Source organism: Mustela nivalis (assembly GCF_964662115.1).
Source record: "Mustela nivalis genome assembly, chromosome: 1".
Taxonomy (NCBI): domain Eukaryota; kingdom Metazoa; phylum Chordata; class Mammalia; order Carnivora; family Mustelidae; genus Mustela; species Mustela nivalis.
In genome coordinates, this window is record NC_139020.1 from 210,989,201 (window position 1) to 211,103,655 (window position 114,455).

Sequence of the window (114,455 nt, forward strand, 5' to 3'; positions counted from 1 at the left end):
TGGTGTCCAAAGGAGGTAGAGGGAGTGGACACACGGGCCCCCTTGTCTGGGTGACACTGGAGGAGGGGGGACTGCTCGCTCAGCTCGAAGCCCGCGGGAGCTGACGCTTGCAGGAGGTGACCTGTCCTGTGCTGTCATCCGCTCTCAGCAGTTGCAGGGCTTCCCGCGGGCTGTGCACCGGAGCCGCCACGCCCTCACCCTCTGCGGGTCCCACCCCATGAGCCCCGCGAGGTAGCTGGCCTTGCCCCCCTCCTGGCTGGCACTGGCTGGCCGCAGCAGCCCAGGACGAAGCTGCCACTCGCCCCGCAGCACCAAAACACCAGCATGGTGACCCGCGCCCAGCACGGCCCCTGCAGCCAGAGTCAGCTGGGGGAGAGCCGCCCACGGGCCGAGCACCATGCCCCCCAGTCCCCCAGCCCCAACCCCCTGTTGCTGTCAGCTTGGGTACAGCCTGGGGCCCTGGGGGGCTTTCGGGCCCCTCAGCTTACCTGTCCCTTCCTTTTTTAATGGAGGCACCGCTCAGCTCAGCAGTTAGGAGGTGCCAGACTTCTGCAGTCAAGCAGGCCTGGCCGAGCTGCTCGGCCCAGAGTCCCCGCGCACAGCACTGACTAGCCCCAGCCTCAGTTGCCGCATCAGTGGATATAAAATTCCCGGGGAGGGGACCTGGCGTGTTGCAAGTAGACGACAGTGGCGGTTGCATTCTTTGTTGCTACAGCTGCTGAGGGATCAGGGTCAAACAGGGATGGTGGCTTAAACATACACAGATATAGCAGCACAGCCTGTGAGAACAGAAACTCGGATCTCCTAGTTCCTCACTGGAGCAGTGGTTCCCAGTGGGGTCGGGGAGCCAGGGATTTTTGTCCGGGGACAGTTGGGGCTGTCACAACCAGGGAGCCGTGCCCGTGGCAGCTAGTGGGTGGAGGCCAGGGATGCGGTCCAGCATCCTGTGACACACAGCATGACCCTCGGCAACACAGAAGTGTCTAGCCCCTAGTATCCACAGTGCCGGGACTGAGAAGCCCTACCCTTGAATGTGAGCTGTGAGAGGCCAGGGGTTTAGTTCCTGTCACTCACTGTGTAGCCTCCTATTCTGGAACGTGGCCTGGCAGAGAGTAGGCTCTCAGAAGCATCCATGGTACTCACGCTGTCCCAAGCCACGAGTGCTAACACCTGCTCCCAGCACCCTTGGACCCTTCCAAAGCACCAGTTGCCACTCCAATGCCCCTCGGCCACCAGCCTCCTAAGCCACCTGCCATGGTGACAACCATGACAATGGTGTCCCCCTTACAGGTGGGCTCGGACCACCACCAGGACCTGGAGGCCACCGTCAGCCACCGGATCCCCTTTGAACTCTGTGCCTCCTGCATCTGCCTGTCCCCATCGTTCTATTCTGACCATGATGAGTTTGGCTTTGAGGAATGTTGCCACTGATTTTCCTCACCAAGCTCTTGAGGAGAGGGACCGTGCTGAGAAAATGATGGCACTGTGGGACCCACGAGGTGGCCAAGTTTTCGTCAGGATGGCAAGAAAGCAGACTGTGGCGACTGGGAGAGCAAGCTGGAGACCACGGAGCATAGGTTACTCTTGGTGCAAAATGTGGTTTGGTCACCACCAGCACTGCACAAAGCGGCCATCGACAAAAATGCCCAAGTCATCCCTGTAACTTCATCCAGTGAGGGTGACGTCCATCAAAGACTTGGGCGATCACCTAACCAGCCTGCACAAAACGGGACCCCAGAACCCCTGCATGGCAGTTTCTTTTTGACAAGGGCACCCCAGGAGGGTGATGATGACTGAGCCTTCGACAGGCTTCCCCGCAGCCATGAGTGACGTCCACGGCAGGGAGTGAACGTGCGCCGTGTGTTCCATGCCCTTTTCGCTCAGTGGTGTCCACTTCGTACACTTGTACCATTCCTTCAAATAGAGCAATTCGTTATCTCCTGAGGAATTGTGTGTGCCTATTTTGACCTGTCTGGGGGTTCCTTGAAGGAATGATGCAAGGCCCTGGCTTCTGTTTTTCCCACGTTGTAGCTCTCAAAGCAGAGAGGGACTATGCAGAGGGCATTCCCTGAGTACAGCTGACAGGCAAATGAACAAAGTGCTGCATATGCGGGAAAAGATGACAGTTGGGACAAACAATAGAAGTGCTGAAAGCCTGAGAGGAAAAGCTGGGGGAGGAGCTACTTGGGGGAATAATGGTTTTGAAAATCCTCGCATCCCCAGGGCAGGATGTGTGCTCAGAAAAGATTTTAGAAGCCCCTAAGTGTTCACCTCTGGTGATCTTTAGTCTCACCCCAAGCAGGAAGTGAAGGCTAAGGCAGAGTTGTAAGCGACCTGGCTTGGAGTTACAGGAGTGCCCCAACGCAGAGTCAGTCTGCAAACACCAAGAAAGTACTTTGTCTCCTCTCCTCTTTCCTCCCTTCCACCCTGCCCTCTTCCTCTCTCCTTTTCCACCTTTCTCCATCTCCTCCCCCTCCTCCTCCTCCTCCTTGTGTCCTTCCTTCAGGCCTTTAAGAAATGTCCAACAGCTGCTAATCAGAAGCTCAAGGAACTGACCACACACAGCAAGAAATACAGTTTTAAAAATATTCTAGGAGGGGCGCCTGGGTGGCTCAGTGAGTTAAAGCCTCTGCCTTCGGCTCAGGTTATGATCTCAGGGTCCTGAGATCGAGCCCCGTATTGGGCTCTCTGCTCAGTGGGGAGCCTACTCCCCCCTCACCGCCTCCCTCTCTGTCTACTTGTGATCTCTGTCTGTCAAATAAATAAATAAAAATCTTTTAAAAAATTCTAGGAAAGTCATTCAGACAGCTGCAACCCACAGCAAACAACAAACCCAGAGGGGGACAAACCTGATTTACAGAATTACTACATTGTAGTATTCAAATTACCTACTTTTGAACAACAACAAAAATGAAGCATGTTGAGAAACAAGAGCATGGCCCATGGCCCATTTGCAGGAAAATGAGAAACTAACAAGTGATCCCTTGAGGACACATACATTAGACGTGAAGACTTTAAATCAACTGTGTTAAGTATACTCAAAAAGCTAAGGGCAACCATAGACAAAGAACTAGGGGAAATCAGGAGAATGATGTCTCATCAAATAGAGACTATCAATAAGAAAGAGAACTTATATGAAAGAAACAAATAGAAATTCTGGAGCCATAAAATAAGACAAGATGAAAATTTCCCTGGACAGTTTCAACAGAAGATTTCAGTGGGCAAAAGAAAGAACCACTGAACTTGAAAATTGGTCAATTGAAATTATCCAGTTTGGGGAGCCAAAAGAAGAAAGAATGAAGAAAAATGAGTAGGACCTGAGACCCCTTTGGGACACCAGCAAGAGTATAAGCGAGGGTATAATGGGCATCCCAGAGGCAGGGAAAAAACGAGAAAAACTTTCAAAGAAACAGTGGCTGACTGCTTGTTTAGTAACAATCATGAATCTGTATGTGCAAGAAATTTGACAAATTCCAAGCAGAAAATAAACCAGAGATCCACACCAGACATTATAATTAAGTTATTGAAAAATAAAACCAAGAGGGGTGCCTGGGTGGTACAGTCAGTGAAGCAGCTGACTTGGTTTTGGCTCAGGTCATGATCTCAGGGTCATGAGATCACACTCAGCACAGAATCTGCTTGACGTTCTCTCTCCCTCTGCCCCACTAAAATAAACAAATAAATAAATCTTTACAAAGAAAAAGAAGGACCGAGACAACCTTTAAAGCAGCAAGAGAGAAGTGACTCATTACATACAAGGGATTGCCAGTGAGAATAACAGCTGATTTCTCATCAGATATCATAGAGTCCAGTAAACAGCGAAAGTCATTTAAAGTGATGAAAGGAAAAAACCTGTCAACCAAGCATTCTGTATCTGGTAAAACTATCCTTCAGAAAAGAAAGAGAAACTAAGATACTCCCAGATAAACAAAAGTTCAGAGACTTTGAAGCTAGTATACTTGGCCTACAAAAAATTACTAAAAAGAGTCCTTCTGACTGAAATGAACACTCGCTAGCAATTAGAAGACCCAGGAAAAAATAACACTAGGAAGGTAACCACGTAAGTGAATATAAAATCCAGATTTACTGTATTCTTGGTTTGTAACCCCTCCCCCCATATATGATTTAGGAAACAAGTCCATAAAGCAAGAATTATAAAGGTATGTTAATGGGAATGCAATGTATCAAGATGTAATTTGTGATAGTAACAATACAAAGGGGAAAGGATGCAGATGAGCAGAGTTTTTACACTGTTGAAGATAAGTTGTACTAATTGGAACTGGATTGTCACAAGTTGAGGGCACTAACTGTCACCCTAGGTAAATAAGAAGAAAATAATGAAGCATATACAGAAAACAAAATAAGGGAATCAAAGTGGCACACTGTAAAAAAAAAAAATCAATGAAACACAGAAGAAAATTGTAATGAACAAATTAAGGAACAAAATAAGTATAAGACACACTTGTAAAACAAATAATAAAATAGCAGAAGTAAGTCCTTTCTATTTTCTTTAAAATATTTTATTTATTTATTTGACAGATTGAGTGAGAGAGAGAGCACAAGCAGGGGGAGCGGGAGAGGGAAAAGCAGACTCCCTGCTGAGCAGGGAGCCCAATGTGGGGCTCGATCCCAGAGCTCTGGGATTATGACCCCAGGTGAAGGCAGGACACTCCACCAACTGAGCCACCCAGGCACCCCAGAAGTAAGTCCTTTCTTATCAGTAATTACTTTAAAGATAAGTAGATTAAACTCTCCCAAGAGAAGGCAGGCAGTGACAGAAGAGATAAGAGACAGGATCCAGCTGCATGCTTCCCACAAGAGACTCATTTTAGATCCACAGATACAAATAGATTGAAATGAAAGAGAGGGGAAAAGAAAGTCCACGTAAATAGTAATTGAAAGAGAGCTGGGATAGTGGCTCAGTGGGTTAAAGCCTCTGCCTTCCGATCGTGCTTCCCTTGGGATCAAGCCCCGCATTGGGGCTCTCTGCTCAGCAGGGAGCCTGCTTCCTCCTCTCTCTCTCTCTCTGCCTACTTCTCTGCCTACTTGTGATCTCCGTCTGTCAAATAAATAAATAAAATCTTAAAAAAAAAAAAAACTATGAGAAACAAAGAAGAACATTACCAACTGATAAAAGGGTCAATCTACCAAAAAGATATGAAAATTATAAACCTACACCTACCAGGGTGCCTGGTCAGTGCAGCAGGTGGACCGTGGGACTCTTGATCTCAGGGCTGTGGGTTCAAGCCCCATGTGGGGTGTAGAGATTGCTTAAAATTTTTAAAAAATCATTAAAAATTAAAAAAAAAAATAAACGTATACATACCAAACTACAGAGCCCCAGAAAATATGGATCAAACATTGGTGGAACTGAAGGAAGAAATAGACCCTTTTACAGTAGTAGCTGGTGACTGTAGTACTCCCATTTTCAACAACAGGTTTTTTTTTTTAATTTGTTAGTTGTTTATTTATCAAGACAAATGATTCCATAAACCAATATTCGTGCTTCAGAGTTCAGGAACACATGTCAGTGACAAACTTCAACTGAATTCAACACAAAGAAATTCTGTACATTCCCAAATCACTTGGCACTCTGAAAGATACCAGCCCTCTTCATCTCCTCAGAATCTTTCATGGAATCATAATTTCTGTAGAAATCTGCATATGCCTTCTTTCTGGGTTCAGCCACAGCAAACTTAAAGAAAGCTGCAACCCCCAGGGATACAACGAAGGCTCCAACAACATGAAATCGCAGACGCTTGGCCAGAAGGCCTCGCATGAGGTTTCGTCAAAGCATTGGAAGTCATGGTACTTATTCCCCTCAACACCAACCTCAAACCTAACATCCTTCCTACCTGATAAAGAAAATCCCCATTTTCAACAATAGTTATAACCAGACCTACTCTATATGCTGAGGATGCTCCAGCAAACAACAGCAGAACACACATTCTTCTCAAATGCGTGTCATACATCCTCCTGTATAGGCCATAAGTCAGGCCACGCAAGTCCAGTAAATTTTGAAAGATTGAAATCACACAAACTATCCTCTCTGACCACAACAGAATGAAGCTAGAAATGAATGATGGAAGGAAAATTGGAAAATTCTTCAGTATTTGGAATTTAAACACCACTTAAAAAAAAAACTCCAGTTAACATACAGTGCTCTGTTAGTTTCAGGTGTGCAATCCAGTGATTAAACACTTCTATACACTACTCAGTGCTCATTGCATAACCATAATCTTAATCCCCTTTATGTATTGCACCCATCCCCTACTCCATCCCCTCTGGTAACCATCTCATCGTTCTCCATGGCTAGCACTCTGTTTCTTTTTTCCTCTGTTCATTTATCTTGGTGCTTAAGTGCTACATACAAGTGAAATCATATGGTATTTGTCTTTCTCTGACTCATTTCACTTAGCATTATACTCTCCAGCTCTATCCATGTTATCACAAATGGCAAGGTTTCATTTTCTTTTATGGCTGAGAAATATTCTGTTGCATACGTGCTATGTTGCCTTTATCCATTCATCTGTCGATGGACACTTGGATTCTTTCCATAATTTGGCCATTCTAAGTAATGCTGCAGTAAACATAGGGGTGCATATATCTTTTCAAATTAGTGTTTTTGTGTTCTTTGGGTAAATACCCATTAGTAGAATTACTGCATCACATGGTAGCTCTATTTTTAATTTTTTGAGGATCCCCCATACTGTTTTCTTTAGTGGCTGCACCAGTTTGCATTCCCACCAACAGAGCACGAGGGTTCCTTTTTCTCTACATCCTCACCAACACCTGTTGTTTCTTGTGTTTTTGGTTCTAGTCATTCTGACAGGTGTGAGGTGATATCTCATTGTGGTTTTGATTGTATTTCCCTGATGATGAGTGATGTTGAGCATCTTTTCATGTGTCTGTTGGCCATCTGGAATTCTTAAGCAACACACTCTTAAACACCAATGAGCCAAAAAAGAAATTACAAGGGAAATTAAAACCTATTTTGAGATGAATGAAAACAAAAACACAACATGCCAAAACTTACAGAATGCAGCAAAAACTGCTCAGAGAAGTGTAAAGGTATAAGTGCCTGCGTTAAAAGAGAAGAAAGATCGTGGGGGCACCTGGGTGGCTCAGTTGGTTAAACGTCTGCTTTTGGCTCAGATCATGATCCTAGGAATCTGAGATTGAGTCCTGCATCAGGTTTCCTGCTCAGCAGGGAGCCTGCTTCTCCTTCTGCTTACTGCTCCCCATGCTTGTGCTCTCTCTATCTCTGTCAGATAAATAAAATCTTAAAAGAGAGAGAGAGAGAGAAGAAAGATCTGAAACCAACAACTTCACTTTATACCTTAAGGAATTAGACAAAGTAGAGTAAATTAACCCCCAAAACTAGCAGAAAGAAGGAAATAATAAAGATTATAGAGGAGATAAGTGAAATAGAGAATACAAAACAACAGAGAGCGTCAACAAAACCAACAGTTGGTTTTATGATAAACTGACAAACTACCTAGATTAAAGAAAAAAGAGGAAATAACTAAAATCAGAAATGAAAGTGGGGACAAAACTCTGGACCTCAGAGAAGTAAAAGTTTGTAAGACAATGCTATGAACAATTAAATGCCGACGAATTAGATAGCCTGAGAGTAATGAACAAATTCACAGAAATACACTACTAAAACTGACACAAGAAGAAATAGAAAATTTGACCAGTTCAATGTGCTGCCCTAAGGATTTGACTCCTCCCAACCCCCGCTATGTCAGTGGTTTTTCAAACTCTTTTCAGAGGCCTAAGGGTTCCCACATACCTAGAGTGAATGGGGTTGGGGGTGCTCTTAGGCACCCCAACCCCTGGTTGAACCACACAGTTCTATTTTCATCTGTTCTGTTCTTGGTGGGTGAAGGGGTCTGCAGAGCATTTCTTAAAGAGTCAGGCCCTGTGGATTTGACCTAGCAAACCCTGTGAAGAAGAAGAAAATCTGGCCAGGTGGAGGTGTCAGAGCTCTGTAGCCAAGCAAGGGGCAGTGCCAGGCTGGGGCTGCTCAGAGGAAGGATGTGTACAGCCATAGCAGCCCGAGGGAGCTGCAGGTTCTGACAAGTCCTGCCTGGCTGGTCCTACTCCCCTCATGGTAGCCCTTGTCTCCTGTTTGATTGGCTGTTCAGTGTCCCCTGCAATTCCTTATGAATTTTATACTCCCTTTTTCCATTTCTGCAAAAATGTTCATTGGTATTCTGATAGGAATTGCACTGAATGTATAGGCTACATTGGGTAGTACTGTCATCATAACCATGTCAAGCCTTCCATAAACATGGAGATGTCTTTCCATGTACTTAGATTTTCCTTAATTTCTTTAAGCATGGTTTGTAGTTTTTAGTCATAAGTCTTGTGCTTCCTTAGTTAAATTTATTCTTATGTATTTTATTTTTTGTTGATGCTATTGTAAATGTAATTGTCTTTTAAATTTCCTAGTCAATTGCTCATTGCTATTGTATAGAAATGTAACTGATTTTTTTTATGTGTTGAGCTTGTGTTCTGCAACTCTGCTGGCTTTATTAGCTCTAATTGTGTGTGTGTGTGTGTGTGTGTGTGTGTGTGTGTGTGTTCTTTAGGATTTTTCTCTCTATATGATCATGTCATTGGTGAAGATAGTCTATTTGTTCCCAGTTTGATTGCCTTTTTAATTTCCTTTTCTTGCCTAACTGCTCCAACTCTAGCACTGAGCACACTGTTGATTGGAAGTGCTGAAAGTGGGCACCATTTTCTTGTTTCTGATCTAAGGGGGACAGCTTTCAATCTCTCAACTGCAGAGTATAATGTTCAGCACTGGTATTTTGTAAATGCCATTTATCATTTGATGTTGAGGAAGTTTCTTTCCATTCCTAGTTTGGTGAGTGCTTTTATTGTGAAAAAGTGTTGGATTTTGTCAAATGCTTTTCACTGCATCTGTTGAGATGATTGTGTAGTTTTCCTTCATTCTATTAATGTGTTATATTAAGTTGATTTTCAAGTGTTGAACTATCCTTGCATTCCCAAGATATATCTACTTGCTCATGGTCCATGATCCTTTTAATACGCTCCTGGATTTAGTTTGCTACTCTGGTGTTGAGGACTTTTTTTTTTTTTAAGATTTTATTTTTTTATTTGAGAGAGAATGTCAGCATGAGCAGGGAGAGTTGCAGAGGAAGAGGGAGAAGCAGGTTCCCCACTGAGCAGAAAGCCCAACACAGGGCTCAATCCTGGGACCCAGGGATCATGTCATGAGCGAAAGGCTGACACTTAACCAACTGAACCACCTAAGTGCCCCTGGTGTTGAGGATTTTGAAAAATTGTTTTATTTAAACTCAACTTAATTAACATATACTGTATTATTAGTTTCGGGGATATATGTTGAGGAATTTGCATCTGTCTTCATCAGGGACATGGGTCCCTGCAATGGCTTTGCCTGGCTGTGGTATCAGGGTAATGCTGACCTCATAGAATAAAATAAGGTAGAAGGTGTTCCCTCCTCTTCTGTTTTTGGGGAAGCGTTTGAGAAGGATTGGTGTTAATTCTTCTTTTGATGTTTGGTAGGATTCACCAAGGAAGCCATCTGGGCCTGCATTTTCTTTGTTGGTTTTTTTAAAATTAAATTTATTTATTTTTTTAATAAACATATAATGTATTTTTATCCCCAGGGGTACAGCTCTGTGAATCGTCAGGTTTACACACTTCACAGCACTCACCATAGCACATACCCTCCCCAATGTCCATAACCCCCCCCTCTCGACACCCCCTCCCCCAGCAACCCTCAGTTTGTTCTGTGAGATTAAGAGTCACTTATGGTTTGTCTCCCTCCCGATCCCATCTTGTTTCATTTATTCTTTTCCTACCCCCAAACCCCCCACGTTGCATCTCCACTTCCTCATATCAGGGAGATCATATGATAGTTGTCTTTCTCCGATTGACTTATTTCACTAAGAGTAATATGTTGGGGGGTTTTGATTGCACATACAGTCACCTCACCTGTAGTAACCCTTTCCGGGTTTTCTGTTTCTTCCTGAATCAGTTTGGGTACCTTGTTTCCAGCAATTTGTGAGTTTCATTTAGATTATCTAATTAGTTGGTGTACAACTGTTCATAATATTCTCTTCTAATCCTTTAAAAAAATTTTGCGAGGGCAGTAGTTCATGCCTTCCCATTTAAAAATCATTTGTTTGTTTGTTTATTTATTAGTGCTCTCTAGCCCCATATGGGACTTGAACTCATGGAACTGAGATTAAGAGTTGCATACTGTATGGACTGAGCCAGCCAGTTGCCCCTGCCCCATTTTCATTCTGATTTTAGTTATTTTTTTTTTCTCTTTTCCGGTTCCCTGTTTAATGTCATGTCAGCATTCCTCAGATGCCTTTCTAAACCCATTGTTATAAAGGTAAAATTTAAAAAAATCTTTGTCATAGTAGGGACTAAATCTGTCTTGTCACATGTTATAACTACCAAACCCGGCATGTAAATATTCTCGGTAAATATTTCCTGAATTAGTTCTTGCTGGTGTAGAGCACGGAAGGGACTAGAAAGGGCCTTGTTCAAGCCCTAACAAAAGACAGGCTGCTACTCTTGAGTCTTCTCTTGCCTGGGCTGATGTCCCCACACTGTATCTTCTGCATGACCTTGGCAGAGCTCAGACACGGGGCTGACCACAACCCTCCCCTGGCTAAATCCCTCAGCAGCTCCCCGATGTCCTTTCGATGAAGGTCACCCTTCTTGGCTCAGTGTGGGAGGCCCTGAATAGACTGCCCCTCCCACCTCATCTTCCACTACCCACCCCATCTCCCGCCCCAGCTGTCCTACACTTGGCATGTCCCTCAGGTGTCCTGCTCTGTCTGACCTCTGACACCTGCTTCCCCTGCAGGTCTCCATTCAGTAGCCATTCTCTCTGGAGACCTGGGGGGCTGCCCTCTGCATCCCCACAGTCTGCACGTGGACGGTCCTCCAGAATGTGGACTATGATCCCGCATCGGCTGGGGGCTTATGCGGGGAGTGGTATGTTGTTAGCTGCCCTCTGTCTCCAGCTTTCTGCACATTACTTGGCACCTGTTTTCAAAGATAGGTTTTGTTCTTTTTCAGATGTGGTGAGGCCAACAGATCAGGAGGCAATGGCCATTAAAAAGACAGATTGCTGGGGCATCTGGGTCGGCATCTGGTGTCCGACTTTTGGTTTTGGCTCAGGTCATGATCTCAGGGTAGAGGGATCAAGTCCTGCCTCGGGCTCCCTGCTCAATGGGGAGTCTGCTTGAGACTCTCTCTCTCCCTTTGCCCCTCCCCCGTTTGTGCACACATGCGCGCGCTCTCTCTCTCTCTCTCAAAATAAATCATTAAAAAGAAAAAAAATTGCTATTCACAGATCTCAAGAGTAGGGGGCACACCCTGCCACACTGGGCTGCAGGGGGAAGCACGAGAGTTGGTCAGGAGGCAGAGGGAGTGAGGAAAAAGGGGGGTAAGAGCCTGTACTCCAGTTTCCGTGCGAGGGAATGGGTGAAGCAGCCCCTGCAGGCTCACTGGCTGGTTTGCATGATTCCAGCGGGCTCTGGGGCGTAGGGGCTGTGTCTTAGTTGTCTGGCACCAGGCTCTGGGGTGATCAGGGCAGGGGACAGTGTCCCTGAGTGTGAGAGCCAGAAAGGAGGGGGCTCTGGTGTGGGCTCTGGATTGGCTCGTTTGCAGATGGGAGGTTCGCTTGGGAGGCATTTATGATCTCTAGGAATCTGCTCACCTGGGGACGGGCAGTCCTTCCATGATCAGGGAGGTCCCGGCTTTTGAAACATCATAAAAAAGACATGTTGGAACACAGAGGATTTTTAGGGCAGTAAAGTACCCTGATGCCATAAAGATGGATGCGTCTCATTATACGTTTGTACAAACGCATGGAACACAGGGCCCCGGAGTGGACCCTGATATAAACTATGGACTTTGGATGATAGCGACGTGCTGTCCGGGGCTCCAGGGCGGGATGGATTGATAACGAAGGAGACTGTCCATGCGTGGGGCAAAGGGTATGTGGGAAATCTCTGCACCTTCCCCTCGGTGTCACAGCGAAAATTAAGCTGCTCTTTAAAAAAAAAATGTCTTTTTTTTTTTAAAGATTTTATTTATTTATTTGACAGAGAGATCACAAGTAGGCGGAGAGGCAGGCAGAGAGAGAGAGGAGGAAGCAGGCTCCCTGCTGAGCAGAAAGCCCGATGCGGGACTCGATCCCAGGACCCTGAGATCATGACCTGAGCAGAAGGCAGTGGCTTAACCCACTGAGCCACCCAGGCACCCCTGTCTTTTCTTTTTTAAAAGATTTTATTTATTTGACAGAGAGAGAGATCACAATTAGGCAGAGAGGCCGGCAGAGAGAAAGGAAGGGAAGCAGGCTCCCTGCCGAGCAGAGAGCCCGATGCGGGGCTCGATCCCAGCACCCCGGGATCCTGACCTGAGCTGAAGGCAGAGGCCTTAACCCACTGAGCCACCCAGGCGCCCCTTAAAAAAAGTCTTAATAAGGAACAGAAATGAAAAAAGAATCAGTATGAAATTATAAATGACAATTATCTGAGGCTAGAGCCGCCCTGCCCACTAAGGTAGCCGCTAGCCGCCCCACCGGGCTGTTCGAACGACTCTTGAAACGCGCTGTGAACCTATAGCCAACTTCTATTATGCCAAAAAAAGGGGTGCATATCTCATGAGTTGTTCTTATTTGATTATATGTGGAAATGATAATATTTTTATAGATAGGATTAAATAAAATACAATATTAAAATTTTTTTGAAGACATGCTTTTCTTTAAAAAAATAAAGATTTGGGGTGCCTGGGTGGCTCCGTGGGTTAAAGCCTCTGCCTTCGGCTCAGGTCATGATCTCAGCGTCCTGGGATTGAGCCCTACATCGGGCTCTCTGCTCAGTGGGGAGTCTGTTTCCTCCTCTCTCTGCCTGCCTCTCTGCCTACTTGTGATCTCTGTCTGTCAAATATATAAATAAAATCTTTTTTAAAAATTTAAAAAAATAAAAAAAATAAAGATTTTATTTATTTATTTATTAGGGAGCACGCGCAGGGTGGGGAGTTGCAGAGGGATAGGGAGACGAGGGCTCCCAGGTGAGCAGGGATCCCAATGCAGGACTCGATCCCAGGACTCTGGGATCATGACCCCAGCTGAAGGCAGCCGCTTAACCGACCGGCTCAGAGCCGAGCTTCGAACCCGCCGCCGCTTACTTGGGCAGACAATGTAACCTCTTGTGCTTTAGTTGACTGAGTTTTTCCCAATGAAATGGGGATGAATGTTAATCCTACAGAGTTGTGATCCTCTCCGGCCAGTCTCTTTGGAGGAGCCCAGGCCATCCCCAGCGTCTTCCCGTCACACCAGGACTATAGCTGTGATCCTAATCTCGAAGCATCTTGCTTCACATTTGCCGCGTGTCTTGTGTGCTCTACCCTGGGACCGTCTGTCTCCTTCACTGGTTCCCCTGGCACCCAGCCCAGTGCCTGGCATACAGTCGGCACTCGCTAAGTGTTCGCTGAATGAACAAGGTAACGAATCGCCCCCAGCACATGTTTGGTAAGGATCGGTGACATCACTGTCATCTTCCGTGGCTGGGACACATCGGCCATCACCCCGGGGCCTAGCAAATGGCCGGCATGGGAGAGGCGCCCAGGAAACCTGTGTAGAAGGGGTGACTAGAGCTCAGCAACTTCACAGAGGGTCTCCTGGAGGGCCCCATGGGCCCGTCACCTCAGAGCCCACCGCCCTTCCTCCCCACAACAGCCCTGCCTGTGCCCCAGCCTGGCAGGCCTGGCAGTAGGCCCCCTTCCTAGCTGGGGCAGCCCAGCTGGGCTGTCCCCCACACGTCCTGTGAGAGCAGGGGAAGCACCAGGACTGAGGCCAAGGCTGCATACAACCAGGGCCAGTGGCCCAAGTCCCTCTGGACGGCCTGGCCCCCACCTAGACAGACAGTCACCGCAGCTACCCCATGGAACACAGAGACCACTGGTCAGCCCGCGGAGGGAAGCCCCCAAAGCCAGCTTTCTAGGAGGCGTCAAGGTCAACCACATCAGGAGCACAGTGAAAGGGGTCACACAGGGACAGTCTATAAATTAAGTCGCTGAAAGTCAGGCCAGAGGCTTGCAAGGCATCCTAGAAAAACCTTTTTTCCTCCCTTCCTCCAGTTGCCTGGTAACCACTGTGCATCTGGGCCAGAGCAGGAGGCAGCTAGGCACAACGGGAGTCCAGGCCCCCAGAAGGGTTGGTGTGCTCCTCCTGACATGCGCAACAAGGAGGCGTAGGGGGAGGGCCTCTAGCTGCTGCTTTCCCAGCCCACCTGAGCAGGGAGCTGGGGACACCAGAGGTTCAGGAGAGCTGTCCACAGCACTGGGAAGGGGGAGGAATCTAATGTGCAGCAGCAACTTCAGAAGGACCCCCACTTCAGCTGGTGGCACTTCCCCAGGGCCCCTGTGCCTTTCTGATGACTCTCAGAGCCTCCCTGACCCTCTGTCTCTTCCTCTGCAAAGTTGTCCAACACTGCACACCTGGGAGGGTTCTCCAGCAGAGAAATGAGAGTTAGTCAGGCCCCCAGAGGAACTCACTCCAAAGGGAGCACCTGCGCCCGTGTGCCTCAGACAGTCTCCTCCCCGTTAAGACTGCGGGTGGGACAAACCGTGCGGGGGAGGGAGGGGTGGTGGGCTAGTTCGCGGGGGATCTCGGCCAAGTCGGGGTCACACCACGTCTTGGCGGCTGCCGCTGGCGGGACGAGCAGGTGCAGTAGACTGGAGCAGAGAAGCTGGCCGGCCCGCCACGCCGCGTCCCTACGCCCCCAGCCACGCGGAGCCGCGTCCCGCCCCCCTCCCCCACCCAGAGCAGGAGGTCGAGGAACTGCAGTCTCACGGGCCCTGGGGGCGGCCACAGCCACTGCCTTGGGACTGCTAGGCGCGGGGGCCCCGCTGTGGCTCACCCGCCAGAGCGGGGCGGGGCATGGCTCATAAGCTCCACCCCACGCCTAGGCCCCGCCCCGCGCCAAAGCCCCGCCCCCAAAGCAATTCGCTACCATCCAGGGGAGCCCCCCTGAAGGGTCCCTGCCAAGGGGCTCCCGTGGGCTGGGGGTGGGGGACGGGGAGATGAGAAATGGGTACGAGAGTGATAAATTCCTGGGGTGGTCTCCAGTTAAGGATGCGGGGTATTAAAAACAAAAGTTACAAGCGATCAGCTGCGAGGTCTCTGCAGAGGCCCCCTCCCGCGGCAACCGCCCACTCCCACCGGCGGCACCTCTGACCGGGTGAGCCATGCCGAGCCAGGGCAAGGCAAAAGAGGCCTTCTGCATGGGTTTTTGCTTTGCTTCGTGTCGCCGTGGTTACCTGGGAATCCGGGCATTTCTTCCCAAACTAGAGCATGTCTTTGTTCTGGTGGTTGTTAATAACATTTTCCCCAGATAATATTCGAGAAAACTCACATACCGCTGGAAGGGAAGGTCGCAGGGGCGCCTGGCTGGCTCCGTCAGCTAAGCGTCTGACTTTTGATTTCAGCTCTGGTCACCATCTCAGGGTCTTGGAATCAGCTCCAACTGGCCAGGGCTCTGGGTTCAGCCCGGAATCTGCTTGGGGAGTCTTTCTCCCTCTCTCTCTGCCCCTCTCCCTGCTGAGCGTGTGCCTGCTCTCTCTCAGATAAATAAAACTTTAAAACATATCAAATAAAATCTTTAAAAAGAGAAAGTGTAAGGTTCATGTGCTTACTATACTCGTAGTACCGAACCCCTGTTCTTCCCTCCCAGCCCATGGCAATGACGGATTTTATTTTCTGCTTCTATGGATTTTCCTGCTCTCAAAACCAGGGCATTTCTGCAGAACTGTAAGGCTCCCCATTGTGGGGAAGGAGAAAAAAGTGGGGTGAAGTCAGGGCCCCATGGGAACAGGTGGCTTGGGAGCAGGGAACAAGGCAGAGGCTCTAGGCAGCCTGAGGCTGGTCTGTGGGAAGCCGAGGTCCGCCCTGGGGTCCAGCAGGAGAGGGAATGCGAGGAGAAGAAAGGGTCCCTTGGGGGAGAAAGCAGGGGCTGGCTGAGATGGGGGAGGAAGTCACGGGGGCTCCTGAGGCAGCCAGCCTGCAAGGGGCCTGGGCAGGCTGTGTCTGTCCATCTGTGTGGTCCTGCCTCCAGCCCCCAAGGGAGCCAACCCTTGTCTGTCTCACATCCTCATAGTTGAGAAAGGCAGTGTTTCCTGCCAGCTCTTTGAAGTAGGTCCTCGTGTCCCCAGGTATCTACAGCCAACTCCCTCCAGGCGCACCCTGACATGGGAGAGAGGAGCTAGGAAGAGAAACTGGGAGAAACCCAAGGTGGAGGCGGAGGCTGAGTGAGAGAGGAGGAGGGGGGCCGGGGGGGGGGTGGAGGGCCTGTGGCAGCAGGGTGGGGCTCCCGTCTATAAAGGCTGATACCCAATAGCCTGCCAGGCAGGAGAGCGTGGAGACACTCCTGCAGGCACAGCTCCTGGGTCCCTGCAGGTGTTGGTGAGTCCCAACCCCTCTCCGCACCCTGGGCCCCCCCAGGTCTCAGGTCTTGGCTGAGACCAGCGCAGGGGCCCTACCAGCACTCCTGGTCCCTCCCCTGTGCAGAGGGCCCTGGGGGTCGGACTTGAGATGGGGGTGCTCCCAGGGCCCGCTGCTGTCCATCTTGGGTCCTCATTACCTACCTCTCCCCTTACTCCTCAACACAGCCGAGGAGGAAGCCCAGTCTGCACCATGAACCCGCGGCTCCTGCTCTGCCTCGTGGCCAGCTTGGTGGGTGCCTGGTCTACCATCCACGCTCAAGGTAATGTCTTGGGCCATGCCCACCCTGCCTCCTGGGAAGCCCTCCTCTCCCTACCCCTCCTTCCTGCCCTCCCCCCTTTGCCCCTCCCCTCCTCCAGAAGCCTCCCTGTTCCATCTCTGCCCTGAATTCTGCCGGACAACTCCTGCCCCCCAGGGATGTAGGAACTCCTGGCATTTGTGAACCTCCCCAGGGCGTGCAGGCCCCCCAGCCCCTCCTTCCAGAGCCCCTGTGATGCGTCCAAAGGGGTTCGTGACCCAAGGCCTCCCTGCCGGGACTCTAGCTAGCCCAGGGACTGTGAGGAGCAGGGGTGGCATAGCCAGGGGCACACTGCAGCGATGGGCCCCTACAGGAGTGAGTGTCCCCCTTCTCCCACAGGCTACCTGTGCAGTCTGGCTGAGAGTTACTACTCAGTCTTCATGAGCCTCAGTTTCCTCATCTGCAAAGTGGGGCTCTGAATTCCCGCTGCAGAGACAGGACACCAGAATCCAATGGGCTGATGTTTGCAAAATTCTTCAGTGCCCGGTGGCAACACAGCTAACCATTACTGCTATTAATGGGGAGTCCCTTCCCATTGCTCCCCCTATTAGGCATCTGAGGGTTTGGTACATACAGTGTCCACCAAGAGCCCGGCCACTGTGTCCTGCATCCCTAGGACATAGGACAGGGCCCCAGGGGAGGCAGCTGAGCCCCAGTAACTGGCTAAGCAGGGACCCTGGCTTGGTCAAAGCCCCAGAGCCACCCCCACCCTCCCTGCCCGCCCTGCCCCGCCTGCCCCTCACTGGGCCTGAGAGGCCCTAGCCCTGCTTCCAGGAGACCTTACCTTTGCCCAGGTTGGGGCTGGGCTTCGTTCTCATTGTCCTGCTATCAGAGGCCCATCCTGGGGCCCTTTGATTTTGGGGACAGAATGGCCCCCGGCTTGCCTGGTACTCCAAGCCAGGGTCCTTCCAGCACCCCTGCCCGTTGCCCTCTGGGGCCACGGTTTGGAGATGCGGGAGACCACTCAAGTCCTCCTCCCCCATCCTAACTACTGCACGTGGCCAGAACCCAGGTGTGGCACCTGGAGGCGGGGGTCAGTGGAGGGATGGATCCCACAGGGCTTTGAAGGCCTCTCCTTGTCCGTCTCATCAGGTCCCCCTGCTCATCCTCCCCGGCCCTGCAGGCACCAGCACCTCCTCTCCCAAGCCCGCCCTGCTCTGGGTCCCTGCTCCTCCACCTCCCAGCACAACTGACCTCTGGGCTCCCCCTGTCCCCAGGCTGGGAGATCCCCATGTCCAATTCCGCTCTGTACACATCCGGCACCTAGTAGGAACTCGAGATGCCTTTTTTTCAACCTACCAGTAAACGAACAGAGACGTCCTGGTTTCTGGCCCGCTGAATGAGTGGTCACTCTGATGGGGACAGAGGCAGAGGCATTTGAGAGAGCTCTAGGCGGGAGGGCCAGCCTGGAGCAGGAGCTGGGACATCAGGAGCAGCTGGCCAGACCCTTCGTTTTAGAAGGGACTGGGCTGGGCATGGGGGCCCCTGGCCCCCCCTTGGAGCATACCATTTGCACCCCTTACCCTCTACCCCAGAGCAGGAGTAGAGACAGCTTTGATCCCTTACCCATTGTGTGGTCCTGGGCCCATCCCAGCCCTGGACTGTGGACCCCCTCCAACTCCTACCAACTCCCCATATCAGGGGTCAAAGGTGAGCCGAGCTAGCCTCCTTATCACCGGGGCTGGGAGGGCTGTGGTCTGTTTCGGGGTGCGTGCCTCTGGGGCAGTGCTTGCCCAGTGTGCGTGCGCACAGCGACCTGAGCCTCCGGCCGTGTTTGCAGGTGTCTCGGAGGACTGCTGCCTGCACTACAACCGCTGCGTGCGGCCCCAACGGCTCCAGCTTGCCCAGGGCTACCGGCTCCAGGAAGTGAGCGGGAGCTGCAACCTGCCTGCCGTGATGTGCGTGGGCTCACAGGAGGCTGGGGCGGCGGGGGGGCGGTGCTCATTCACAACTTTGCTCCCTGCTCCCACCCTAACCTGGGGACCCGCTTTCCCACCCCCACAGATTCTTATTACCGAAAAACAAGGTGCTGTGTGCGAACCCGAGGGACACCTGGGTGCAGAAGATGACAGACTTCCTGGATGCTGGGAACAAGACCTTCCCAAAACACCTCCAGAGACACTTTCACGGTGCGTGAAACCCAAGCCTAGCATCTGGGGCCTCCCCCTCCCTGCTGTGGGCCCCTGGCTTCTGAACCCCCAAAGGAGGGGATCAAAGTTCAGCATGCTGACAGCTGTCACCACCCCAAAGAGGGCAGATTGCTGGTGAGTGGAGACTGAGTGAATGAACAACTCTTTCAGCCCAGACTTTTTCCATTGCTAGAGATGGCAAACTCAAGCAAATGGGAAGCTCATCAGCTCAAGTGACTAGGCAACAGTTTCAGGCTCGGCTGGATCCAGGTGCTCAGAGAGCACTGACGGAACTCTTATCTATTCCTTTCTCTCTGGTACAGCCCCCCCCTTTAAATGTAGGAAGACAGGCCCCGGAAACTCCAAACTCCCACCAGCCAAGTTTAGGAGGCCCGGCAGAATCAATAAGAGGGAAACTTCCTTCCGGACAAAAGCTAATGCAGGTAAGGATTCTGATGATGTGGTTGTCTCTCCACCCATCACCACTGCCACAGGATGAGGGCTCCTGAGCAGCAGATTGGGTGAGGGGACTCCCTTCCGGGACCAAGGAGGCTGGCCCTGTGTCAGCCCTGCAGGCTGACACTCAGGTGGCCATTTACTGCCCTAACCCAGCCTAGGGGGCTTCAGCAAGTACTGCAAGAAAATGACCAAGGGCGGCAGGGCCCCCAGCTCCACTCCAGTCCCGGTCACCTGCCGGCCTCTCCAATCCCCCCTGCAGGACCATGAGCCCGACATCTCCAGGATTAGCCCAGCACGAGATGGGCTGGACCTTTCTTCACCACAACGGCCCCCTGCGGCTCCGGGTGCCCCAGCCTCCCTGTCATTTGGGCCGAATCTCTGTGCCTGTGCCTGAGCCTGCGGCTGGCTACCTCCTATCGCCCCTGCCACATCCTGCTCCTCAGGCAGCTGGAAGGAGGGGGCTGACCTTATTTCGAGCCCCCTTGCCTGCTCCAGGAGCCAGAGTCAGCGCTAAGCAGTGGGTTTGTAGAGGATGGTTGGAATACGTCGCCTACCAGAGCCTCTTGCCACCCGTCCTGGGCCACGCCTGCCTGGGTCCCTCTGAGTCCTTGCAAAGCACCCATCCCTGGATGCTTCTCCCAGACCGTGCTTTTCTACAGTTTTTAAATAAACCTTTGACAGAATGCCGTTCCTGTCGGTCACGTTTCATTATAGGCTGTGCATCGCGGCCCCCGCCTGTGTGGAATCCCATGTGACTGTCCCACCCCCAGATCTGTGCTGGCAGTCCTCACGGCGGACGGCTCCTGGGGGACATGCTGGCTGCAGGCCCGGGTGCGAGTCCAGCTGGTGACCTTGGGCAAACCACTCGTTCTCTTGGCACCTCTTTCCTCGCCTCTAAAACGGGGCTCACTGTGCTTGCTCTGCTCAGATCCCTGGGCTCAGATCCTCAGCTAATGCGGAGGAGTCCTCTGCAAGCTCTGACAGGGGTCCAGAGAAGCTCCTCGTAGGCCAAGGGGACCAAAACCGGGCCAAGAATACAGCCCAGGCATCAGTGACCATCCTGCAGGGAGAGGCAGGGCCATACTCTGGTCACTCGGCCAGACTCAAGCCATCCAACTGCCCTGTCCTCTGGCAGTGTGTTTCCGGCATGACAGAGAACATTCCAGATGAAAACCAAATGCTCCCTCTCTAGAGGACAAGAGGCAGTTTGTGGGCCAGTGTGTTGCACCCAGGCCCCACTAGGCTATGGAGGCAACTCGGGCAGATTTTACAAACTCGGTGAGCCTTGGTCCCCCCTTGTCTCGTAGAATGGGTGAGATCACTGCTTTTCTCAGACAAGTCAACAGGGACTAAATGCATTACTCTCGGGGGGGTGGGCTGCCTGCCTGGCGGTCAGGACCCTGGGGTTGTGAACTCCAGCCCCACATTGGGTATAGCAATAGCTAAAAAAATAAATAAGTAAACTTTAAAAAAAGAATGTACTGTCTGCGACAGGCATGGCATACACTCACGTTGACTACGCGTCCACGGTCTCCTGGTACGGAGCTGGGCCATCATGGTGCGTAGATGTGGCCCGCCCGGGAACCAGGCATGATGGCCCGGTTGGTGACGGCAGAGAGGCGGGCCCAGACGCCCCATTTTGAACCCTGGCTCTGCTACCTGCCACTTAGGGTCACCTTCTGCTCTGTAGCCTGTTTTCCAATCTGTAAACTGGGGATGAGCCCAACAGCGTCTATTCCAGGCAGTTCCAAGGACAACGACATGGGTCAACGCTGGAGATTACTTAGAACGGGGCCCGGCACGTCGCACATGGTCAGGAAGCGTGAGCCGTTGTCATCTGGACCGGTGAACCCCACCAGGGCTTCCAGTGGTGGCCACCGGCAGCCTGGCTTTGTGTCAGTCATGAGTCTGAAGTTCACCCTGGGACTCTGTCTCCCAACCCTGGGGCGGAAGGTAGCTTTCACCTATGTCTCACCTGCACGCTTTCTCCTCCAAGCCCCGGGCTGAAGTCTATCCTACCCTCCGGGACCTCCTGCTCCCTGACCTGTGAGCCTGACCTGGCCTTGCTGAGCTCAGCATCTCCTGACTTCCAGAACATGGCAAGAGGCAGACTTAACCCAAAATAACTTTATTGTCATCTCTGCTTCTGCTATAATAGCGGCCTGGAACCCTAGCCCACCCCACCGGGGGCTTGAGCCTGGCTGTGAGTCACCAACTCTGGCTGGGGCCCCACAGGCTCTTTGGCTCGGAGAGTCAAGCCCCAGGCCCACACCAGCCGTCCGTTCCCATGTCCCACCGCCTCCCAGGGGTGACCCACGGTGCAGTGCAGCAGCATAAGCCTGAGATCGACCAGCTATAGAGAATCACAGGCCCCTCCTTGACCCTGGTTGTTGGAGGAGGACGGTGTATGCCATGGCTTCCAGCTGTTGGGGGTCCCCCTGGGCAGAGGCTGGGTTCGCCTGAGGTCAGAGAATTGCATTTTACTCTTCCTGAGTTTTGGGGTTCCACCTGGCCAGTGATCCTATTGCTGGTGGGATCAGTAGCCCCCAAGGCCAAGGCTTCACTGGGGTCACCAGGGTCTCTCTGCGGTGTGTGGTGAGCTGAGTGACATCAGTTTCCCCCAAATCCTGCCAGAAGAGGCAAGGACGGGGCAGTGCCCACGCAGGGAGTCCAGAGATGGAGGCTGCGGGAGGGGCCTGGGGTCAGGCAGGAGAGGCGGGCTCCTCTGGACTACAGCAGCCGCAAGTGCACCTTCAGCCGCAAGGCCCCGCCCCCTGGCGTCAGCAGCCCCTCCGGCCAGGGGCTCCAGGGCCCTGCCACGCTTACTACCTCCAGCTGGTAGGTACCAGGCCCAGGCCTCCGACGCCCCAGCTGCAGGGAGCTGAGGCCCGGGAGGTGATGCATGCGGAAGAACCCTGGTCCATTGCCCCGGGCAATGACATAGCGGACCCGTCCCCCCAGGCTCTCCAGAGCTGGCCGCAGCTCCAGGATGTGCTCAGCCCGGCCCAGGCGGGAGAGGTTCAGGCCCAAGGTCAGCGGGGCTTCCGAGTCGAGGCTGGCCAGGCTCACCTGTGGACAAAGACCAGGCAGGTGCTTGTCAGAGGCAGGGAGAATCAGAATGCAGTGGGTAGGGGCCGCAGAGAGGAGCTGCCTGAGAGCTTTCCGGTTCCCCGGGGTGGGGGTGGTTGCTGCGCTTCCTGCATCTGGGCTCTTTGAGAGCCCCCTGTGTGCAGATGACAAACCCCTCTTTATGTGAGCTGCTCTGAGTGCGCTCCTGGTCCTGGCAGCCGGACAGGGCCCTGAATAAGCCAGCAGCCTCACTGGCAGGCTAACCCGGGCTGGGTGAGGCAGCCAGGCCTAAAGGAGGTGATCTGTGTTTTCTTCCTCTTGGCTCTGGGCACTGCTGTGTTTGTTCCGCCTCATTTACATGTTGAGGGGTGCTTTGTGGTTGTGTTAATGCTAGTCCTGTTTCCCCGCCCTTCTGGTCTGCAGACTTGAGCACCCGCCCCCAACCCGTCTTGCTCAGACATGTGCTCTTGCTGACACCTGCTGGCTGTCTTTGGTATTGCCGGCAAAGCCCAGGGAGGGGGCCTGGGGGCAGGGCAAGAGGTGGGGGGCAGCCCCCCCAACCCAGATCCGTGGGTGCCCATCCCAGGAGCCCCAACAACCTGCACTCACTCTTACAGACGCAGGGCCCTACCCTTGTGAAGCTTATGGAAAACAATGGCAACAATAGGAAAGGGATAGAAGCGAGGGGGAAATAGGGCAAAGTAATGCATATTTGGTTAAATCTAATACTGAAAGCCCCTCAGACCCAACATTCCTATCTCACTTCTGCCTTCCTTCTCCCCACCTGGTGACCGCCGTAGGTGCTGCGCCGTGGCCGGTCATGAGGGGGGAGGCCATGGACCTTGCACTCATAGCAGGCTTCGGATGAGAGCAGCTCCTCCTCGTCTGGGGTCTCCTGGGGTCCAGGGCTGAAGCCCAGGCCAGAGACACAGTGCCTGGGCCAGGACAAGGGGGTGATGGGTCTTCAGGGGCAGGCTGTGGGGTTCTGCCCCCGCCACCCCCTCCAGCTCCCACTCTCCATTCGGAGCCATGTTGCTCGTGGGGACGGGTGCTGGTGTGTCAATGTGCAGGAGTGCCTCGTGTGTGTGCCTACACATGCGCATGTGTGCGTACATCCCTTGGCTCCCCGCGGGCAGAGATGTGGACCTGCAGGCACCCCATAACGCTGGTGTGTATTATGTGTGCACATGTGCACGCTAAGATCTACGAATGCATAAGGGTGACCACGGTGCTGGCATAGGTATGAGTCGTGCACATGCTCAAGGGCACTACAGAGAAGTGTGCACCTACAGGTGTTTATGTGCAAATACGCAGGTGCACCACGCAGGCAACTACACCAGAGTGGGGTGTGAGCTCGCGTCTGCACAGGCAACTGCACCAGACTGGGGTGTGAGCTCGCGTGTGCACGCATACATGTGCGCACAGATGCTCTTGCGGGGTTGGGGAACCTCGGCCCACCCCCCTCCAGCCCCTCACCCTTGCCCAGCCCGGAAGTAGCCTTGGGGACAGCCGCACAAAAAGCCTCCAGGGGTGTTGGTGCAGCTGTAGCTACAGGGCCCGCCCTGGGCGGCACACTCATCTATGTCCTGGCAGCCCCCAAGGGCCTGGTCAAAGTCAAAGCCAGAGGGGCAGACGCAGCGGAAGCCGCCCAGTGTGTTGTGGCAGGAGGCACTGCCGCAGGCCGCAGGGGACAGCATGCACTCATTTTCGTCTGTGAGTGGGGAAAGCAAGAGAGAGAACATGGGGGGCGGGGGGCTCTTTGCACCCCCAGAGCCCCTGCCCACGGCACTGCCAGTCCCCGCGCAGTTAATTCAGGCCCCTCCTCCCTCAAAGCCCTGGGTCAGCGTCACCCTTCATCAGGCTCTGCGTAGGCCCTGGCCTAGGTCTGCCTCACCCCTACACTCCTCAGCTGCCCCAGCCCTGTAGTCCTTCAAAGCAGTTCTCAAAATTTCCCAGAAATCCCAAATCGTGGAACAATCTAGAATGAGGTTTCGTACATAGCACTCCTGACACTGGGGACCGGATCATTCCCTATGGTGGGGGCTGTCCCGTGCACCACTCGACACTGAGCAGCACCCACGGCCTTCACGCACGAGATGCCAGGGGGGCCCACCTCTCAGTCGTGATGAGTGGAAGGTCTCTAAGACATTTCCAAATGTCCCCAAGGGCGCAGAACCAGTCCCAGTTGGGAACCACTGGCCTAATTACTCCTGGTCCCCTCCACTAGAGAGCCAGAGCCAGAGAGCAGGGATGGAGTCTGCTACTTGGCCCACTTCTGTATCCCAGGACCTGAGGCAAGGTGGGTCCCGGGCACACCACAGCGGGAGGAGTGAGAGAATGCGTGCTCAGAGGGGGAGGCGGGCCGACCGGGAGGGACTGGCAGCGGAGGGGAAGGTCTGCACAGTCCCCAGGGGCCAACCACTACGGGGCAGGACAAAGACAGAGAATGTAGCCGAGAACCCACCATCGGGGGCAGGAGGAGAACCAGAGAGAAGGCAGTGTCAGAGAGGTGGCGGGAGGGCAGGGACAGCTGCGTCAGAGAGGCTGAGGGAGGAGAGTGTCCGGGAGGTGCCCAGAGCAGGGGAGCTGGAGGGGCCTCCAGAGAGCAGACTGGAGAGGGTAGAGAGTGAAAGCCAGACTGTAGGGGAGGAGCGGAGAGAGGTGATAAGGATGAGGCTCTCATGAGGAGGGCTTTGAGCACAAAGAAAAGCATGGGATGGAGAAGGTCGGGGTGCCGAAGGCTAGTCCCCCAGACAGAGGGCCTCTGCAACAGCTATGGAGAAGATGCAGCACACGCGCTCCTACTCCCTATTGCCACACCGTGGCAGGCATCACTAATCGATCCCAGCACTCTTTCCCAGGGATCACAGGTACTGACTCAGAATCCTTCTCCACTGAGTCCCACCCAGGCCACTACTCCCTAAGAAGTGGACTTGAGCTTTGCCAAGCTTGCTCTGTGGCCCCCGGACTCCCCAGCCTCCCCAGCCATGGAGGTGGGGGCAGTGCCCAACCTCCCAGGCTGGATCATCTGTCCTTTAGGATTGTCCCAGCATCCTGGATGGGGGGTGGCTTATTGTGCTTGTCCCAGCATCCTTGGTTGGGGGGTGGCTCCTGGTTGTCTGCTCTCTCCCAGCCTTGGACACTCACCCACACACTGGCTCCACTGCGAGTGCGGGGTAAAGCCCCGAGGGCAGGCGCAGCGGTAGCCCCCCAGCTCGTTCTGACAGCCGTGCTGGCAGCGGTGGGGCCCGTCACACTCGTTCACATCTGCGAGACATGGACAGGGCCAGATGGTCTGCCTGGAGGCCCTCTGGACCGCAGCCTGGGCCTGCACCCCACCCAAAGCCCAGCTCTACCTTCACAGCCACGGCCCGAGCTGTCCAGGGCGAAGCCTTGGTGGCACTCACAGCGAAAGCTGCCGGGTGTGTTGTGACAGTGCCCACGGGTGCCACACAGGCCAGGCTGAGCCAAGCACTCGTCATTGTCTGCAGGGGACAGAGAACGGGGTGGTGGGGGGGGGGACAGCCTAGCGGTTAGGTGGATTCGGGTCAGAGACCACCATGCTGGACCCACTGCCTGATCGACAGTGTGGCTTCAGGGTGAGTCACTGACCCTCCCTGTGCCTCCGTTTCTCATTCTGTGAAGAGATCTGGATCTGTCCCCATCTCCCAGAAGTGCCCCGAATATTCGAGATCACGCATGTATAGGACTTCACTCCACCCCCCTCATCAGCATTGCCTCCAAAGCTATGCGACCCGGGGTGGCTGACTTGCCCTCCATGGGCTCACAGGTGGGACCCCAAGGATGGGGTGAGAAGAGACCCCGGAGAGCTTGCTCTCTTCTGCCTTGTGAGCACGGGAGAGAAGACAGCTGTCTGCAAGCCGAGAGGAGAGCCCTTACCAGAAACCGACCTTCCCGGCACCCTGACCTTGGACTTCCAGCTTTCAGAGCTGTGAGCAGCCCCGGTCTACTGTTTAAGCTCCGCCCCTCATTGCGGTCTAGGGTGTTTTTGTGACAGCAGCGCAGCAGAGATAAGGCTGGTGATGGTGGTAATGGCCCACGCTGGGGTTTGGGGAATAACACATTTCTGGTGGGGAACCCTGGTTTTGGCTTCCTAGAGTATGAAGATCCTTGACCCTAGACACTTCCTGCTGGGGATGTGGAATCTCTCTTGGGTGCAAGGGACACAGGGGACATGGCACTTCTAAGCCGGGGGGGGGCCCTTGTATCTGCTCGTGGACACACCCCTATCTGAGCTACCCCTTGAGGGGCCACAGAGACCAGCCCAGGATTCCTGCCAGGACCCACCAGAGAGAAGCATCCAGCACTAGGGCAGTTTCTCTCCCTTGCATGCAGCAAAGCAAACCAAGGGCCGGGGACCTTACCTGGTCATGTAAGTTTGATCCTCTAGTTCAGGCATCAGCAAGCAGAGGCTGGCCCCCCACAAGGTTTTTATAAATGAATTTCACCCGCACATGGCCACGCCCATTCATTTGTGATGCACTGTCTGTGGCTGCTTTTGATCTACAAGGGCAAGGCTGAGTGTTTTCGACCAAGGCCATATAGAACACAGAGCTGAAAACATCTCCTATTGGGCCTTTGATAGAAAAAGTGTGGCATGGGGCGCCTGGTTGGCTCAGTGGGTTAAAGCCTCTGCCTTTGGCTCAGGTCATGATCCCAGGGTCCTGGAATCGGGCTCTCTGCTAGGCGGGGAGCCTGCTTCCCCCACCTACCCGCCTGCCTTTCTGCTTACTTGTGATCTCTGTCTGTCAAATAAATAAATAAAATCTTAAAAAAAAGAAAAGAAAAAGTGTGGCAATCCCTGACCTAGCTAGCCTAAGACCTCCCACGAGGAGTGCAGGCTACACAGGTGTGGGAGAGGAATGGTCTGGAGCCCTCAGTCCGTGGGAGAGGAGTCCCACATGAGCTTCCCCGGTGTATGGGCGTGTGTGTTGGCCCAGGGGTCCCCGCGTGCGGACCTGCCTAGAGCTCTCCACATACAAACGCCACGTTGGACGTGCTCTTCAGAGACGGGGAAAATAACTGTGCAGAGAACAAGAAATGCATGTTTCCAGTCTCAGAAGGCTCGGCCCCAGGTGGGCGCACGACTCACTCTGGTACCTCCTTCAGCCCCTTGTACAAATGTCCCTTTTGAAGGGCTGGGACAGTCGGTGACAACAGCGGGCTGGCCTCTTGGGTTCACTGCTGTGCCCTCGGGGTTTAGGCCAGGGCTAGGCAAATCCCTTCTGCAAAGGGACAGCTGGGAAAAATCTGTGTGACTTTGTTGCAACCTCTTGGCTTGGGCTCTGCTGTTGGACCTCCAAAGCAGCCATATGTAAATGGAAGGGTGTGGCTGTGTGCCCATAAAACTTTGTTAACAAAATCAAGTAGGGGGCTGGGCCTGACGGAGGGGATTGGAGTGGGCATCCCTCTGGGCTAGACCACTGCCTGGTACACGGGAGGTCTCAGTAGGCGCTGGCTGAATGCATTAGTGGGAGCCTGAATAGGGCCACCCACGGCTGACCTTGGCCCTCAGAGGGGGTCTCATTCTTTCAAGCCACAAGACACTCAAAAGTGATGGGAGTGGCTGATGCCCCCCCCCCGGAGCCAAAGCTGTGAACCGACTTCCCCTCTGGGTCCCATGAGCCCCTGGATTTTGGGAGCACCCTGGGGAGCTCTAGGAGAGAGACCCAGCAGGGACTGGTCAGGGCAAAGGTAAGTGTGCTGGGTCAAAGTCAGAGGGATTCCTCAGAGCAGGCCTCCCACGTCCCTAGGGTGAGGAAGGAGACGGCCACCGGGGTCTGAGCACCCGCAGAGTGCGGACTTTGTTCTGATCACCTGTGTCCGTGATGTCTGGCACACACTCAGTGCTCGCTATGTATTTCGGAAATGAGCGAAGGTTGGTGCCTTGCATCAGCTGGGGGTGGGGGGGGAGGCACGACTCACCAAGGCAGGCCTGGTGGTGCTGGGTGAAGCCAGGGGGACAGCGGCAGGTGAAGGAGCCGACAGTGTTGGCGCAGAAGAACTGGCAGTTGTGTTGCCTAGAGGAGCACTCGTCCAGGTCTGCAGCACAGACGGTCCCCGGGGGCTCAGAGCAGGGACCCCTGGGGCTGGGGGCTTCCCAGGGGAAAGACCCCAGGGTTGGCGTCCAATGCCACGCAGTGGGGAGGGGATGAGTGGCTGGGGACACACCCGGGACATCCCAGGGGGACTGGGGATGGAGCCCCACAGGGCCTGGGGGGGGGGGACGTCACCTCTGCAGGTCCTGCCGTCCTCCTCCAGCTGGTAGCCTCGGGGGCAGGCGCACAGGAAGCTGCCCTCGGTGTTTTTGCAGAGGAAGGCACACGGTGTGGGGGCCTGGCCACACTCATCTATATCTAGAGGGTCGGCAGGGGGTCAGACAGATGTTCCCAGAGACTCAGGGTCCCGGGGTCTCCACTCAGGCTCTAAGCAACCAGACTGTATGGGCTTACATAAGGAATTGGCCCTTTTTCCACAAAAAGCCAGAGAATAGACATGTTTGGCTTTGCAAACCACATGGTTTCAGTTCCAGCTACTCAACTCTGCCCTTGCGGTGGGAAAGCAGCCACAGAGCGAAGGAAAACAAATAGGCGCGGCTGGGTGCCAATAAAAATTTATTAACAAATAAAGTGGAGGGCTGGACTAGTCCCTTGAGCTGGAGTTTGCTGATCCTTGACTTAGGTGAACATCTGCTAAAATCTCAGGATGCACAAACCACCACAAGGAAAGTGATCAGGGCAGGGAACTGCTTCCGGTTCAGGCCAGAAGCACCGGCTACGTGCTGCGCAAAGGGGGCGGGGCCGGGGTGGGGGTGGGGAGGCGGGGGTGGGGAGGCTCACCCAGACAGGCTGTGGCAGCAGCATCGGGCACATAGCCAGTCTGGCAGCGACAGCGGAAGGAGCCAAGGCTGTTGATGCACTCGCCGTGGGGGCACAAGTGAGCGAGCATGCGGCACTCGTCCACATCTGGGGGACGCACAGGGCTCCGCTGCACTGGCCGTCTGGGGTCACTGGGGCACAGCTCCGCCCTTGTGTCCGCCAGCCCTCTCCCTGGGGCCATGCCAGCCTCTGTGTCCCCTCTCTTACCCCGGAGACCCCACCCTTGGGCTGTGAGTGGTACCTCTGCCAGTAGGACACACTCACGAAGCTCCCTCCACACACTGAGAACACCTGGCGGGGACACACTCTCCCCACCGCCTCACCAGGGCACCCACACGCGAACACGGAAGCACAGACGCGCACACACTGCACACCAGCCACACGCTGACGCTCCTGCAGACTCACAAGGCTACACCCTCAGGGGCTCCCCTGTCCCCCCAGACATACCCTCACAAAGGCACTTCCTCCTCAGCCCCTGGTGTCACGGCTGCTTCCTTGGGATGACTAGTCTCACCCTCACTGACACACTGGAAGGGACACACTCGTGCAGAGACACACTCACACTCACACACGCACCTACCCTTGCGGACGCTTGCTAGACTCCAAACCACACGGATGGGCTCAGTCCCACTCAGCCACCTTCTGGTACCTTCTCCTCATGCAGCCAGCACACACAAGACACACCCAGTTCCTCCCCTCACTGGCACACTCACCTGCTCATTAACACGCTCACACACTCAAGAACACACAGAGACACCCTCATGACCAAGCTTGCTCACAAGGGGAAGGCACACCAGCTCACACTTCTGCAGGCTCATTCACGAGTCCACAGAGAACAAAGAACACACACCTGCTCACCCTCTCACCTCAGTTCACACACGCACACAGCAACGAACAGCCCCAGTGCACACTGGCTCGTATACCAGCCAGCACAGAGATGCACACGGTGAGAACAGGCCCCGGTTCACACTGGCTTGCACACCAGCCAGCACAGAGAGGCACACGGTGAGAACGGGCCCTGGTACACACTGACTCACACACCCCAGCTCCCTCTAGGACACAGACCTGACCATGAACAAACTCGCCACCCACCTTGGCCTTCAGCGGTGTAGCCGGAGCCGTGGGGACACAGGGTCCTGTGGGCAGAGGTGCCCGGCAGGGGACAGAGCTCACAGTGGGGCCCCCATCCCCGGCCGCCCCCGCAGCAGCACTGGGCCCTCGTGACGGCCTCACCGCTGCTTGATGGAGCCTGGCACACGGCCTGCAGCACCTCGGAGAAGCAGGGCCCCTGCCGGACGTCTGCGGAAAACAGGTGGAGGTGGTGGGCAGGAGAACCGTGCCCACCGGGGGGCCCCTTCCCTGGGGCGTCCGGCAGCCCTGAGAGTCTAGCAAGGATCCCAGATGTGTCTGGCATGCTGTGTGTGGGCACGGGGTGAAACCCTTCAAACCACCGTATTCCAGCCCCATTAGATGCCCTCTGTGGGCCAGGACCACAGCAGAAGCAGCAGACCCACAGGGCCAGAGAGATGCCTGCGGCTGCAGAGAGGGCGCCTTCCCAAGGTCAGAGGGTGGCATCTCCCAGCCGCGGAGAGCATGGATGGTCAAGGGCGGCCCGGAGGCCAGGGAACACTGGGGAGGAGGCCCACATAAGTATGCGGGACAGACAGTGGGGACAGAGCAGATGAATGACGTGGAAGGGACAGACTGGGGACTGGAGTGGGTGAGGAAGAGGAGGCTGCTGGTGACTGCAGGGAGCTGGCGTGCGGCCCAGCCCGGTGCCAGAGCATCTCTGAGTTGGAGTCTGGGAGGCAAGAGGGCCGAGCTGGCTCTGGGGTGATCTGTGTTGAGGGCATCGGCTTGGGGAGACCCCAGGCAGCAGCGCCACATGGGGGTGGCCATGTCCATTGTGCCGGACCACACTCACCATGACATTCGGTGCCAGCAGGGCTGAGGTGGAAACCCTGGTCGCAGTCACACCGGAAGCTGCCCTCGGTGTTGACACAGCGGCCATTGGCGCACAGGCTGGGCTGAGCACGACATTCGTCCTCATCTGCGGTGGGGGGCATGAGGCAGGCCGCCGGGGAGGCCAGAGCCCCCCAGGCCAGCCTCCCCTCACCCTGGAGAGTCTCCTCCTGCCACATTCTCTTGCTTTGATTTCTCTCCCCCCAGGGGTGTCCCTGCACCCCCAAAGCGCCCCCATACCTGTGCAGCCCTCCCCGGAGCTGGGCTGAGGCCGCAGACCTGGGGGGCAGACGCAGGTGAAGGTGCCGATGAGGTTTTTACACAGCATGCCCCGCTCGTGGCAGGCCTGCTGGCCGTCCGCACACTCGTCCACATCTGCCAGTAACCAGGGACAGAGAGCGGCCAAGGTCAGGCGCACCGTGGCCTGGCCCCAGGCTGTGGGGGCCTGGATCCCACCCCGCTCTGGGAGCCCCAGGCAGGGCAAGAGTGAAGTTCATGCAGCACTGCCCTGTGCCCAGGCCTCTGGAGAAGCCGAGGGGTCAAGAGCGGACCCCTGCCTGCACCCCATGCCCATATTTGAGTCTGGGAGTCTCTCTGGCCTTCACCACAGCCCGTGGAGCCCTAACCCTGAAGGAGGCCTGGAGGCCCCCAAGTCCCAGCCCAGAGCTTCTCGGCTCTGACACTGAGGACACTCAAGACAGGAGAGCCCCTTGTGATGGACAGCCATTCCAAGGTCTCTGGTCTACTGACCAGGGTCCCTGGCCACTCCATGCCTGTTGCCCAACACCCAACTGGGACAACAGAAACCGTCTCCAAACATTGCCACGCCTTCCCTGGGGGACACAGCTGCTGTCCTCACTGTCCTACTCAGCTCTAGACAGACCAGCACAGCCACTGACCTGTGGGACTTGGGACCCCATTTCCACAACAGAGGCGCCACTCACAGAAGAGCCCCCATAGCACCCCACGTGCCCCAGGGCTCCCCTCTCTTCGTGTCACCTTGGGGAGGCCCAAGCTCTCAACTCCCTGTCTTCTCCAGGACCGTGACCCAGCGAGCCCCCACCACCACCCCAGCCGGTCCCACCTCGGCACATGGCTCCGTCCTCCCGCAGGGCGTAGCCGGCGGGGCAGGTGCACACGTAGGAGCCCTCGGTGTTGCGGCAGCGGAAGGCGCAGAGCAGGGGGTTCAGGGAGCACTCGTCCACGTCTGCGGAGGCCAGTGCAGGCGCCGGCTGGGCAGGGTAGGCTTGTGGAGTCCACGCCCCCGCCCCCAGGGGCGCCCTCCGTCACACAGCCCAGCTCCTGGACTGACAGGGTCGTACCCTCGCAGGTCATCATGGGGCCAGGCTCGAAGCCCTCAGCGCAGGCACATTCAAAGCCTCCGATGACGTTAGTGCAGGTGCCTTCACCGCAGGGGTGCCCCACGGAGCACTCGTCTGTGTCTGGGGGTGCGGAAGGGGGCGGTCAGGGCCCATCCCCCCACAACCGACCTCTGCAGGCTACACAGGGCCAGGTCTGGTCTCTGGGCGGGATGCAGGTCAGGCGAGCGCAGGGTGCTGGCCAGAGTGCGCGAGGGGATGAGGGCGTGAACCACAGGGAGGAGGGTCCAGCGGGCGGAGAGAGTGACAGGGGTTGAGGGACAGGATCCTGCCTTGGGTGGCGCCTGCCCTGCCCACCCTATTCCTTCCTCCCAGGGGTTGCGGGCTGGTCACGCACCCACACAGCGGATGCCTGTGAAGTCCAGGCTGTAGCCAAAGGGGCACTCGCAGCGGAACGAGCCATCGGTGTTGACGCAGACGCCGTTGGTGCAGACTCCGGGGCTCTCCGCACACTCGTTCACGTCTGCGGGCGGCAGGGGGTGCCCGCACGGCGTCTGTCACTTCCCAGCGCTCTCCCTCGCCCCCAGGGCCACCCACTGGTCGAGGAGGGAGCCTGAGACTTGGGAACAGGGGCAGAGCTCAGACAGAGGCGGGCGGCGGAGGAGGGGCCCTTAGCACGTGGGCGAGGGGCTCACCTTCCCGAGAGTCATCCGGGCCTGGGACCGCCCCGTGGCCAAAGGGGCAGAGCTCCTGAAAGGCAGCTGGACACCAAGAGGGGAAGGGGGTGAGGGTCGGGGGCCGGTGCCGCCCCCAGGAGCCCCCTGAGCGGCTGCGGGCGGGCAGGCAGACGGAGCCGCGGGGACACTGGACAGGGCGGGGCGCTCACCGCTGCCCTCCTGAGGACACAGCTCGCAGGGGTCGTTCCAGCCCTCGCCAGGCCTCTGGCTGCAACAGCACCGGGCCTTGGTGGTGTTGAAAGCTTTGGCCACAGAACACGTCCCAGCCTCAAAATGGGTGAAGCAGAAGCTCCGCCGCGTGTCTGTGGGGTGATGCCCAGGCAAGCATTGGAAAGGTCATCGGCGATGCCCGGCTCGGAGCCTGATCCAGAGAACCGCCTACCCGACCCTGCCAGCGGCCAATCAGGACCCCACAGACCCCTGACCGTGGTGAGTGGCTCGGAGATGGACATGTGACCCACCCTGGGCCAATGAGGGCCGGCCCCTGGACCACTGGGGATTCCTTCCAGGCACACCCCACCTCCACAGCTGTAGGGGTGCCCCCTTGCCAAGGAGAGCAAACTCAGCCACACTTGTTCTTGGCTCAGAGGCCCCTTCTTGGAGAGACAAAGTGATTCTGGCGAGCCAGAGGACCTGGGACTGGAGACCCCAAATCCTTGTCGTGGACCGCCCCTCCCCCCAGTCCTCAGCCCTAGATTCTCCTCAACTCGAGAATCCTCCAGGCCACGTTGGGCTCCGAACAACAAACATGGGTCGAGTTGCCCGGCCCACCCCCTTGTTGCCCCTAACCTGGGAGAGAAGAAGAGGCTGGCTCGGACTGGCTGAGGCTAGCCCCCACGGGACAGGGCTGTGCTAGCTGAGATGAAGCCAGCCCAGGTAGGGCAACCGCAGCCACCACAGGACGACCAAAGCCCAGGAGACCAGGTTAGCCCAGCCTGTACCAGGATAGCCCTTCGCAGAAGCGACTTGTCTGGCCAACAGGTTGTCTGGACTCGAATAACCCCACCCATACAGAGAGCACCTCTGTCCAGGTAGGGCTCTGGGAGATCCGAGATCCACACAGAAACTGCAGCCCCCTTTTCTGGCTGACCGGCCCCCCTCTCCCTCCTTTCCAGCTCTTCTCCAAGCCCTGCATGCTTTTCAGGCCACAGACTCACCAAAGCAACGGTGCCCATTGTCAGAGAGGACAAAGCCAGGTGGGCAGAGGCACTGGAAGCTCCCGGGGCTGTTGGTACAGGTGCCAAAGAGGCAGAGGTTGGGCTCCTCCAAGCACTCGTCAATGTCTAGAGGGGCGGGACACAAGCTGAGTGGGGGCAGGCAGGACTTCTGCCAGCATAGGACAGCCTTGGCTGCCAGAAGGGGCAGACAGAGTGGGGGCCCAGCTGGGGAGGGTCCAGGGACCAATGCAGGCCAGGGGCCCTCGGGACTCAGCATGAGCCAGAACACCAGCTGGGCTGTTTTGGGGTGGGCGTGGGTGTCTTTCCTAGAAGGTTGTCTCCAAGATAGGGATCACAGTCAGGAGAAGTTCGTCTTTAGAGACTAACTCTGTACAAAGCTAATCAAGGTTGGATAAACTTAACTTACACTGGAGGAAGTTTGCTCAGGGCAACTGCTAGGGTAGCCCGATCGAGGTTAGCCCACCCTGTGCCAGGCTAGCCCATCTGCTTAGGCTAGACTGGTCCAGATTAGCCAATGTGGCACAAACTCACCCAGTTGGCCAATTACACCAGGGGAGCTCAGGTCAGACAGGCCAGACCAACCATCACTCATCGAGTAAGGTGTTCTATGTGCAGTGTGACCCCACACCCATGCCTGTTTGACAGGATTCATGAGAAAGCCTATGGGCCCCAGATAGAGAACCTAGACCAAGCGGCCAAATGATCCTAGTAACAGTAATTGTGTATGGAGCTCTGTTGGGTGCTGTGCTAAGTACACCTCCACCCTCACCATGACCCCAGCTGGCATTCCCATTTTACAGATGGCAAAACAGAGGCCCGGACATGCCTCCTTAGCCCCAGAGTGGAAGGCGGGGCTGGACTCACCAACACAGCGGTCACTCTGCACCTGGAAGCCAGGTGGACAGATGCAGCGGAACGAGCCCTCAAGGTTCTGGCAAGTGCCTGGCAGGCAGGTTCCCGAGAGGCTGAAACACTCATTGGTGTCTGTGGAGAGGAAGAGGAGGGGTCCCAGCACCAGCCCATGACAGGGGACAGGGAGCAGCTCCTACGGTCACTGCATGATGGCCAAGGGCCCCAGAACAAGTTCTGGATCCAGGGGAAGGGCTAAGACTCAGGAAGACAGGCACAGCCAGGGAAGGACCCTCCCGGCCCTCAAGTGAGGGTTATATACCCATGAAGCCACATGGCATCCAGGGGAAGGAGAAGCAAGGTTCCTGATCTTAAGCTACATACAGACCCTTTTGTGATTTCTGTGGCACCCATCTAGAACCTTGTTTAAGTCAGCCTCACTGTAAACCGAGCAGAGAGCCCCATGTAGGGTTCAATCCCAGAACCCTGGGATCATGACGTGAGCCGAAGGCAGTCGCCTAACCAACTGAGCCACCCAGGCACCCCTCTTCTTATAACTTGAGATAAATGCCTGATTACGAAATGGAACCATGATCGCTTGGAAGTACCAACTGCAGGTAAGCTGGGAGCGGGGGGCTGACAGACTCACCCATGCAATTCCTCCCGTCGGCTGTGAGCTCGAAGCCATCCTGGCAGAGGCAGTGGAAGGAGCCGGCTGTGTTAACACACTGGCCAGATCGGCACACCTGCCCCACCAGAGTGGTGCACTCATCCGTGTCTGCAGAAGGGGTATGGGCAGGCGGGGGTCACCCACAGCCTAGGGACCCTGAGCTTCCCTTGTGCTTTTGTCCACACAGAAGTTACGTGGAGGGTAGTGACTTTAGTTGATCCTGTACTTATGTGTGAGGCTCTGTATATTAATCTCCCACTATCCGGTGAAGCAGATACCAATATCGTAGCACTATGCTATTAATTTGCCTCTGGGTACTCCAGTAGCTGAACCCCACAAATTTTGTTTGTTTCCATTTTCATTTAATTCAAAATATTTTTTGATTCCCCTTATGTTATGCTTTCTCCCTTGATCTCAGGATCCTTTAGCAGTATGCTGTTTCATTTCCAAATAGTTGGGGATTTCTCTGGATGTCTTTCTGTGACTGATTTCTACTTTAATTCACTTATATTCTGAGGACCTACTTTGTATGACTTCAATTCTTTTAAATTTGAGTGTTTTAAAAAAAATTTATTTATTAATTCTGAGAGAGAGAAAGATAGGCATAGAACACGAGTTTGGGGGAGGGGCAGAGGGAGAGAAGCAGACTTCCCGTGGAGTGGGGAGCCTAATGTAGGGCTCGATCTCAAGACTCTGAGATTATGACCTGAGCCAAAACCAAGTGTCCAACACTTAACCAACTGAGCCACTCAGGCACCCTAATTCTTTTAAATTTGTTAAGGTTTGTTTTATGGCCCAGAATATGGGCTGTCCTGGTAAATGTCCATGTGCACTTAGAAGGATGTGTGTTCTGGAATGTTCTATAAATACTGAGCAGGTCTAGGTGATTCACATTGTTGTTCAGGTCTTCCCTAACCTTACTGATTTTTTTCCTTGTCCCCCCCGTCTTCCTGAGGGAGGAGTGTTGAAGTCTACAACTATAACTGTGGGCTTACCTATTTCTTTTTCGGTTCTGTCCATTTTTATATCATATGTTTTAAAGCTCTATTGTTAGATGCATATGATTTTACGGTTGTTATGTCTTCTCAGAGAATTGCCCCCAAATATATGAGTTCTCTCTTCATTTCTGGTAATAGTTATTACAGTCTATTTGGTCTACAATTAATATAGGTAGGGACTACTATTAATCTCCTTTTTGCACAGGAGGAAACAGGAGCCCAGAGAGGTAGTTGACTTGTCTGGGGTCACACAGCAGGCAGGTAGCAAAGCTGGGATTTGGATTCATGCTGCTTGGCCCTGGAATGCATGCTTTTAACCACTGCACTCAGCCATAAGCCATCACCCGGGTCTTCGCTGTTCTCCCTGTCCTCCCTCCACCTGCCTCCACGAAGCTGAGTGTACACTCTAGCGGGAGACCCCCTGGCCCGATGGTTGAAGAGGTGTGGGAAATCTTGAAGTTGTGGGGAAATTTTGTAGTTTTCCTGACGGGATCCCTGGGGCCAGATCCTTTATTTCAGAGGGGGACCCTGAAGCCAAGGACCCACTTTTCAGGGGGGGGAGCAATGAGGACTGCCCCCCAGCCCAGGTGGCTCACCCACGCAATCTCCGCTGTGTGTTGCCATGAAGCCAGGGAAACAGAGGCAGCTGTAGGAGCCGACGATGTTCTTGCAGGTCCCGTTTCCACATGGCTGCCGGTCACACTCGTCGACGTCTGCCGGAGCAAAGCCCCCAAGCCCTATCCAGCTCACCACGGCATCGGGCAGCGCAGGGAGGGAGGGCCTGGCCGGACCCAGCCCGCCTCCCCTGCACCCAGTCCCGTCCAGGTGGATGGGCAGGGACACCTGGAGGGTAATGGCTGAAGGTGCCCCTGGACCTTTTATCACTCTCGTTTTGCAGACTGAGGCCCAGGGGCATGAATAAGTCATTTACCCAAGCTCTCAGGTGCCGGGACTCAAAGCTGGGTTTGTCTGTGAACCAGGTGGATGATGGCGCCGACCTCACCCCAGGGGAGGTGCAGACTTGTGGCCGCCACCCCAGCCTCACCTGGCAGCCTCGCTCTCCAGGAGGAAGTGGGAACGGACTCTCACCTGTGCAGAGGGTCTGGTCCGCCGAGGCCCGGAAGCCGCGGTGGCAGAGGCACATGTAGCTGCCCTCTGTGTCTATGCAGTCACCATGGCTACAGACGTCTGGGATCTCCTGACACTCGTTCCGTCCTGGGGGAGGGCAGGCAGTGTGGGGTCCCCAGAACCCCTCCTCTGCATGCGTGCATGTGTACACACACACAGAGTTTGCTGAGCCCTCATGCACCATGACGGGGAAGCCCCCCATTCAAGCTGCTGCCAGCACCAGGCTCCGGTTCCACCTCCCACCCCCCACCCCATTAACAGGTGCTCGGCATCCCTGCCACCCCGTGGCACAGCCCGTAGAACCATGCCCTACTCAGGTCACTTTGTCCCATACCCCATACCCTCAGCCCCCATCCTGCACCCTGCTGGGGTCCCCGCTCACCCACGCAAGCCCCGCCGGGTGACAGCTTGTACCCTCGGGCACACACGCAGCGGTAGCTGCCGGGGATATTGACGCAGTCGGCGTTCTGCTGGCAGGGGCCCGCCCCGACGGCACACTCGTTCCTGTCTGCGGAACACAGCCAACGGGAGGAGTGCAGGAGGAGGCCTGCCTGCTGGAATCCAGCCCAGCACCCTGCCCCAGGCTTCAGAGCGGGGACTCCCTCTGGGAGGGGCAGGAACCCGAAGGAGAGCGGTGATGTGGGATGGAGGCCCCTGGACAGGCATGAGCCCCATTCTACAGAAAGGGAAACTGAGGCTTATGGCACTTAAATGACCCGTCCGGAGCGCACGCGGTGGGGAAGCAGCCTCCCACCCAGGGCCGGGGAGGTCTGGCAGGTGGCACCTTCGCAGACCAGCAGCACGCCGTTGTAGCGGAAGCCGGCGGGGCACTCGCACCGGAAGCTCCCGATCTGGTTGATGCAGATGCCCCCGGCGCAGAGGGCGGGGATCTCCCCACACTCGTCGATGTCTGGGGAGGGCGCCAGCTGTCAGGGGCAGCCCAGCCGCCGGGAGCATCCGGAGGGGCCCTGAGCCAGGCCCCTCCACACTCGCGCCCCCCCACCCCCTACCCCGCACAGTCTGGCCACCTCCTCCCACCCCTCAGCCCGGAACCAAGGATTCTGCAGTGGCCCAAATCCCTCTGCCACCAGAGAGAGAGCAGGATGCGGGACCAAGAGCAGGAGGTGCGTGTGTCTCCCGACTGAAAACCCACCTGCTGCGGCCCAGCAAGGCTGCCTGTCCCTCCTGGGGGGTCACAACATGGCATGCCTTGAGGGCACGCAGCTCAGTGAGGGAAGCCGATGCGAGAACCTGTACCATACAACCCCAGGGGTGTGAAATGCCCACAAGAGGGAATCCACAGGCACAGAGAGAACCGCGGATGCCAGGGGCTGGGGGAGGACAGAACGGGGAGTGACCACTCAGGGGGGGGGGGGGTTTGTTTGTTTGTTTGTTTGTTTTGGCGTGATGAAGATATTTGAACCTAGATCCTGGTGCTGGCTGCACCCCTCTGTGAAGACACGGGGAACCCCAGAACTGTACTTGAGCTGGGCCAAGTGTGAGATATGTGAGTTAAATCCCACTGAAGCTGTTACGTATACAGTTGTCGCTTAAACAGTGCAGGTTCAAAGCACAAGGGGCCACTGATGCAGGAGTGTTTAGTTTTTATAGAAACGCAGTACTTTCCTCCTGCTTTTCTTAATAAGGTTTTCTGGACCCTGGCTTACTTTATTATAAAAATGCAGCGTATTATACCCACAACGTGCGAAATAAGCATTAATCTGCTATTTACCCTATCGGAAAGGCTTCCGGTCAGGCAGACTATTAGCTGGGTGATGGGGGAGTCAAGCGTTACATATGGAGTTTTGACTGCACTGGCTTTGATGCCCCTCCCCCTCGTGCTGCTCAAGGGTCAACTGTAGGAAAAGGGAACCCAGTGCCCATCCAGGGAGACGGGCTCGTGAAGCAGGTCCAGAGGAGCCGCACAGCAGGCAGTAACCTGCCCAGGGCTCCACTACTCGTGGCTGGCTGACAAAAGGTGAGTGGCTGACCACTATGTAGGGCATTCTAGAATTATAACATCTCTCACTCCCCAGGAAACATTGCCATACGTTTTCAGTGGGGACCACTATGTATACTGAAAAGCAAGAAGAAGGATCTAGAAACCCCCAGGGGCCATACGGCATGGGAACTGTGGGAGTGTGAAGGGGACTTTGGTTTGACAACAGTCACTGCACCTGCCGTGTTCTGATTGTTTCAGATAAGGAGGATACCTCCATGGGGTGAAAACGGCTGGACATGGGTTCGTCAGTTCGACTCTGCACGGCTAAAATGTCGCACATGGGGATTAGACTGTACACAACCTTGTGTAGTCAGAACAGAAGTGTTCTGACCCTGTGACAACATGGATGAACCTTAGGGACATTGTGGAACCTTAGGGACAGAAGCCAGACCCAGAAGGACGCATCCTGTAGGACTCCACTCCCAGGAAGTCCCCGGAGTCGTCCTGTCCCCAGAGACAGAGAGGAGATGGTGGGAGCTGGGGCTGGGGCAGGGGCTGGGGAGTCCGTGCTTCATGGGGACAGAGTCTCTGTTTGGGCAAATGGAAAGTTCCGGAGACACAGAGTGGGGGTGGTTTCATGACAATGTGTGCTTCACGTCCCTGAGCTATGCACTAAACAATGGTTAAGATGGTAAATATCGTGTTGTGTTTTATCAGAATTTTAAAAAATGAGTAACAACTTGATAAAAATACTTTTTTTTTTCCCCTCTCAAATAAAGGGTGGTGTTTGGCGACAGGACTCCTGGCCTGGTCTGGGGAGTTGGAAGTGCGGGAGCATGGGGTGAGCGTGCGTGGAAGGGAGAGGTCGGGGCTCTGGGGACAGAGGAAACTGGGGCTCTGGGCGGGGAGCCACCGTCACTCACCGAGGGGCTTCCCTGTGTGGATGTCAATGACGAAGCCGGGGGCCTGGTGTCCGCACAGGAGCTGGTGGTCCACTGGGCAAAGGAGACCGGGGCCGAGGATGCTGGAGCCGTGGGTTCCCAGGGAGGACACCTCCTCTTCCTGATCCCCTGCATTGCCTCCTCCAACCCCTGCAGCCCAGCCCACAGCTGGCCTCCCGATAACTAGTCCCTCTTCCTCCCTGTGCTTTGACCGGCACAACGGGCAGCCGTCGACCTGGCAGTGTGATCTTCCAACACAGAGACGCAGAGAATGTGGCCTCGCTCATCTCTTCCTTGCACGAGGGCAGCCACCCATGCCCTGCTGTCCTCCCCAGAATAGGTAGACTCTTCAGTTTGGACCTCAAGACCTTCCCCTCTGGCCCTACGACTCCAGCAGTAACTCCTGCCCTCCTATCACACTGCTTTCATCACACACCAGGAGATGCCCTACTCTGCCGTGCCATCAGAACTTCGCACATGCTGTTCCCTTTGCTGTTCCCTAGCAAAGCCTTGAGGACTCAGGGCAGCCCACAGGGAAGGCTCCCTGGGTCTCCCTGCTCACCCACCATGCTGGCACCGGACAGCTGATGGCACTGTCCTTGGGTTCCCCTCCCCCCGCCCCCACCGGGGCAGCACCGTGTCCCCTTGTCACCTTTCACCGGGGCCTACCCTGGCTCCCACTCACTCTTCCATCTGCATCGTGATAAGAATGGACCCCTGGCTGGCGTGGACTCCTGCCTTGTCAGAATCTACCTGCAGCTCAGTTTCAGGTGCGTGAGATCCGGGTAGATACCCAAGTCCCAGCATCCAACTTAAGGGTGACTTTTGATCTGTCTTGACAATCTCCTGACCAGAGCTGGCAATTTGCAGCTTCTTCCCCCGCAGCCTGCACAAGCCTGGGTCTGCCCAATCTTGTTTCCTAGAACCCGGAACATGTGCACCTTCCCAGAAGTGCCCTGTAACCGTCCCCTCTCCATCGCCCTGCCCTGGACAGACACTCACTGTCCCCCAAGTTCGTGTCTACCCAGAACCCCTGAGTGTGACTGTTTGGGAAACAGGGTCCTTGCAGATAGAATCAAGATAAGGTGAGGCCATCCTGGGGGTGGCTCAGTGGTTAAGCCTCTGCCTTCGGCTCAGGTCATGATCTCAAGGTCCTGGGATCCAGGCCCGCATCAGGCTCTCTGCTCAGTGGGGAGCCTGCTTACCCCTTTCTCTCTCTGCCTGCTTATGATCTCTCTCTCTCTCTGTCAAATAATTTAATTTAATTTAATTTAATTTAATTTAAAAATATGTCGTCATCCTGGATCACAGTGGGCCCAGAATGCAAAGCCTGGAGGCCTTATAAGAAAAGAAGAGACACGCAGAGCCTCGGAGCTAAGAAGCCATGTGAGGGTGAAAGCAGAGATTGGGGACAGACACGAAGGATGCCCAGAGCCCCCCAGAAGCTGGAAGAAGCAAAGACAGATTCGAACCTAGGGCGTCTGGAGGGGGCATGGCCGCCTCCGACACCTGACACCTTGGCTTCTGACTTCCAGTCTTCAGAACTGGGAGAAAATGAATTTCTGGGTTTTTTAAGCCACAAAGTCTGTGGTCATTGGTTGCTGCAGCCCTAGGAAACCACCTGTCTTAGCCAGCGTGGGCTGCGTGATGCTGGTGGCGGCGGTTGGGGGTGGGGGTTTGCCAAAGCAGCAGACATGTATTTCGGACAGTTCCGGAGGCTGGGAGTCCAAGAATTCGGAGTCTGGTGAGAGCCACCTCCTGGTTCACACTGGCTGTTTTCCCACTCTGTCCTCATGTGGTGGAGATCATCCGCTTTCCCTGTCTGCTCACCCCATTCAGGAGGACTCCCCCTGCAGGACCTAATCCCCTCCCCCAGGCCTCATCTCCTAACACCACCGCACTGGAGATCTGGGCTGGAACATATGAATCTGGGGGACACATTCAGCCCCCAGAACTAATGCTTTAACCTCCTCATTGCTCACTTTCACTGCCCTCCTCTTTCGGCTCTTTCTGATACCTGGGCCAGCTGCCAGATCATTCTGTTAGCTCTCGCTCCAGCTGCTCGCGTGGTCGGGGGCTCCAGGCCTTTGCTCATGCTGTTCCCCGCGCGGAACCCCCTTCTTCATTGCAACCAACATTTTAGCAGTCCTCACCAGAGCTTCCCTGAGTCTGCCCCTTCCCCTGCTCAAGGATCTTTACCACAAATATAGGCTTCACTGACCCATTCTGAATTCCCCAAATGTGCAAAACAGAAGGAAGGATGCTCTGCTCACCCTAAGAGTGAGGATTTCCATACACCAACTAGGGCATAACTGAAACTCTTCAGCCCTCATCAGAGTAATGTAGGATGAGGGCTAATCTGGGTGCCCTAAGCAGGGTGTGCCCCCTTAAATATTGCACTAACAAGGACCAAGCTGGAAGGAAGGTGGGGGAGGGTACTCACAGCTGGCAGGAGTGGGGCAGGCCTCGCAGGGTCTGTTCCAGGCCCGGCCAATGTTGTACGAGCAGCAGCACATCTTCCGGGTAACGTTAAAGGCCAGCTCATTTCCACACGTGCCATTATAGTGCCGGAAGCAGATGCTCTTCCTCATGTCTGCAGTTGGGTTAGGAAGAGGGGTGTGGATGAAAGATAACCAAGCCAGAGGAAGAGAGAGCCAGAGAGCTGAGAACTCATTCATGGATCCATTTGAAAATAACTGGCTTGATGTCTCTCCCCCAAGACACATGAGGTGCCATTTATAGTCTAGTTTTTGGGGGGCAGTGCACAACCTGAACAACCATACATGGCAGCCCTGAGCCCCCAAGTCCTGCATCTTCTTCTCTGCTGCTGACCAGCCACTCATACACTCACCCTCCATCTCTCTATTCCCCTAAACACACCTCTGTGCACTCTTTCAAAGCATGGAGACTCCAAGAAGTCCCTCCCACACCCAAGTGCTTTTCCCACAACTATCTAGTCTCCCCAGTCACCACATTTTATACCCATGCAGTTGTTGCCACCATTGACTTGCAGGTACTCCGCGGGGCAGACACAGGTATAGTTCCCCAGGGTGTTGTAGCAGGTACCGGGGCCACAGATGTCCGAGTGTTCAGAGCATTCGTCGATGTCTGCAGGGGAGGGAGGGGGTGCATCCGGGAGCTGTTTATATAACCCCACCCCGGATCTGGATCTGATGGAGCCACTTCATCATGGGCTTGAACTTGGTTTCAAGATTAGCTTAAATGGTGCAGGTATCTTAGTGATAAGGGGAGACCCAATATGGCAGTAAGTGGAGGAGAAGGAAATTACTGTGCTCTCACTTCAATTAAGCTAGTATGAAAATAATAACACCTGAGCCCATGAGTCAATTACACGATCACCAAGAATGGGGCAGCCGTGTGCTTCCTAATGAGAGGTGACAGGAAACAAGCAACCCATGCATGCATCAAGTGTTTTTGGAAAAAAAGGACTCTCAGTCTGATCAGTTTTCTAATCCAGGAGCAGCAGATTTTTCAAAAAGCAGAGAGTAAACTTTTTTATTTTGCAAGCCAAACAGCGGTCTCTGACACCCATTCACTCTACACCTGCGGTATGAGAAGAGGCACAGATAATAGGTAAAGAAATCAGCATGGCGGGGTGCCTGGGTGGCTCAGTTGGTTGAATGTCTGCCTCGACTCAGGTTCTGATCCAGGGTCCTGGAATCGAGCCCTGCATCGGGCTCTCTGCTCACTGAGGAGCCTGCTTTCCCCTCCGACCCCCTGCTAGCGCTCTCTCAAATAAAGAAATAAAATCGAAAGAAAAAAGGAAAGAAAGGGAGGGAGGGATATCAGCATGCCCGCGTTCCAATAACATTCGATTTTTGAAACTTGACATGTGAATTTCATGTACTTTTCACATACTGCAAAATACTATTCTTCTCTTGATTTTCTCCAACCATTTAAAAAATGTAAAAAGCATTCTTAGCTAGTAGGCGGTGCAAAAACAGGCAGTGGAAATACCAGCACGCTAGGAGTAGCGCCCTCAAAGAGGGCAGAGTGAGGAACGCCAGCCCCCGTTCCTCCACAAAATCTACTGAGCTGGCAAAAGCTGTTGAAGTCAACTTTTGCAGAACTCTGGAATCCAGGCGAAAACTCACAACCATGGAATGTGATGTATAAGATAGCCTAAAGGATGCCCAAGACAAAGGAGCGCCTGGCTGGGTCCGTGGGTAGAGCAGGTGATGCCTGATCTTGGGGTTGTGAGTTCGAGTCCCACATGGGGTGTAGAGATGACTTAAAAACAACAAAGTCTTAAAAAAAAATCCACAGAATTGGGGCACCTGGGTGGCTCAGTGGAGTAAGCACCAGCCTTTGGCTCAGGTCATGATCCCAGGGTCCTGGGATCGAGCCCCGCATCGGGCTCTCTGCTCAGCGGGGAGCCTGCTTCTCTTCCTCTCTCTCTGCCTGCCTCTCTGCCTACTTGTGATCTCTCTCTGTCAAATAAATAAATAAAAATCTTTATAAAAAAACATCCACAGAACAAAACCTGTTAGGGCTAATTAACACGTGAGGTCAATATAATTGTGGCAGATAAAACCAACACACAAGTATCAACCTTATTCCTGTATCCTGTCAGTGAGAAATCGAAGAGGAAACTCTGGAAAATTCTGCTTCTAATCGCGTCCAAAAAATTAAATACCTAGGAATAAGTTTCACCAGAGAGGTGCATGAGTTGAACACTGAAAACTACAAAAGATCACCGCAAAAAGAAAAATTTTAAAAAGACCTACAGAAATGGAAAGACCCCGTGTCCATGGGTCAGAAGATTTGACACTATTGAGAGGGGAGTAGTTGCCGAAGCAATCTCCAATATCAATACAAGCCCCTCGAAATCCCAATAACTTCTGCTGAAATGGAAGAGCTTACCCTGAATTCATATGGAATTGCAGGGGATACCCAAAACCATCTTAAAGAAGGAAAAATAAAGTTGGGAGGGTTCACATGTCCTAATTTTGAAACTTACAAAGCTCCTGTAATCAGGACAGTGGGGCACTGGCACAAGGGTAGACCTATAAATCCATAGACTAGAACTGAGAGTTCAGAAATTAACCATTTGTCATGTGATTTAGGGGAGCTCAGGAGAGCCAAGACCATTCAATGGGGGGAAGATGAGTCTCTTTCACAAGGCGTGTGGGGACAGTTGGAAATCACATGCAAAAGAAGGAAGCTGGATCCCTCCCTGACACCATATGCAAAAGTTAAGTCCCAAGAAGTAGGGGTCCTAAATATAAGAGCTAAAATGATAAAACTCTTAGAAAAAGGTGCAACTGCAAGACATTGCCTGTATTTGGCAATGGATTCTAGATAACACCAAATGCACAGCTGTGGAAGAAAGAAAAAAACCTAGATAAATAGGGCCTCGTCATAATTAAAGCCTGTTGTGCATCAAAGGACACCATCAAGAAAATGAAAAGCCAACTACAGAATGGGAGAAACTATTTGCAAGTCAGAGGTCTGATAAGGATCTTTTTTTTTTTTTTTAAGATTTTATTTATTTGAGAGAGAGAGCATGAGCAGAGGGGAAGGCTAGAGGGAGAGGGAGAAGCAGGCTCCCTGCCCACTGCAGAACTTGAGCCCAGCCTCCAGTCTGGGATCATGACCTGAGCTGAAGATAGAGCCACCCAGGTCCCAGAATATATAAAGAGCTCTCACAATTCAACAACAAAAAGACAAACAACCCTATGTAAAAATGGGCAGAAGGCGTGAACAGATACTACTCCAAAGATATATGAATGACTAACAAGCACATGAAAAGATGCTCATTAGTCATTAGTCATCAGGGGACTGCAGATCAAAACCACAAGGACATGCCACTTCACACCCCCTAGACAGTATAACTCTGAGCAACGGAAAATACCGGTGTTGATGAGGATGTGAGGAAACTGGGACCCTTGCACATTGCTGGTGAGCACGTAAAATGCTTAGCTACTGCAGAAAACAGTTTGGCAATTCCTCACCCAAAACAGAAGAGTCAACAGAATCACCATACAACCCAGCAATTCCAGGAGTGAGACCCACATTCGACAGGGACCAGCTACAGCTACAGAACATGCCCAAGGCAAAATGAAGACCAGGGCTTCCTTGTTGGAGACAGAATGAAGAATTCTCAAGGAATTCTCATGAAGAATTTCAAGATGGCAAGAGCAAAGCATTAAGCCAAGTGTGGGCCCTTCGGAGAACAGCTTCCTGTGCTACTGCACAAGTCCCATCCCCTGAGTCTGACTGCTGGGGAGGGCTGAGAGGACTGCACCCCTCAAGCACACTGCTAGTCCTGCAAGGCTGCACATCCAAGGTCAACATTCAGGGTCAAGTCTGCTGGCCCTGTGATCGTTATTTTTTGATAAGAACTTTTTAAAAAAATATTTTATTTATTTATTTGAGAGAGAGAGAGAGAGTATGAGTAGGGGGAGGGGCAGAGGAAAAGGGAGAGGGAGAAGCAAACTTCCTGCTGAGCAGGGAGCCTGGTGCGTGACTCCATGCCAGGTCCCTGAGATCATAACCCAAGCCAAAGGCAAACATTTAACTGACTGAACGACCCAGGCAAGCTACCCGGGGCATTTCTCTTTCTCCCTTGATATCCTAAGGGACGCGGGAGGTAGAGAGGAATGAAGTGTATTTCAAGTATCTGGGTTCTGATTCTTGAAGGTGTGACAGCTTCCACCTCCATGTACAATGGAAATTGGTGCGTTGATCTTAGATTTCTCCCTTCCTTCCCCATTTCCTTGAGTTTCTAAAGAGCACTGCTCTGAGAAAGAAGATACATATCCTGTCCTTGTGCGCTGGTGTTGGTGTCTGGCTGCATGTAGGGGTTCAATCAATATTGAACACAGAGGGAAGGATGGGTGAACAGGTAGATGGGCAGACGGACAGATGGGTGGATGGACAGACAGACTTGGTATACTGTATTGGAAGAGCTCAGACTCAAGGACCAGGATATTTGGGTTTCCCTCACTTACTAGCTGGTGCGTCTGGGCAAGTCACTTATCTCCCTGAGCCTTAGTTTCTGCATCTGAAAAGTGGGATCATAAAAGGAACACGCCCTCATGGGGCTGCTGTGGCGAATGAACAGATGACAACGGCAGATGCTCGGTGCGGGGGTGACACACACAGACTCCAGGTACCTGCTGGCTGTTACTAGGATGCACTTAGCAGAGCAGGAAGGAGGCAGGTGAGGCACTGCTTGAAGGAACAATGCGGCTACTCCCTCTGCATCTGTCCCTTCCCACTCCCAGCACTGGGCCTCTGTCAGCTTTTGCCCCAAGGAGGCAGGGCATCGCTGCTATAGCAAACCCAGGCCGTTTCTGAGTGGGTAGAAAGTCAGAGGGAGGCAGCAGAGCAGAGAGCATCTAGAAGGATCCCAGGAAGCCTTCCCTGCCCTTTCGATGCCCACCCCCCCACCACCAGCAGCAAGGCAGGTGAGCTGGCCCCTCGGGGCATTTCAGGACCCAGCACCTGAGGACAGATGTGCAGCTAGGGAGGAAGAACGGGGGTGGGGCGCATACTCACCCTCACAGGTGCGGGTATCCCCATTGAGGTGGTAGCCAGGGGGGCATGTGCACCCAAAGCTGCCAAACGTGTTGCCACAGTCGCCCCCCTGGCACAGCCCAGGCAGCTCCTGGCACTCGTCAATGTCTGTCGGGGAGTGAGGGAGCCGTGCTTAGAAGCGAAGCCCAAGCAGAGGCCTCTGGGGACGCCGATGCCCTGCCCTGGGCTCTCCGGGGGGCCCAAGGAGAGCCGACCTGCTTTTTCGAGAATACCTGAGAGCCGTTGGCTCTCTGGAGGGCTCAGGCCAGGGCTGATCTTGGAGGTTTCACTTTGACTGTTTTGGGCCAGTGTCACCCTGAATTCATCCCCTTTCTCTTCATTTCCTAGTCCGTCCGTCCATCCGTCCATCCATGCCCTGGTTCCTCCTCTCCAATCTTATCACCCCTGTACATAGAAGGCTGGAGGGATGGGGGGCGCCTGGCTGGCTGGTTGGTAGAGCATGGACTCTTGATCTCAGGGACATGAGTTCAAGCCCCACTTTGGACGTCGGGCTTACTTTAAAAAAAGAATGGTTGCGTGCGTGGAGGGATGGGTCACTGGGTAGGGGACCACTGGATAGGAAGATGGATGGATGCATAGAAGAAGTTGTGCCTGAAGAAGCAAGTAGGTCGATGACAAGATGGACGGATGGACGGATGGTGGGGGAAGGAGGAGTGGACGGATGGACAGCGGATGGGCCCACAGACCAACAGCTGGAAGAAGGGGTGGATTAAAAAAAAATCACCATGAACTAGAACAGTTTAGTATCACAGCCTGGCCTCCGGGCAGGAAGGGCTGGGGCCCCTGCGGCTGCACTTGGGTGAAGCTGGGGTGAGACGATGGTCGAGCAGCGGGTACGTGGCTGGACGGTCTGCCAGGAACTCACCTTCCAGGATGACGGTGATGGGGTTGGGCCGGAAGCCCTCGCCCCCCGGGCACAAGGTTCTGTACTCGGCTGCAAGGGAAACAGGCGCTTCTGAGGGGCAGAGCCCAGAGGGGGCAGGGGACTTGGGGTCCTGGAGGGCCCTGCACCCCGCTACGACACCAACTACAACCCCTGACCTCCTCAGCCTTTTGCAGCCGAGAGACCCTGGTCAATCTGGGAGGATGGGCTCTGTGTGTGTGTGTGTGTGTGTGTGTGTGTGTGTAAATATGTTCACATCTAACATGTGAACCGATGAACTGTGTGCTAGTGGCTGAGCGTGGAGAGAGGAAATGTTTTCTGACCCCAAAGCAGACCAGTGCGACTGCACATTTCCCCGTTGAAAGAAAGACCATGGACATCATGGACACACAGACACACACACAGAGACATACACACACACCTGAACAGGTGGACAGGCGGGTGAACCCGAGGCCTTTGCACATGTTATTCCCACTGCATCACATACCCTCCCCCCTGCTCTGCCTGGAAAACTCCTACTCATCCTTCAAAACCTCATTTAAGCCCCTTGTCCTGGGAAGGCTTTTCTTACCCTCTTCCTCTCCACGGCCATCACTGAGCCTCAAACAAACCCTTAGAATCGCTCTACTCCCACAGCCCGGGGACCACTGGTTGATGGGTGTGGGGCAGGGACCACTGGTTGATGGGTGTGGGGCAGGGACCACTGGTTGATGGGTGTGGGGCAGTGTGCAGGGCTGTGGCTCATCCTTCCCGGGGTCCCCAGCCCCTTGCACAGGACAGAGAGGAACTCCCATTGTTTGCTGCTGGGCGGAGGAAACAAGTGAAGGGAAACAGAAAATTTGCAGGAAGGGATGGCATCGAGAGAGGCACAGCCAATGAACTGTCAAGAATGTGCTGTGTGACCCAGGACAGCCTCTTTCCTTCTCTGGTTCTCAGGGTCCCTCCCATAGCAAAGGTGACTCCCCGAGTCCTGGGGCGTGCTCGCCTGTGTCTCCCCCCCCCCCAGGGACTCACTGGTGTTGGCCATCGGGCACAGTTCACAGGGGTTGCCCCAGGCCCACCCCAGGGAGCAGCAGCAGGACGCGCGGCTGACACCGGCCCCGACCTCCGCCGTGCAGGAGATGCCGCCGTCACCGCGGTCGTGCGTGTCCAGGAAGCAGTTCCCGACCCGGGTGTCTGAACAGGTAGAAAGGGGCAGTTAGCGAGTGGTACGCCCAGCTCACCTGCCGTGAGAGCCCCAGGCGGAGCCGAGGCTTACTCACCCACACAGCCCACCCCGCTGGGGTTCAGCTCAAAATCCTGGGGGCAGTGGCAGAGGTAGCTTCCAGGGGTGTTGACACACAGGCCATTGATGCAGTTCACGGGATCTGCGCACTCATTGACATCTGTGGAGTAGGGGGGCACCGTCAGTGGGGAGCCCTCCCTTGACCCCCGTCCCTCCCGCCTCCCTCCTGGGAAGATGAAACCCTCAGTGTCAGATGTGGGGCTGTGGGGCGAGGCCACGTCCCCCCCTCGGAAGAAAGCCCGAGGGGACGGCAGCCTGCAGAGGCTGCTCTGCCCTGTCCAACCCCCTCTCCTCCTGGCTCTGTTCCACTTGGCATAGAGGTTTGCCCCTAGAAAGTTCCCTGTGCCCTGGCTTCCATGCCGCTATCGTACAAAGCCAACATTTAGAACATGTTTTCAAACCAGGGGTTGGCAGACTCTTATCTGGGGGCCAAATCCAGCCCCCTGCCTGTTCATGTAAATAAAGTTTTATTGGCACACACCCATGCCCACGCATTTACATATTGCCTGTATCTGCTTCGAGGTACAAGGACTCTGAGGAGCTGTGACAAGGACTGTATGGCTGGAAAGCCACGGATTTCCTAGCTAGTCCCTTGCTGGAAGAGTTTGCTGAGCCCCGTTTTAAGCACAACAGTAAGAGACCATTCCGACGACCGCAGTGGAGGGAGCACGCTTTGTTCCTTCCCTGCATTCATCCAGGAGATGAGAGATGACAGGTCGATGGGAACAGGAATCCGTGGGGGCAGTGAGACAAGCCCCCCGCAGAACAGGACATTCGAGAAGGTCTGAGGGCAGGGGTCGGTGAGCCCAGCGCCCGCGCACACCCGCAGCCCGGTTGACCCCACACCTGTGCAGTTGCCTCCGCTGCGGTCCAGCTCATAGCCCCGACTGCAGGCACAGCGGAACATTCCAGGCAGGTTCTCGCAGCTCCCGAACATGCAGAGGTTCCCGAGAACGCACTCGTCCACATCTGTGGGGGCCCCAGGTCAGCCCGCCTCTCCCGGCAGCCTGCTCCTGGTGCCCTGCTCGCCGGGACCCGCCTGCTGCGTCCCCCAGCCCGGCAGCCCCAGGCCTCACCCCGGCAGGCGCGGTGGTCCTCCGTGGGGCTGAAGCCCATCTCGCACTCGCAGCGGTACCCGCCCGGGGCATTGAGGCACTGCCCGTTCTCGCAGAGGTCCACGTCCTCAGCACACTCGTCCCTGTCTGCGGGACCCCGAGAGGCAGAGGGCTGGGGGCCAGCGGGCCGGGACCCGCACAGGGTGGGCAGATGGCCCCAGTCAAACCCTCTGTGGTCACCCAGGGCTCCGGGGAGCAGGCAAGCCACTCTGGGAACTCGGACCCCGGCTCAGGGAGACAGGGGACGTGGTGACATAGGACCCGGGTGGAGGGGTCTGGGGAAGGAAGCGAGTGTTCCTGTCCCCACACCCCGAAGGCTCCGTGCGTCCGGAGTCCAGGGGAGAAGACAGCGCCCCGTGACGCTGGGCCGGGTGTGTGGCCCCGCGGGCTGAAGGCACGTCCTCTCCAGCACCCCAGCGTGGTGTGGGCGGTGGGTCGGGGTGGGTCGGGAAGCCCGCTGACCACCGTGACCCCCTCGGAATCCAGCCCTCATGGCTGCTCCTCTCGGGCCCCCGTCCCGCTCTCACCTTCACAGGAGAAGCCGTCCCCGCTGAAGCCGCGGTGGCAGACGCAGCGGTAGGAGCCCGGAGCGTTCAGACAGTCGGCTCTGGGGCTGCACCGGTGCTCCCGGAAAGAACACTCATCCAGGTCTGCACGACATGGAGCCCGGAGCCCCGAAGTGTGTGCATTGGGGGGCTGCAGGGAGGCAGACCCTCCGATCTCGGCCCTGACCAGCCCCCACAGACACCCCCCCGGTCCAGCCACCCCTGCCCTGCACCCTTCCCCCACCTGCCCCCGACCTACCTCTGCTGCTCTGCCCAGACCGCCTGCCCCCAGGCACTCACCGTGACATGCGAAGCCGTCCCCCACCCAGCCTGGCAGACACCTGCAGCTGAAACTCCCAGGGACGTTGAAGCAGGAAGCGTGGCTGTCACAGCTGTGTCCCCCAAGCTCACACTCGTCCACGTCTGCGAGGACAGGAAAAAGGTCACAGGAGGGTCAGGAGTGGAAGCAGGGTAGCAGGGCACAGCACCCCCACCAGGCCCGGGGCTTAGGGTTAGGGCCTCAGGTGCAGAGTGGAAAGACAGTGCAGCGGTGGGGGATAAAGCAAGGACCCTCCTGGGGGAGGGCTGGCCCAGAAAGCCCCCCCCACTCCAGTAGCTTCCACCTTCACCCAGAGCCCAGAAGAAAAACCCTAAAGCCTAAAAGGTATGACTCCCAACAGCCCTGCAGTAGTTTGAAATAGCAACAAGAGAGACTTAGCCTAGACCTTAAGAGTAACCGTCCTAACGCGCATGTCCTTGTTCTAGAGCAGGCTTCCCTCTAAACCAGTCTCCAATCCACAGCCGAGTCTGCAGTCTGCCTCGCTCTTCTACCCTCTGCAGCGCCCCCTACCACCTCCGTGAGCTACTGGGTACTGGTCATTTCTTTACACCCTCTGTGCTGTTACTTGGGCGAATGGATTTTAAAAGCTAATTTTACATCGATCACGGTCTCTACAAAGTCACGGGCGTGATGCCGTTTCGTAACGTGGGACTCTAACATGCGTTCAGATAACTGCGTAACTGTGTTTTTGTATTTGTATCCTCCAAAAAGGTACATTCAAGTCCTGACTCCTGGAACCAATGAACTGGACCCTTATTCGGAAATATAGCAAGTTAGGATGGGGTCCTCCTGGACCGTGGGGACCCTTATCTAATGACCGGCATCCTTGTAAGAGGGAAATTTGGACCCAGACGCAGACAGAGCCCAGGTGAAGACAGACAGAGTGGAGTGACATATTTACGAGCCAAGAAACATGGAGGACTGGTGGCCACCACCAGAAGGCTGCAGAGGCGCAGGATAGATCCTCCCTTTAGACTCCCAGGAAGGAACCGCCCCTGCGCGCACACTGATTGCAGATTTCTGGCCCCTGGGACCATTTTCGAGGGAGAATGCACTTCGGCACTTGTGAGCCACCAGGCTGGGATGAAACTGTGACAGCAGCACAAGGCGCCCAAACCAAGGACTGCTGAAATGTTGGAATGTGTGCCCCCGTGTCGCTTAAAGTCATCAGGCTGGCGTGCTTTGGGGACACTGCCGGGGACACCTGGGACTGCAGAGGTTTGTGCTAAGGGGAGCCCCGGGGGAACCTGACCTGGTCCTGTTTCTGCTTTAACACCACCTGTGCAAATCTAGAAGAATGAGGTCTGGCTGTACTCAGCCCTGAGGGGAGGGGTAGACCCCAGGACCCCTGGCCGCCTGCTCACCGGAACAGCCCGTAGCTCCCTTGCTGATGATGTAACCGGGCTGGCAGTGGCAGACAAAGGAACCTTCTGTGTTCTCACAGTCCCCGTGGAGGCAAATGTGAGGGATCAGGTCACACTCATTCACATCTGTGGGATGACAGGAGAGGAAGCAGGTAAAGGTGGAGGGGGTGCGTGAGCGGGGCTGCATGGCCTGCCACGTGTTGAGGCTGTCCCCGTCCTTCTCCAGGACTGGGGAGCTCCTTCCGGTTCCACCACCAGACAACTAGGAATGTCCTGTCAACACGTGACACAGCGTATTCTGTGGCACGTATCCGGCACATGTTCTCAAAAGGATTTTGTGGCTGAATACATTTGGAGCACATGGGGCTAAATGAAGCAAGCTGGGTTTTTCTGCTACAGGCCTTGTCCGAGCCTTTATGCCAACGTGGATCTGCGAGAAGGCCACGGAGCCGTAAAAGAACTCCCTGTTTGATTTGACCCGAAGCGCAGAAGTGCTCCCTAAGACTCCTGCAATCAGAACCCCCAGCTGCACCCGGCTGGACTCGTCTCCTGGGGAGGGAGTTACACTCTTCCTTCCTGGAGCGCCCCCACTCTGGCCCCAGCCCTGCCCTGACGGGGCAGACACCTGTTCCCCAGAGCCTGGCAGCCCGGACAGGACAATGACCACGGTCTGAGAAGCCTGGGGTCCCCAAGCTGGGCTCAGGGAGCAGTTCTGAGTGTCCTGCCATCTTGCTCACTGTTACACCCAAGATGCCTCAGGGTGCAGTGATCTTAAAATGCAGCCCGGGAAGCAGGGTATGAACCTTTGTGTGTATCAGGTACCGGGGGAGGGGTTGGCACAGCGTTCGGGGCTCTGCTGCTCTGAATCCGATCCCACAGGCTCTGGCCCATCCCCCTTGCCCACATGCGACAGGGAAGGGGCATGCGACAGGGAAGGGGCCCGACGTCGGCCTCGGCTGTGTGCTTCCCCGTGGAAGACCTGGCCTGTGAGTTCAGACGCTGTCTTCTGCACCCCCAGGCCCAGCTCCTCACCAACGCATGTCCTTGCATCCAGAGTCGCCATGAATCCTTCATAGCACAGGCAGCGGTGGCCCCCAGGCACATTGGTGCACTGGCCCCCATCACAGATGTCCGGTATCTCCGCACACTCATCCACGTCTAGGGGAGCAGGGAGGGCGGCTGGGCTGTAATTGGGCAGGAATGGAGGGGGAGCCCAAGGGGGCCTGCCACAGCGTCTGGCCTGGCCTGGCCCAGGTCTGGCTGGTTTCACCTGGGACGGCTTGTTGGATCCCCCCTCCCACATACCTGCACATGTCTTCCCGTCGGGCATTAGTGAGTAGCCACGTCCGCAGCCACAGCGGTAGCTGCCCTCCGTGTTGGTGCAGTGCGCCTCACAGCCACCGTTCCCAGTGAGACATTCGTTTATGTCTGCGGGAGGCAGGGCAGAGGTGGAGGGACGGGGCATTGGGGCGGGGCCAGGCTTGGGGCTGGCGGGCTACTCCCACCCCCGCCCCGCCCCGCTGCGTGGCAGGTGGGCGTGGTCTCACCCAAGCACCCCTGGCCGTCAGGCGTGCTTTGGAAGCCAGCGTGGCAGGAGCACTGGAAGGCCCCAATGACGTTGACACAGTGGCCGTGGGGACACAGGCCGTCACTCAGGGAACACTCGTCGACATCTGTGGGGGAGAGCGCGTGGCTCGTGGGGCCAGGTGTGAGCGGATGGCCGACATGGACACTTCTGCCATCTACAGGCCCCTGAGACACTCGGACACGCGTGTGCACCAGTGCTCTCACACACGTGCAAACACCCTCGCACGGAACACACTCTTCCTGAACGAACACACGCCCACACTCCGCCCACTCACAAGGCTCACACACGCTCCCTATATGCACAGACTCGCCCGCTGTAGACGCACATCGGCACCCACGTGCTGGTTCACAGACGCTCACACACACACACACTCACAATCACAGACACACACATTCACACCATGTGCACTCCCACGGACTCACAAACACCTGTCACCCACAACTGCCTTTGTGTCAATGCACACCGAGCTGCACGCTCAGACCCCCACACAAACACACCCTCGGACCCCTTCACCTGCAAACACCCTCACCCAGGAGCAAACACATACCCATACTGAGACACACACTTCTTGCAAGCTCATGCAGACCCACAAATAGACGCAAATCACACACTCACTCTTGTGTAGACACCAATACACACCTCCACCAGACACACACAGGCTCTCCCATCTCACACGTGTGACCGCTCACCTGTACACGGACTCATGGACTCACACGTGCACACTCACACGCAGGTACGTCATCAGACGTGCACAAACATGCATTCCCACTACGACACTCACCCCACCGACGCCCGCACACCGGGGGCACGCTCACCCTCACAGGCGGGGCCCTGCGCCGTCAGTGCATGTCCGGGGGGGCACTGACATGTGAAGCTCCCGTCCGTGTTGACACAGCTCCCGCCCCGGCACAGCAGTGGGTCCCGCACACACTCGTCCACGTCTGGGCATGTGGAAGAGAGAGGAGCTGTGAAAGCCTGGACGAGGGCAGGGCGGGGCCGGGCTCGTGGAAGCTGCTCCCCCCCCCCACACACACACACCCTAGCCCTGCCCAGGAGAGCCCAGAGGCTCGGAGCTCAGGTGAGAGAGTTTAAGCTGAAAGGGGCAGGGGCAAGTCAGCCCAAGAAGGAAGCTGGAATCCGCAGGACAGTCAGGGCCATGAGGCTGACATTCCCGGAGTCACCGAAGGAGACCCTGAGAAGCCACCCTGTAGCACACAGTCTCCAGGCATCAGCGCGGGGAGCGGGCTGCGGCTCCAGCCTCCTCAAGCTCCAGTCTCGTGTCCCTCCTTCCACCCCTTGGGCCCACCCCAGGGCCTTGGCACCTGCTGTTCTCCCTTCAGGCTGATCTTCCAGCCCCTCATCGCCACATTTAGTCCCACTCTTTCTCAGCCACAACCTCAGGCCCCCCCAGAACGGGCCATCCCTGGGGACCCCACCCCACCATGTGGCCCCCTCAGGGGCTTCTCACAGTGGCCATTTTGCATGTATCTGGGGATTCGTTTTAGGAACATCAGTCTCCCCATCAGGTCATGAGCTCCGAGAGACGGGCTGCCTGCTGCTGAGCGCTTAGTGGTTCTTCTCAGTAGAGACACATGGAATGTTCACGGAATACATAAAAAAGGGAAGAGGAGCTCCTCTCTCCAGGGCCTTCTCTTCTCACAGGATCCCTGCCCTGGGGGAACTCACCCAGACCTCGGTCCCTAGGCCTCAATTCTGCATGACAGACCCGAGGTCCAGCAGCCTTCGGGACACCACTGTGTGTCACCCAGATTCGCCGGGTCTCTGCTGGGTTGAGCTTCTCCCCACAACCCCTGCCTCGTCCATCACGGCAGCGTACCCACCACCCCTCCCCTCAGCCCCAGCACCCTTCGGACATTACCCTGCCCGGGGCCACCCGCGCAACAGCCCCGCGGCCACCTACCCACGCAGTTCTTCATCAGCACCAAGCCACTCTCGTACCCACGGAAACACTCGCACTCAAAGCTCCCCGGGGTGTTGACACAGGTGCCCCGGCCACAGAGGTCAGGGGAGATGTGGCACTCGTCAATGTCTGCAGAGAAAGGAGCAGGGGACAGACTCCACATCTGTAGACACCGGCGGGGGCTGTGTGAGAGCCTGAGCTGCCGAACTGAGCCCGGGGGTGCGCCCACCGGCCAACTGCAGGGAGTTTCCTCCCTGGAGGTCCCCTCTGTCAGCCCCCCTTTCACAGTCAGGGTCCCTAAGGGCCAGAGGGGCAGCAACCTGCCCTGGGTCATGCCGCCGGCGGGCAGCCAGGACTAGAGGTGCCCATGGAAGGGGGTCCCGACTCCACATCTGCTTCGAAGCCCCCATTTCGGCCAGCGTTCCCCACGGAGGCCAAGGGGGGCCCATACCTGTGCAGTTCCTTCCCTGAGCATCAAGGGCAAAGCCCCCGGCACAGGAGCACCGGAAGCTGCCCACGGTGTTCCTGCAGGTGCCGTGCGCGCAGAGGCTGGGGAACGCCTTGCACTCGTTCACGTCTGCGGTCGGGAGCAGAACGTGCGGTCGGTCAAACACCTCCCTGGGTTTGCTCCAGAGGCTTTGCGGAGGGGATTCTCCCCACAGACGCTCTGTGCCGCCCCCCCCCCATGCACTTCCCACCTCCAGGCCTACACCTAGGCTGTGCCCTCTCCCTGCCCTCGGGGCTCCTGGTGCTGCACACACCTTTATAAAAGGGTTGGCCTGACAGGAAGTCCCTACTGGCGAAGCCCGGGCCCCGGGGACACAGGCTGGCAAACGCTGGGGACTCCGGCTCTGGGCATGCCTCGCACGCAGCCCCCCAGGCAGCCCCCACGGAGCAGCAGCAGACATCCATCCGGTGTTTGCCAGGCAGGGCGGCCCCACACTCGTCCTCGTCCCAGTGCAGGAAACACGGCTCCAGGCGCATGTCTACACAGAGGACAACAGTCACCGGGTCCCCCGTCCCCTGCCACCACACCACACCACACCTGCCACCACATGGGCCATGTGGTCTCCCTCTGTAGAGTCTGCCTGACACGCTCTCCCCAGTAGGAAACGTGCAAGGGGAGTGACTTCCTCCGGTGGTGACAACTGTCCTGATGGTGTCATCCAACAGGGACATCGTAATGGTAATAACTTGTCCTGCTAAGGGGCCTGCTACGTGCTGGATGCTGTCCTAAGCTCCCCAACCCACATAATCTTCAAAATAGCATCAAGATGAACCTATTATTGTCACGGCCATTTTACAAGCAAGAAAACTGAGGCACAGAGGGGTTAGGGGGCCTCCCTGAGGCCACACAGTGAGCAAAAGGCAGAGCCACGTTCACGCCAGGTCACCTGGCCCCAGATCGTGTGCTTGGTCTGGAAGACTCCCTCCCAACCTGGCAGCAGATAAGCCTCCCTGGAGACCAGACACAAGGGACTAAGCCAGAGGCCACTAACTATATCCCTAGGTCAGCCACCTGTTTTTATAAATAAAGTTTTATTGACACACAGCCACATCGCTATGTTTCCGTATTGCTGGGGGCTGCTTTTGCGTGCCACGACAGAGCTCAGCGGCTGCGGCAGAGACTGTGTGGCCCACGATGCCAAAATAGTTACCCCAGGCCCTTTCCAGAAAAAAGTTTGCTGACCCTTGGTCTGGGACAATTTCTCTCTCTTTACAAAAGGAACACACATTTTAGGCAGGTCGATTTGAAGTTGAGATCCTGTTCTAGAACCTTGAGAACTCCTGGGAACCCTGTGACATGCACAGGGATCCCCCCCTGTACCCAATGCCCGGGTCCAGGGCTAACGGTCACGTCAGAGCAGACGGGGCCCGAGTCGCAGCCTCCCCGATCACCTGGTCCTGAACTCAGCCCACAGGACCTGAAATGCAGCGGCTTTTTCCTCTTTACTCAGTTATTTCCTTTCCTTGGTTACATTTTGGGGCCAGTGGGAGACCCTCTGCCTGCCTAAAACTCAGCTCAGAAGGCAAGCAAATTTGAGAAGGCATCTACAAGAGGCTCCTAGCCAACGGCAGGAGGAAACCGGACAGCAGGCAGAGAGTCTGTCTGCTGCCTGGGATGCGTTTTTGGCCAAGAAATGTCCGCCTCAAGATGTTGGCCAAGAAACCCTCACCCGGGGGGGAAACAGCTCCGATCTCTGCGCCTGAGGGGGAGCCATTCAGAAGGCATGTTGGAGCCCGGGATGCTGACGGAGATTGCGGGCACACTAGGGGTGCCCAGTGAGCAGACCCGCCCCGAATCAAAATCCTTTGGTGACGAGAAAGAATGAATACATTTGCAGACGCTACATCACAAGACCTTAGCAGGTGCCGCGGGCCTTGTTAAAGGGCAGCGAAGCGAAAGGGTGAGCCCCCAAAACACACAAGACCCTCTCTTGAGACACGTCAGCAAGAAATGAGCAGGGAGCAGAGGGTCCCGGAGGTCTCCATAAATCCCTTCTGACCCCAGGAGGGGTCTCCAAGCACAGGGGTAGGGACAGTGGAGGGAGGGCAGGTGGCCCCGCACGGACTCACCCACGCACAGCTGGCCCGTGGCATCCAGCGTCAAGCCGTAGGGGCACTCGCAGCGGAAGGAGCCAGCAGTGTTGAGGCAGTGCCCGTTGGGACAGACCCCGGGGAAGACCTCGCACTCATTTACATCTGGGCGGGGACAGAACAGGAGGAGGGCAAGGCCTGGAGCTGCTCCCCTGGGACTTGGGACAGCCAGGTTGTCCCTTGGGAGGTAAGAAGGAACAGGGCCAGCCTCGGGGAATGGGGAACCTCAGGGGCAGACCTGGGTACCAAGGAGGGGAAAATTCTGTCTCGATCTCAAGACTTCAGGACCCCAGGCACCCCCCCCATGACCTGCACCTGTCGGTGTGTCGCTTACCTGGGGGTGGGGGGACTACAGAAGGGCTGGGAGTTACCTTCACAGGTGAGCCCCGCTGTACGGGCAAAGCCATGGGCACAGGCAGGGTCTGTGGTTGGGAGAACCAGAGTGGGCACAGGAGTCACTCTCTCCATCAAGAGCTCCGTTCTCTGAACGGGCACCCAGGAAACCGCAGTGGCCATGCCTGGGTGGTCCCCCAGAGCTCAGGTGGGGGGCTCCCAGGGCATTACCAGGCTCGCAGCGTTCGCAGGGGCTCCCCCAGGCAGCGCCGAGGGTGGCACAGCACTCAGACCGCAGGGAGGCTCCACGCAGGTTCGCTTCACAGCGGCCCTCCTGGACCTTGAGCCAGCAGGTGCCCCTGGTGATGTCTGCGGAGCAGGCGGTGACCCCGTTCACCTGCCAGCCCGCACCTGCAGGCTGACCCACAGAGACCTACCCTCCCCCGGGATGGGATGCAGGGCTGGGCAGCAGTAGCAGTCCCTGCTTCTCCATGGGACTCGGGGCCCTCTCACCTAGGCACATGGTGCCAGAGGGTCCCAGCCGGCTGCCAGGGGCGCATTGGCAGGCATAGGAACCGGCCAGGTTCCGGCACACACCATTGACACATGGGTTGGACAGGCACTCGTTGATGTCTGCAAGGACAGCCCCCCCATTGGGTCCTGAGCTGTTGGAGAGGGGACCCCAGCTGACCAGGGCCCCCTCCTCCCCAGTGGCCACCACATGCATATCCATGCACGTGCACCTGACCAGACACGGCATGTGCATGCAGGCAGGGTGCCCAGGGGTGGAATGCGCAGAAACGCACGAGTGCTTGCACTGAGCTGTGCGGGACACCCATGCAGGCACGCTGACACGGAGGGTCCTGTGAGCATGCACACGCGACTGATGGGGAGGGACAGACACAGTGGGGCTCAGTGACCCTCAAGGGGGTCACAGCACACAAGAGGAGGAGAGGCAGGAGGAAAGCCCAGAGAGGACAAAGCCAGGATGTGGCCGGGAAGCGGGGCAGCTCCAAGGGCTGAACGGAGCGGGGTCTGAGGACGGACACACGGGGGACATGCTGGGGGACATGCTGGGGAACGAGGACCTTGCTGTAGAGTGTGTGCATGGTTGGACACGTGTGTGTATACATGCGTGTGCATGCACAAGGCACAGGTGTGTGAACACACATCTAAGCGTGAGCCTAATGTGAAAGCGTGAGAATGTGGGCACACACATTTCTTAGAGAGTGTGCATGACTGGGTGGCCCTGTCTACGAGTGTGAATATGGGTGTGTGTATGTGTTCTGAGTCAGTACCAGTACAAGTGCCTGGTTGCACACGCACACATGTGAACGTGTGAAGGTCTGGATGCACGCATAAGCATGTGACTCTGTGTGGCTGCGAGTACAAGCGAGTCAAGTGTGAGAGTAAGTGGGTGTGTGAATGTGGGTCTGAGTGTTCGAGTGCACGACACCCATGCGTGTGTATAACTGTGTGAGACCAAGTGGGACTATTTGCCCGTGAGTGTGTTTGAATGAGTAAACATGCATCTTCCAGCATGTGTGTGTGTGTACACACCACACTCAGGTGTCCGTGTGCACGCCCGTGTGTGCGCACGCGCCTCAGGCAGCGCGCTGGGACCGGATACCTTCGCAGGTCTCCGTGTCCCGTCTGAAGCTGAAGCCCCGGGGGCAGGAACAGCTGTAGCTGCCGGGGTTGTTCTGGCACCAGCCGTTGTCACACAGGAGGCTGTCGCGAGCACACTCGTCCACGTCTGCGGGGTGGGGTGGGAGAGCGGGGTGAGGGGGTGCAGCGCGGGCGGCCCGCGCACCTGCCCGCGATCGGCTGGGCGCGCTCACCCACACACTCCTTGCCGGCGTCGCCGGCCTCGTAGCCTGGGCCGCACACGCAGCGGTAGCTGCCCCGCAGGTTCTCACATGCGCCGTGGGCGCAGATGTCGGGGTCCAGGGCGCACTCGTTGATGTCTGCGGCAAGAAGGAGGCAGAGCGGCTGCCGGGCTCACGGGAGTCTCCAGAACCCTCCTCCGCCCCGTTTCCCTCTAAACCCGCGGTTTCCCGACACTGTGGACCTTTGGGTCTGTTCTTTGCGGCGGGGTCCGTCCTGTGCATTGGAGAATGCTTTGGCCTCTACCCACCCCATGCCAACCCCATGCCTTCCTGATATTTCTCCAGACCTTGCCAAATGTACCTGTGCAGCCGTGGGGGGCGGGGGCGGGGTTGGGGGGGATTGTCCTCAGTTTGGAACCCATGGAACAAAAACTTGTACAGCAGCAACATGATAAAAATTAAAGCAATCATAATTGCTGACATTACAGAGTGTGTATTATTTTGTGCGTGTTGACTCACGAGACCCTCATGACATCCCTGAAACAGGTCCTATTACTATCCCCACTTTGCACACAAGGAAACAGAAGCAGAGAGGGTAAGTAGCTTCCCCCCCATTACACAATCCGTCAACAGCAGGGCCAGGATTCGAACCCAGGCATCTGGCTCCAGACCTATGCCTTTCAGTGGATGAGAGCGTGGTGGTCCAGACATCTGTCCTCCCCTGATGGCCCAGCAGTCAGTGAGAAATCAACTGTATCCTAAATCCTTTCGTTTCTGCATGTGTATGTGTGTGTGTGTGTTCAGCCAACTAACACAGAGACACACACATGGGAAATTTCCTTTCCTTGCAAGTTTCAACTCTACAGATCAGGCACTTTGGGGTGAGACCTGCCGGCCACAGGAGATCAGCCCGGGACCCCAGGGTAGGGACTGTCCGGTTGTGGGGGCAACCGAAAGAATCACAGAGGCTGCAGAGTGAGCGGGCCAGAAAACACAGCTCAGGAGGGAAAGGAGCCGTGGGAGAAAGCATAGCTTTACACATCCACCATCCCCAGCTCTGTGGGTTGAATCGTGTCCTCCGCAAATTCATACATTAAAGTCCTAACCGCCAGGACCTCAGCACCTGGCCTCACACGGAGAGCAGGTCTCTACGGAGGTAATCCTATTAAAACAAGGTCATGAGGGTAGATTCCCAATCCATGCCAATATGATGATTGTCTACTTACAAAAGGGAGAAATTTACACAGACACACACGCAGGGAGAGCCCCACGTAAAGATGGAGGCAGAAAACAGAGAGATACTTCTACAAGGCAAGGAACACCAGAGATTGACATTGACCACCAGAAACTGGCAGAGAAGCAAGAAGGGCTCCTTCTTCACAGCCTTAGAAGAAACCGATGCGGCCTACACCTTGATCTCAGATTTTGAACCTCCAGAGCTGCGGGAGAATACGTTTCTGTTGCTGAGCCCCCCAGCCTGGGGTCCTTGGCTAGGACAGACACAGCAAACTGACACGGTGCCGCCCCCCACCAGCCCTCTCCCAACACCCGCGGCCACACACCTCTACCATCCGTGGTGACGCCCAGACCGCCGCGGCACAGAACCTGGAACTCGGCTGGAGTGGCAGGGACAGGGAGAAGAGGGGCCAGTGGTCAGTGCTGAGCCGCAGCCACTCCCAAGGCTGCGTCGCACAAGAGTCTGGGACCAAGATGCCTCCCCTCATGGAGAGAGTGATTTTCTGTGGTCTCTACTTGGGGAGAGGCACCGGCAGAGAGATGTCCTCCCCACAAACCCATGCAAAACCTCTGTGCCTTCCCACCCCCGGGGTGATGAACTAGAAGGTGTACAGGGACGAAAAAGGCAGGTAGGGTCAGGCAGCAGGACACTCACCAGAGTTCCTGGCAGGACACGGCTGGCAGGGCTCCCCAAATCCGTGGTCTGGGCTAGCACAGCAGCACTCGGATTTGGTGACCGCACCCGGGAAGGGGCGGGCACAGGAGCCCTGCTCCAGGGTTCCATAGCAGGTGCTGCGCACATGCGTGTCCACGCACACGCGGCCGTCCGCGCCCACGGCCAGTCCCCCCGGGCAGTGGCAGCGAAAGGAGCCCTCGGTGTTGGCGCAGTGGCCGTTCACACAGATGCCTGGAGTCTGGCACTCATCGATGTCTGTGGGGGTGGGGGAGGCCCGGGGGCTCTGCATCACGTCCTCCCTAAATCTCTCCCCTCCCCGCCCATCACCATCACTTCCATCCTATCCTATCCTACCCAGCCCCTGGCCTCACCCACACAGGCGTGGCCGCTGGGCGCCAGCAGGAAGCCGGATTTGCAGAGACACGTGAAGCTGCCGTCCTCATTGATGCACACTCCGTTGGTGCACGTGGTGGCGGTGGCACACTCGTTGTGATCTAGGGACACCCGACCCCTCGCTGGGCTAGCCCTGCCTGCAGACCAGCACCTCCCACTCACTTCTAGGTGATGCAGCAGAGCGAGTGCTGAGCCCCCAGGACCCCATCCAGAGAAGCTGGGGGCCCGACTGGGCACCCCGTGGTTTGTCTGTGATTCTGTCTGCCTGGACGTCAGTCTGTCTGCTGGAATGCAAGCTCCCCTGGGGCTCGACAGGGCTGTCTCCTCAGTCTGCATCTCCCTCCTGGCCCAGGTAGGTGCTCCATAAATATTTGTTCAGAGTTAAATAAATGAGGGGGCAGTCGTACGGCTCTGGGCATGTACTAAATGCCACTGAAATGTTCACTTCTAAATGACGGCATTTATCTCACCTCCGTTTAAAACAAAGAAAAGGGGAAAACAGCTGACAAAAACATGGTCTAGGGGAAGGAAGAGGTAAGTGCAGGAACAAATATGAAAGCATCAGTTTTGCACAAAAAAGATTGCACCAGAAAAGGAAAAGATATGAACGAAATGTCACGAAAATTTGTGCATGGATGTCCACCGCAGTATTCTCTGTAATTGTGAAAAGTGGAAACAGCCCCGATGTCCGTCAGCTGAGGAGTGACGAAGCGAGATGTGGCCCTCCACCCCCACACGGGCACGTCACTTGGCCACCAATAGGGGCGAGGCGACGACACAACACAACGCTGCTGCCCGTGTAAGACCCGGAGCCCCGCGGGGAGCCTGACCCAGGCACACCCCCTCCCCACCACCACCATCAAGGTCCTGATCCCATACTCTCAGCTAGATTCGCTGCCACCCAGCAGGTCCGAGGACGCGCTTCGGTCCCGGGTCCGACAGCCCTTGCTGGGATTCATGGCATGAACTCGGGAGGGGGGCAATGAAGGGTGAGCGAGGCAACAAAGCGCAAGACGGAATCTCAGGCAGGTTGTCTGGGTTCCGAAGGGGGAGCACAGCCTCCATCTTCGGGAGGGACGTGGGTGATGCGGCAGGGGAGACGCGCAAGTGGCCCTCACGGGAGCCACGGGGGCCCCCAGGCCCCCTCCCCGCCCGCCCATCCCCAACTCACCCACACAGTTCTTGCCGCCTGGGCCGAGCTCGAAGCCGGCATTGCAGACGCACCGGAAGCTGCCGTCGGTGTTGACGCAGCGGCCGTGGCGGCAGAGGCTGCTGCCCACCAGGCACTCGTCCACGTCTGCGGTGGGGGGAAGGCGGCAGGCGGTGAGACCCGGACTCAGGCCGCAGATCTGCGCCCGGCAGCCCCGGCGTCCCCGCTCTCCGGTGGACAGCCATACCCACGCACGCCTGCTTGGCGGGCGTCGCCTGGAAGCCCTCGCGGCACCGGCAGTGGTAGGAGCCCGGGGTGTTGACGCAGTCTCCGTGGTGGCAGGGGTTGCTGGTGCATTCGTCCACGTCTACGGGCAGACGACCCTGAGCCCCCGCCCACCGGCAGGCGCGGCCCCGCCCACCGGCAGGCGCGGCCCCGCCCACCGGCAGGCGCGGCCCCGCCCACCGGCAGGCGCGGGACCGCCCACCGGCAGGCGCGGGACCGCCCACCCAGCCGGGACTCACCGATGCACTCCCCTCGAACGTCCTGCGTGTAGCCCGCGTTACACTCGCAGCGGTAGCTCGAAGGGGTGGGCAGGCAGCGGCCATTGAGACACAGATTGGTGAAGTGTCGGCAGATGTCAATGGTCCGGTTCAAGGTGGCTGTGCCTGAGGGAGAGAACAACAGGTGGACCTGAGTCGAGGGCTTGCCTCTGTGTTGGGACGCCCACTCTGAGGCTGGAACCCTGCCCACATCGGCCTGGCGTGGTGCCCTAACTTCAGACCCTCACACAAGGCCCAGATCCTGCCTTTGAGACCCAGATCCCAAATCTAGGCCCAGTCCAGACCACTGTAAGTACTTTCACCTGGGTTAGGACCCCCAACCCCCAAAGAGCTGACCCACCCTCTGAAGCCTGGACCCACTCCCCCAGGTCTTGGATCCCTCTTCCCAAGTCCCAGGCCTCACCAATGTGAGCATTGCCAAGGCCCAGGCTGGGAACACCACGCCCACTGGAGCCATGGGGGCTGTGGCGACCCGGCCCAAAGCCAGGACCCACACCATTGGACCCAAAGCCAGGGAGACCGGGTAAGGGGCCAGGGTAGGAGGGCAGCAGTGGGAGCCCCTGCACACACAGTCGCTGGAACTCATCTGCAAAGAAGCAGGGTATAAGGTCAGGCCCTCTGTCGTGTCCCAGGGCCCCTCCTCTGCAGGGAGGTCTGGGGGCAGAGGAGGGCAGGGGCAGCCCCAGGCCACTCACCAGAGCCCCGCAGAGGACACGACTCAGGGGCTGGGCCAGCTGCCCAGCACCTGCCCCTGTCACAGCAGCACTGCCTCTGAGTGTAATGGCCAGCGAGGTCTCCAGCACAGCGGCCTCCAATCAGCGTGGAGAAGCAGGTGCCGGCCCGGTAGTCTGCGAGGGGGACGGGAAGGATTGGTCACCAGTCCTGGGTTCAAACCCCAGCTCCAAAACAGTCAGCAGGACAGGACTCCTTACAGCTCTGTGCCTCGGTTTCCCCATCCCTGGAACAGGGGTGCTCAGAGCATTCACCTCCCCTTGGAAGAGTGTTGCTGAGATAAAAAAGTGAAGCACCCATATCTGGCACGTGGCCGATTCTCACTGGATGAGAACCTTATTACGAAGATTTCCAAATTATCCCGGGAGATGGATTTGGGCTCATTCCAAGCAAAAGCCTTCCAGCACCTACAGCAGGCATTGGTAATAAGCTCCCTGTCACCCCAGGCATTCAACCACACTGAGAAAGACCTCTGGGATTGGGGGTCTGCCCTGGCAGGAAGGTCAGACACCGGGATCTGTGGCTATGTGCTCCCACCTGATAGCCCTGGGCATTTCGGGAAACCTAATTCATAGCCTAAGAGGCTATGAATTTGAGGAGGGGCCCAGGTGCAGACTGCTCGATTGACTGCAGCCTCAGGGGGACTGAGGCAAAGGCTTCCTGGACTGGAGAACCACGGACACCCTTCCCCATCCCATTCTGCTCTGGAGTCTAACAGTGTTATGCCATGATCAGATTTCTCAGGCTCAAAGAATATATTTTTAGCTTAAAAATGCACAAATCTTGGCCAGTGGCCCACAGTGAAACCTCTTCCACCAGCTGGGAGGGCCCCTGACAGCAGCCCCATGCCCTGCCCTGCCCCAGGCTGAGAAAACACGCAAACATTTCTCTTTTTTGAGAGAGAGAGAGAGAGAGAGAGAGAGAACCAGCACGTGCACAAGCAGGGTGAGGGGTCGAGGGAGAGGGAAAATCCCAAGTAGGCTACACACTCAGCATGGAGCCCACTCAGGGTTTGATCTCAAGACCCTGAGGCCACCACTCAAATAGAAATCAAGAGTAGGACGCTCAACCACCCGAGCCACACGGGCGCACCAACACGCAAACATTTCTGCCTCCCCTGGCCCAACCCATGGGGACCACCAGGCGCACATGGAGGAGTTGGGGCTTTGCACTCCCAGCACCATCCTACGCCCTTGACAGGGGAGGGAAGCCCCCCCACGGGACAAGGCCTGCCCAGGTTGGGGGAGGTCAACAGATTCATTCAAGGTCACACCGGCTACTGAAGAGGGAAAGGGGACAGGAAATCAGATACCAGAACCCCAGGGGATCTGACCAAGCAGCTGCTTCTCAAGTAGGGGAGACAGAGACAGAACATAAGAATTTTAACAAAAATGATGCTGCTTTAGATTCTAAAGCATCCGCTGTGATCAAGGCCCCACTGAGCACCCCAGCAGCACTGTTCTTTTGTCTTTGTGAACATGTGTCGAGTGTCGACTATACCCAGCTCCCCCGGCAAATCATTCCAAAATTGTATTTAAGAGGTAGGTACTTCTGTGATCCCCATCTGACAGATGAGGAAGTTGGGGCACACTTGCCCGAGGTCACAGAGCTTGTGAGCAGCTCAGGTAGCAGTTGGAACCCAGGACTGCATCCCAAGCCCATGTTCAGAGGCAGCCTGACCTTGGTTCAAGTCTAAGCTCCACTGTTTAGTAGCTGGGAGAGGACCCCTTATTCCAGGGAACTTGCCCAGGGGTATCTTCCATGCTGGAGATGACGGCCCCCAAGGGGGGAGGAATAGAAGGTCTAATGTTGGCCACAGCACATGGGCAGAACTCCAAACACAATATTCCCAGCCCTGCCTGGTGGAGGCCCAGCCAGGGGCCCTGGTGATGCTGGGGAACAGCCAAGCCCCTTCCCTCCTCTCTAAACTCTGCCCATCCCCCACCACAAGGGTCCATAATCCTGGCTTGGCCCATTAGCCATTGACAATGTCTAAAGTCTACTGATGAGTTCATCCAAACAGCAGGACAGGGAGTGAGAGCCCAGAGTCCCCTGCCACTGGGGCGGGGTGTGGGGGGTGAGCATCCAGGGGCAGGCATGGCGCAGAGGACCTCATCCTGGCTAGTGGGGGAGTGTCTGGGTAGGGCATGGGTACAGGCATGTATCTGTTCTAAACTTACTGAGTTCGCTCAAGCAAACCTCCCCCCTCTGGGCCTGTTTCCCTATCTCAAACAGAGGGTGTGGGGCAAGATAGGAAGCATCTGGGAGGGGCCCCTAGGTGGCTCAGTCCGTTAAGTGTCAGGCTCTTGATTTCAGCTCAGGTCATGATCTCAGGGTTGTGAGATGGAACCCCCTTGGGCTCACACTCAGCAGGGAGTCTGCTTCTCTCCCTCTCTGGGATGCCCCCCAGCCCGGACTAGCATGTGGTCTCTCTCAAATAAATAAATCTTTAAAAAAAAAAAAAAAAGTGTGTGGGAGAGAAAAGAGGAATATAGGTAGGAAGCCAGAAAAACCAATGGGCAGAAGGACACAGAGATGGAGGGAGGTTGGAGGGTCAGGAGGGCATGAGGAAGGACCACGGGAGGCAGGAAGGCCCTAGAGTCAGAGCCACAAAGGGACCACGGGCTGGGGGCGGGGCCAAGGGGAGGTGGGCGTGGCAAGGGCGGAAGGGAGGGGCAGTGGGCTGGTGGGCCCAAGAGATCAAGACAGAGGACCAGAGAGCTACAGTGTGCACAGAGACAGAGGGCCAGACTGGGGTCTAGAGAGCACAAAGGCTGATGGGTAGGGCGCCAGAATGCCAGACGGGAGGGAAACCGAGGGCTGGAGGAGCCCCCAGGCCAGAGGGTTGCAAGGACGGATGAGCGAAGGACCCCTCTCCTCTCTGAGCTCTGTTCCTCCAGACCCCTCAGGCCCCCGCTCACCCAGGCAGCGGGAGCCGTCCAGGCTGCTGGCAAACCCACGGGGACAGGTGCACACGAAGCTCCCACCGGTGTTGGTGCAGTCGCCCCCAGAGCAGAGGCCTGGCACGCTGAGACACTCATCTACATCTATGTAGACGGACGCCCGTCAGAAGAGGGTCCACCCGCAGCCCTCCCGCCCCCTCCTACTCCTTGCCAGGGAGCCTGAGCACAGGGGAGGTTACTCCTCACCCCCCTCCCATCGCCCTCCCATGGCCCACCTTCACACTTGGCACTGTTCTCGCTGAGCCGGTGTCCCGGCGGGCAGCGGCACTCAAAGGAGCCCACGGTGTTGAGGCAGTTGCCGCCCTGGCACAGGCCAGGGACAGCCTGGCACTCGTCCACATCTGCAAGGGAATGAGGGGCCCATCGGAAGGAAGAAGCAAGGCCGCAAGGGCTCCCACTCAGCTCCAGCTGTCCGTCCTCGCGGACTCGCTTACCTTGGCAGGCCCCTGTGTGGATATTGGGGACGAAGCCCCGGCGGCAGGGGTGCGGCTGCGCAGGGCAGAGCTCACAGGGGATGCCCCAGGCACGGCCCACGGTAGCACAGCAGAGCGCCTTGGTGCACACGAGACCTGCGAGCCGGTACTGGCAGCCCTCGGGGCCCACTTGACCGAAGCAGGGGCCGGTGCGGTAGTCTGCGAGACGAACGGATTTGGGGAGCTGGCCTCCAGCTGCCTCGCACCCCAGGCCTCTCCATCCCTGCAGCCCTTCACCCTTCAATTCCCCTCCTCTCCAAAGCCTTCTCCAACCAGCCTCCAAAAAGGAGGCCAGGACCACCAAGCTCGCAAATCCCAGGGCACACTGGAAGAATGTGACCACTCCCCCAGCCCCCCAACTCCCTTCTGGCCTGGGCAGAGACCACAGACACCCAGCAGGAGAGCCTGTCTCATCCACGAGCTTGCGTCTTGCCCTGCCAAATCTCCCAGACCCAAGGAGGACCCCAGCATCTGCCCCAAGGCTCTGGGCCTACAACACTCCACCCCTGAACCCTGAACCCAGCCAAAGGGGTCTCATCTGTGCCCCCGCCTCGGGACACGGGCTCAGATGTGGCTTCCTGGCTCCAACCTCCAGATGGTTCCAATCAAGGGGCTGGCAATGGACCAAGGGAAGCCCCTCCCAGAAGGAGAAGCCAAAGCCAGCCCCCTAGACCCAGGGGGAGGAGGAGCTGCACAGAAATCCACAATGGTCCTGATTCCCCGAAGCCAAAACAATTCTAGAATCTCACCTAATTCACCCAGAACTCAGGACTCCCCCTCACTCTGGCCTCTCTGGGGGCCCGCACATCCACCACCCACTTGGGCCTCCCCTCTCTCACCCTCCGCACTGATCCTCCCTCCCCCTCAGCCAGCCCAAATTCCAGTTTCTAAAAGCACCCCACCCCTCGTGCCGAGGTAACCCTCCCAGCCCCGGCTTCTGGCTCATGGCTACACCCTCTCCGCCCGGGCTTCGGCCCCCGATGTGCGTCCTCTCTCAGGAGCACCTCCCAACGCCGGGGTCAGTCCCAGGCCCTGCCCGCATCCCCGGCTCTGGGCTCCGCACGGGGCGGTCTGACCGCCCGCACAGCCGAGACCCCACCAGCCTCCCGGCCCGGGCATGTCCCACGCTGCCCGCTCTTGTTGGCTTTCTCCTTCCCAGCTTCCATGGGCTCCGTGAGTTCTCTGCACCCTGAGTCGCCCTCCCGGATCTCCTGCAAGAACCTCAACCACCCCGCTTAGCTTCGGGCCCACGCATAGGGCAGCCGGGGACTGGCATCCAGCTGTTCCCACCTTCCCCAGCACCAACTTTCCACAATACACCGTTGCTTCCATTGTCTGAGTTTGGCCAAAGGCCCCCACAGGTGATCCCACCCCCCTCAGCCCTGGCAGTACACTGACTGATGACCGAGGATTATGACAGTCGGGGGTGGTTTGCAATAAAAGGGGGCTGCCCCCCCCCCATGAACTCTGACTTATCACTTCCTCCAGGAAGCCCTCCTTGACACCCTTCTCCGGAGCAACAGTTTCTCTGCCCTTCACAGCATCAGAGACACCAGAAAGGAGGCCAGCTGGAGCTTCCCAGGGCCTGGCTACCTCTCAGAGGCTGCCAGGAAGCCCCCCTCCATCCACCCATGCCCCTCCCTCCATGCCCAGCTTGGTACCTCTCTCACACTGAGGCCCCATGAAGCCATACACACAGGCGCAGTGGTTCGGTCCGATGCAACGGCCCCCGTTGTGGCAACCATGGTCACAGACAGCTGCGGAAGAAGAGAGGACAGTAGCCTGATGTCCCCTAGCGGCAGACGGAGCCGGGGCCCAGAAAAGCCCATTTTCACCCAGGAGTCCCCACCATTGGGTCCAGACCCAATAATAAGACTGGGACGGTGAGCACCTCCCTCCAAACCCTGGTCACAGAAAAAGGACCCATGGGTGGTGGGCAGGTGACGTCAGAGACCGCTCACCGGGATCCCAGGCCCGGGTGCTCCTGGGGGGTACTCACGCTGCGCACACACAGTGCCGGTGTAGCCCCGCTGGCAGAGGCAGGACTCCCCTTGGCAGCTACCCCCGTTCATGCAGCTCACGCTGCACCCTGACCCTAAGGACGGGGAGGAGGGACACACAGTAAAGCGACAAGTCCCGCAAGGCCTGTGAACAGCCACAGCACTAGGCTTGCCTGGCCCAGCTCTGGTCCTCTCAGGCCTGCGGCAAAGCCAACCTGTAGCACCACCACCCCGTGCCCCAGTGGCATCTGGAGGCCTCTACCCTTCTCCTCGGGTTCCCTAGGGGACATTTCCCCTCTCCCCCCGCTCACCTCGGGTCACCCCGCAGCTGGGGGCCAGCTTCCCATCAGCACAGGCGCACAGGCTGGGTCTGGAGCAGAAGCCCTTGCCGCAGGCGTGCCTACAGACGGCTGGAAGGGGCGCATCAGATGACGGTCAGGACCGGGACCTGACTCCTGTGCCCTCCCCACCCCATCGGTGCCCAGGCAAGCTTCTGGGTGTCTGCTGGAGCCATCGGGAGCTGGGCTCTTTGGGCCAGAAGTGCTGAGCGGCGAGGACAGAAACCGGACATGCTGGGTCGGTGACGGTGGTATTGGGCCGGAGGGCTCTCCTGGGAGTGGGGTCAGATTCTAGAATCCTGAGGTGGCAGGTACAGACTGACAGAGAGATAGAGACAGAGACGGGACAGAGACAGAGAATGAGAGCGGAGACAGGCAGGCAGAGAGACAGGGAGGTAGTAGGGCCAAGGACAGGAACAGGGCAGGTGGCCCGAGAGCCTGAGGACAGGCAAGGGCCAATCCCATGGTTCAGCCTGACGCCCCTGGCCAAGTCCGCTTGGAAGTCCACTTGGGGTTCGGCTTGCCAGCAGGTCAGAGAGCTGCCCCAGCGTCCCAGCCCGAGCACCGCCCCCCCTCCAGATGGCAGTGGCACTCACGCACAACACACTGGTTCCCGCCTGGCAATGTCCTCCAGCCAGGGCAGCAGTAGGCATGGAAACGGGAGCCGCACACATTGGGCCTTCGGGAAAGCGTGGCACAGCTGGTGAGCCCCCGCCCTGTGGGATGTTCCCCAGGCCTTGCTCCCCCCAACACAACGGGACAACCCAGCCCAGCCCACACCCTCTCAGCATGCCCGGTACCACGCACCCCTGCAAGATGCTTGGGCCGCCTCTCCTCCGCACGTGTCCAGAACCTGCAGACTCCAAGGCCTTGTCCCAACGGCCCTGGACTCCCACCAAGCACAACAAGGCCGTCCAGGCCAGCAGGAGTCGAGCCAGGGGGCCCCAGGCCATGGTGAAAGCACCAGCCCCTCTCCTTGCCAGCCCCTTCAGAACCATGATGTGTCGTCCCTTACAGGCTGTCGAGAGGAAACAGAGTCAACCCCAGCAGAAGCCCTTGGCCACAGACTACCCAGAACCAGGAGCGCTGGGATGATGACAGGGCTATGGGAAATGGGGGGTGAGGGGTCGGGGTGTGATGGGGGAGCTACTAGAGCCCTGACCCAGAAGCAGGGGAACAATCAGGGCAGGCTTCTTGGAGGAGGTGTGATGTCTCAGAGATGGAGTTAGCCAAGAGAAAGGTGCTGGGGCCAAGTGCACAGTGAGAGCAGAGGGAGAGAGGGACAGGTGGGCTGGTGTCACAGGAGCGCACTGTGTCGTGGAGCTTCTACCTGTAGATCCAGGGTGATGGAGAGCCCTTAAAGGGCTTGAAGTAGAGGAACACAGGAGAACGGGTGTTTGGAGCGTGGAAAGGCTCTCAGGAACCTGGGAGGAAGCATGCAGTGGAGGAGGCTGGGGCAGGGGTCCAGAGGAGAGAGGAGAGGACAGAATTCCAGGGAAAGTGAGGAGGTGGAGTCACCAGGAGGTGGAGACTGCTTCCAAAGAAGGCAGGAGACATGGAGGAAACTCCCAGAAACCTGGCTGGGAGGGTGGAGGTGGCAGGTGCACCTTCTCGGTAGGGCACTCCCTCCACCCAGCTGGGAAGGAAGAGCTTTTGTGCCCACTTTGTGGATAAGCAAGCTAAGGCCATCACACAGTTAGTGAGGGGCTGGCTGTGGGCGAGTGCTGAAGCCTAGGCAGAAGGGAGGGAGGGGAAGAGGTGGAGGGGGGGGGTCCCACCGCCTCCCAGGAGGTGGCTTGTTCTCTCCAGGACCTGAAGGTTGGGAGGCGGGGCATGAGGACAGGACCACTCCTGGTTAGGAGAGGACCAGCGGAGGGTAGGAGGAAGGAAGCTGAATATTTGGAGGGGCAGATGGTAGAACAAATGGCCTTCTGGGGAGCCCTTTCGGGCCCTCCTTTCCAGACCAGGGAGAAGAACTGGGCTCAGGCAGGGAACGGGCAAGGACTGTGCTGTGTGCCATTGGGCAGCTGGATGCCCCTCTCTGGGCCTTGGGCAGAGAGAGCCTGACCTGGTCCCAAGGTCCTTGAGGAAGGAAGAGACCCTTGTCCGCTTTGGCGGAGAGGCAGAGAGGAGCCGACCTGGCTGCGGAGGGGCACCCCCTTCCTGCTTCCAAGCCATTCCACGCCAGTCTGCGCCCCGAGGACGCCTTCTCCAGGCAGCCTCAGGGCCCGCGCAGCCTCGCTCCCCGCCTCCCCCAGGCTCCGGGGCCCGTGGCCCGGCCTGACCCGGCACCCCCCACCCCCGCCCCGCCTCCGCGCCCCGCGCCCGGGAGGTGCGCGAATGAATGAGCGGGGACGGCGCGCGCGGCGCGGGCGGGAAGCGAGCGGTCCCGGGCTCCGCGGACGAGGAGGGGCCCCCGGACCACGCTCGCCACCCGGCGGGGCCCGAGGACCGAGGGGCCCCCGGGGCTGCGACCACGCTCGGCTCCGCCCTCACCTGCGGGTGGGGCGCCCCGGCCGGGCGCGGGGAGGGGAGCGGGTGGGCCCGGGGCTGCCGCCGCGAACAAAGGAATCCCCTCCCCCTCCCTCGCCCCGGCCTCCCCGGCCCCGGCCGTCCCCGCTCGCGCCCCGCCGCGGGCCCGGCGCTCCCCCGACCTGCGAGCCGGCGCGCGTGGAGGCCGGCACGGCGAGCGGACGCGGGGCTCCGCGCTCAAGGGGTGGCTCGCGCCGCGCGGGGCGCCGGGGGCGGGAACGCGAACCGAGAGGCCGACCCCGCCGCGATCGCAGCCTGGAGCCGCAGCTTGGGGGGGAGTTGGGGGCGGGAGGAGTCGGGGGAGGGCGCGTTTGCACCTCGAAGCTCCCGGGGCGGGGGCCGGGGGCTCCGATCCGGACTAGGGGAGGGGCTGGAGCCGGGGGAGGGCCCGGGGCTGCGGGTGAGGCTCGGAGGGGCTGGAGAAACGGGAGGGGGACCCAGAGCTGTGGCCGGGGCTGAGCCGCTGGATGGGGGAGCTCAGGGCGCTTGGCGGAGGGAGCGGGTGGGTTGCGGGGACCGCGTTTTCGGGTAGGAATTGATCTGGAGTTAGCCCTGAGGTGGGACTCCAATTTGGAGGTGGTCGGGAAGAAAGCCAGGGCCGGGAGGTCCCGGGACTCACCTAGGAGTTCCTCCTCCGTCCTCTCAAGCCACCTCCCCTTCCCTCGGGCCGAGAGAATTCCAGGAGTGACGCTGGGAACTCACCTGGCGGCTCCTGGAGCCCGGGTTCTTCACTAGAGTAAGATCCGGAGGCCCCTAAGAATGTACTCGAAACATGGGGCAAAGATGCCTTTCCTGGGGAGAAAGTCCACATTTTTCATCTGATTCTCAAAATGAAGAGTTTAAGAATCCGAAAGGTCTAGACTTTCTGAACCCCAGTTTTTCTCACGGGCCAGAATTGTAGCTGCCAGTTTGTACTGGACAAGCTGAGTGAAAATTTCTGCATTTCACCCGCCACTTCATTACCTTTGAGAACAGACACCACCACTCAGGGTGGCGATCAAATTTGAGCTGTTCATTGGACCTGAAACTTAGTTATCCCGCTCAGCAAACTCCTATGCTCCTGGCAAAACCCAGTTCTAAAAGCCCCTCCCCTGGGTGCCCCACTCCCAAATTGTTGGTTTATCCTATTGAATTCCCAAAGCTAATTGGGCTGATCATACCTCATCACAGCACTTCAGGAATGTAATAAATAAATAGTAAAAATAATTTGAGCTAATATTTATTCCATGCTTATATGCCCGGCTTGGTGCTGAGGGTGTCGTACACATTATCTCATTAAATAACTAAAAACCCTACGAGGGAGAGGCTCATAATCGCCCAGTGTGGGTGTCAGGAGACAGACTTGGACTCCGACACTCCTGGGCTGGAGGAGCGGAGGAAAGGAGCATTCTCTTTGGGGATGGGAGGCTTGAGGGTTCAGTAGAAAGGAGCAGATCAGAGAGGGAAGGGCAAACAGGAGAAACAGCTCAGACAAAGGCCCAGAGACAAGAGGGTGTGGAAATGCAGGAATCGAATGAGGCTAGAGCTTTGGGGGAGCAGAGAAAGGGAAAGAGGGGAAGAGGGGTCTGGCCAGGTAAGCAGACGCCAGGAGCCCTCAGGAGGCTCCCCTTACATGGCGGGGTTCCCAGGAAGGAGAATCACTCTAGAAGCTGCACTGTGGGGGTTAGAACGGGGTCTGGTCTGGGAGCAGCTGGATTGGTGTTCCCCGGGGGAGGGTAAGCCAGGGAAGGAACCCCAGGATCAACCAGAAAGCAGTGATAGGTGGGATTCTAGTGTGGAAGGAGCCAGGGGCTGTCATGGACGAGCCAACTTCTGGGGACACTTCTGTCACCCCCTTCCCAGGCTCCTTTGCCGGGGCCCACCCTGGTCTATGCTTCACCTAACAGGTGTGTCTCACGTGGGCATGGGGATAGGCACCCCGGGCCCCAGAAGCAGTGCAGCACTTGTGCGGTTCTAGAATTCTCCCCATCCGCTCTCTGGAAGCAGAGGACAAGGAATCCACAGGGTTTGGTGAGCCGGAGGAGGTGGGAAGTTGAACAGAAGTTCTCAATGACAGCGTAGAGCAAGTGTACCCGGTCATTGTGCCGCCTCCCCTGCCACACCGTCCTGCTTTCCAGTGGCTCCCCCACCTGGATCTTTCTGTGACCTATGCTGTCACTCTGTCACATCACACTGTCCTGATGGGGCATTTAGGTTTTCACCCACACTCTCCCCAGCATCCCAGTGCCACCCAGAGACTGTTGTAAGGGCAGAGCATGTCACAGTCTCCCTTTCACTAGCGCCACATCCCCAAGTCCCTATACAAGGTCACCTGTCACTCGCCGCTGTCACCCGCTTATTTTCACCCAGAGCACACCTTGCTGTACTCTGGCTACTCTGCTGCCTGTCACATTTGTGTTGCCATCTTTACGCCTTACCCTTGTTGCTGTGACTTTGTCACCTGTTAATAGTTGTACCGGCCCCCAGAATGCCAGGGTTTTTAAACTACAAGCGACAGAAATCACCCTCCACAGAAAAGGCTCTTGGTTGCACACAAATCCCTCCACAAAGGAGAAAAGCAGCCAGCAGGGTGACTCCCCAGTTGCCCACAGATCTGGTCCCACAGAGACACCTTCCATCCTTCTCTGCTCCCCGGGTTTCAGATGAAGCTTAACGGTCCCAGACGCCTGAAATCAGTGCCCCCCTCAGCAAAACGGGGTTTCCCAGGGGTTTCCCACCTCTTCCAATGCCAGCCTCTGTCAAATATGAGGGTGAGGGGGGTGCCTGGCTGGAGGGACATAGGGGGCGTATCCCCACCTTGCTGTGAGGAGGCCAGGAAAATGGATGTCTCGAAGTCCTGTCGTGGGATCTGTCTCATGAGGGATGCATTTCCCAGACCCAAGGAAAGGTCCCTTGAGTCACCTGATGACCAAGTCGATGGCAAAGGTCCTGTAGGCTGTGCTGCTCCTAACTTGTCATCAGCCCTGTTCCCGTCACACCTTCCGACGTCTTCCTTCTGTCCGTCACCATCAGAAACTGTCTTAACGTGGTCATCTCTCATCGCCGTACTGCTTCTCCACTGCCACCTGTCATGTTCACACACTGTCTCATTGTCCTTTACCACCGGATTCGAGCCTCCCCACCAACAGTGCACCAGTCTCGGGGCGGAGCTCTTCTATTACAATGTCCTCTGTCGCAGTCAGCCTGTGTCCTCTTTGCCACCTGTTGCTGTCGTGCTGTGTCCTCATTGTCACCTGTTGCTGTCACACTGTCTGTCCTTCACTCCCAGCTCCTACTAATTGTCACCTGTCCCTGTTACCCTGAGCACCCCCCCTCACTGCTGTCCCCTGTGGAGGTCATGATGGAATGTCTGAGTCATTCCAGCTCCGCTCTTTCTTCCCACGTGTACCCCTCCCGCCCCCTGTGCTGTCCTCAAGTCCCCTTAGGCAGACATGACACCACCACGTGTGTCCTGGGCTAGGAGACCACCGTCGGCCCCCTGCCCCACCCCCGCCATGTCCATTAACCCGGGCTTGAGGAAGGGATGGAGACAGGGTGGGCGGAGCATGCGCAGGAGCTCAGGGCCAGGACAGGAGACAAACACATATGGCAGGAGGGGGTGCCTGGAGTCTGTGCTGTGTGGGGCACTGTGCCGGGTGGCCTGGGGACAGAGCTCTCTTTGTCTGAGCACAGGAAGCAGCTGAGCCCGGAGGATGGAGCACATGGGCGGGGAGTTTGGCCAGATGCCCGGGCATGAGGCTGGGAGGTGGTGGGTCCTGGAGGGGCAGGGGAAGACCCAGAGGAGGTCAGAAGCAGGCCAGGAGGAGCAAAGAGAGCAGCCGAGCCCTGAGCACTTCCCCATCTGGTTCTCGGGACACCACAAGACCCCCCAGTTCATGGAGTGCTCCCTGTGTGCGGGCTGAACCCTCATCACAGACCCCTGAGGCGGCTCTGCTATCTTCCCCATTGCATGGTGGGGAAACTGAGGCACAGAGTCTCCAAGTCACTCACCCCAGTCTCCCAGCCAGTAAAGAACCCAGGCGGACTCGAACCCAGGCCGCAAAGCCCCAAGCCGCAGTCTGCTGGGCGAGGGGAGGTAGCAGAGTGCTGTGTCTTTCTGATACATATGCATGTACTCTTTTTTCTTTAACAGTAAACACAAATGTTAGCGCCTGTGTACATTGTTCCGTCCTTGTTTTTCATTTCTTCTTTGGAAAAACTTATTTTACTCGTAAACTAAATAAGTGCCTCTCGATGATTGTCTTTTTTCTTTTTTTTACTGTTTTTATAAAATTAAGGTAACGTTCAAATAACATAAAATTAGACATTTTAGGGGTGCCTGGGTGGCTCAGTGGGTTAAAGCCTCTGCCTTCGGCTCAGGTCATGATCTCAGGGTCTTGGGATCGAGCCCCACATCGGGCTCTCTGCTCAGCAGGGAGCAACCCCCTGATCTCGGGGTTGTGGGTTCGAACCCCACATTGGGTGTAGCAATGACTTAAAAATAAAATCCTAGAGGCGCCTGGGTGGCTCACTGGGTTAAGGGTTGGACTCGGTCTCAGCTCAGGTCTTGATATTAGGGTCTTGGGTTGAAGCTCTGCACTGAGCTCCATGCTAGGCATGGAGCCTACATAAAACAAAACCAAAAAAAAAAACAGTAAAAATAAATAAATAAGTGGAATCATATAAAATGTCAGCTTTTGATCTGGCTTCTTTCCCTAGACAGAATGATATCAAGGTTCCTCTGCCTCGCAGCAAATGTGGGTGTTTTGTTCCTCTTAATGGCTGAACAGTATTCTGTTGTTGGGATGGATCCTAGTCTGCGTGTCTGCTCACCAGCGGACAGATGTCTCGGTTGTTTCCACCTTTTGATCATGGCGACTAGTGCCACACGAATGTACTTGCTCTTTTCATGTCTTTTTTTTTTTTTTAAGATTTTATTTTTAAGTCATCAGTACACCCAACATGGGGCTCGAACTCACGATCCCAAGATCAAGAGTCTCATGCTTCACCTACTGAGCCAGTGGGGCGCCCCCTCCTCTTTTTCACTTCTTAAGACATCTTGGTCCTAGTTCTGTGTTAGTTTGGAGAGAACTTGCTCATCCTTCTTTACGTCTACGGGGGGCTCCATGGATGAGCTGAACTGTCCTTTATTTAGTTACTCATCTCCTGACGCACCTGCCGGCGTTGAACCTTTTGTAAATTTCAGCATTTCAGGAAAGAGCCTGGTACAGGTGTCATCTCACACTAGCTATCCCACGGGCTTTTTACAAATCTTTTCGCTATGGAAAATGTCAAACATATGCAAAACTAGAGAGAGTATGTAGATAGCATGGCGAACTCCTGTGGATTCATGGTTCGGCTTCCATAATTACCATCGTCACCTTCCACCCAACCAGCCTGTCTGCTGAAGGGACAATGGATAGAGTAGAGATGCCTGGGAGATGACAGCTGCCAACAGGATCAGCCACCGGGGAGCAGAAGCCCAAGAAGCCCCTGGGACTGCTATGAAGACAGAGTGACGGGGAGGGCGGGAATAGCACATCCACGGGGCATGACGAGGAGCTCTGCAGAGAGAATTAGGAGTCATCTCAGAGCTGCTGACAGCACTTAGCCTTCGGGTGGTCGAGCCATCACTCAGCCTAGGGGAAGGAAGGATGGCCACTGCTGGTGCCAGACCGCTGGCCAGGGGACCGATGGAAGAAAGGTCGCCCTGCAAAGACACTCAGAGGTGCAAGGCAGGGACCTCCAAGTGGGAAGGACTTCCCGACACCCCCGTGACAGACAAAGCAGACAGAGCCATGGAGCAATAACGGGCAAACATTTCCTGAGCTGAAGACAGACCTATGTCTCCAAAGGGAAAAGCTCCTGACTCTCAGATACCTCCCACCCCAGGACACAGCCCAGAGAAGGGACACGCTCCTGCCACATCTGGAATGTCATGACGTGGAAGATGAAGAGGAAGTCCCAGGAGAATGTTCTCATCGGGAACTGCCGAAAGGAAGAAGTCAATGGACAACCGCTCCATACTGTTGAGCGGCGAGCTGGGGTGATGCCAATAAGATGCTACCTCAACCCCACTCAGAGCAAGGTTATGAGTACCAAGGAAACCGGTGTTGGCAAGGATAAGTTGGAGCTGTGGAAAACAGCATGGTGGGTCCTCACACAGTGAAGCATCATTCATGAGCCAGCAATTGCATTTCTGGGTCTATAACCAAGAGAACTGAGGGCAGGGACTCAAATGTATATGGAGACACCCATGGTCCTGGCACTGCGATTCACAATAGCCAGAGTTGAAGCAATCCCAGTGACCAGGTGAATGGGTAAACAAAACGTGGTGCATCCACACAACGGAATATGATGCACGAAAAGGGAAGGAGATTTTGACACATGTTATAGCATGTGTGAACTTAGAGGGTGAACTTAGAGGACATTATACTCAGTGAACCCAACACAAAAGGACAGTTCCTATAGGGTCCCACTTCTATGAGGTCCCTAGAGGAGTCAGATCCATGGAGACAGGAAGTAGATGGTGGGAGGGGGAAGGGGGGTCAGTGTTTCATGAGGACAGAGCTTCGTTTTGGGAAGCTGAGAAAGTTCTGGAGATGGATGGTGGCGATGGTTGCCCCCCAGTGTTGACTAACCATTCCACAATGTATACGTACATCAAATCATCACACGGCCCATTTTAAATAAATATGATTATATTTGCCAATTCTTTCTCAATAAAGTCAGGGGGAATTGTAAGAATTTAAAAAGTGGGTAAGATGGTAAATTTTAGGTTCTACCTATTCCATCATGATGTTTAAAAAATGTGGAGGTCACGGGACGCCTGGGTGGCTCAGTTGGTTAAGCAGCTGCCTTCGGCTCAGGTCATGATCCCAGCGTCCTGGGATCAAGTCCCATATCGGGCTCCTTGCTCCGCAGGGAGCCTGCTTCTCCCTCTGACTCTGCCTTCCACTCTGTCTGCCTGTGCTCGCTCGCTTTCTCTCTCTCTCTTACAAATAAATAAATAAAATCTTTAAAAAAAAATGTGGAGGTCACAGTTTTACCTAGCACCAAGGTGTCCTTAGGGATACAATCCTTCTGAAGGCTCCAAGGAACAATGCCTTTCCTTGCATTTTGCACCTTCCAGAAGCTGCCTGCACTCCTTGAATTGTGGCCATCTTCAAAGCCAGCAGCGTAGCACCTTCCAATCTTCCGACCTCCTGGTTCTGAGGACCCTTGTGATGACATTGGCCCCCCAGGTAATCTAGGATGTACGCCCTTCTCCAGGTCCTTAACTGAATCCCATCAGCAAGTGTGTTCCCGTCCTAGGTAACCTATCCACAGGTCCCAGGGATCAGGATGCTGGAGGTGTGCTCCTTAGCCTACCACAGTGAGTTCCCCATTCAGCACTAGGTCCCAGGAATGAGCAAGACATGGAGTCCGAGCTCTGTGTCCAAGCCCTGCCTCTCGACCTCCAGACCTCGGCTCCTCCTCTTCAAAATGGGAAAGAAAATCACTCTTTTGGTCATTTTGCTGCAAAAATCAGGTGAAATCAAGCGGGTGGAAATGTGCAGTGTCCACATGGTCAACCCAAGACACAGGCGATCGGTGACCCAGGCCTGGGGTCAACATTTCTTCCTGCCACAAATACTTATTGACCACTTACTGTGTACTAGGCACTGCTGACAGGAAGGCAAGCAGAAATAGACCTTGACCTCCTGTAGAGCCTGGGGAACATTCATTCAGCTGACGTTCATTGAGTGCCTACTGCATACCAGGCACTGTTCTAGGGGCTGTGGGTTGGCGGGGGGTGGGATGCATCATCAAACATAGCACACATTCCTGGAATTAACATTCTAGTCGAGGTAATTGCCACAGAAGGAAGGTGCCCAGTGCCCACCCTTAAGCGGGGTGGGGGGGCATCAGGAGAGGTTTCTCTAAGGCAGTGACCCTCGCTCTGAGATTGGCCAGACAAGGAGTTAAACTGAGAGCAAAGAGTAGAGCATCCTAACAAGAGAGAACAGCATCAGCAAAGACCCTGGGTGAGTTTGTGTGGCTAGAGCACACGGAACAAAGGAAAGAGGAGGGAGAGGGGAACTGTGGGGACATCCTTGCTATTTCAAGGTCAGCAGGGATCCATCTAGGGCTTTTTGTGGAAGGTGATCACAAGTGGGTTCTGCAACACCTGGGACCACTGGGCCAGGTGTGGGTTAGTCCTGCTAGGGAGGTGGGACCTGGGCACCCACCCTTAGCCCTGCCATCTGCACCCATCTCTCCGGGGTTCTGGGATCTGGCCAGCCTGTCTCCCAGGGGTCCCATTCACGTCCCGCTGCTCTCAGCATCTCTCCTTGCAGCTTCCTGCCCCGTCCCCCAAACTTCCTGGATGCCATTAGTTCAGTCAACCCCTATTGGGCATCTGTGTGCCAGATGATATACATTTATTATCACTTTGAGTTCCCCCAATAATCCCAGACAAAGGCATGAAACCCAAGGTCAGAACCTGAAGGCAGCAAGCAGCTACGGATGGTTTCAGGCAGGAGCCACTCAAAGTTGGGAGGACTGTCCAGGAGGGTGGTGTTGATCGGACCTGCCGCTAGGGGGCACTCGAGTCCTCCTATGGATGGTCTCCAAAGCTACTCTGCGCAGATTGGTGGCTACTGGCCACAGGGTGAGCGCTTGAAATGTGGCCAGTCCGAATCCAAATGTAAGCATAAAAATACACACCAGAGTCCGAAGACTTCGTAAAAGAAAAAGAATGTAACACGCTTCGCTAAGCCCTTTAAAAAATACTGTGACATGTTGAGATGATGATCTTTGGGGCACACTGGGCTAAGTAAATTACATTATTAAAATTTCATTGGTATCTTTTTTAAAAAAAGTTTATTTATTTATTCTTTTAGTAATCTCTGCATCTAACATGGGGTTTGAACTCCCCACCACAGGATCAAAGTCACATGCTCTTCTGACTGAGCCAGGCAGACACCCCTTTAATTTCTTGTAAGACAATACAAGAGTGTTTGTTTCTACCAAATCAAGCCGGCTTTAGAGAGAAGTTACTATTTTCAGCTGTTGTAAGGGAGCAAATGACCCTCTTTTTCTCTCATTTCCTCTTATATTGTTCATCCTTCAAGTTAACCATCTACAGTGTTTCTGGCCAGGCTCTACCCCTCACTCACTGGGCAAAAGTCCATATTCATAGACCAAAAGTAGAGACGGGGTCATATAAATAGGTAATCATACTGGATACACTTTTTCACCCAAGATATCCATGGAAACTGCTCAGACCCTCTGCTAAGGTCCAAATTCACTCCTTTTAATTTCTTAATGATCTTCCCTATATGGTGTAGATGAACCAATAATTTATTCAGCCACATCCTCAAGGACAGGTCTCCACTCAGTTTATAGGTTTTATTCTCTCCATGATCAAAAAGAAAAAGAAACAAACAAAAAACCAAAGTAGGGGTGCCTGGGTGATTTAGTGGGTTAAGCCTCTGCCTTCGGCTCAGGGTTGTGGGATCGAACCCTGCATCGGGTTCTCTCCTCAGCGGGAAGCCTGCTTCCCCCTCTCTCTCTGCCTGCCTCTCTGCCTACTTGTGATCTCTCTCTCTCTGCCAAATGAATAAATAAAATCGTAAAAAAAACATTGCAATAGATATTTTTATACCTATGCCTATATGCACTTAATGATTCTATTTCTAAGGGAAAGATTTCGAGGAGTGAGATGTTAAGTGAAGGGCTTGTGTGTTTTTAATTTGAATAGACTTTGTCAGGTCCTAGGTATCAACAAATCGATTCCAAAGTTTGTAGAGAAAAGCAAAGCCCTAGACTAGGGGCGCCTGGGTGGCTCAGTTGTTAAACATCTGCCAGATCTGCTCAGATCATGATCCTGGGGTCCTGAGATCAAGCCCCACATCAGGCTCCCTGCTCAACGGGAAGCCTGCTTCTCCCTCTTCCCGCCCCCATTCCCCCCACTTGTGTTCCCTCTCTCGCTCTCTCTTTCTGTCAAATAAATAAAATCTTTAAAAAAAAAAAAAAGACCTAGACTAGCCAACACAATACTAAAGAATAGAGTCGGAGGATTGACACTACCAATGTCAAGACTTTCTATAAAAGCTTCAGTAATAAGGACTATAGTGTTGGCAAAAGAACAGACAAATAGATCAATGAAGCTGAACAGAAAGCCCAGAAATAGAGCCGCACAGATAAAGGCAACTGATCTTTGACACAGAAGCAGCCCTTTCAACAGAGGGTGCTGGGAGAATTGGATGTCCATAGGCACAAAAATGAGTCTAGACACACACCTTACACCATTCACAACAATGAACCCAAAATGGATCATAACGAGGTACCTTGAATTAGCAAATTCAGAGACAGAAAGTTGAATCTGGGTTACCAGGGGCTGAGGGGGAGGGGAGTGGAGAGTTATTATTTAACGAGCACGGTTGCTATTTGAGATGATGAAAAGTTCTGGAAATAAAGAGTGGTGTGGCTGCCCAGCCTTGTGAATGTTATGGATGCCCCTGAGTTATACACTTACAAATGGCTAAAATGATAAGTTGTTTACTATGTATATTTTATCGCACACACACGAGCACACACACACATAGGGATCATAGATTTAGATGTAAAATGAAAATCTATACAACTTCTAGAAGGAAACATGGGGAAAAAATCTAGGGGATCTTGGGTTTGGCAATAGGTTTTTAGATAACAGCATTAAAAGAATAATCCATTAAAGTTAAAAAAATGTTGAACTTTAATAAAATTAAAATTTTGCAGGGGGGAGGGGGATGCCAGCTGGCTCAGTCAGGAGAGCATACAACTCTTTTTTTTTTTTTTTAAAGATTTATTTGTTGGGGCACCTGGGTGGCTCAGTGGGTTAAAGTCTCTGCCTTTGGCTCAGGTTGTGATCCCAGGGTCCTGGGATTGAGCCCTACATTGGGCTCTCTGCTCAGCAGGGAGGCTGGTTCCCTTCCTCTCTCTGCCTGCTTTTCTGCCTACTTGTGATCTCTGTCTGTCAAATAAATAAACAAAATCTTTAAAAATATTTATTTATTTATTTATTTGAGAGAGAGAGAGCAACCTTGGGGTGGGGGAGGGGCAGAGGGAGAGAGAAATGTCAGCAGACTCTGTGCTCAGTGTGGAGCCCAATGTGGGGCCTGATGTGGGGCTCCATCTCCTGACCCTGAGATCAGGACCCTGAGATTCCTACCTGAGCTGAAACTAAGAGTCGGCTGCTTAAGTGACTGTGCCACCCGGGTGCCTGGAACAAATGACTCTTGATTCCGGGGTCATGAGTTTGAGCTCCACACAGGGTGTAGAGGTTACTTAAAAATAAAATCTAGGGGTGCCTGGGTGGCTCAGTGGGTTAAGCCGCTGCCTTCGGCTCAGGTCATGATCTCGGGGTCCTGGGATCGAGTCCCGCATCAGGCTCTCTGCCCGGCAGGGAGCCTGCTTCCTTCTCTCTCTCTCTACCTGCCTCTCAGTGTACTTGTGATTTCTCTCTGTCAAATAAATAAATAAAATCTTTAAAAATAAATAAATTAATTAATTAAAAAATAAAATCTAAAAGAAAAATCAATTTGCTCTGCAAAAGTTGCCCTTGACAAGTCATAAATGGGAAGAATTGGCATCCAAAATCGATATTGTCAGGGTAAAGAATTCAAATTTCCACCAACCATGTATGAGTGCACTTTTCCCCACAGCTTCACCAGCAATGAGGGTTTGCACTTTTAAAAGTTTTTCCCAGTTTGAGAAAGCAGTATCTCACGGTTATCTCAATATGCATTTTCTGACTCCCAGCCCCGCTGAGCACTTCTTCATGATTTTGAGTGACTTGGATTCATTTCTCTGTACACTACTTATTCACGTTGTGTCTTCTTCTTCTTTTTTTTTTTTTGAATCATTTTTTTCTCAATTTATACTCTTTGTCATCTGATTTACTTGCTTCAAAATTTTGTGGTATCTTTTACCACCCAGAATTCTCTTTGCTCCTAAGGAAACTCTCTTTTGTCCTCAGATTGTACACATAGTCACTTAGATTTCCCAGAAGAACTTTTATCCTTTTGTATTTGAGTACTGGCCCTATCTGGTCTATATTTTTGCTTATCGTTTCAACAATAAACAAAGGCTTTACTAAGGGTCTACTTGTTTTTTGCAGGTGGATGTTCAGAATTGGGCCAACACCATTTTTAAAATAAATCACCCTAAAAATAGAATAAAGTAAAATAAAATAAATCACCCTATTTCCTGAGAATTAAAATACCACTTTCCTCATATATAGATTTTCATATATACTGGGATATGTTCCTGGACTTACATCCTTTTTCTTCTTCTTTCTTCTAAAGATTTTATTTATTTATTTACTTATTTACTTATTTTGAGAGAGAGAGAGAGAGAGAGCATGAGCAGGGGTTGGGGCAGAGGGAGAAGGAGAAGCAGACTCCCCAGGAGAAGGGCCCCTACACAGGGCTCTATCCCCAGATCCTGGTGACCCGACCGAAGGCAGACGGTCAACCAGCTGAGCCACTCAGGTGCCCCTAGAATTTTTCTACATTCTCAAGTGCTCTGTACTCCTCTGTCCTGTCATTGTTAAGCTTTGGAATTGAGGTCATGAAATGGAATTCATAAAATGAAGTTACAGATGCATCGTAAGAGTTTTCTGTATTCTCCCCTAGCACAACTGACCTCATCAGATGTTCCCCTTGGGTCAGTGATCAAAATGTGCATTTGTCTCAGAAATCGTTCATTTCCAGGGTGCCTGGGTGGCTCAATGGGTTAAAGCCTCTGCCTTCCGCTCAGGTCATGGTCTCAGGGCCCTGGGATTGAGCCCTGCATTAGCCTCTTTGCTCAGCAGGGAGCCTGCTTCCCCCCTCTCTCTCTCTGCCTGCCTCTCTGCCTATTTGTGATCTCTGTCTGTCAAATCAATAAATAGAATCTTAAAAAAAAAAAAAAAGGAATTGTTCATTTCGTCTCGCTTTTTCAGAATGTTGCCTGGACCTGCATGGAGCGATCTCTTATTTCATGTTTACCTGGAGACTGAGACCTTAGCTCCTAATCTTGTTTACATTTCTGCTCTGAGTTTTTAAAATTAACCAGGGTGGTAAGAGGTTATCTGTTCCTGGGTCTCCTCAAAAGAATCTACTTTCTTAGGTATGTGTTCACCTTTTTTTCTCTATTTGATTCATTTGGGTTTTTTTCATCTCTAATCCATTCCGTTCTTACTACTTGGGCTACATCTCCTTCCTATATTTGTTTCGTTCTTTGTCTGATTCGTGAAGGCAGGTTTGTGTTTCCTTCATGGTCCCTTTCTTTAATAAAGGGGTGATTAAGGCTCTGGATATTTCTCCAAGAGTAGTTTTATCAGTTTCAGGGATTCCTTTCTTTTCTTTTCTTTTTAAGATTTATTTATTTATTGGTCAGAGAGAGAGAGAGCACAAGCAGGGGGAGCAGCAGGCTCCCCACTGAGCAAGGAGCCCAATGCAGGACTCGATCCCAGAGCCCTGGGATCATGACCTGAGCAGAAAGCAGATGCTTAACCAACTGAGCCACCCAGGTATCCCAGGGGATTTCTATATAAAATGTTCTCTTCAGGCCCGCCAGTCTGGCCCAGTTGGAAGAGCACATGACTCTTGATCTCTAGGTTGTGAGTTTGAGCCCCACATTGAGTATAATGATTACCCCAAAATAAAATCTTTAGGGAGAAAAAAGTTCCTTTTACTGTTTACTAAATAGTGCCCAAGTTCCCCTCTTGGCTTCCTGTGTCATTCAAGACACTGTAGGGCAGGTTTGGGGAAGGGAGGGCGGCCAGAGTGTGGGGGCAAGGATCAGGGTTTTTCTCCCTCTGTTCATTCGCTTTATCTCTTCCATTGGAGAATCCCACCCTTTGTAGAGAATCTGGGCGTATCTCTTTCTTTGTCCCTGATTCTGCCAGATGTATACCGTCCTGTGTGCACGAGTCTTACCTCGACCCACACGGTTCTGTATTATCTCTAGCTCTCGTTTCTTCCTATCTCAATTGGCATTTTGCTTTTTGTTTGACTCAGAATCTGCATGCGTTTATTTATGGATTTTCTTGAGATACAATTCACACACCATAAAATCTATCCTTTGAAGTGTACAATTTGGTGGTTTTTACTCGATTTGCATGGTTAATTCCAGAACGTTCTCATCTAATGAAAAAAAAAAAAAAAAACTCATTTCCCCCGTGCCATCACTCCTGAACCCCTCATCTGCTTTCTGTCTCTGCGGATTTGCCGGTTGTGGACGTTTGCTATCCATGGAATCCTACAGTATGTGACCGTGATTCACGGCTGCCTTCTTCCACTGCAGTCCTCAAGACTCGCCCCCCCACTGAAATGAGACTTTATGGCTGGATGAGACTCAGGATGTGGAAGGATGTGACGACATCATCCACTCATCGGTTGACAGGCATGTGGACTGTTTCCATGTTTTAGCTGTTACGAAGCCCTGGGTTAGGAAGATCCTCTCACAGAGCTTCTGGGGAGTCTGGTCTGTTCCCTCTAGCTCCCCACAGGACCCCGGGCTGTACAACCCCACCTTCGCCACCCACTCCCTCAGCGAGGGAGCCCAAGCCCTTCCAAACCCCCACCAAGCAAAAACAATGATGCAATGAACTTGGCTGTTTCTCTTTTTTATTTTAAAAACCAGCATTCTGTTCTTACGCTCTTGATCTAATCAGTACATCTTCTGCTCTTTCTCTGAAGAGAATCATGGTGGGGTTCTGTTGCTTTTTCTGTCGCTTTTTGCATTTTATCCCCCTGACGTTGTTTGTTTGTTTGTTTGTCCGGTGTTTACGCTGGTTTCTGCCTTTCGTTTTGATAGTGTCTCCAAATCTTGTATTTGGATGCGAGGCACAGGGGCTGACAGTGATGGGAGCGGGGGTTCATATTGGTGGGGGATTTCACTGAAGCTGAGCCCCTCCTCTTTATGGGTCAGTCCCTAGAGATTTTCTCTGGGACCATTAGGTTTCCCCAGACAGGACTCCAGTCTCCTGGGCTGATGGGGTGGAGGGAGCACCCTTGGCTTTCTTGGGACCCAGCAGGGAAGGGGCTAGAGACCTCCAATACAGAAGTTTCACCCCATCCCTTGTTTTGTTTTGTTTTTATTTATTTAGGAAGGAGGGGCAGGGGGGGAGAGAACCTCAAGCCGACTTCCTACTAAGTGTGTAGGGGTTCAATCTCATGACCCTGAGATCATCACCTGAGCCAAAACTAAGAGTCAGACCCATAAGTGACTGAGCCACAGACACCCCCGCACACAGCATCCCTTGTTCTCGACATGGCACGTCCGCTACCTGCCTCCTCACAACCGGTTACCTCTCAGATGGAAGCTAATTTCACCAGAGAATCAACTTCCTCCCTGCCATTTCTTCAAATCCTAGTTCTTCTCCTCAGTAGTCTTTCATTGGATGCCAACTCACTGATCAGCACCATCGGAGACACCGGCAGTACACGCTGAGCAAAGCAGGTCATTCCTCCCACCAGGAGTGTGCCCATTCTGGTTCCTTCTGGAACCTTCTCTACTGACCATTCTAGTTCCTTCTGGAAACTTCTTTATTGGAATACTTGGATTTAACCTCCATGTCCCTTAAAATTTTTCCTTCCATAGTTCCCATCTCTCATTAACTAGCCTTATCCATGTCTGGTTCCTTTTCCAACTACATTTTTTGTTTCATGATAATAGACCTTTTCCCGTGTCAATAAATAGATACGCAGCCATCTTTTTTTTTTTTTTAGTGATCATATAGTACTCTACTACTTGACCATACCATTATATACTTAACCAATACTCTATTATTGGGCACTTAGGTGCTTTCTGATTTATTACCATTGTTATAATAGATATAACTATATTATATATATATAACTATATTGTGTACATATTATTATATATAATTACATATAGTTATTTAACTACGTTACATATATATTTTATGTATATGTAGAATATATATACATAAATATGTTATATGTAGGTAGTATGCATATATGTTATATATTACTATATATTCTATATATTATATATGTTGCTAAAACTCTAATTCTTTAATTTTTATCTTAGAATGAAGACCTAAAAGTAGAATTTCTGGGTGAAAGGCCATTTATTAAACTTTTGGATACGTGTTGTCAGTTGCATTCCAGAAACATCCAACCCCAAACGGGCCAAGTGGGGGCTCCAGCGAGTGAACCCCACAGCCCCTTGCAAGTCAAATACCATCCTGGGGAGAAAAATTAACAATCTACAAGCAGCAGACAAGCTGGCCAGGAGCACAGCCCTTTGCTGGAGACTGTGTGTGGCCCCACGCAGGAAGGATGAGATCTGCCCGGATTGGAAAGCAGCGGCAGTCCTACTGGGGTCATCCATGTGTCAGTGCGGGACACAAGGAACCATCTTCCCAGAACCCAGAAAAGGAGCAAAGAATTCTGGCTGGAATTAGGAGGCCCAGCCATGGATGGGACTCTGCTCCCGTGAACTCTTCTCCACTTACACCACTCATAGACCGGATGCCTGGTTTCCCTTTGGTGTCCGAGGCTTTAACTGGGCTGAAGAGAGGGTCCTTGAGTCTGGAGAGGTGTACAGGCTGGATGCCTCTGCTCTATCAGCATCTGATCCATAGCTCTAGCCCCTTGGGTTCAAGCTCTCTGGGCTCTGATCTCCCATCTGGAAAATGGAAATGATAATCCGTGCCCCCGGGTCCCCGTACGGACTTGAGGTCACATACGAGTGGGGGATGTTAAGAGTCAGAATAGGGTTTTCCTGTGCCAGGCACTGCCTTTCTCTTTACACACATTATCCAGTTCCCAGCCAGCCCCTTACACAATGTGCGGGTACCACTGCCACCCCAACTTTGCACAAAAGCAAACTTTGAGGCTCAAAGAGGTTGAATAAGCTACTCAAGGCAGCCCGCCTGGCACACAGACCCCACAGCCCACACCTGTGACCCCTGTGTGCTCCTGCCTTTCAGGAAGTACAGGTTTTTGCCGCCTACACAAAGCCACCCAGGGTTGTTTACTTATTTTTATGAAGTAATCTTCACGCCCAACATGGGGCTCGACCTCACCAACCACAAGATCAAGAGTCACATGCTCTGCAGACTGAGGCAGCCAGGCTCCCCAAAGGCACCCCGTGTTAGAGCTGGGGGCTTCCTGTCCCTTCCCCTGGGGGAGCTTAGACACATCACAACCAGTCCAACAGTGATCATCGACTACTACGTCTGAACTCCCACCGACCCTGGTAAGGTCCAGCCTGGGGGCCCCACATCTCCCTTCTGGCCTCTGATTCTGACTCAGGTCATGATCTCAGGGTCATGATATGCAGCCCTGCAGTGGTCTCTACGCTGGGAGTGGAGCCTGCTTAAGATTCTCTCTCTTGGGGCGGCTGGGGGGCTCAGTCATTAAGCGTCTGCCTTCGGCTCAGGTCGTGATCCCAGGGTGCTGGGATCAAGGCCCGCCTTGGGCTCCCTGCTCAGCAGGAAGCCTGCTTCTCTCTCTCATTCCCCCTGCTTGTGTTCCCTCTCTCACTGTGTCTCTCTCTGTCAAATAAATACATCTTTAAAAAAAAAAAAATTTTCCAGATGGACGCATTAGCTCAGAGGAAAAAGTCAGATAAAGACAAATAGATTGTATGATCTCCATTATATATGGAGTATTTACAAAGTCAGGACAACAACAAAAGCAAAACAGAGGAAGAGTGGTGGTTAACCAGAGACTGGGGGTGGGGGAAATGGTGAGATATTATAGAAACTTCTAGTTATAATTTTAAAAGCTTGGGGATCTAAGGTCCAGCCTTACGATTACAGCTAGCAACACTGTATCATACACTTGAAATGTTGCTAACACACCGCAAGGAAAGAAACGGTTTGTAAGTCTGTGTCACAATGGGAGTGGTAGCTAACGTGGTTATGCTGGGAAACATTTCGCAACGTATCAAATTGACACATTGTACACCTTAGGTACACCTGCATCAGAGCCGGTGCAGGGCCCTCTCTCTAAGCAGGCACACAGATCTCACATGCGAAGCTGGTCTTGGGGCTCCCTTTAATAGAAACAGGGCACAATGTGCTTGAGTGCCCCCAGCTAGGAAGCCACAGCACTGCCGACACCTGTCTCATCCGTGCACACATGGGCTGCCTCTGAGAGGTGGGAAGGAGGTCCTGCACTTTCACTTGGGCTTCCAGTCCCTACCGGCCAGCTCAGCACCAACAGCTGGTTCTCCTTCAGCGCGCGTTGTTTTTGTAAATTTGAATTGACACTTAGAATTGATGTGTGGAGAAAGGGTAGAGGTGAAGAGAACAGAGAAGTGTTGGTTCACATGTGTTCTTCCTCTAGCACTTTTTCACAATTAAAGAGAAGTCTGAACAACATATGGAAAATCTGATTTTAAGAGAATTATTAAATTATTATTTTAAAAGACTTTTTTATTAAAAAGAAAAAAAATATGAAGAGCTATAAAAAAAAAAATAAAATGCCCTCCCACCGGGCAAGTAGAGGCTGGATTTTGTGGCTGAGTTTTTTGTTGGGTTCTGTGGCTCGGTTTTGTGGCTACAATCCGTGGCTGGATTCTGGGGTTGAATCTGTGTTGAGTTCTATGGCTGAGTTTTGTGTTGGGTTCCACGGCTGGGTTCCCCAGCTGGATTCTGTGGCTGGGTTTTGTATTGGGTTTCATGGCTGGCTTTCATGTTGGGTTCTATGACTAGGTTTCACGGCTGGGTTTTCCTATGGATTTCATGGTTGGGTTCCATGGCTGGGTTTCACAGTTGGGTTCCATGGCTGGGATTCATGGTTGGGTTGCATGGCTGGGTTTCACGGTTGCGTTCCATGGCTGGGTTTCGTGGCTGGCTTTCATGTTGGGTTCTGTGGCTAGGTTTCATGGCTGGGTTTTGCTTTGGATTTCATGGTTGGGTTCCATGGCTGGGTTTCATGCTTGGGTTGCATGGCCGGATTCTGTGGCTGGGTATTGTGTTGGGTTCCATGGCTAGGTTTCATGTTGGGTTCCATGCTGTGTTCCATGGCTGGGGTTCTGTGACTGGGTTTTGTGTTGGGTTCTGTGGCTAGATTTCATGGCTGGGTTTTTTGTTTTTTTAAGATTTTATTTATTTATTTGACAGAGAGAAAGAGAAACCACAAATAGGCAGAGAAGCAGGCAGAGAGGGAGGGGGAAGCAGGCTCCCTGCTGAGCAGAGAGCCTGACGACGTGGGTCCCAGGACCCTGGGACCATGACCTGAGCCAAAGGCAGAGGTTTAACCCACTGAGCCACTCAGGCGCCCCACATGGCTGGGTTTTGTGTGGAGTTCATGGCTGCATTTCACAGCTGTGTTCTGTGACTTGGTTCCATGGCTCACTTAGGGCTTCAATAGCTTTGACACCTTCTGCTCTCTTGCCTGGGGAACTTTCAAGGTGAAGACATTGCAAAGACATTTTGTCCTACTTTGAAACAATAAATGAATAAAGACAACCACAGGCCAGATCAGATTTAAACTGGGTTAAAAGTGGCCTTAGACGCAAATGCCATCACCACAAAGGAGGAGGCAGGCAGGCACCGGGTTTTGAGCCTGGAGAAGGACTGGCACAGATGCCAGGGAAGGGTTACCTGGAGTAAGGGTTTGGCCAGGACACCAGCCGGTTTTCTTAGTGCTCTGGGTACAAAGTGCCATGAGTTGTACTGCTCTCCCCTCAACCCCATTTTCCCCCAATTATCTTTATTAAATATAATATTTAATATATATTTAATGTATATTGTAATGAATATCCTGCTCTAACATTAGTAATGTATTATTTGTATATTACATAAACATATAAATAATATCCCATTAGTTTTGAAATGTGAGTTTTCAGAACACCTGATTTTTCATGAATGCATTAGGATGTTTCAGTAGAAGCACCTGGTGTGTCAAGCACCTACTGTGAGTGAGACACTTTCTAGGTGCTGAGGACAGCACAGCGAACCATCCAAACCCTCCTGCACGTGGCATTCCAGTGGGGGATGGGGCAGACTGTATTCTCCAAAAAGAGCTGTAACAATCTTGACCATGCAACTTGCTCTTCTTCAGCACGAACTTGTCACCCCTGGACAAGAGCCGGGGATCTAGGTCTCCCCCGCTTTTTTTTTTTTTTTTTTAAGATTTTATTTGTTTGACACACAGAGAAAGAGAGATCACAAGTAGGCAGAGCAGCAGGCAGAGAGAGGTGGGGAAGCAGGCTCCCTGCTGAGCAGAGAGCCCGATACAGGGCTTGATCCCAGGACCCTGGGATCATGACATGAGTCGAAGACAGAGGGTTTAACCCACTGAGCCATCCAGGTGCCCCTAGGTATCCCCTCTTGAAGCTGGGCAGAACTGTGTCTACCTTAGCCACTAGAGTGCAGTGGAAATGACGTTAGACCCCATGACTGAGTCATAAAAGGTGATGCAGCTCCTACCCGGGTCCCTCTTGGGGCGCTCCCTCTTAGAACCAGCCGCCATGATGTGAGGAAGCCCAAGCCACGGGGAGGGGCCACAGACAGGTGCTGTCCACAGCCCCAGCTGAGTTCCCAGCCAGTGGCCAGCATCCACAGCCACTGAGGTGAGCCAGGAAGCCTGGAAATTACTCCAGTCCCCCGTAAACAGAACCGTAAACCGTAAATAAGAACCACCCAGCTAGACCCACTCAACCCCCCAAATTGTGAGAGATAATATGTTTTGTTACCATATTCTCTAGAACCAGGAGAGACAGCTATCAAAGAGACAAACAAGTGAGTTTCAGCCAGGGATATGGGGATATGAAAGCAGAGTGATGGGACTGAGTGGGCTGTTTTAGATGGGGGAATCCGGGAGGACCTCTTAGAGGAGGTGACCTTTGAGCTGAGGCCTGATGGATGAGAAAGAGTGAACTATGATAAGAACGAGGAAACAGGGCTCCAGGCAGAGGGAAGAGCAAGTGCAAAGGCCCGGAGGTAGGAATGATATTGGGTGTCTGAGGAATAACAAGGCAGCCAGTGCTGTTGGAGTAGAGAGAGCAAAGGAGTGAGTAGCAGAGGGAGGTTCTGGGGGCCTTGTCGGCTGTGGTCCCTCTGAGTGTGCTGGGAAGCTGCATGATGATTTCGAGCAGGGATAGGATGAGACCCAACCCCTAACAGGGTAAGGAGGCAGGTGGGGCTGGGGCTTTCCTGGGAGGAGAGCACCAGGGTCTCAGAATGACTTTTGTGGGTCATAAGCACTTTTACCCAGGGGCCCCTTCCTTCATTTATAATGAGAATTGCATGGGTATAAAAATTAATGCACTCCAGGCCAGGTTCATGATTATGTATTCATCATTGTCTATGCGCTTTTTTTCTTCTGATCTTAAAAAAAATAAAATTTAAAACATTTTCATGAGCCCCCAATAGTATCCTGGGCCCTGGGCACAGTGCCTAAAGGATGAACCAGACCTTCAAAGCCATCCAGGTGACTGAAAGCCACATGGAGCCACAGCCGGGCATAGACCCAGACTCGATGGACAGTCAGCCAACCTGGCAACAGTCTCACCCTTGGGGAATCCCAAGTCCCGCCGGAAGCTCCCACTGATGGATGGACTGGTGGGATGATCGAGACTCAGCCAGCTTAAGAGATAGCGGTGGCAGAGAGCCCTCCGTCATACACGCTGTTGGAAAAAGTTCCAGGTGAACAAAAATTCTGCATTTTATGTGGCTAAGCCAAGAGAGTTGGCCCCTCCCAGAGCTGCTGCTATTTCCCTCCGGGAAGCCAGGACCACACAGGCAGGGGGTTCACAGAAATTATTCTCTCTGGGCATTTGGCTGCCTCCCAAGACTGGCTCAAGACATCTGCCATCCCTTGAGTCATCTCTAGGTGAGAACAGTGCTTCTCTGGGGACAGCAGCACCACAGTGGAGAGGCAGGACGGTGCAGGAGCTCCAACAGTCTTCAGAGTTGGGTGTTTAAGTTATTAGCCTCAAGGCACTGGGCAGCTTAAGGACGTCTGTGTTCTCAGCTGTGAAATGGAGGAAATAATTGTACCTACGCCCAGCGTGGAAATTGTGTAATCTAAACCAGATAGTGGTGGGTAACCCTTAGAACCACGTCTGGCATGATCCAGTGCGGACCCCATAAATGGTCTAAAAAATAAAACTAGGGAGACAAAGTGATAGCCGACCTGCTCCAGACCTGAGCAGCTGTCCTTAAATACCAGACCCTGAATTAAAATACTATGGGAAATTGGTGGGGGCCTTGACAGATCAGCTCAAATATTCCCAAGCAGGAGGGGCATCTGGTTGGCTCAGTCGGGAGAGCATATAACTCTTAATCTTGGGGTTGTGAGTTCAAACCCCAACTCTGGGTATAGAAATTACTTAAAAGTAAATTACTTAAGGGGCGCCTGGGTGGCTCAATGGGTTAAGCTTCTGCCTTCGGCTCAGGTCATGATCCCAGGGTCCTGGGATCAAGTCCCACATCAGGCTCTCTGCTCAGAGGGGAGCCTGCTTCTTCCTCTCTCTCTGCCTGTCTCTCTGCCTACATGTGATCTCTGTCAAATAAATAAATAAAATCTTTTTTTAAAAAAAGTAAATTACTTTAAAATTATTTAAAAATTACTTAAAATTTTAAAAATTAAAAATTAAAAAAATAAATTTTAAAATTAAAAAAACTAAAAAAAATTACTTAAAAATTACTTAAAAGTAAAATCTTAAAAAAAAATCCCCAGGGCACCTGAGTGGCTCAGTCAGTTGGCATCTGCCTTTGGCTCCAGTGGTGATCTCAGGGTCCTGGGATGGAGCCCTGCATTGGGCTCTCTGCTCAATAGAGAGAGTCTGCCTCTCTCTCTCCCTCAGCCCCTCCCCCCGGCTTGTGCACTCTCTCTCTCTCAAATAAATAAATAAATTCTTTTAATAAATAAATAAATAAGTCCCAAGAAGGATAAAGTGGTAAAGATAATCGAAGCAAAATGAAAAAGAGGAAGGAAGCCTTGCCAGATATGAAAACATAATAGGCAGTGGGAACCATGGAAACAATGTTGCTTTAGCAATAGGATTGGAAACCAAATTCATGGACCAAAATCTTGCATGATGCACACAGGTGTGTGTGTGTGTGTGTGTGTGTGTGTGTGTGTGTGTGTGTTTGATTTTGCAGTTAAGTATTTGGGAGACAAAAAATAAATAAAATCCTGGTCTCGTACTACATCAGAACCACTCGAATTGCATGTGGCTATGCATGACTAAGAAAGAAAGAAAGAAAGAAAGAAAGAAAGAAAGAAAGAAAGAAAGAAAGAAAGAAAGAAAGAAAGAAAGAAAAAAGGAAAGAATGAAAAGAAAAAGGAGGTTGGTTTTCCCTTCTAATAAAAAACAAGAGCTTTCCAGAAGTCCTAGCATCTATGTCCCTGTGCATCTCACTGGCCATAAACAGGTCAAGGCCCCCCTCTAGCTATAAGGGAGTCTGGGGACTTGTGTTTTAAACTGAGCAGATTGCTGTCCCGAACATAATCAATGTTCTTTTTTTTTTAAGATTTTATTTATTTATTTGACAGACAGAGATCACAAGCAGGCGGAGAGGCAGGCAGAGAGAGAAGGAAGCAGGCTCCCCACTGAGCAAAGAGCCCGATGCGGGGCTCAATCCCAGGACCCTGGGATCATGACCTGAGCCGAAGGCAGAGGCTTTAACCCACTGAGCCACCCAGGTGCCCCCAAATCAGTGTTCTTTAGTAACGAAAAATAGACAATAAATAGGCAAGCAGGGGCGCCTGGGTGTCTCAGTGGGTTAAGCCTCTGCCTTCAGCTCAGGTCATGATCCCAAGGTCCTGGGATCGAGTCCCACATCGGGCTTTCTGCTCAGCGGGGAGCCTGCTTCCCCCTCCTCCTCTGCCTGCCTCTCTGCCTACTTGTGATCTCTCTCTCTCTCTCTGTCAAATAAATAAAATAAATAAGAATCTCTAAAAAAAATAAAAATAAAAATAAATAGACAAGCAACCAAGCATCTTTGAAAAAATACCCTCAAACGAATTCCAGGCATGGAGTGGTCAACCCCCAAGATGGTCACCTGTGATCGAATGTCACCTCCTGATATTGGAGTCCCTCCCACATTAAATCAGAGGTGGGGTGCCCTGTGTGATCAACAGAATTCTCTAGAAGGACAGTATGTGAGTTCCGGGGCTAGGTCATAAACGTCGTTGCAGTTTCTGTCTTGGTCATCAGCAGGGCTAGGCAAATTTTCCCATGTGGTGCTAGATAGTAAATATTTTATGCGTCATAAACCATGTGATCCTCGTCACAATGATTCAACCTGCTAAAATTGTTCTTGCAAAAAAAAAAAAAAAAGCACCCACAGCCAACATGTAAACACATGGGCGTGCTGCTATGCCAACAGAAGTTTATAAAAACAGGCAATGGACCAGTTTTGACCCATAGGTGGTATTTTGACCACCTCCAGTCTTTCAGACTGCTTGATCCATTCAAGGAGCACCGTGGAAGGGCCCAGGTGATGGGGGGCTGAGACCTCCCCCCAATAACCGGCACCAACTTTGCCAGCCCTGTGAGCATGTCACCTTCAAAATGAGTCCAGTCCAGGGTGACATCCGGCTCTGACATCCTCTCAATTTCTGATCTGCAGAAAATTGGGAAGGAAATAAATGTTTGCTGCTATATTCAACCGCTATGTTTTAGGGTCATTAGTTACGCAACAATCAGCAATAAGCACAAGGTGGTCTCAAGAATTAAATACCTAAAAATCGAACTACACAGTTCCATGTAACTAGAAGAAAAAAGAAGGGAATAAGAGTAAATGGATTTTGAAACTCTGAGATCTCAGAGTTCATTCTAAGCTTACGAGCAGTGGGAGAGATGAGAAAGGAAGGGACTGGGTTGTCTCTCTTTAAAACTTAAAGAGCTTTACCTGAATCGATTCATGTTAATATTCCAGCCCGGAGAAGGAAAAGACCATGAACAGAGAAATCACAAATACCATGGTGAAACAGGCAGACCAGCCGTGCGGACACATGAGCAAAACACATTCAACGCCTGAATTCTCCCAGATACTCGTTGCTGGGAGGAAATGAGACATCTCGTTGTCTATTTCAATAGTGACTTTTTTTTTTATTTTTTTTTTATTTACAGAATCTCGCTTTGGCTTGCTGTTTTCAGCATAAATTGCAGCCTTCTGGAGAGCACTTGGCAACGTGTACCAAGAATCATCAAATGTTTGCCTCTTTCAAGCCAGTATTTCCACTTCTGAGAATTCACTCTGCAGAAATATGAGAAGTAGGCAAATATTTACCCACAACAATACTGGTGGTAGTATTATTTCAAGACTCAGGTAGCGCAAAGCCCGAGGTACACAGTTAAGCCAGCTAGAGTACAATAACATGACAGTTCACACCTCAAACCAACATGACACTGAAGGATAGCCAGACTGGAATTAAAATAAAACCTTCATTAAGAAATACAGGGGTGCCTAGGCGGCTCAGTCATTAACCCTCTGACATTCGATCTCAGCTCAGGTCTCCATCTCAGGGCTGTGAGTTCAAGCCCCGTGTTGGGCTCCATGCTGGACATGGAGCCTACTTTAAAAATAAAAAGATCGGCTCAGTGGGTTGGGGCCTCTGCCTTTGGCTCAGGTGATGATCCCAGGATCCTGGGTTCGAGCCCCACACCAGGCTCTCTGCTCGGCAGAGAGCCTGCTTCCCCTGCCTCTCTGCCTGCCTCTCTGCCTACTTGTGATCTCTGCCTGTCAAGTAAATGAATAAAATCTTTAAAAAATAATAATAAAGGGAATAAATAAATAAATAAATAAATGGGCACCCGGGTTGGGGGGGGTGGGCTCGGTCAGTTAAGCTTCCAGGGCTTGGTTTCAGTTCCAGGCATGATCTCAGAGTCGTGAGATGAGAGCCCCACATAGAGCTCTACCCTGAATGCAGAGTCTGCTTTGGATTCTCTCCCTCTCCACCTCTGTCCGCTCGTGCACTCCCTCTCTCCCTAAAATAAATATTTTTGGGGCGCCTGGGTGGCTCAGTCATTGAGCATCTGCCTTTGGCTCAGGTCATGATCCCAGAGTCCTGGGATCGAGCCCTGCATTGGGCTCTCTGCATAGCAGGGAGCCTGCTTCTCCATCTCCCACTCCCCCTGCTTGTGTTCCCTCTCTCGTGTCTCTCTGTCAAGTAAATAAATAAAGTCTAAAAAAAAAAATCATACAAAAAATAATAAAATAAATATTTTTGACATAAGTAAATAAATAATAACAAGGACAGGAAAAAATAACACAATGAAATCTATCACGCAGTCATCAAAAATGTTTTGAACAATTAAGAACAATATGGGAAGGTTTTTCTAACAACACAGAAAGATTTTTCTTCTTCATTTTTTTTTAAGATTTTATTTATTTGTTTGACAGACAGAGATCACAAGTAGGCAGAAAAGCAGGTAGAGAGAGAGGGGGGAAGCAGGCTCCCTGCTGAGCAGAGAGCCTGATGCGGGGCTCAATCCCAGGACCCTGAGATCATGACCTGAGCTGAAGGCAGAGGCTTTAACCCACTGAGCCACCCAGGCGCCCTCAGAAAGATTTTTCTTAATAAGACAAAGTGTTTTCACATAATTTTTATTATTATTTATTTATTTGACAGAGATCACAAGTAGGCAGAGAGACAGTCAGAGAGATGGGGGGGGGAGGCTCCCCGCTGAGCAGAGAGCCCAATGTGGGGCTCGATCCCAGGACCCAGAGATCATGGCCCAAGCTGAAGGCAAGAGGCTTAACCCACTGAGCCACCCAGGCACCCCTTCACATAATATTTTAAGAAAAAGTTTCAAGTAGCTAGAACCCAATATTTTGGCTGGGATCTCTCTGATTTAAAAATCCTGTTGCAGGGTGCCTGGGTGGCTCAGTCGGTTAAGCGTCTGCCTTCAGCTCAGGTCATGATCCCAGGGTCCTGGGATCAAGTCCTGAATCCAGCTCCTTGCTCAGCAGGGAGCCTGCTTCTCCCTCTCCTTCTGTCTGCCACTCCCCTTGCTATGTTCTCTCAATCTCTGTCAAATAAATAAATAAGTCTTTTTTAAAAAAAATCCTGTTGGTGGGGTGCCCGCCTGGCTCAGTCAGAAGAGCCCATGATTCTTGATCTCACGGTCATAAGTTCAAGCCCCACATTGGGTGTGGAGATCACTTAAAAACAAAAAATCTTAAAAAAAAAATCTTTACAAAAAAAACAAAACAAAACAAAACAAAACGGAAAAAACTCTGTTGCCCGTGGAGCAGCAGGAGTCTTATTCGCTGTTGCAAAACCGTGCGACCACTTTGGAAGACATTTTGGCAGTTTGTTCCAGAAATAAACATATCCTTACCATAAGACCCAGCAAATGCATTCTTCAGTATTTACCCAAAGGTGTTGACAGCTATGTCCACACAGAAACCCGCACACGAATGTTAGTAACAGCCTTATTCAGAAGTGCCAAAGCTCGGAAGCAACCAAGATGTCCATCAGGAGGGATTGGATAGATAAACTGTGGGACAGGCAGACAATGGAAAATTACTCGGCGCTAAGAAGGAAAGAGCCATCCAGCCACAGAAAGACATGGAGGGGGCACCTGGGTGGCTCAGTTGGTTAGGCAACTGCCTTCAGCTCAGGTCATGATCCCGGAGTCCCAGGATCGAGTCCCGCATCGGGCTCCCAGCGCCATGGGGAGTCTGCTTCTCCCTCTGACCTTCCCCCCACTCATGATCTCTCTCACTCTCCCTCCTTCAAATAAATAAATAAAAATATTTTAAAATAAAAAAATTAAAACTGGGGCGCCTGGGTGGCTCAGTGGGTTAAGCCACTGCCTTCGGCTCAGGTCATGATCTCAGGGTCCTGGGATCGAGTCCCGCATCGGGCTCTCTGCTCAGCAGGGAGCCTGCTTCCCTTCCTCTCTATGCCTCTTCATCTACTTGTGATTTCTCTCTGTCAAATAAATAAATAAAATCTTTAAAAAAAAAATTAAAATAAATTAAAAAAAAAAAAAGAAAGACATGGAGGACCCTTCAATGCACATGATCAAGTGAGAGAAGCCAGTCCGCGAAGGCCATGCGCTGTAGAATTCCAACTCGGTGACATTCCGGAAAAGGCAGAAGCACAGGGAGTAAAAACACCAGTGGTGGCGGGGGCTTGTGAGGAGGGGGTCGCGAGCAGACGGAGCACATAGGATTTTTAGGGCAGTGAAACTATTCTGTATGATATTAAAATGGCAGATACATTCATCAGACATCTGTCCAAACTCACAGAATGTCCAGCTCCAAGAGTGAACCCCAATGTCAAACGCGGACTTTGGGTGGTAATGATGCATGTGCAGTTTTGACGACAGTGAGAAAGGTACCCTTATGCCATGTTGCTAGGGGGACAGTCTACGCATCTGGGGGCAGGAGGCATATGGAAATTCCCTGTACTTTCCACTCAGTTTTGCCGTGAACCCAATAAATAAAGTCTATTAAAAAAGTATAAAATCCACTTGCCTTATGCTGAATGAAAGGAGCCAGTCTCAAAAGGCTATAAACCGTGCATTTCTGGGGCGCCTGGGTGGCTCAGTGGGTTAAAGCCTCTGCCTTCAGCTCAGGTCATGATCCCAGGGTCCTGGGATCGAGCCCCGCATCGGGCTCTCTGCTCAGCGGGGAGCCTGCTTCCTCCTCTCTCTCTGCCTGCTTCTCTGCCTACTTGTGATCTCTGCCTGTCAAACAAATAAATAAAATATTTTTTAAAAATTTAAAGAATAATGATTATAAAGAAAACTTTACATTCCCCCTTTGTTATGTAGCTCTGTGAATTTTAACCTGTGCAGAGATTTGTGTAATCACCGTGATCAGGACACAGAACATGTTCCATGGCTCCCACATTCCCTCACTCTGCCCCTTTATCGTCTCCCCCAGCCCCTCCCCACAACCTTGGACCTGTTCTTGGTCACAACAGTCTGGGCTTTTCTAAGACTGTGGTGCAAATGGAAATGAACGGGTTTTTTTGTTTGTTTGTTTGTTTTGTTTTTAAAATCATATGTCAGATCTTCAGCCGTCCGCAGCTGGCTCACAAGACCCTTTCCTGTTTCGTGCTCCGCGTCAAGAGTTGGTATGTCTGGGCCTTTTGTAAGCTGGAGGCTCAGAGGAGCTACGACTCTTGATCTTGGGGTGGTGAGTTCAAGCCCCACACTGGGTATAGAGAATACTTAAGTAAGTAAGTAAATAAATAAATAAATAAACTTAAAAAAAAAAAAAGGCACAAGACTGCCTATCTCTCACATGATTTCTAAGGTCTGCAGTGGACCCTGGACCTCATAGGGAAGGGCCTGCTTCATCATACCCCATATTGTCTGCAGAGCTGCAGGACAAATTCTGTGGACTCTGCTGATCCACCAGCACCTGCCTCATCTGTGGCTCCTTCTAGGATCCCACCTCAGCAATGGCCCCAGAGATGGGGGCAGCATTCTCTGTTCCTGCCTCTCCTTCTCCTCCACCGAGCCCCCTAGGTCTATTGACTTTACCTCCTGAATGCCTCCCAAAACTTCTTCCAAAATAACTTGCTGTAAAAGCATCTGGCAAATGACTTGTATCCAGCATATATAAAGAGCTCTTGCAAATCATCAACAAGAAAAAAAGGCAGAACCCCCAAAGGAAAAATGGGCCCTTCCCAAAAGGTCATCTCCAAATGACCAACAAAATGGAACCATTCACTGTAGAGGCAGCAGGAAAAGTGGATGGTGAATTAAAAGAAAAAAAAAAAAGACTTCTGAGAGGTGCCAAGGAGCCAGATATGAGGACTTTATTGCAGTGCTGTGAAAAGTGAAAAGTTAGAAGCTGCTGGAACGTGCACCCGTGGAGGAGTAGAGAAATGGAAAGGAGGATGGTCCTGTGATGGAATATCATATAGGAGTGAAGAAAGAATAAATAGTTTCTCCTCTCATCTCTATCTGGACATAAATGTATCTCAAAAACATACTGGTGAGTGAAAAAAAGTTGTGCAATGATAATTCAGTGTGATATACTATTTATATAAATCATATAAAACACACACAATCGTTCTATATGTTGTTTACAGTTCTGTCTCTTCCCAGGAAGGTAGATACAGATTATGGAAGTGGCTTTCCCTATGGGGAGTACAGTGATTTTGTCTTCCATGTGTGTCTCCTTGAAGTGGCCAGAGAAATGGACCGGTGGGGTCATCAGAGTGGAGTGTGACCTGATGGCCAACACAGCTGGGGGGTATCAGTGTGATGTAGGGGTCCAGAGGGACAAGAGGGACAAAAATAAAGGTGGCCCTTATGCCAGCATATGTCCACCATATATAAAGAGCTCTTACACACCAATAAGAAGAAGGCAGAAACTTCAAAGGAAAAAATGGGCCCTTCACAAAAGGTAATCTCCAAATGGCCAATAGGTTATAAATATGCTTGATATCATGAGTCAACAGGCAGCTGTACATTAAACCCAAAACACCATGTCATGCCACACCTACCAGAACGGCTAACATGAGAAAGACAACACCAACTCTGTATCTACACTGCTTTGGAAAACTCCACAAAACTGATTAAGCCCCGGCGCTGTCATTGGTAGGGATAAACCCAACAGAAATGCAAACTCGAGTTCATAACACTCCTGCTCATGATAACCCCACACTGGAAACCGCCTCTATGTCCAGCCAAAGGATAGGTCCACCAATTGTGGTAACTTGACAAAATGGAATATTATAAAACAGCGATTCTCAAACAAAAAACCACAAAAAACAGTGATTCTCTACAGGGGTGATTTTGACATGTGGCCATGTCTGGGGACATTTCTGGTGTTGTGGCTCGGAGAGGTGTGTTGTCATCATCTCATGGGTAGAAGCCGGATGCTGTTCAGCTTCCTGCCGTGTGTGGCACAACAAAGAATTATTCAGCCCCAGACGTCAGTGGTGGTTGAGAGACTCTGCTATACCATGACAATGAACACAGACCTCAACCCGGAGCAACGTGGGGAAATCCAACCGCACACGGCCGGGCATAAAGGGAATGTGAAGTCCAAAGGACAGGCAAAGGCATCCTATAGTTATTCAAAGTCAAGTTAGGGGTTACCTTGGGTGGGCGTGAAGGGAAGGAGACGCAGCATGGGCTTTGAGGGGCCGGCGGCATTCTGTCGTGGATCTGCGTCCTGGCTACATGAACCCAACATTTGTGACTTGTGCACGTTTTCTGTATGTGTGCTTTAGAACCCTCTGCCCTGTTCAGCTCTGCACTGGGTGCCTTCTCTGACCTCTCCCCTCTCCCCAGCCACCTCCGGAGAACAGCTAAGGGATCTCTACGGCTGACACTGTGTCCCTCCCTGCTCTAAACCCTTCCATGGCTCCCTATGGCCCCCAAGGTTAGATCCAAGTCTTTAAGGACTTTCTTGGCGCTGGTCCTGCTTTGTCCTCTCATTGTACGTACCTTCACTACTCCTTGCACCATCAAATTAACCTTCAGCCCCAAATGCGCTGCTTCAAACCTCCAGGCCTTGGCACCTGCTTTCCTCTTTGCCGGATTGCTTGGCTGGCGTGACACACTCTTGCCCTCTGAGGTTCGGCTCCAAAGCACCCTGGGTTTTGCAAAATACAAGAGAAGGCTTTGAGTAATATGCAAAAGCTTACTGGCTCACCCCTCCAGGTCCTTTCCTCCAGGGAAAGCCCCCACACCCTCTGAGCCACCCAGGGATCACTGGGCTGGGGAGAACTGAGAAAGCCCAGATCTTGGCCAGAAGGTTGTGCGCCCCCTCCCCCCGCCCCGCCCCTTGGGGAAGGACAAGACAGGGACCCTAAAGGTTCAGAGCTTGGACACTACCCCTCTTCTTTCCCAGCAGCCCCCACGTCTCCAGTCCCCTACCTGGGTTTTGCCTGTCCTACCCCATTTCCTCACCCATCTCCCCCCATTTCCAGAAGACTCTGCGCTGCCCCGCCCCCGCACAAGCCTATAGCCGGTTCAGAAGGGGAGGTGGGGGGCGAGGAAAGTTCCGGGGAGGTGGAGTCAGGTCAGCCCCGCCCCCAGCACTCCCGCGGGCCTTGGGAGATTGAGTCCAGCGGGTCTCCGGCTCCCACTTTTCCCCAGAACCGAGCCCAGGCAGGCTTCACGCAGGGCGGCTCGCTTTGCGGAGGCACCCGTGACTCGCCGGGCTCCGGTGCTCGCACGCTGTGTGACCGGGGGCCGGCACCCAAGGTCTCCGTGCCTCAGTTTCCTCGCCTGCGAAAGAAGATAAGGGTGCCCACCTCACAGGGCCACGGAACGGTCTGATGAGTCATTTAATGGCACTCAAGGCATCCCGGGACAGTTTTATTGTGGGTGTTTTTACTTTAAATAGGCAAGAAGCCGAGGACATGCCCTGCCTTTGGGAAATGGTCAATACATGATGTTTTCCCCTCCCACGCCTCCTCGCGGATTGTCTCCGTGCTGTTCTTGACCCAGGAGGATCTAGAGGCCAAGTTCCAGCAAGTCTGCCCCATGGCCTCTGCTGCCTGAGTGCAGAGGGCAGCCCATTCCACCAGCCCTGGGAGATAGGCAGGACAAGCCCTGGCCAGTGGCCCCTTGCAGTTAGGCCTAACCTTTCTCCGTAGCCCCCTCTCTTGCCCTCACCCATGGGGACTGTCACCTCTGGGTGTCCTGCCCTCCCATGGCTCTGCCTGCGGGCGGATACCAGGGACCACACCTCTCCAGCTCAGAGAGACACAGCGAGCTTCCAATGCATCCCTCTCATGGTCATTAGGACTTCTCCCCTGCGACCGGGCACTGTCCCACCAAGTCTGCTATTGCCCCGTGCCCCCCCACTCAGGGTCACCCACCTGGCCAGCCAGTCAGAGAGGGATATCATGCGACGCGCAGTCCGGACCTACCCATGACTCTCTCAGGCTGCCCCCTCTCAGGTCACATTGGACTTTGTTTCAAGGGACCCCCCACCCCCACCCCGCCCTGCTTCCCAGCCCCCTGCATCTCTGCCTACCTGTCCCCTAAGCTAAGGGACATTCTGTCTTTGGGAAGATCACCGTGACCTCCTACCCATGTCCTGAACGTCTCGTGCCCACCCAACGTCCCCCATCACACACCCAGCCCATTGACCTGGAATAACCAACAGGCCTCTTCAACAGCTTTGGCTCACTGGTCCCAGAGAAAAGCCCCTCCAGTGAACACTGGCACCAAAAGGCCAAAGCGAGAAACAAAAGGGTTGATTGGAAGGAACTGTGTCTTTTGAAAACAGAGTACAAATTATGACAAGGAATTCATTCTACTTTAGAGTAAACAAGATGTGAGCTTCAGTTATACACTACAGGCTAATTCTTCAAACAAAAAAAGAAATTAATTCATTGGGAGTTTTTTGGAAGGGCATTCCCCCCACCACCAAATTGTATTTCATAATTTACATTTAATATTGTAATAGGATTCTGGAGTCATTGGAGGAGAAAATAGACAAAGAAAGAGAGAGAGCGCGCAAAACACAACAAAAATGCTTGGAGGGTACTGTGGTTTGAATTGTGTCCCCCAGAAAGATATGTTGAAGTCCTAACTCCCAGTATCTGGGAATGTGACTTTTTAAAGATTTTATTTATTTATTTATTTGACAGAGAGAGAGACAGCGAGAGAGAACACAAGCAGGGAGAGTGGGAGAGGGAAAAGCAGGCCTCCTGCTGAGCGATGTCAGGAGGTGGGGGGCGGGGGTAGGGGTCGATCCCAGGATTCTGGGATCATGACCTGACCACCTGACCCAAAGGCAGATGCTTAATGATGGAGCCACCCAGACACCCTGGGAATGTGACCTTTATTTGGAAATAGGATCTTTGTAGATATAATCAAATCAAGGTGAGGTCATCCTGGAATTGAGTGGGCCCGTAATCCGAGGACCTCGCGGGAGAAGTTTGGACAGAGAGACATGCAGAGGAGGGAAATGCAGGCACCGGAATGACATGTCCACAAGACAAGCAATGCCAAGGAGTTCAGGCAGCCATGAAAGCTAGAAGAGGCAGGAAAGAGCCTTCCTTGGAGCTGTCGGAGGGGGCACAGCCCTGTGGATCCCTTGATATTGGACAAGGAACTCCGTTATGGCGGCCTCAGGAAACCAGACAGGGGTCTGCGTCTGACCCATCTAACGTCTGAGTCACTCTCCCGGGAGCAGCCTGTCCTGCCTCGACCAATGGGCACTTTCTCCGTGTTTAATTATTCCTCCAGCCCACCACCCATCCCTCCTTGGTCGAAAACTCACCTGCGTTTTGGTCCCTGCCCACAGCCACTTTCTCTCACCACATGAAATCCCACCAGGTTGCCAGGCTGGTCATATCATTTTTCAATAAACTTGCATTGTGTTCACATCGTTTTGGGGGCGGGGAGGGGGACAAACAAACAAACAAAGAAACATCGTTTGGGGGAATGTTTACAACATCCCACAACCAGAGAACAATGGATCCCCTCCGCCCCACCAAAAAAAAAAAAAAAAAAATCGTGTTCCATGGGTGTGGCTTGGGGCTGATATAATCCTAGAGACTGAAGTGAGGTCTGATTTCTTAAATCATCAATTTAGTAATAAACAGCTTTCCCATTGTGACAACTCTAGCTTCCCTCCACACTCTACTACTACCCTCCTTGCAGAAGGGATGGCCCTAGCCAGCTCCCAGATCACACATCTAAAGGATGGCTGATGCCTCAAATGTCGCGGGGACAACCAGGAGAATAAGTCGGATCCCTACCTCACACCTTACCTCAGTATAAATTCCTGAGGGGCCAAAGTTTTACACGTGAGAAATAAAATCATGAAAGGTGAGGCTGAGCGAGGGGAAAAAAAAACACATGGGGACCTCATAAAAATAGTAATTTGAGAATAGGTAAGGTCTTTCTAAGAAAAATAATTAAACACAAAAGCCGTGAAAGAAAGCAGAGTCCAGCTTCCTAAAAATCCAAATAGACGGGTGGGGAGAGAACACTATAAACCAGGTAAAAGTACAACAAATGGGGGGTGGGGGTGGAAATGGTATTGCTGCTTGTATCAGAGAATATGAAGTTATTTCCTTAATACTGAAAAGAGCTTTGGGGCACCTGGATGGCTCAGTTGGGGGACCGTGAGAACCCTGATCTCAGGATTGTGAGTGCAAGCCCCACATCAGGAGTTGAGATTACTTAAATAAATACTTTTTTTTTTAATCTCCTAGATGTATGGGGCGCCTGGGTGGCTCAGTGGGTTAAAGCCTCTGCCTTTGGCTCAGGTTGTGATCCCAGGATCCTGGGATCGAGCCCTACATCAGACTCTCTGCTCAGCAGGGAGCCTGCTTCCGCTTCTCTCTCTCTCTGCCTGCCTCTCCACCCACTTGTGATCTCTGTCAAATAAATAAATAAAATCTTTAAAAAATAATAAAATGAAAGCTTCTAGGCATATTTTTCCCATAATTTTTTAAAAAACTGAGACGCTCAGCCTCACCTAAAGCAATTAAAAATGCAAACTCCATTATTGTTAATTTCTCAGATTAGCAAAGCTTGATAGAACTGCTACTGTGCAGAGTGGGGAACCGAGGCAAAATTCTACCTTTGGGAAAAAATCTACCTTTGACACCCTCTGACTGGCACTTCTTCTGGGGATGTATGGCTTGACATCACCTTAACATCACTGGCTAGAATCACCTCTGCACCAGGGTCCTCAAAGGAGGGGACTGGTTCCCTTAGAAAGAACAATGCCGTGGGGGACCTGGCCGGCTCACTTGTTAGAGCACGCGACTCTTGATCTTGGGATCGTGAGTTCAAGCCCCACGCTGGGTGTAGAGCTTACTTAAAAACAAACAAACAAACAAAAATACCCAGATGGTGATAGTTTCCCAATTCTGTGACTATCTTAAAAACCCTCCACCTGAAGAATGCTGTAAATTGGGGAATTAAATGGCATATGAGTTATATCTCTAAAGCTACTATCAAAATAAATAAATAAGTAAATAAAACGCCCTCCCTTTCAAAGTGAGAGAGAGAGACCTCTTCATCTATTGGTATCAAGGAACACCCAGGAATATTAATAAAAAACAAGGTTCCGTTTTCTCAGAAAGTTGAACCTAGTTTTACCGTACGAGCCAGGAACCCCTCCTCTGGCTATCCCTGGAAAGCAAGGACTCCAGGAGGTCCCATACCCCATGTTCCCTGTAGCACGACTCACAGTGGCCGGCTGGTGAAACGACCCAAGTGTCCATCGACACATGAATGGATAAAGAAGATTTGGTCCATCCGTGCAATGGAATATTCCTCAGTCATGAAAAAGAATAAAATTCTAATACACGGATGGACCTTGAAAACATTATGTTAAGCGAACTAAGCCAGACAGGAAAGGACAAATACTAACTAATTCCACTCATACAAGATGCCTCAGATGGGTACATTCACAGAGACACAGAGTAGATGGTGGAAGCCAGCTGCAGAACCTGGGGGTGGGGAGTCAGTGTTTCTTGGGGACAGAGGTTCAGTCCAGGAAGATGAGAAAGTTCTGGAGATGGATGGTGGGGATGGTGTTTGAATCTTCTTAATGCCCCTGAGCTGTGGACTTAAAATGTTACAGTAGAGGGGCGCCTGAGTGGCTCAGTGTGTTAAAGCCTCTGCTTTCGGCTCAGGTCATGATCCCAGGGTCCTGGGATCAAGCCCCACATCAGGCTCTCTGCTCCGCGGGGAGCCTGCTTCCTCCTCTCTCTCTCTCTCTGCCTGCCTCTCTGCCTACTTGTGATCTCTGCCTGTCAAATAAATAAATAAAATCTTTAAAAACAATGTTACAGTAGAGGGGGTGCCTGGCGGGCTCTATCAAGAGAACACATGACTCTTGATCTCGGGATTGTGGGTTCGAGCCCCACGCTGGGTGAAGAGATTACTTTAAAAGATAAAATCTTTAAAAAAAATTTAAAATGCAAAAAAAAAAAAAAAAAAGAACAACAAGAAGAAAAAGAAACATTTATACACAAAAACTAATTTCAGGAAGCTGAACCAATTTATTGAGCCTCTAGGAGCCCAGAGCTGGGGACTTGGGAGACAGACAGGGTAGGACTCTTGGCCCTAGTAAACCTTTGCCCAGCGTTTGAATGTTATGTACGGACTGTTCCAAAGAAAAAACATTTCAATGCAAAACAGATTGTCATCTCCTATCTTAAAAAGACTTATAAAGGGGCGCCTGGGTGGCTCAATGGGTTAAGCGTCTGCCTTCAGCTCAGGTCATGATCTCAGGGCCCTGGGATGGAGCCCCGAGGGTGAGTGGTCTCCCTGCTCTGTGGGGAGCCTGCTTCTCTCTCTCTCCCTCTGCCTCTCCCCACCCCTCACACTCTCTCTTGTTCATTCTCTCTCTCTCAAATAAATAAATAAAATCTCAAAAAAAATTAAAATATAATGAAATAGTACTCAGTTTCCTCCTAATCAAATCCAGGAGAGGGGATGTTGTCTTGAATCTGCAGGTGTTGACATGAGGGCTCCCAGTCTTGCTGTGTCACCGAGGGCAAGTACCCTCACCTCCCACCAGGATGACCAAGCACCTCAGTTGGCTCAGGACCGTCTGGTGCCAGCACTGGAAGCCCCGTGTCCCGGCCACATTGGATGGCTGGTCACAGCCCCTCCAGGCCCAGGATGTTTTATCTGCCGGTTTGTACAGACCTTGCCGGTATGCAGGTGGGGATTGGGCGAAATGAGAGCTTCCCGGATGCCCTTGGAGTGTCGGGGTGGGGTGGAGGGGGGAAGGCAGGAATCAAGGACCCAGGAGCCTGGAAGGTAGGTGTGGGGGCCCTTTCCCATCACCCCCACGGGGCCAGGCCAGCCCTGGGGATAGGGAAGTGCGGACAGTGAGTGAGGGAGTGAGAGGTGTGAGTCTGCCAGGGCTGAGGGAGGGTGAGGATCCTCTGTGTCCCCAGCTGGGTGTCTCCAACCCCGCAAAGGGAAAGAAAAGTGGGGTTGGGGCACCTGGGTGGCTCAGTGGGTTAAAGCCTCTGCCTTCAGCTTGGGTCATGAGCCCGGAGTCCTGGGATCGAGCCCCATATCGGTCTCCCTGCTCGGTGGGGAGCCTGCTTCCTCCTCCTCTCTCTCTCTCTCTCTCTCTCTCTGTCTGCCTGCCTCTCTGCCTAATTGTGATCTCTGTCAAATAAATAAATGAAATACTAAAAAAAAAAAAAGAAAAGAGGGGTGCCTGGGTGGCTCAGTGGGTTAAGCCGCTGCCTTCGGCTCGGGTCATGATCTCAGGGTCCTGGGATCGAGTCCCACGTCGGGCTCTCTGCTCAGCAGGGAGCCTGCTTCCTCCTCTCTCTCTCCTGCCTCTCTGCCTACTTGCGGTCTCTGTCAAATAAATAAAATCTTTAAAAAAAAAAGAAAAGAAAAGGGGGGTTGCTGGCGGAGGATAAGAGGTCAGGAGGAGTTGAGTTCAAAGCTGCCCCCTCTCTGGCTGTGTGGCCTTGGGCAGCTAACTGCACCACTCTGGGCTTGTGTCCTTATCTGTGAAACGGGAATTTTAAATGCACTTGCTTCACAGACAGGGTTGGAGATGTTCACCTCCGTAAAGCTCCCAGCATGTGTGCCTGGCATCAATGCAGTCATGCTGTTCCCTGCCCAGTCATGCTGTTCCCTGCCTGGCTGCTGGGAACCTCAGGCCAGCGGGGGTGGGGGTGGGGGGATGTTGCATCATCAACTCAAGAGGATTAGCCTGCTGCCCCTGGGGAGCTGGGAGGGCCCTTGGAGAGGCAGCAGCAGAATTAGAAGAAGGCAGAGCTGCTCCAGGGAGAAAAGCCCATCTTCCTCCCTCCCACGTCCCCACCCCTGCAGGCAGCCAGAGAAGTTGACGCTGCTTGCGTCCATGCTCAGATGCTTGCACACAAACACACACAAAGAAACACAGAAACACACAGAGACCCAGACCTGCAGGCGCACGGACAAGGACACACAGACTCACAGACACACCCAGCAGGCTCCCTTCTGAGCCTTTCCAGCAGAGACTTCATTTCTCACCTTGCCGCTTCCCATTCTCCCCGCCCTTCAAGACCATCTGTGAGACACCGTGTAC

At 53.7% G+C, this 114,455-nt stretch overlaps 1 protein-coding gene, 3 long non-coding RNA genes and 1 pseudogene across 11 annotated transcripts; 3 read left to right on the top strand and 2 right to left on the bottom strand.

The window, feature by feature from the left end:
- Positions 1–5,581: 5,581 nt before the first annotated feature.
- LOC309857136 (cytochrome c oxidase subunit 6C pseudogene) lies at positions 5,582–5,807 on the bottom strand (annotated as a pseudogene). The gene has a single exon. The product of its transcript is annotated as a cytochrome c oxidase subunit 6C pseudogene (transcript).
- A 13,023-nt stretch (positions 5,808–18,830) lies between these two features.
- On the top strand, positions 18,831–19,928 carry LOC309868556. The gene is made up of 3 exons (XR_014313726.1): positions 18,831–18,949; positions 19,273–19,392; positions 19,668–19,928. It is a non-coding gene; the product is annotated as an uncharacterized lncRNA (long non-coding RNA).
- Positions 19,929–21,520: 1,592 nt separating this feature from the next.
- Positions 21,521–78,805, bottom strand: FBN3 (fibrillin 3). 7 transcript variants are annotated; one of them, XM_082733481.1, is made up of 67 exons: positions 78,682–78,789; positions 78,317–78,585; positions 76,223–76,312; positions 73,796–74,006; positions 73,585–73,667; positions 72,962–73,060; positions 72,650–72,745; positions 72,312–72,407; positions 70,612–70,809; positions 70,393–70,518; positions 70,136–70,261; positions 67,178–67,330; positions 66,886–67,068; positions 66,444–66,581; positions 66,167–66,286; positions 65,941–66,066; positions 64,748–64,870; positions 64,356–64,631; positions 64,027–64,080; positions 62,477–62,602; positions 62,266–62,391; positions 61,149–61,268; positions 60,867–61,004; positions 60,674–60,724; positions 60,282–60,407; positions 58,466–58,690; positions 58,156–58,281; positions 57,705–57,833; positions 56,599–56,724; positions 55,743–55,868; positions 55,501–55,623; positions 55,228–55,353; positions 54,196–54,321; positions 52,792–52,914; positions 52,474–52,596; positions 51,908–52,033; positions 51,678–51,800; positions 50,809–50,931; positions 50,561–50,722; positions 49,529–49,597; positions 48,625–48,750; positions 44,083–44,208; positions 43,544–43,693; positions 41,083–41,154; positions 39,002–39,127; positions 38,600–38,725; positions 38,179–38,304; positions 37,686–37,802; positions 36,071–36,199; positions 35,437–35,556; positions 34,552–34,677; positions 33,544–33,696; positions 33,353–33,418; positions 33,055–33,180; positions 32,661–32,780; positions 32,423–32,545; positions 31,579–31,713; positions 31,301–31,426; positions 30,469–30,675; positions 29,338–29,463; positions 28,732–28,854; positions 28,424–28,540; positions 25,834–25,962; positions 25,625–25,744; positions 23,954–24,188; positions 23,262–23,412; positions 21,521–22,477 (listed from the first exon to the last, which is right to left on the bottom strand). In XM_082733481.1, the coding sequence occupies exons 2-67, from the start codon at positions 78,558–78,560 to the stop codon at positions 22,139–22,141; spliced, it is 8,925 nt and encodes a 2,974-aa protein (XP_082589607.1). In that variant the 5' UTR covers positions 78,561–78,585; positions 78,682–78,789; the 3' UTR covers positions 21,521–22,138. The 7 variants fall into 7 exon arrangements, with proteins under 7 accessions (XP_082589607.1, XP_082589609.1, XP_082589608.1 ...); XM_082733483.1 differs by having other exon boundaries at positions 78,422–78,805; XM_082733482.1 differs by having other exon boundaries at positions 25,885–25,962; positions 78,317–78,805.
- Positions 78,806–88,539: 9,734 nt separating this feature from the next.
- LOC309866148 lies at positions 88,540–90,120 on the top strand. The gene is made up of 2 exons (XR_014312465.1): positions 88,540–88,636; positions 89,816–90,120. It is a non-coding gene; the product is annotated as an uncharacterized lncRNA (long non-coding RNA).
- A 2,437-nt stretch (positions 90,121–92,557) lies between these two features.
- On the top strand, positions 92,558–100,905 carry LOC309866157. The gene is made up of 2 exons (XR_014312468.1): positions 92,558–92,740; positions 100,580–100,905. It is a non-coding gene; the product is annotated as an uncharacterized lncRNA (long non-coding RNA).
- The last annotated feature ends 13,550 nt before the right edge of the window (positions 100,906–114,455 follow it).

What these genes read in the sequence shown, in the direction of transcription:
- FBN3 (XM_082733481.1), bottom strand. Translation starts at nt 78,560, where the DNA reads ATGAGAGATGACCACGTTAAGACAGTTTCTGATGGTGACGGACAGAAG. An exon ending in GGACGGCTCCCGCTGCCTGG is followed by an intron (nt 67,331 to 70,135) that starts GTGAGCGGGGGC and finishes TCCCCCTCGCAG; the next exon opens with ACTACCGGGCCGGCACCTGC. An exon ending in GTGTCCTCAGGAGGGCAGCG is followed by an intron (nt 33,419 to 33,543) that starts GTGAGCGCCCCG and finishes CTTGGTGTCCAG; the next exon opens with CTGCCTTTCAGGAGCTCTGC.